General features: G+C 36.4%; 2 protein-coding genes across 2 annotated transcripts; both read left to right on the top strand.

Moving 5' to 3' along the window:
* The first annotated feature begins 848 nt into the window (after positions 1-848).
* Positions 849-99,533, top strand: RLF (RLF zinc finger). Its single transcript, XM_051987772.1, has 8 exons — positions 849-3,435; positions 44,157-44,311; positions 48,637-48,718; positions 54,558-54,690; positions 56,678-56,880; positions 76,582-76,718; positions 90,777-90,918; positions 94,295-99,533. Exons 1-8 carry the CDS (start codon positions 3,232-3,234, stop codon positions 99,050-99,052), a joined length of 5,814 nt encoding a protein of 1,937 aa, XP_051843732.1. The 5' UTR covers positions 849-3,231; the 3' UTR covers positions 99,053-99,533.
* Positions 99,534-107,216: 7,683 nt separating this feature from the next.
* TMCO2 (transmembrane and coiled-coil domains 2) lies at positions 107,217-111,100 on the top strand. The gene is made up of 2 exons (XM_051987773.1): positions 107,217-107,523; positions 110,688-111,100. Exons 1-2 carry the CDS (start codon positions 107,308-107,310, stop codon positions 111,018-111,020), a joined length of 549 nt encoding a protein of 182 aa, XP_051843733.1. The 5' UTR covers positions 107,217-107,307; the 3' UTR covers positions 111,021-111,100.
* The last annotated feature ends 13,074 nt before the right edge of the window (positions 111,101-124,174 follow it).

Raw genomic sequence — 124,174 nt, forward strand, 5'->3', positions numbered from 1 at the left:
ATTCTCCCATCCCTCCTTTCCTCTTTATTTTTTCTGCTAGCTTCTGGAATATAAAGTTTTAAAAAATTTATGATGAAATATTTGATTTTTATGCCAGTGATTTCCAATTGCCATTCTTCAATACTGCTTTCCCATATGACTAGTTAAGCTAATCCATACACTATGTCAGTTAGCCCTATGCAACTTTGAACATCCATAATTCATTTCCCTTCTAAGGAGGAGGATAGAGATTTAATCTATATGTGTGTGTGTGTGTGTGTGTGTGTGTGTGTGTGTGTGTGTGTGTCTTCTGGAAAAAATTGATTATTGCCTATAAAATGAGTTGAGCCAGTTTCGGGTATTTTCATTTTTCTTGATTCTGCTTTCTTCACTGTGTACCATCAGATCACTTAAGTCCATATTTTTTTCTAAATTCCTAGTTTCTAACAGGAAAATAATATTCTATTCATTTAAGATGGCTTGAGTATACCGTATTAAAAAGGCCTTCAGATCATAATAGTTTTTAAACTGGAGCTATCCATTATTCTACGATGTGGGTAGTCTTGCGTTTACATCACCTAATGGGTTAGCTTGCCATCTTGGCTTACTGATTGTCTCCTCACTACTGTCCAAGAGCCACGTAGATTCCAGCCAGCCTCAATTGCCCGTGGCCTTGCCCGGCTAAACACAACGTGGGAAAGTAGACCAGAGCCTTGATCTGGAGCTCATGAACCTTAGCAGAGGATCCTTTGACAAGTTCCCTCCCCTTCCCTCTGAACCACCTTTTTCACCTTGCTGTGAAACCAGAGGGTGGGACTAGTGTCTTCTGTCTTTGATATTCTACGATCTTGGAGAAATCTCCACCCTTCTCTTGGCCTGTTTTCCTATCCTTATGGAGTTGAATTCTATTTAAAAACCATTTATTAACTTCTACTGGTCCAAGCAATGTGTGCATGTATGTGAGGAGTGGTAATATTTACATACAATGTTTGGATAATACAAACTCCTTGGCTCCACGGGTAATTTGTATAAGTCTTGTAAATTATCTAAGCTTCCTTTCAGTTCTATGTCCTGTGATTTCCTAGGCCTTAAGCTCCATGAGGCCAGGGCTCATATATATTTTCTGCCAAAACACTGAGCTTTTTGGACAAATATGTGGTTTTTTGATTGAATTGACTTCAAGTCCAGCTCCCTCTCTGTGCCTCAGTTTCCTCAGCTGCAAAATGGGCTGGCCTTAGTAATTTTCTAAGCATCTTATCAGCTCTGAAATCTGTGGGTATGAAGAGCTTAGAGGACTGAGGCAGGGGTGAGAAATGAAAAAGGAGGATGCAGAGGGGTCACTAAGTGTCTTAATGAAAGAAAGGACAAGGCTTTCTAAACGGAAGGGTCTACTCTGGGATTCTGAGGATTCGGTGTTCTGGGAGGGAGGAAGAAAGCCTACCAGGACTATGAGGTGATGGTGGGTAGTGGTGGTCATGGTGGGCGCTGGTGGTGTGGGGGGGTGCTGGTGGTGGGTAGTGGTGGTGGTAGTGCTGGAGGTGGTGATGGTGCTGGCCGTGGGTGGCCTCCTGCCCTTTCTTTCTCCTCCCCTACCCACCCCTTCCGCAGGATTGGAGAAGAGGGAAGAAGGAGGAGGGAGAAGGGAAGAGGGAAGGAACGTTGCCAGGGCGACGGCTAGGCGGGAGATCCCTGACTGGTCATTACCTAGAGTATTAGTGGTAGGGGATAGCAGATAAGGGGAGGTGAGCACTGCAGGGGGTAGGGGCAAGGGGCGGGGGCGTAGCTAGGGCACCGCCTGCGGACATGAGAGAGGGCGAAGGGCAAGGGGAAGGGCCATTGCTAGGGCAGCTCCTGGGAGCAGGGAGCCGGCCACGAAGGGGGCGGGGCCGTAACTAGGGCACTCAGAGGTCAGGAGGCTGGGCCGTGATTCAGGAGGCGGGGCTGTCACTAGAATATCGTGGAGGTGGGGGGTGGGCCATGGGGCAGGAGATGGGGTATGGGGGAATAAAGAAGTTAGTTTTAGGGCACTGCCTTGGGTTGGGGTTTTTAGGGCTTTTCCACTGAGTGAGGCCGATACTAGGATGTTGCCATGGGGAACGGGGGAAGGAGCCATTATCGGGGGGGAGAAATGAGGAGGCAGGGAGTGGGGCCGTCTCTAGGACACCTCCTTGGAGGGTCAGGGAATGGGGGTTGTTAACCGGCGAGTCACGGGAGTAGGGGCGGAGTTTTTACTAGGACTTCGCTAATTTTAGGCCATCTTGGAGGGGAGGGCTAGGACCCAGGAAAGTTAATTGAGCAGAAGGCGGGACTATTACTAGGGGACCAGATTGTTTCAGGGGCGTCGCCATGGGAGGGCAAGGGACTGGGCAGGTAACCCGAACCCCACCAAGAGACAGAGCATAGACATTACCGGGCATTTCCAGGATGGAGGAAAGGGGCGGGGTCGTTACCAGCGCGTCGTCACGGGGGGAGGGGGCGGGGCCGATAAGGGGAACTGGAACGGGGAGGGGGATAGGGGCGGGGTCATTACGGGTGCCGCCATGACGGGGAAGTGGGGCGGAGCCAGACCGTTACTAAGGGGTCGCCATGGGGGGGAAGGGTGGGGCCGTTACTAGGGTGCCGCAGCAGGAGGATAAGGGGTAGGATAGTTCTCAGAGTGTCACCGCTGTTAGCGAAAGTCGCTCCCAGTTCTCTGACGGAGAGAAGGGGTTAGGGTGCGGATATTGTTGCTGGGGTTCTTTAGGGGAAGATGTGGGATCCTTGGCAAGGTCCGTAGAAGCCCTTTCCAAGGTTTCTCTTTGCGAGTATGAGCGAGACCATTTCTTCGGGCTTCCTTTAGAGGCCAGGGCTAGATCTTGATCCGAGAGTAGTCCTGAAGAGGGGAGAGTCTGATCAGCTTGTTGCTATAGAGAAAGAGCAAGTAGAGACAGCAATTTTGGGGAAACGGAGAGCAGAGTATTGTCTAGGAAGCTTCTAGGAAGGGAGAGTAGTGGAAGTGCAAGAGGGGCGTGGCCGTATTTGTTGCTATGGCGCCGCGTAGGCTTGGTTGGGAGGGGAAACGAAGAGCACGTAGTCTTCGTAGGTTGGGGCTTTCCTAGACGCCTATCGTTATGTCATCAAACGCGCGCCCTTTGTCGCAGGACTTAAACATCATCGCGGGGCGGGGGCTGTGAAGGGAGCGGGAGGGGGGCGGTGCCGCTGAGAAGTACGTCACGTGTCTCGGTTGCCTACGCGCCGCTGGGCCGTGGGAAGATGGCGGACGGGAAGGGAGACGCCGCTGCCTCTGGAGCCCCGGCCGGGGCCGGGTCGGGAGCCGGGGCCCGCAGCCGCCGCCCGGCATCGCCCGCGTTGGGGCCTCCGGGCCTCTGGTCGCGCCTGTGGCAGCTGGAGACTGAGCTTCGCGAGCAGGAAGTGTCGGAGGGCTCGTCGCGCGTCTACTGCCGGAGCTTCTGCCAGGTGAGGGGCTGATGGGCCCGCACCCCTCCGAGGCTGGGCCGCGGGGGCGCGGGCGGCCTCGAGGCCGGAGCTGGGCCGCCAGTCTGCGTGGGGTGGGCCAGACCAGGCCGGGGCTGGCCTGTGGAGTTTCGGGCTTCGGCGAGGGAAGGCCTGCCCCGGGAGAGGAAAGGCGCTCGGGAGCTCCCAGGGCGGGGGAAATCTCGCTTGGTATCGGTCGCGGGAGGCCTCGGGGGCCCTATTGTTGGTGTCCGATCTGGGCGAAGAGGGGAGCCTCCCCACGCGTGTTCCCCGCCCCACGATACCGTAGCATCTCACGGGGCGAGGGAGGGACCATCCTTTCCCCACCAACCCTCGTCCGACCCACACAGCCAAGATTGGGCAGTGCCCCCACCTGACTGGGTTTGCCCGAAGCGACACTTTCTTGTCCCTGTGGGGGATGCTGCCACACTTGGAGGAGATCGCTGCAGATCTCTGCTCTGGCAGGGCAGCGCCTTACGAAGCGATTTGGCTCGGTTCAAGGTGTCTGGTGTCTTAAATAAATGTCTTACCTTCCTCACTCTTCAGCTGACAGCAAGTCCTTGAAAGGTGGTCTATACATGTCTCATTAAGCGATTTTGGAACGAAATTTTTATTTGCGTTTTAAGGCATTCATTTAGCTCTCTTTTCCCTTGTGGTTTGAAATTACAGGGGGTGGAGGAATATAGACTAGTTTAGTAGCCATCCTGAGTCTTAGTTATTTAGTGGTTCTGAAAAGGTGGGCTTGGCTAAATTAGCTTTTTTCTGCATCTTGTTCTCAAATTTTCACTATTGTGGATGGTTAAACTACTTTGCAAATGTGCAGGAAGCTTTTCTTTTTGTCCCTGAAAGCCCCTTGAAAATTGAAGAGCTGTGCAAATATAAATTATTGTTGTGAATATTTTAATTCCTGCCGATTTCCTTCCCATCCTATAGCATAACTTTGAGCCACCTGTGCTGTAAGACTCCTGTGTGTTCTTAGATTGCAAACTTAATGCTGCTTTGTTTTTCTTAGAGTGCTAAGGGTTTAACTGAATAATCTGGGTTTTAAAAGTAAATTTTCCCAGAATTTTACATGTCATTTTTGGTTAATCTCTTTATGATTTTTCTCTATGAGTACAAATGCCAGATACTAAAAGTGCCAAAATCACTGAATGGTTATGAATTTTTTTACAGTTTCACTTTGCTGAATTCAAATTTTGTCCTCAAAGCACCTCCTTAAAAATTGTTTTTAATGGAATTCAACTCTTGATAATACCATTTGGGGTTTTCTTGGCAAAAATACTAATGTGGGTTGCTGTTTCCTACTTAATCACTTTTTACAGATGAGGAAACGGAGGCAAATAGGATGAAAAGATTTGCTCAGTGTCTCAAAGCTAGGAATTGTCTGAGGGTTAGATTTGAAGTAAGGAATATTCTTGCTGATTTCAGGCTGGAACTTATCTACACTGTACCACCCAACTGCCCCTAAAAAATACTTTAAAATGATTAGGGTTCTAGACCCTTTATTGGAAAGGGGTGTGTAAGATATTCTCATGCACTTAAAAAGTTTTTTCACATCTCTTGTTTTTACACTATCTTCATTTCCCAAAGTATCTCTCTTCACCTAGAAAGATATCCCCATTGACCCAGAATAAAGGGAAAGGAGCAATTATTCATCACATCAGTCCAGACTAGCCATATATAACATCCATAGGGCTCTCACCTTGGTAAAGGAACAGTAATACATTCTCGTATTTTTGGGGGGCAAGCTTGGCAATTATGATTATACAGGGTTCAGTTCCCTTTTTTTTTTTCATTTACATTGTGGCAGTAGTTGTCATTTTCCTTTTTCTGAGTATTTCACTTTGCATCAGTTATGTCTTCTCGTGCTTCTCTTGTATTTTTAATGTTTACTCTTGTGTACTTTAAAATAATGGTCTGCAATTATTCTCTACTCATATAATATACATATTTTTAGAATAAATGCACATTAGATTATAAGCTTTTGGAGGGTCAGGACAATGGTTATACTTTTGTATCTAGGTGCTTGGTAAATACATTTTTATCTTGCTTTGAACTTTTGGTACTACCACTTAGATATGTAAAGACATAACTTCATAATTTTTTTTTTCAATTTCACTTTAGTCAAGGACTCTTTTAAAATTCTTTTTTCATGAAAAATTTTAGATTACATTTAGAGTGACAACTAACATATTCAAGATAAGGTCTTATTCAGTTTTTATTATCCCAGAATTATATAAATTATGCAACAGGCAGATTTTTGTCTTAAAAGATTGCTTTCTAGAGGTCTAGATAAGGTGAACTATTTCTTTTCAGTATCAAAGTATTTCTTTGCTTCCATGAATAGAATGGGCGAAAAATAAAGTAGATTACGGAAAAAAAAAAACCCAGGAAGAATTTTGTTGTCATTTTTCTGGTGCTGGAGGTCTTTTGGATTCTAGATTGTCTGCATGCAGAAATATGAGTGTCCTGCCTGCCTTTAAAATATATTACTATAGATTTAAAATTTCTTGAAATCCTTTTCAAACTGTACGATATTAAACTTCTTTAGATATTTGATATGGGGAAAAAAAAGATATTTGATATAATCTGTGGTCCTGACAGGCACATATATAATAAGATGGAGATAGAATCCTTCTTCAACCCAGACTCTGATGCTTGATTTTCTCCCATTGCTCAGATTGCTTTCTCTTCTGCAGCATGTGAAAGGAGCAAGTTGGCATTTGGAAACACTGCAACTCATTGAAAAATAAATGAACATGTGGAAGAATATAGAAGCTCTTCATTTGGGAAAAGTTTCAATTTTCAAGAAGTTCTTAGAGATGAAAATGGAAAAAATAAAGCCTCAGGAACAGCAAAAACCAGCTGAAAATGATACAAGTTAGACAAAAGAGTGTAATTAGTGAATTTGGAGGTGCCCCCTTCCCCATTCTGCAATTTTGATAGCCCTTGAAAATTGCCTAGGGGTACTGTGTGAAGTGATTTGTCCAGTCATAAATTAATCAGTTGGAATTTGGTAAGCCCTAACTACCATATATATTAATCCCTGAGAGTATTTAGGCAGAAACCTGTTCCAGAACTCAGAAGCTCCCATTCTAATTGAGAGAACACCCTGCAAACAAATACACATTATAAATGGAAGATAATCCCAAAGAAATGGCCCATGGGTTAAAACACTGGGGAAAGTCCTCTTTTTTTTTGAAAGTGGATTCTGTGCTGAGTCTTGATGAAAATTAGAAGGTTGAGAGATAAGGAGGGAGAGCATTCCAGGTGTATGAATGAACCCATATAAGTCTGAGGTAAAGTTTAGAATAATCTTTCTGTTTGAGGTGTAAATCTCTTATCCATTACTTGCATCTCATAGGACACGACCTCATTGCACATATTATCCAATTTATTATTTACGCAAGCCAGTGTGACACTTTTTTTTTTTTTTTTTTTTTTTTTGGTAAAAGAAGGAAATAATACTTGTTCTGAAGAAACTCTCAGGTAAGGGGACTGGTCTAATGAAACATAATCAGAAATTATAGAACTGATACCCAAACTTGAATTTTTTGGCTCCAAATTCAGAACACACACGACTAAAAACATAGTAACCTATTTTTTTTTTTTTTTTTATTATAGTAGGAATAATTTTTACATTCTGTTTTTAAAAGTTTCTGTGCAGATTGATTAAAAATTAAGATGCTTCTTTTATTCTTTAAAAGCTCAGTTACTTATTGTCCTCTGTTAAAATAAAATAAAAAAAAGTAAATTTACTTGGTAATTAGCTATTGCCTGAGTAAAAACTATCCTTTAACATACCAAGTATAAATACAAACATACCAAATGCCCTAATATCCTTTGAATTCTGATTTAGGAAAGCAAATTTAATTTAAGTGTTATCATAATTAAATACCTACTAATATTCACACTTTTCATTCAAAGGTGAATAATGCTACATTCCCAGTCCTTGAGGAGTTTATACCAAGGGAAGAAAACATCATTATTATTATCATCACTAAATATAATAATGACTTTTTTGATCTAAAGCTGTGAAGTAGATATTACTGACATCATCCCTTTATTATAGATGAGGAAACTGAGACTCTGAGCAATTAGGTAAACTTGCCCTTCAAACCAGTCTTTTTTTTAGCTGTGCTGTTCTTATCAGGCTGAATGTCTTAAGAGCAAACACTTATGAGTTGGGTAAAGTCAGGAAAGCTTCATTAAGGCAGAGCAATTGATAATTGAAGGAGTTGACATTTGAAGAAAAGGAAGGGTTTTGATATTTTGCATTGAAAATGAAATCCTTTTGAAGTGAGAGGAGTGTTCGACATAAATTCTAAGGGTTTTGAGAAAGAGATATGAAGAAGTTAGAGATAAGTTTGCATTAGTTTGTCAGGAATATAGAATGTGAAAGGAATAATGTAATCAAATATGACTACAACACTATAGGGGAGCCAGACACCTTGAATACTAGGCTATAGATTTGACTTGAAAAACCTTTGATATTTTTTTTTTTCATTCCATTCATTTCCAAATACATCCTTTCTGAGTGAACTATCCTTTATTAGAAAAAAGATTTCTTAAAAGTAGCTTACCTAACCAACACCATAATAGTAAGGATACTCAGTATTTTATATCCATAGCTTCAGCAACTAAAGAAAAGAAGATAACTTTTTCACTCGAGCCAAACTTGTTTCTAATTATCCAGCATACTGTTTCCTTTATTTCTCTCCATTATTGGGTTTATCATTTTTCTAGTTCTGCTTTTTTCATTCTGCTTTAGTTCATATGTATCCCCATGATTTTCTGAATATTTGCCTTATTTATAGAGTAATGTTACTTCATTACTTGTTCCCCAATCATCTGTCACTGTTTTCAGTTCTTTGCTTCACAAAAAGTGATGCTGTGACTATTTTAGTATATATATATATATGTGGAACTTTTTTTTTAACCTTCTTAAAAAGTGTTTCTAGTAATGAGATCTTTTGAGGCAAAAGTTTTTAACATTTCTAGAAATTGTTTTCCATATTGATGATTGGATCAATTCACAGCTCCATCAACAGTGTATTAGTGTGTTTGTCTTTTTTTTTCAAGCTCTTCCCAAACATTGACTTACTTTCATCGTTGTCCATTTTTCAGACTTCTTTATTACTGAGATAAAACCTCAGAAGTTTTAATTTACATTTTTGTTAATAATTTGGACTAATCTTTCATATGAAAGTATGGAGTTATTTTAAGAACTATACTAAGCAGAAAAATGCTTTAAAAGTTTTTGCATATGTTCATTTCAGTTTTCTCTAAAATACTTTTCCCTTAAAAATTCTACTTTTCCCCCTGCATCTTTAAAATGTGTAGCAAATACATATCTGCCTTGGCATGTATTTTAAGGAATTTGTTTTAAAGTTTATGTTGTTAAAGGAAATAAGACTATGGATTTAAAATTCTTAGCAGACTGCTCTTAAAATTCTTTGAGGAGTTAGTTCCCTTTAACTTCCCTTCATCTTTTGTTTACAGGCTGCTGGTGCTAGTAATTTTCTGACTTTATCCATTGGGTACATATTTGCACATATTGAAACTTTTGGAAATTATTGCCATTCTCAGTAAGGAAAGGAGAAAAGTGGGTTTTGGATGCAAAGAATTGAAGGTATAGAAGAATAGGTGCTTAATGTTTGTCAGATTGTTGCTGGAATAAAGTGAAGGCAACAGATACCTGCATTAAATGTAGAGCTTTGGTCACGCATCTATCACATGCTTCTTTGTCCTGAAAGGTTATCAGTAGATGAAGATAGATAGAGTTGCTTCCAAGACACTCTGGCTTGTGCTTTTTTATAGTTTATACATGACTAAATTTTCATTTAGCATTTTGACCCTAAAGCCTAAGTTTGATATAGTACTTGTGTTCTCTCATGTACCTCATCTGAATTCTAATTATAGTTTTTAATCCCTGAAAGTTTGTCATTGTTCTGGAGCTAAGAGTTTGAAACCATTGGTGGTCTAGGTTTAGTTCCATTTTCTCCTTTGTCTTTATCTCTACTAGGAAACCTTAGGGACACCTTTCTTTATCCCTGCCACCTCTTGTTTCCTGTAAAACAGGGTGCTCATTTGTCACCCCAAGGCTTTTTTCAGCATTCTTATGCTGTAGTAGTTTGCTATAAAGTTGGTATTAGATTTCAGAGCTTGCTTACTTATGAATCTATTGCTTGAATGTCAAACTAATTAGTACAATAAAGCCTTGTTAATTTGGACAGGCCTAATAAGGACTTTGTGGCACTTGGGACATAATTTGGAACCTTATTATATAAAGTGAACCTATTGTGAATTTTAACTTTTAATTTAACTCAGTTTATTTATCAGTTATTAAAATATGTCCTTTGCTTGAGGCCCACAAGTTGTGTTTTTCAGTAACTTGGTTGTTTTCTCTTCCTCCCACAATTAATGCATTTTCAGTAGTAGAAAGTTTCAAAATGTTTATTTTTCTATAATCTTACAACAGTATCACCTTATAATCTTTAAATCTGGACAGTCTTGAAGCCCTCAGGAAGTGGTGTGCTATTACAGAAGATAAGCACCTTCATTAATTGTGGTTGGCACCTAAACTGAAAGTGAATGGAATATGTGGCACAATTAAATAATTGCTTATAACTATAAGCAATTTGTGAATTATATAGTATTTTCTAACTCTTGGGCCACACAGCTAAATCAGCTGGAGTATGTAAGATTTCTTTTGAGCTGTATCCTTTGCTTAGATTGAAACCGTGATAACTCTTCCATAACTTTACTAAATAGCTAATTCACTTTGCACCAGTCATTCCTGGGATTCTAAGCATCGGTTCTCTCATCTGCAAAATAGGGACTTAGTGCCTTCTTTAAGAGGGATCTCCTGAGCTGAAGCTGGTGAGAAAGTTAAGGATTCCTTTTTTTAAAATAGTATTTTATTTTTCCAAATGCAACAAAGGTAGTTTTAAACATTCATGTTTGCAAAAGCTTGTGTTCCAGGTTTTTCTCTCCCCAATCCCCCAAGACAGCAAGCAATCCTATATAGGTTAAACATTTGCAATTCTTCTAAACATTTGCATATTCATTATGATGCACACACCCCCAAAAAAATCAGATCAAAAGGGAAAAAAACACAAGACGGGGAAAAAAATCCAAGCCAAACAACCACCACCAAAAAAAAGGTGAAAGTACTATACTTTGATCCACATTCAGTCTCCATAGTTCTCTCTCTGGATGCAGATGACACTTTTCATCACAAGTCTATTGGAATTGCCTTGAATCACTTTATTATTGAAAAGAGCCAAGTCCATCACAATTGATCATCACATAATCTTGTTAGTGTCAGCTAGTGTAAGTCTCTCCAGGCCTCTGAATCATCTTGTTCATCATTTCTTGTAGAACAATAATATTCCATTACATTCATATATCATAACTTATTCAGCCATTCCCCAACCGAGGGGTATCTATCCGCTCAATTTCCTCTTCCTTTGTCACGACTAAAAGAACTGTTACAAACACTTTTACATATATGAGTCTTTTTCCCTCTTTTATGAACTCTTAGGGATACAGATCCAATAGAGAGATGCATGGTTTTATAGCCCTTTGGGCATAGTTCCAAATTACTCTTCAGGATGTTTGGGTCATTTCACCACTCCACCAACAATGTATTAGTGCCCCACTTTTCCCACATCTCTTCCAATATTTATGATTATCTTTTCTGTCATCTGGGCCAATTTGAGAGGTGTGAAGTGGTACCTTGGAGTTGTCTTAATTTGTATTTCTCTAATCAATAGTGATTTTTAGGGCACTTTCATATGACTAGAAATGAGAAAGCTAAGGATTCTGATAATAGCTAGCATTTATATAGTACTTTGAGGTTTACAAAACATTTTACAAATGAAACTTTACAATTTACAAATGTAAATGTTTACAGACATTTGTTTTCTCACCTCTCCTGTCAGTTGCTGTGGGTGCTATTATTAGCTCCATTTTACAGATCGGGAAACTAAAGCAGAGAGTTGAGTGACTTGGCCAGCATAACCAAGTGTGAGTGTTGGAGGTGAGAATCAAACACATTTTTGACTTCCAAGTTCAACATTCTACACTGTGATGCCAGGCATCTGTGGGAGAGCAAAGGTAGCTAGTGTATAATACAGGTATAGGAGTATGATGGCGTGCTTGTGTAAACAAATAGAGGCCAGGCTGAGTTTGGGGGGGGGGGGGAGGATTAATTAGAGGTAGGCCATTTTGGGTGAAAGTGAGAAAATACGAAGTAAATGTGGAAAGATAATCTATATCCACATTTTCAAGTTCTTTAAATGCTAAACTCTAATGAGTTTTTATTTCATTGTAGAAGTAATAGGGGGCCATTGATCTTGAACTTGGTATCATAGTTAATTTGTGATTTAGGAAGACCTTTTTGACATCTGTGTAGATGATGAATTGTAGGGAAGATACTGAATCCATAAAGGTCAATTAGGAACCTGCTCTTCAAGTCTGAGTGAAAAGTGGAAAAAGGTCTGAACTATAATGATGGCATTATGAGTAGAGAGGAGAGTTCAGGGCTTTTCCTCCATTAATTTTCTATTTATCCTGTATATAACATTGCATATGTATTTGTTTACATGTTGTCTATCCTGAGAGATTAAGAGCTTTTTGAGAACAGGACCTGTCTTTTGCTTCTTTTTGTATCCCCAATGCTTAGCACGGTGCCTGGCATATAGTATGTACTTATTAAATGCTTATTGACTGAGAAATGTTAAAAAAGTAGAATACATAAGACCAGACAAATGATTGAAACTATTATTAATTCTATCCACAATGTTTCTCAGAACTATGTATTCTGTGCTAATATTCCTGAATTATTATTTGCTATCTAGTGCATATTTCCACCTGAGTGTTCCATGGGCATTTTAAGCTCCGCATGTGCAAATTATGTCTCTTAACCCTCCCTTCTTTTTCTGTTCCTTTCACCCTTTCCCCATTGGAAACCAAATCAAACCAAATCATTCAAACAATTATTCTTAGTCAGGCTTAAAAAAAAAATAATCCCCACATTAGATATATTTAAAGATTTAAGTACTTTACCGTCACTCCCTTGTCTTCTCCCTGAAAGCCGAAAGTTGGAAGAAAAAAAAAAAGCCTAAGGTAATTTTTAAGTATTGCAGTGGATAGAAAAAGGACCTGACTTCAGGAAGATTCAGTTTAGATTCAGCCTTAGACATTTGCTGGCTGTTGATCTGGTAAAAGTTCACCAGTCTGTCTTAGTTTCTTCAACTTTAAGATAGGCATAATAGTATCTACTTCCCAAAGTTGTTATGAACATCAAATGAGATTTTTATAAAGTGCATAATGCCATGGATTAGCCTAAGTAAGTACTTAATAAATATGATCTCATATGATCTCACTGCAACTTTGGGAAATACAGGCTGTTAACTCCATTTTACTGATTAGGAAACTTAATAGGATATCCCTTATTCATAACTGTCCTTAAATGTAGGGACATTTTTGTTTTTATATCCACGGTGTCTGACATTTATAGGCATTTAATAAGTACTATTGAGTAAAGCGAATGGGAGGAAAGAATAAAGAATAATTCCAGTGTGAAATGGGGTGAAATTAATAATTCACAGATATAAAAATTTGCAGCATTTTTCACATATTTTATCTTGATTTTACATGTGAAGAAACTAAGGCTAAGTGAAATTGTGACTTGCTCAAGGGTCACACAGATAGCAGGCTTCTGAGATTAGATTTGAAAAAGACAGTAAGTGGTAAAATAATTGTAGATAGTGTTCTAAAGGCTGGGGCTACCAAAAAGACAAATACTGTACCTGCTTTCAAAGACCTCATATTTTTATGAGAGAGACAACATGCAAAAAATTGTCCTTAAAATTTATACAGTATATATGAGAGAAATCTCAGAGTTAAGGTGCTAGCAATGGGGAGATTGTGAGAAAGGAAAAGTCCTTTTGCAGAAGGTAGGACTCTGAGGTGTCTTGAAGGAAGACAGGAAGGTAAGAGGTGAGAATTCTGAGGATGTAAGAGAGCCAATGAAAAGGTATTGAATTAGGAAATGGATTTTTTTTTTTTAACTTGGAAAACAGTAAAATGTAAAAAACATTGGAAATGTTAAGAAGGGGGAATTTTAAAGGGCTTTAAATGCTAAACAAAATTTGATCTTGGAAGCCTTCATAAATGGGGATTGACAAATGAGGATGACAGCAAGCCTGGGAGACTGGGAAAAGTAGTAATGTCTTCCATAGCGATAGTGAAGTTAAAGTTGAGTGAGAGGGAGATAGATAATGAGTTCATCTTTTAGACATGACAAGTTTAAGTGGTCCACAGAATATGCTATTTGAGATGTCCAAAAGGATGTGTTGTAGGTTAGGGATAGATCCAGATCTGAGGGTCATCTATGTAGAGATATTAATTTAACCTTTGGGAACTGACTTGAATACCTGTACTATTTGCAATTATATAACCTATTAGTTTGTCTCCCTTTCTGATCGCTCCCCACTCCAGTTTATATTTCACTCAGCTGTTAAATTGATGTTTCTAAAGCCCAGAACCCTCTCCCACCAATGGCTCCCTGTTACTTCCAGCATCAGATATAAAGTCCTTTTTCATCTTTGTTAACACCTTACTCCCTGTAATCACTGATCTAGTGATAGTGTCTGCCATGTTGTTCCTTGCTCAAGAAATTGTTTTTGCCAACTCGATCCATTTTCAGTGACCACTCATTCCTCATTTCTGCCTTCCTGTTCTATCCACCTTAATTTTAGTGTCTTCTTTCTGAGACTTTCCCTCATTTTCTCCATGTATCCTTGATTTTACATAGTTTGAAGACAGATGGTTTTTTGCTTTTTGTTAATATAATGCGTGGTACCTAAGTAAGCTTGCTATTTGACTAGATCTTCTTGATTCCGTAATGCAGCATTTTATTCACTACTTTCATTTTGTACATGTTGATTTTGAAATGTCTTTGGAATGTTCAGAAAAGAGGTTTTTCTTTAGACAATTGAGTGTGGGAATTGGCTCTAAACAAGGAGATTATATTAGGTAAATATGGATTTGGGCGTCATCTGCATGGAGATTATAATTGAACTCATGGGAATTGATGAAATTATCAAGAGGGAGAGTGTAGAAAGTGAGAAGAGGGCTTACGACAGCCTGTGGATACCCAGTTTTCCAGTGGGGACTAATACATGATGATCTAGCAAACGATACTTGAGGAGCCATTGAATGGAGAATCAGGATAGTGCAATGTCTCTAAAGCTGAAGGAGCAAAGAATATGCAGGATGGTGAGCAGTATCAACTACTACAGAGAAGGATGAAGACTGAAAAGATGAGATAATACCAGTTTGAGATCACTGGTAATTTGGGGGAAATAATGGTAGAGATGGGAATGGAGATTGTAAAGACGTATAAGGTAAAGAGGATGGAAGACTTTGTCCAGTAATTTTTCTACTAATGAGAAGGTCAAGGTTCTTTGTTCTTAACTGATAGAGGAGACTGGAGACACATTAACGTCAAAGAAAGAGGTAGTAGGTAAATACAGAAAGATCTGAGATCCCAGAAAGGGATCCAAGAAGCAGGTGGGGCAAGTAAACTGAAGGAAACTGGAGGTGTACAAGTAACAGGGTTGACCTTGGCAAGGAGAAGGGCTATTTCTTCGTCTGACACTAGGACAAAGAGAAACAAAAAAGAAGGTGATGTAGAGAGGTTTTGAATGTGTTAACAGAGAAGAGAATGACCTCTGTTTTCATTAAAGTGGGCAAGTGTAGAAAGAGGGAGTGCTTGTGATGGAGGCTTGAGGGAAGAAGATGGATATAGAATGTTAAGAACTGAAAGAATTCCTTTTCACTCTTGACTCTTTTTTGGCAGAGAAATTGACAATAATAATAAACATCAACTATATTTAATGTTCTATATTAGGGGAGATAAGTTTAAAGTTCCTAAAGAAACAACATTTTAGAACCCCTTTGAAGAATTACTGAGGACAAAAAAAATCTATAGAATTTACAAAGTATCATCTCATTTTAATCTCAGAGTAACCTAAAGTAGAGGCAACCAATATTCTCATTTAACTGATGAGCAGATGGAAGTTGAATGACTTGTTTATTGTCCTGTAAAATACTCTGTGTTACAGATGAGATTGGAATCTTTGTTTCTGATTAGAATTCCAGTATTCTAGCCGTCATTAAGGAAATAGTAAACTAATTGATTAATTAAATAAATAAATGAAAGTAAAGTCAATATCCATTTCTTTTTGAGTTAGGCACAACTGTTTTACACTAGGTATTCCCACTTGCCTCAGGTAGACTATAATGAAACAGATTTCTGCAGTGCTTTGAAGTTTACTTACCTTGTGAGGGAGATAGTGAAAATGTTGACATCCTCATTTTAGAGTTTAGTACAGTGAGGTCTGAAGTAAGTGGACTAGCTACAACTAGAGGACATTAGAACCTTCCTCATTATAACTATCCTTAGGTTCATTAAAAAAAAAAATGTGCTTTTTAATTACCAGAAACATCAAGAAACTTTGTTTTGAGCATTTCCTGTTCAGAAAAGATCTTATTTGAAAAATAATTCCCAATGTAGTGATCTTGCTGACACTTTTCTTTGTTGAAATGTGAAATAGAAGACCATAGATTTAGATGAAATACACTATTTCACCAGATTTCTACAATGCAAATATTATTGTCTTTTTTATAAATGAGAAAAGTAAGACTTAGGTGGTGTTTTTCCCAAGGTGACATAGCTGACAAAGTGGAATAGCTAGGTTATATATACCTTGGTCTTTTTATATACCTTGTTCTTTTGATTTCATATCCAATTTTTTTTTTTTAATTTTCAGTTTCAAATTTTTTTCCTCCAGTCTTAACATCAGTTCTGCTCCATTCACTGAGAAGGCAAGAAGTGTTATAACCATTATACATATCCAGCCATGCAAAACACTTCTGTACTAAGCCTAATTTTGTGGTATGGGAGTAAGGAATAAGAAAAATATATTAAAAAAGAACTTCTTCAGTCTACATTGATTCTATTAGTTCTTTGTCTGGAAGTAGATAGCATTTTATATCATGAATCCTTTGGACTTGTGGTGGATTATTCTATTGATCATTACTAAGTCTTTTGTAGTTGATTGTCTTTATGGTATTGCTGTATTTGTATAGATAATTCTCTTGTATTTTTTCTCTCTTTGCATCAGTTCTTATAAGTTTTCTGAAGTTTTTCTGAAACTATCCTCTTTGTCATTTTTACAGCTCCATAGTTAGAATTGTATTTTAAGACATGGGACTTTTTTTCAGAGAAACTTGTTATAAATTTTTTCTTTTGTTTTCTGCTTTTTTCCTAATTTTGGATATTTTGATTGTGATTTGGACAATCAAAACTGTCCATTTTAATACCATGAACCTCTCGTCTTTTATTTGGTTGTGAACTCTTTTATCTGTTAGATTTGATAGATGATTTCTCCCATATTCCCCTAATTTGCTTGACGCTATTCTTTATATTTTTTAATTTCTTTGTCTTGATCTTTGACCATAGTCTTAACCATCCATTCCTATGGGTGAATTTTGTTAAAAAATTTTTCTACTTCTGTAAAGTAATCATTTGGTAGTTTGATTGGTGTGGTACTGAATAAGCTAATCTAGATAACATTATTTTCATTATGTTGGCTAAGCCTACCCAAGAGCAGTTTGTATTTTTCCAGTTAATTAAATGTTTTTATTTGTGTGAGGTATTTTATAACCGTGTTCACGTAGTTCTTAAATGTTTCTTGGCAAGTAGACCCCCAAGTATTTTATACTGTCTATATATATTTAAAACCTTTTCATTCCATGAATTCTTAACTGCGTTTTGTTGATAATGTACAGAAATGATAATTTGTGTGTGTATATTTTTATCCTATAAATTTGCTAAAGTAGTTTATTGTTTGGATTAGTTTTTTAGTTGATGATCTTTTTCAATTTATGTAATATTTTATTTTTTCTCAGTTACATTTAAAAACAATTTTTGACTGTCATTTTTAAAACTTTTGAATTCCAGATTCTCACCCTTCCCATTTCTTCACTCCCACCCCTATTGAAAAGAGAAGCAGTTCCACATAGATTATGCATGTGTAGTCATGCAAAATATTCCAAACAATACAAAAATTAAACCCGAATTTTTAGGTAAAATAGTCAGAAGAATACTTCAATCTGTATTCAGACACTATCAGTTCTTTCTCTGGGGATGGATAGCATTTTTCATCATGTCATTGACAACTGACCATCTTACAATATTGCTGTTATTTTGTATGCAGTACATTTCACTTTGTACTGGTTCATGGAAGTATTTTTTTTGCTGAGGCAATGAGGTTAAGTGACTTGCCCAGGTTCACACTGCTAGGAAGTGTTAAGTATCTTGAGATCAGATTTGAACTCTGGTCCTCCTGATTTCAGGGCTGGTGCTCTATCCACTATGCCACTGAGCTGCTCCTCATCATTTCTTAAAACACCATAGTATTGCATCATAGTCATACAACACAATTTGTCCAGCCTTTTCACAATTGATGGGCATTCCATAATTTCCAATTCTTTGCCCCTAGAAAATAGCTGCTATAAATATTGTGTGTGTGTATATATATATAGGGCCTTTTCCTTTTTGTTTTTTATGCGGATACAGACCTAGTAATGGCATTTTGTGAGCTATTAGCCAGTCTAATAGGTATGAGGCAGTACCTCAGAATTATTTTAATTTTCATTTCCCCAATCAATAGTGAATTGAGAGCATTTATTCATATTGCAATAGATAGCTTTGATGACTTCATCTGAAAACTGTTCATATATTTTGATTATCAATTTGAGAATAGCTTTTTAAAAAAATTTCAGTTCTTTGAGAAATGGTATTTTTATCAGAAAATCTTGATTCAAAATTTTCACTATTACTTTTGCTATTATTATTATTATACTATTAATAATTAACAACAGTATTATTATACTATTTTCTTTTTTCCCCACCCTGTTCCTCCTCAAAAGTATTTTGCTTCTGGGTACCTTAAATCTTCCCTTCCTTTTAACATTCCTTCCCCTCTTCTCTGATCCCCTTCCCTTCCAACTTTCCTGTAAAGTAAGATTTTTATAACCAATTGTGTATGTTATTCCTTTTTTAAGCCAGTTCTGATGATTAAAGTTAATTCCACTTTTCTTCCTTCCTCTTTCCCTTCACTGTAAAAAGCTCTTTTGCCTCTTTTTCTACCTTTCCCTTTCTCCTAGTATATTCTTCCCACCCTTTTGTTTTTTAGATATCGTTTCACATTCAACTCATGACTCACACTTGTGCCCTCTTGTCTATATATATATATGCCTCCTAACTGACCTAATAATGAAAAAATTGTTAGGAATTACAAGTGTCATCTTTCCATATAGGAATATAAACAATTTAACCTTATTAAGTCTCTTATGATTTGCCTTTCCTGTTTACCTTTTTATGCTTCTCTTGAGTCTTCTATTTTAAAGTAGATTTTTTATTCACCTCTGGTCTTTTTTTTTTTACTGAGGCAATTGGGGTTAAGTGACTTGCCCAGGGTCACACAGCTAGGAAGTATTAAGTTTCTGAGGCCAGATTTGAACTTGAATCCTCCTGATTTCAGGGTTGGTACTCTATTCACTGTGCTACCTAACTGCCCCTATCTCTGGTCTTTTCATCAAGAATTTTTGAAGATTTTTTATTTCATTAAATGTCCATTTTTTTCACTGACGGATCATAGTCAGTTTTGCTGAGTAGGTGATTCTTAGTTGTAGTTCTAGCTCCTTTGACTTTATTCCAAAGCCTCCAATCCTTTAATCTAGAAATTGCTAAATATTGTTATTCTGATTGTGGTTTCATTATACTTGAAATTTTCTTTCTTGATAATTATTTGAAAATACTTATATTTTCTCCTTTATTGGGGAGAGCTGGAATTTGGCCATAATATTTCTGGGAGTTTTCACCTGGGGAATCTCAGAAGGTAATGGTAGATTGTTTTAATTTCTTTCAACAATAGCACAAATCCCCTGAAGTTTGGGACAATACAATCTACACCCTGGAAGCAGAACTCTATTTTAACAAAGAGTTTAAAAATCTAGTACTAGTCTGGGAAAATGAGCAAGCAACAACAACAAAAATTCTGCCCATAGAAAGTTACTATGGTGTCAAGGAAGATCACAACCACCTACTCAGAAGATAACAGAGTCAAAGCTCCCAACATCCAAAATCTCCAAGAGCAATATGAACTGGTCTTAGGTGGAGAACACAAAAAGAATTTTGAAAATTAAAGTAAGAGAGGTAGAGGGCAAATTGGGAAGAGAAATGAGAATGGTGCAAGAAAATTACAAAAAAGGATTTGGCGGAAGAGTGGTCCTGCTGGGAGAATGAGATATCTGGAAGCATGATAACAGGATAGAGGTTTGGTCCTAGTAAAATGTACATATCTCCAGGCTAATTCCTCAAGTAGGGAGCCCTGGGGTTAGCAGGGTTGGGAAAGTAGCCTCAGCCCTAGCCATAGGAACTTTCATCTTTCACACAATGTGGGGAATCAGGTGTCTGAGGGGAAAGATTGAAGGAATCCTGCTGACAACGGATCCAGCTGTACTGCTGAGATGTGGCCGTGGGTGATTGCAGAAGTAGTGGGGCAGGAACACTACCAGTTGCTAGGATAGGCTTTGATTTTATGTTCTAGGCCAGAGGGGAGAACTGAAGGAGCATCTGAGGCCAGAGACCCCATTCTTCCATATTCTAGTATTAAAGATAATTATACCAATAATCTAAAACACAGCAAACCTCTCCTACCTCTTAAGTCAAATGATCACCTGCCCAAAAAGAATTCATACAAGAACCTAACAAAGACTTTATGCTGCACAAATGAGAAATTGAGGAAAAAAAAAAAAGAACAATCCAAGTAAAACAAGATTATGGAAAGAAAATTAACAAACTAGTAAAGGAGATCCAGAATCTTGAGGGGAAAAAATGACTCTTTGAAAACTAGAATTGGGCAAAGGGAAGGCAACAAAGTTATAAGAGACCAAGAAATAATAAAATATAAAGAATGAAAAAATAGAAGGAAATATGAGGCGCATCTCATAGCATAACCAATAGATCTGGAGAAAAAGTCAAGAAGAGAAAATTTGAGAATAAAGATATTACCAAAAAAAGAACTTTGACACAATAATACAAGAAATAATAAAGAAAATTTTCCTGAAGTAATAGAACAAAAAGAAAAAGTAGAAATAGAAAAAAAATCCATTGATCATCATCTGAAAGAGATCCTACAATAAAATCCTACAGGAATGTTATAGCCAAATTTCAAAAAAGGTACGAAACAAGAAATACAAACATAATAATGATCAGGAGTAGAATTGATTATTTAAAAAAAAAAAAAAAGTAAACTACACTATGCCAGCCATATTAGTTAATATTGCCTGACTATTTAAAATAACTGGATTGTATAAAGTTGGACTATTATTGTGGTGTAGGAAATCTGAAAGATCCTACAATGAAATCCTACAGGAATGTTATAGCCAAATTTCAAAAAAGGTAGGAAACAAGAAATACAAACATAATAATGATCAGGAGTAGAATTGATTATTAAAAAAAAAGTAAACTATACTATGTCAGCCATATTAGTTAATATTGCCAGTCTATTTAAAGTAACTGCATTGTATAAAGTTGGAATATTATTGTGGTGTAGGAAATGATGAGTTGGTGTATTTAGAAAAATATGGAAAGACTTGGAATGATGATGTTACTTTACCTATCTTCAGAGAAACAGGAAAAACAAATGTACAACCTTACATAGATGGATATTTGTGTATGATTATAGATGTTTGTGTCTATGGGTGTATACATGCATATGTATATACATTTAATGTATATGTGTATATCTTTGTTCAAATGTAGCCTGTTGGGAGAGGTGGGAGGAGGAAAGGGAAGGAAAAAAAGAATATAGTGAAAAGTGCACAATTATATGCTTTCTTGCAATGGAAATTTATTGTTTCATATTTTGAATCCTTATGTTCTTATACAGGACAATTTTTTTCCTTTTTCTTTTCCCTGATTTGTATATGTTTTAAATAAACAAATATGAAAAAAGACTGAAAAAATACTAATTTGAATTCAAGACTATGTTTGCTAAGGAGTCATCGGTGCCCAGTAATACTTTGATAGATGAATCTGATTTTATTTTTCTAATATAGTTTTAATATGCATTGCTTTATGAATCATGTTAGAGAAAAATCGGAGCAAAAGAGTACAACCATGGGAGAGAAGAAGTGAACATAGCATGGTAGATTTACATTCAGTCTCTTTGGTTCTTTTTCTGGATGCAATGGCATTTTCTGTCCAAAATCTATTGATATTCCTTTGGATCACTGAAACACTGTGAAGAACCATGTGTTTTCTTGCTGTTATTGTTACTATGTGTTCTGGTTCTGCTTGTTTCACTTAGCATCAGTTCCATGTAACTATTTCTAAGCTTTTCTAAAATCAGCTTGTTTATCATGTTTTGTAGAATAATAATATTCCATTACCATCATATACCACAACTTGTTCAGCCATTCCCCAATTGATGGGCATTTACTCATTTTCCAATTCTTTGCCTCCACAAAAAGAACTGCTATAAACATTTCTGCATATGTGGATCGTTTTCCTTGAGATTCAGATCCTGTATCAAAGGGTATGCAGTTTTATAGCCTTTTGGGCATAGTTCCAAATTGCTTTCCAGAATGTTAGATCATTTCACAACTCTACTGCAACAATGCATTAGTGGGTGGACGTTGATTCCTCTTCATCTTCATCTTAACACCATTTCTCATACTTGGGAAATTCAGTTTACATGTTGCTGTCTCCTCAAAAACCACATTGCTTTTCAGATCATCTTATTTCACCTCAGATAAATACATTCAGATCCCTTTATCTTTGATTTCATTATGTACAATTAAAAATAGAAACTTAATCAAGCTGTATTTAATTTATTTAACCTTTAATGTATTTAACCCTTTAGAGCTGGGGTCCTCAAATTATGGCCCACGGGCCAGATGCAGCAGCTGAGGACATTTATCCCCCTCACCCAGGGCTATGAAGTTTCTTTATTTAAAGGCCCACAAAACAAAGTTTTTGTTTTTACTATAGTCCAGCCCTCCAGCAGTCTGAGGAACAGTGAACTGGCCCCCTATTTAAAAAGTTTGAGGACCCCTGCTTTAGAGATTCCTTCTTGTAAACATCAGTCACAGCGCTTCTAGTAAAGAAACTTCTCTAAAAGTCAAGTTTTGGTCTTGTAATGACCTCCACCTATCACCCACTTTTTTGAAAAACTTGGTTAACCCAAAAGTCAAATCTCATTAAGTTGTTGTATTTAACACTTTTCCGTTAAAACTACTGCTGTTGCCTAGGAACTTTTGTATTGTAACTGGAAAGAGTGATCTTGGTTGTGCTTGTGGTTTTCACCAGGGGCTATTGTATTCTCAACTCTCACTGTGTCATCTATAGCCAATAAAGAGAAGCCCTACCATATGCCATACAATTTTGCCAAATGTTATCAAAGATCCTATCAACTCATTTAGGCTCTTTGCATTGGCTCTAACTCATCCTTGGAATGTACTCCTTCTTCACCTATGATCCCTCATTTCCTTCAAGGTAGAAGTTAAACACCTTCTACATGAATATTTTTTTGATTCTCTCCAGTTACTAGAACCTTCCCTCACTACCCAATATTTTAACTACTTTGTCCTTTTTTATTCTGTATGTATCAGAGGCAGGGCAGGTGGCACAGTAATATGAGTATTGGGCTTAGAATTGGGAAGACATCTTCAGGAGTTCAGATTGACCCCAGATACTTGCTAGCTATGTGACTTTAGTCAAATTACTTAACCCTGTTTGTTTCAGTTTCCTCATCAGAAATATGAGCTGGAGAAGGAAATGGCAAAGTCAAGTAAGTGTCTTTGTCAAGAAAATCTCAAATGGGGTCACAAAGAGTTGGACACAGCTGAACAACAAATAAATTTATATTAGAATATAAGTTCCTTCTAAAGAGGGATTGTTTCATTTTTTGTTTTTATCCCTATCTAATATGGTACCTGAAATATAGTAAGTACTTAATAAATGCTTGTTGATTGACTGAGCAGCATAGCATGCACATTATGTAACCTTTGTGAGTATACATGAGAGCTCTTATTCTTTCTTTTAATGGTCTTATCATTGCCCATAAATTTAAAAGAATGTCTATGTAAAAGATTCCTACATCTATATACCTAGCGCTCATCTCTTTTAAGGTCTGGTCCCTCATTTCCAACTACATTACCTCTCTCATTTTTCTTTTTCTGTCCTGCCACCCCCTCCCATCTTCCACAGCCACAACAATCAATTATTTTTCTTGTAAGCATTTCTCATATCTTTTTTTTCATTCACACCCCAAAAACATTAGGGTCAGACCTTCATTACCTCTCACTTGAATTATTGTCTATTAAATCACTCTCTGCAGTCAGGTTCTCCCCTCTCCAATCTGTCTTCCATACAGTTGCCAGAAATAAGTACAGGTCTTGCCATGTCACTCACCCTTCCTCAAGAACCTTTCTTAAGGTATCTAAATCCATCGGTTCTTTATCTAGAGATGGATAGCATTTTATATCATATGTCCTTTGGAGTTGTGATAGCTCATTATATTGACCAGAGTTATTAAGTTTTTCCACAGTTGATTACCTTTATAAAATGACTGTTGCTGTGTAAATTATGTTCCTGTATCTTTTCATTTCATTTTGCATCATGATGTTCATGTTTTTCCAATTTTTTCTGAAACCATCCCCTTCATTTCTTTCAGCACAATAGTATTCCACCACATTCATATACCACAACTTGTTTATTTGTTCTTTTTTTCCCCCACATTTTATTTTATTTTATTTAGTAACTTTTTATTGACAGAACCCATGACAGGGTAATTTTTTACATTATCCCTTGCACTCACTTCTGTTCTGATTTTTCCCCTCTCTCCCTCCACCCCCTTCCCCAGATGGCAAGCAGTCCTATACATGTTAAATATGTCACAGTATATGCTAGATACCATATATGTGTGCAGAACCGAGCAGTTCTCTTGTTGCACAGGGAGAATTGGATTCAGAAGGTAGAAATAACCCGGGAAGAAAAACAAAAATGCAAAGAGTTTACATTCATTTCCCAGTGTTCTTTTTTTGGGTGTAGCTGCTTCTGTCCATCCTTTATCAGTTGAAATTGAGTTAGATCTTCTCTTTGTCAAAGAGATCCACTTCTATCAGAATACATCCTCATATAGTATCGTGTGGTTCTGCTCATTTCACTTAGTATCATTTCATACAAGTCTCTCCAAGCCTCTCTATATTCATCCTGCTGGTCATTTCTTACAGTTGTTCATTTGTTCTATGATTGATTGATGTTCCCTTCAGTTCCAATTCTTTGCTACCCCAAAAAGAGGTGATAAAAATATTTTTATATGTATGTCCTTTTCTTTTTGATTCTGTCACCTTAGGATTAACCCTAATAATGGTATTGCTAAGTCAAAGTTTTGTAGTTCCTTAAAAGTACAGTTTTACATACCTTTGGGCATAGTTCCAAATTGTTCTGCATAGTGGTTTGAGTAGTTGGTAGCTCTACCAACAGTAGATTAATGTGCCTCTTTTTTCAGATCCCCTAACATTTGTCATTTTCCTTTTCTATCATTTAATTAGATGTTTTTGATAAACAAAACAAACTTTAAAAACTTGTGTCTGTGACAAAAATAAGATTGCTTTTAGGTTGCTTAAAGAATTGCTGAGTGTAAAAAAAGCATCATTTGGTAAGAAAAACCTTAATGCTGAATATAAGCCAAAAGAATCCTTTGTATTACTATTTGTTTATGATACAAAAGAAAAGAGTTGTTTATATGCTTTGTGATTGAGAAAATGACCTATTTTATATTTGTAAGTACATGAAGTAATATCAGTTAAAGGTGCTCATTTGTATGTTGAAAATGATGCTTGTAAGATTTGTTACTTCTTAAACTATATACAGCAATACCACATGAAGAGAAACTTTCAATATGATTATTTTTTTAAATGAAAGTGATAATAGTATAGGAGAATTGTTTTGTATTCTGCACTGATGCAACGTGGTTCTACTCTATGTGGTTTATTTTGCAGTTTGGATATATGCTTGATCAATAATTGCAATCTCTTAATTAGGTTGGCTGAGGAAAAAAGTATATACACTATAATGTGGAGAAAGAGGTGGGAGAAGTTTTTCAAGTTGTAAGAATAATAAAGTTTACAGAAAATAATTCATCCAAAAAGGCTTTTATCAAAATGTATATTATGGGGATGGGGGTATAGGACACTTGTAAAATTCTTGTGCCAAAATATTTCAGTGTGTTTCAATTTTTTAAGAAGTAATTTTCTTAGTCATCTTTACTAAAAATAGTAAATAATAAAGCAAATTCATTTTTTATATTACATTAATCACTACCATTACATAGTAATTATTGTGCATATTGTTTTCTATGTTTCTGCTTACTTCACACTGCATCACTAAAGCTTCTTATGCTTTTCAGAGATCCTCATCGACATAATTTCCTAAAGCACAATTATATTCTATTACATTCATATAGAATAATTTCTTTAGCGATTCCCCAATTGATATCAGCCTCTCTATTCTTATATTCAATCTCATCCCTTCTTGGCTTTTCCTGTCATTTATTTCTTTCCTCCATCCCCTTTTAATCTCCAATCTCTTTTTAGCTGTTAATTCCTTCCTTGCTGTCTACACACCCAATTCTTCTCCATTCTCAAAGAACCCTCAGACCCTTACAGAAAGAAGGACAAACAACAGTCTATCATTCTATTAGTTCTTCTTCCTTTCCCAACCAAAATAATAGAGAAAGTTTTCTATATTGCCTTCAATTTCTTTCCTCTCCTTTCACTTTTCCTGAATGGAATGGGCAGTTGAGAATATTTTTTTCCTAGGGCTAAAAAGCTACAGGCAATGTGAAATGCTTAGAACTTAATTTGATGTCAAGATTATTCACATATCAGATAGCATGCAACTCAGCCTCAGTTAAATCCAACTAGCCTCCCTCCTTCCCCTCTCTTCTCTATGTACCATTGGAAATGACTCTTAGAAAATGAAGGACAAACATCAAATTCTCAACCTTTTGCAATCTGACTTTCTTCAGACTTTCAAATGAAACTACATTCTTCAGAATTCCAAATTATCTCTTTTTAAGAGAATTTTGTATGAAGTCCTGATTCTCCATTTTATACTACTTTAAAAGTACGTAATAAGTTGTACATATTCTTTTCAAAACTGAACTGTTTGTGCTACTGTTCTATGAATTTCTAAAAACAGTGTTACACTGATTTTCCTTTGGGTGGGGATTGCTTGCTCACCACCCCCAATTAGCTTGAATAAGAATTGTGTATGGGAAACTATACTCTTTTTTTTTTTTTTTTTAAATTAACTAACTTTTTATTGACAGAACCCATGCCAGGCTAATTTTTTTACAGCATTATCCCTTGCACTTCTGTTCTGATTTTTCCCCTCCCTTCCTCCACCCCCTCCCCCAGATGGCAAGCAGTCCTTTACATGAAACTATACTCTTGTAACAGTTCAACTTTGTCAAACAAAATCAACACAACACACATATCCACTAATAGTTGTCTCTTTCTGCATCTTATATCCATCAGTTGTTAGGTATGTAACATGATTAATCCTAACCCCTCTGATCTGATGACATGGTTGATCATTGCTTTAATTAGAGTTAAATCATTCCAAGTTTGGTTTTTGTTTTTTGAAATGGAGTTTTCCTTGTAGAAATTGTTCTCCTGGTTCTGTTCATCTTTCTGATTCAGTTTGTGCTTCACTGTATTCTCTGAAACTATCCTTTTTTTTGGTCATTTCTCACAAAGCAATTGAATTCCATTTCATGCACATGCCACAGTTTAATTCTTAGAATATATAAAGAGATGATCTCAGTCACTCCTCGATCCTTTTATATTAGATATATATTCATAATTATAATGTGATATACATACATAATATAATTTATAATTCCTCATTTCTGTATCAGAAAGTTGTTTTGCTTAAAGCTGTTCCGATATTCTCAGTCCCATGCATCTGTCCACCTTAAAACTTCTCCAATACACACACACACACCACATGCCCATCCTTACCTGTTTGTTTTTTGATCATTGGGTTTGATGTAATTCTCTTCCTGTGTGCATGTATATTCATTTTTTTTTGTTTTATATAAGAGTAAGATTCATCTGGTGCCTTCTCCCACCTCTTTCTCCACATTATAGTGTATATACTCTTTTCCTCAGCCATCCTAATTAAGAGAAGTTGCAAGTTTTATCCTCCTTTCCAAACCCCATTCCCCATCTTTCACCATGCAATTCCTTATTTACCATCTTTAAATTTCCTGGTTGAAAATTCCAACCAAATCCTACCCTTTCCTTTCACTGTGCCCTTTGAAGTGCCTGTTCATAGATAACAAACCTCCCTTGGTGAGAGATGGTGTAGTTTTCTCAGGCTTATGTATTCTGCCAGAAGAAAGGGCTGTTATTAAGACCTCCATTTTCTTAATAAATCTTTATAAGAAGACATACATAAGACTTAGATATTTCTAATCATGGTATAGGGGTATGCATAATGAGGGATTGGGAATTTTCCACCTCATGATTGGACTAGAGATATTATGAATAATTGTGATAAGGTCTGATAAGGTTTGATCTGAATTAGTTAGCCTATCTGAGCCTGATCTGATATGGGCAGGATCTGGGGGCTGGGTTAGGAGATGGGATAAAAAGAAGCCTCAGACCTCCTACAATTTGAACTCCTTGGCCCTGGGGGTTTGAGAGTCTAAAGAGGCTGTGCCCTTTCTCATGAAAAAAAAAAAAAAAACAAAAAACAAACTAAAAGCTTTTGTTTTCTGACTCAAATTCCAGATTTTCTGTTCTGGTGGTCTTATACAAATTCATACTAAATTTTTTCCTTTCCTAATCTTTCCACCTCCTAACTTATTGAAATTGGCTCTCCATACTGACCATTTAAAGATGGTAAATAAGGACTTGCATGGTGAAAGATGGGGAATGGGGTTTGGAAAGAAGGATAAAACTTGCAACTTCTCTTAATTAGGATGGCTGAGGAAAAGAGTATATACACTATAATGTGGAGAAAGAGGTGGGAGAAGGCACTAGATGAATCTTACTCTTATATAAAACAAAAAAAAAAATGAATATACATACACACAGGAAGAGAATTACATCAAACCCAATGATCAGAAAACAATCCTTTTGGTCATGTTATCCTTTTGGTTCCTTGAAGTTGATAGAATTCATCAACCATCCAGATCCTGGTCATTTGACTTTTCCTCTCTCTGCCTTCATTTATCAAACCCTGTCCTTTACACACACACTGTCACTTTCAGTCTCTTGACCTCCAGTTGTCTCCCAGACCATGAAGAAACCTACCCTAGCCATTGTCTTCTTTTCCTGTTTTCTTGTCCCTAGTCCTCTTCTCATATTGCTGATTGACCTTGCTAATTCTCAGCCTTAGATCATTTTCATCATCGACCAGGACCTTCACTCCTATAACATGTATTGCTGACAAAAACTGCCTTTTGCCTGACAATTAACAAATGTTTGTTGACTGACTGACACTAGTATATTACACCTTTAAACTTTTGTATTGACCTTCTTCAAACTCTCAGGATGTAATCCATAGTGCCAGGACCTTCTTTTTCTTACAAAGCTGAGTTGCAGCTAAGTATAGATAAGATTCGCTGCTTCTTATGCTAATTTTAACACCAAAAACCATAGGCTAGCGCCACATCATCCATATATGTGGAACCATCCATTACAGCAAATGGAGAAGTATGCTTTCCAGAGGTACACATTTGTGTGGTTCAGAAATGGTGAGGGGTCACCATTTAATAAAAAAAAGCTGGAGAGATCTCTAGAAGCAAAGTAAAGTTTATTATACATTCTCACGAGAAGGGCGTCCCACCCATCTAGTAGTTGTAACAAAAAGTTTTGCAGTTGTCAATGCTGAAGAATTGCCCATGCATATATCTTGAAAAGAAAAAGGATCAAAGCATTATGAAATGTAAATTGGATAATTTTTATTACAGTAAACTAAAATGATTTTGTACAAATAAAATAAGTGTAGCCAAGGTTAGAAAGAAAACAAAATCAGAAGAGGGGAATTTTCTGGGTGGTTTCTCAGATTAAGGTCTCATATCAGATATGTACAGAACTTTTGTCAGATTTATTAGAAAATGATTAATTTCCCAATTGATAAATTACTAAAGGATATGAACAGGAAGTTTTTTTTTAAAAGAGAAATTTAAATTATGTATAACCATATAGAAAAGCTCTAAATCATTATTGATTAGAGAAATGCAAATTCAAACCCCTTATATCTGTCAGATTGGCTAAAATGATAGAAGAGGAAATGAGACATGTTGGAAAGGATATTAAAAAAAAAAAAGGTGGAACTGAACTGATGAAACGACTTTGGAAAGCAATCTGGAATTATACCCAAAGAATTATAAAACTGTATCTTTTGATCCAACAATACCACTATTAGGTCTGTTTCCCAAAGTGATTAGGTAAAAAACGAAAAAAACTTTCTTTGTGGTGACAAAAAACTTGAAATTGAGAGGATGCTCATGGGAAGTATGCATAAAATGGTTTTACATATATTTATAAATCTGTGTCAAATGGTGGCTTTCTCTAGTGGGCAGTGAGGAGGGAGGGAGACATATAACAAAAAAAAGTTATATTTTAGGCCCAGAGTCACAAATCTTCATGGTACTCTGTGATATTCAACAGAGTATTAGGGATGTTAGAGCTCCTGGATCTAGGTTTGCCTGGGACTGAACTTTGGTGCACCAAGATAGCTGCCTGTTGCTATGGGTGTTGTTGCTGTTTTCCAAGGTGTCCTAGGGCTTTTTCAGGAGATCCTTCTTGACTCATCCTAATATAAAGCCTTATAGGCTTTTCCCATGTAGTCTTTGATTGTTCTGGGAGACTACCCAGTTGTGGCTCTTGCTTATTAAGGCCTGCTGAGTTCTTGAATAATTTTAGAGTGGAAGAAGCTACTTACTATAGTTTTCTCATGTTTCTTGATCATTCTTTGATCTCTTTCAAACTTAACAGGTTTTTCTGGGAAAATTGTGGGATCTGGGCTTGCCTCCTTGTTTTTCAAGTGACCATCTTTACCAGTATTAATCATAACTGATCTTTGTTGCCATATTCAACAGTCTTCTCCCAGGCCATATATATCCTCCTTGACCTTTCTGTAGTATTTTATACTATTGACCATCCTAATTTTTTGGTAGTGCTGTTCTTTTTTGCTTGATTGTTATCCTTTATTCCCTCTGCTTTACAGTTATTGAACCCAAAGCTCTGCCTAGACCCTTTTAGGAAGCTCCCATGCTTCTAATTATCCTTTATACAAATGACTTATGAATTTATATATCTACCCTGTTGTCAATTCTTCTGAGCTCCATCATAACTTTCATTGGAGACTTTTATTTGGATACCTTAGAGGCATCTCATGCCAAGGTAGAATTAATTATTTTCCATTCAAAATCCATCTCTCTCAAAATGTCCCCCATATCTTTAAAAGGCACCATCATTCTTCCATTTACCCATCTTAATAACATTGTTGTCATCAGTAAATCTTTTGTCCCTCTTGATTGGGGAATAGAAAATTACATGGTCACATTTACAGTTGAAAAAAATAACTTTGGCAGCTAAAAGAAGTTGATATGGGCGACCAACTAGAAGATTATTGAAATAGTTCAGACATGAAGTTATAAGAGCTTCCATGAAGAGATCTATTATATATATGGAGAAAGGGAGATGTGGTTAGGTGTAGAATTGACATGACATGATATGACTTGTGTGGCCTGAGTATAAGTGAAGAGTCAAGGATGACACTCGGGAGGATTGTGATACCTCCTGTAATAATATGGAAGTTGGGAAGAATATCAGGTTTAAGAGTAAAGACAGTGAGTTCTATTTTGTATATGCTGAGTTTGAGGTATCCCTCCAGTAATCAGTTGATTATGTAAAACTGGAGCTCAAGTGAAAATAAATTTCTCTTCCTCTCCCTCTCCCCAGGTTATCATGAATATTCTAACCATTTTCTGTAACTTTCTTGATGGTACTTTCCCCCCTCATTTACCTAGCACTGTGTTTTGCAAAATAGCTGTGTTTAATAAGAATTTCTGGATTTCAGAATTTCAGGAATAGGATATATGGTTAACAGCTTTTTTTGTTATATAAGTATTTGAGTTGTTTTTAGTTTTCCTCATCCTCTTCCTTCCTTTTTAGAGGAATAAGTGGTATTTTCTTCTTGAGGAAGCTATCCTGATCTCCTTGCAAAGCTCCTGTCCTTAGCATCTGACTTTGACATCTAGCACTCTGAAGATCATTAATGATAAGGAGGTCCTTATCACAATATAATTTCAGTAAATTTTATTTTGCCTTTCTTTTCTTTTCCCTTATTCAACTTCAGACCATTCATTGGTCTGATCACACAGGATCAGCTCCACCCCATTTTTTGGATATGGTAGACTTCTCACTCCTTGCTCTTTTCTCCTCTTGTGCCTCATCTTTAGTGATGCCAGACTCTCCTTCTGACTTCTTGATCTCTTATGACCCTTTAAATGTAGGTGATCCATAAGTTTCTTGTGTAGATTTTTTTCTTTATCTTTCTTGACATGGATAAGAATCAAAATCTGGAGTGGAAGAAACTTCAGAGGCTGATAAGAATTCTCTCCAAAAACTTTCCCTTAAAGAACTATAATAATTGAAAGGGAGGGAGGGAGGGAGGGAGGGAGGGAGGGAGGGAGAGAGAGAGAGAGAGAGAGAGTGTGTGTGTGTGTGAGAGAGAGAGAGAGAGAGAGAGAGAGAGAGAGAGAGAGAGTGTGTGTGTGTGTGTGTGTGTGGTGTGTGTGTGTGTAGTGCTATAAATAACCTGAATTTCTTCTTCTTTGGGAAGGATGGGGTCCCAGACTAGTGTCATAAGTTGTCTCAAAAGAATTTGCCGGTTTGAACCCATCTCATAGTCAAGGAGCGAAGTTTATTGAAAGTAATATCATTACAAAGCTGACTAAATTGTAAAGGAATTCAGCAGAGAAAGCTAAGCAAGGAAATAGTTATCCAGCTTATCCAGTTACCCAGATAGTTATCCATATCATAGATATGAGCCATAGAATTAACATATTCTATGGCTCATAGGTAGGAAAGAGTGGTCTCTGGGATTTGGTTCACTTGACCAGATTATTACTGACCAGGTTAGCAGTCAGCGATTAATTGAGGAGTGGTCTTGTTCACGATGGTCTCTGGAGTTTGATCCTGTGGGAGTTTCTTGAGGCCAGAAGCTACCTAAGGAGTGGTCAGAATCAGACACTGTATTTCCCTAGAAGAGCTATATACCATATCATATTCATAACCTTAGGCCTTTTATCAGTTGGGAGTGGCTATATAGCTATATCTCAGCTATAGCTTTTTCTGTGCTTTAGGGCTTATTGACAATATTCTTATTTAAAAATGACACCTTCTCTTCCAAATTTTCCCCTCCTCCCCATCCCCACCCTTATATGGCAGGTATGCCAATACATATTAAAATATGTTAATTCCAATATATATATACATATCCATACAGTTATCTTGCTACACATTAAAAAAAAAAATCTGAGAAGGAAAACAAAAATGCAAGCAAACAATAATAGAGTGAAAATGCAATGTTGTGGTCCACACATTTTTCCCACAGTTCTTTCTCTGGGTCTAGTTGATTCTCTTCTTTACTGAACAGTTGGAACTGGTCTGAATCAATTCATCATCTCAATGTTGAAGAGAGCAAGGTCTATCAGAATTGATTATTGTATAGTCTTGTTGCTGTGTATAATCTCTTGGTTCTGCTAATTTCACTCAGCATCAGTTCATGTAAGTCTCTCCAGGCCTCTCTGAAATCATCCTGTTTGTCATTTCTTACAGAATAATAACATTCTGTAACATTCCTATACCATAATTTAGTCAGCCATTCTTCAGTTGATGGACATCTATTCAGTTTCCAGTTTCTAGCCACTGTGAAAAGGGCTGCCACAAACATTTTTAAAATGCCAAACTTCTATCTTACATATGACTTCCAAATCATTATCTTCATTCCTTGTTTTTCACCAACTATGGTCCCATGTTTTCAGTTGCTGCAACATATCTCTATCTGGGATGTTCTGTCTTTTGAATAGTGCTTGGTATTCAAATTGAATTTCTTGTCAGCAAGTATTTACAGTTTTAGGCAGTTAATTTGTACCAGGAACTATACTTTGGTGCTGATTTGGAGGCTTACATTAAATTAGTGGGACCCACTAATTTAATAGCACACAGTAGCAACTGTGGCAATTAGGAGTAGCTTCCTACGGAAAATTGTTGTTGAATTGAGTCTTGAATGACAGAGATTCTGAGAGGCAGAGGTCATAGAGCTAGAAATTGGTATGTAGGGTAAAATCAATTTGGCTGTTTTATATATATATTTTAATTTTTTTTATTATAGCTTTTTATTTACATATATGCATGGGTAATTTTTCAGCATGACAATTGCAAAACCTTTTGTTCCAACTTTTCCACACACCCCCCCCCCCCCCAGGCAGCTTGACCAATACATGTGTTAAGTATGTTAAAGTATAAATTAAATACAATATATGTGTACATGTCCAAACAGTTATTTTGCTAATAAAGAGAAATTAGACTTTGAAATAGTGTACAATTAGCATGTGAAGGAAATCACAAACACAGGCGGACAAAAATAGAGGGATTGGGAATTCTATGTGGTGGTTCATAAGTCATCTCCCAGAGTTCTTTCGCTGGGTGTAGCTGGTTCAATTCATTGCTACTCTATTGGGACTGATTTGGTTCATCTCATTGCTGAAGAGGACCATGTCCATCAGAATTGATCATCATATAGTATTGTTGTTGAAGTATATAATCTCCTGGTCCTTTGGCTGTTTTATAAAATCAGTAAAGAGTGATGTGAACTAAATCTGGAAAGATAGGTTGTAGTCAAGATTTTTTTTTTTTTTTTTTTTTTTTACAATCTGCCAGATGCTCATTCATTCATTCATTCGTTTATGGTTAAATGTTTAATGTTAACCAACTGAGGTTGGTTGACTTGTCCAGGGTAACATTTCTGGTATATGCATGGATAATTTTTCAACGTTGATCCTTACAAAGCCTTCTGTTCCAAATTATTCTTCCTTCCTTCTACCCCCTCCCCTAGATGGCAGGTAGTCCAAAACATGTCAGATATGTTAAATCCAATGACATCTTAACATAAGCCCCATAAAAAGTGCAATCCTTTTTCAAATCTTTGATTTTTTTTCCTGATCAGAAAGAGTGTATCTTCTCTTTTATTGACCTGAAGAGTTAAACTCTTGAATAAACAGGGTTATGCTTTTATTTTTAAATCAGATATGTCCTGTCCTTTTTTTTTTTTTAGCTTTTTAAAATCATGTTATAGAGGGTGGACCAAGCTCCTGCATGGATGGTGCTGATGGTGTCACTGCCCTTCCCCCTCCTCTCCTCCCTTCACCCATGAAGGGTTAATTGAAGGGGATAGATCAGGAGATGGGGAATACCCTAATAGCTCTTGCTGTGAAGTACCACACTTAATTTCATCCACATTCTATTTAACTCCTTTTCTAATTCATGCTTTTCACCTAGTTTGTCAGTTTGTCAGCTTTTTCTCCTTTTTCCTTATTCTAAAACTTAAAGCTAATTGTATTAAGTTATATGTATAGAATGCTTCTTTAGGAATTGAATCAGGACCATTATCATTGTAATGTTCAATTAATTGCTCTCCTACTAGTTTCCACTTGTCTGGCTCTTAATTCTTCCTTTGAGAACCAAGAGACAAGTATTGTAATGTTTCTAAAAGTCCAATGATCTGTTCCCAAGTTACAATCAAACCTTGGTTTTTTTTTTTTTTTAATTAGTCTTAACTATGCTTTCTACACACTTTCCTTGCGGTGGAAAAGGCTGTTTTCTAAACATTTGTCCCATTTCATCTGAAACACTAATTTAGCCCTGTCCTTCTTGTCTATTTTTATACCTAATTTAGGGGTCACAGAGACTTTTCCACTGAACTCGGGATCATGTCAGTCTGGACAGCTGATACTGAGTGTAAATCCCACGCACCAAAATGTAGTGTTCTGCTTGGTTTTCTGGAAGTCTTTGGACTAATCTTCCTTTTAGAAGAGTAATCACCACAAGAATAGCCAGGGATAAAGTCCAAATTCTTTATTGTCTTCTTCACAGTCTTGTCTCCTTGCCTGGAGCTTTCAGGTGCTAGCTTTCAGGAGGCCTTTTCAGAAGGGCCTTGGTTCAGAAGGACAAGTCAGCCACCAGGGTGGTGTGAGACGGAATCAATGTCTCTCCGAGATGGGAGCTCTTCCAGTCCTGTCTTCTCTATCCCCTCTGTCCCTGAGCCTCTCTAGGTCTGACTCTGATCTCTTATAGTCTATTAAAATTAAATCCATTCATCATGCTGAGTATAAGCCAATCATTATATCACTAGGGAACCATTATTTTTTGTTAATTCAATTATACTGAACTAGAGAACTATTAATTACCATGATAAACTAGAAAATCATTGTCTTATCAATTCCATTGAGTTAACACCTTATAAGAACCCTTGTTTTAAGTACAGAGTTCTGGCCCATTACACCTTCTTTAAAATCTTTTTGGGATATAAGCCCAGTGGAAACACTGCTGGGTCAAAGGGTATGCACAGTTTGATAACTTTTTGAACACAGTTTCAAACTGCTCTCCAGAATAGTTGGATCCGTTCACAGTTCCACCAACAATGTATCAGTGTCTCAGTTTCTCCACATCCTTTCCAACATTGGTCATTATCTTTTCCCATCATCTTAGTCAGTCTGAGAGGTATGTAGTGGTATCTCAGAGTTGTCTTAATTTGCATTTCTCTGATCAATAATGATTTGGAGCACCTTTCATATACTTACAGATAGTTTCATTTTCATCTGAAAATTGCTCATACATTTGGAGTCAAGATTTTGAAGGCAAAACAAGGTGCAGTAAGCATTTATTAAATGTTTACTATAAGGGTCCTCAAACTACGGCCTGTGGGCCAGCTGCAGCAGCTGAGGACTTTATCCCCTTCACCCAGGGCTATGAAGTTTCTTTATTTAAAGGCCCACAAAATAAAGTTTTTGTTTTTACTATAGTCTGGCCCTCCAACAATCTGAGAGACAGTGAAGTGGCCCCCTATTTAAAAAGTTTGAGGACCCCTGGTTTACTAGGTGCCGGGCATTGTGCTAAACTTTGGGGTTATAGCTCTAAGCCAGAAAAGGGAATGAAGCACAGAAATTGGGAGAAGGCAAGGCATCAGAATTCAGAAAGTCAGATCTAAATTGTCAAGGCAGATCTTAAATTCCAGGATGAGAGGGTAGCTGAAACATGGTGACAGAGTCAGAAGCAGAGCCAACAGAGAATGAGAATTGGCTTGCCTGGGCTCCAGGAGGAATTCACCAAGGAGAAAATGAAGTTGGGCTGCAAGTAGAAACGACATAGGGACAGACAGATGGATATTCCAGGGTGAAGAGGTGCCAAATAGAAAAGTTTGTGATTTAACCTAAAAATAATCAGAAGCCCCTGGAGTTGGAGTCCTTACTCATGGTCTGATAAGATTCGGATTTGTGTTAGTAGGAAAAAACATTTTGAGAGGTATGTGGCGGATGTACTAGTCAGGAGAGAGATTTGCAGCAAGGGGACCAATTAGAAAATCATTGTGATGAAGAACTGAACCAGAGTAGTGAGTCTGAGTGGAGACAGGTGTTTGAAATATTGTGAGGAATTAAAAAGATTTATGAACTGATAGGATATTTAGGGTGAACCAGAAGCAAGGAGTCAGACATAAAGAATGCAAATTGGATGGATGAGAGAGGTTCTCAACAGTAATAGGGAAGTTTGGAACTTAGTTGGATTTGGAAGAAAGGAATAAAATGCTATAAATAAATAAACAAACAAACAAACAAACAAGCAAATAAATAAATGATAGCATTTTATTGACAACATATGCATGGATAATTTTTCCACATTGTCCCTTGTAATCATTTCTGTTCCAACTTTTTCCTTTCTTCCCTTCACCCCCTCCTCAGATGGCAGGCAGTCTCATACATGTTAAACATGTTAAAGTATATCTTAAATACAACATATGTGTACACATCTGTACAGTTCTCTTGTTGCACAAGAAAATTCAGATTCAGAAAGATAAAAGAACCTGGGAAGAAAAACAAAAATGCAAGTAGTCCACATTGATTTCCCAGTGCTCTTTCTCTGGGTGTAGCTGGGTTCTGTCCATCATTGATCAGTTGGAACTGAATTGGATCTTCTCATTGTTGGAGATATCCACTTCCATCAGAATATATCCTCATATAGTATTGTTGTTGAAGTGTATAATGATCTCCTGGTTCTGCTCATTTCACTCAGCATCAGTTCATGTAAGTGTCTTCAAGCCTCTCTGTATTCATCCTGCTGGTTTTTTCTTACAGAACAATAATATGAGGAAAAGGTAATTGTAAAAGCATGGAACATTGCCTATTTGATTCACGAATAGGAGAATTTATGAACCAAGTGCTAAATAAGTATTGTGAGAGGAATAATTTTGATTCCATTAAACTCAAAACATTTTGTACAAATATAACCAATATGGTCAAAATTAGAAGGAAAGCAGAAAATTGGGAGGATTATATCTTTTTCAGATAGAACCCATATATCTCAAATATATAGAGAATTTCTATAAGAATGAGACATTTCCCTATTGATAAGTGATAGAATCAGAATTCAAAGTCATAGTCATAAAAAAAAGCTCAATCATTATTGAATAGACTTTGAGGTGCCTTCTCATTTGTCAGACTTAGCTAAAATGATAGAATAGGAAAATGACAAATATTGGAGAGGATGTTGGAGTGGAACATTAAAAAACACTGTTGGTAAAATTGAACTTTCCAACCATTCTGGAAAGCAATCTGGAATTATACCCAGAAACTTATAAAACTCTGTATACTCTTTGATCTATCAGTATCACTATTAAGTTTGTTTCCCAAGGAGGTTAGGGAAAAGGAAAAGAACTAATATGTTCTAAAATTTATAGCAGCTCTCTCTATGTGGAGAGGAACTTGAAATTGAGGAGATATGGTTGATAAGTTGTGGTATATTATGATAGAATTCTGTGCTGTAAAACATATTAAGGTTTATTTTAGGAAAGACTTTAATGAAATAATTGAGTCAATTGAGCAAAATTAAGAGAACATTGTATAGAACATTGTATACTGTTTGAGGAGTATGCTATTTTGAGCTGGGTGAATATTCAAATGAACTATAAAGGACCTTTGGAGAAGTGATATATGGAACAATGTTTTGTGTAGTTTCACATATTTATCATTCTACTTTCTATTTGTCTGTCTCATCTATCTCCATCTAATATTGGTCTAGTTCAGAATTTGGAGGGATGGATGGAAACTACTTGGAACTCAGATGTAACCAAAAAAAGATTATGGTGTTCACTTTTGGAGATGCCTACAGAGCATTCAAGGAATAGCACATGGTGCAAGTCTGAAGCTCAATAGCTAGGATTAGATATGTAGATAAAGGGAGTCTTGTGAGTGTTAAGATTGTAATTAAAACCCATGGGAGCTGATGAGGTCACTAAGAGAGAGAAGAGAGCCTCCCACAAAGTCTTTGTTAAAGGGAGGCGTGGTTTAGGAATGACCCAACACAGAAGACTAAAAAGTAATTAACAGGAAACCCCAGAGTCAAGAAAGTCCAGATGAAGATGAGAGGGAATGATTGTGGGGCATTCTTCAGGATCTTCAAGAGATGAGAGGAAATATTACTCCTAAACTTACCTTTCCTTGTAATATCAGTTTTTGTTAATGATCTCACCATCCTCCCACTCATTCAGGGTTATCATTAACTTGGTATCTCTTTTTAAAATTCTCTCATCCCTTTGTCTCCATTCTAAGTTAAAGAAACTTTTTGGTAAATTTTTAATGGGAAGAGTAGAGGATAACATCAGTCACATCATTAGACAATTTTGCATTCTTGTGTTTAGGGAGTATATTTTGTAGTGTGGATTACTTAATCTCTTGGGAGATTATCTACTTTGCCAAAACAAAATATGTGTGTTAAGAAAAACTAATTAAGACTTTCCTAGCAATCTATGCTATGATGAGATTAGTGAGTATAGTATAGAGCAGGGTCCTCAAACTTTTTAAATAGGTTGCCAGTTCACTGTCCCTCAGACTGTTGGAGGGCTGGACTATAGTAAAAACAAAAACTTTATGGGCCTTTAAATAAAGAAACTTCATAGCCCTGAGTGAGGGGGATAATCGTTCTCAGCTGCTGCATCTGGCCCGCAGGCCGTAGTTTGAAGACCCCTGGTATAGAGCCACAAAAATAATGAAATGAAAAACGAGACAACTGGTTCTAAAGCTCATGACAAGGTCTATCACTTATTACAGTTATCCCTTCCACACCACAGGGTTTCATTACAAGTGTGGCATCCCTACAATCTGGAACAAGTAAAATTTGTTGGCCTACCTTTATACTAGGGAAGAATTTTTTTTTCTTTTTTGGGATGTTTAGACTACTATACATATATTTAATATGCTTTGAGTTTCTAAACTTTTTCTGTGTTGTCTGCTGCCTTTCAAATATCATCTGTGGCTTTCACAAAACTTCATAATTCTCATTTGATTTCTTATGTTCCACAATTTTTTTCCAATAGGTTTCTTCCTACTCCTCAAGTAGTCAAGTACTTTTTTAATAGGAAAAAAAAGGAGGGGGCAGAGGGAGAGACAGAGAATAGCTTAAGTTGGTTGAAAAATAAGGGGAAAATATGCAAATATGCAAATGTATGTGTAACTTGTGGAACTTTCACCTCTGCAAAGGAGTGGGGGTTTTCTTCTAATCTCCTCTGAAATTGTTTCTTATTCTTTAACAATATTTTTGATTATCTTCATAGTCATTGCCTATATATTTTTAAAATATTTAATATTTAGTCAATTATTTTTAATTTAGCTTTTAGAATATTTTTTCAAAGATTGTTAACATAGGGGCAAATATGAAAATGCATTTTGTTACTCTGGATGGGAAAGAGTTCATGAACAGAAAAGGAATTGAGAGGATCAAGTATAAATATACTGTTTTGATTATGTAAAGTTAAAGAACTTTTGAAATAAGGGTGAGCTGTCTCATGATAAGGAAATTCCAGGCAGACACTCAGAAGTCTTTGAATCAGCCTCAAAGTGAAGCCATCCCCAGGCTTTAAGTAATTGTATGAAGACAGAAAGCTGAAAGGGGTGTCAGAAGGCATTTGATAAGAGTCTTTAACAGTGTGCTAGGGGAGTTGACAAAATGGGATAGTCCAAGCAAGCAGTTTGCTAAAGTTTGTGAACTTGGGGTTATGTCTATGTCCTATCACATAGACAACTTAAATTCATACTGTCCAAAATGGAATTCATTATCCTTTCCGTTAAACCCACTTCTCTTCATCCAAGCTTATAACTTCAGTGACCATCATTCCAACATTCTGACTAATGCTTAATCTCTTCTTGATTGCTGGCTACTTCCCTTGGCCTCCAAACAACACCCAAGTCTCCCTTCAAAAAGCCCTCATGTGTTCCACCCACCTTTTAACTGCAATGCTCTATCTCTTCTCTTTTTTGTGTGTCTAAATTAGATTGCTTATAAGTGCCTCCATTTCCTTTCCTCTCATATTCTTCTCTGTAGTCTGGCTTCTGAGCTCATCATTGAACCAAGAGTGCTCTCCAAAATTTCCAGTGATCTTCTAATTGCTAAATCTACTGACATTTTCTCAGTTTTCATCCTTTTTGACTTCTCTGCAACCTTTGACACTTGTTTACCTTCTTTTCCTTCATCATCCTTCTCCCTAGGTTTTTGCAACTCCTACCTATCTGATGGCTCTTTTTTCTCTGTATCCTTTGCTGACAACAATCTTTAGGGTTCTCTAAAGTTCCCTCCTGAGTCATCTTCTCCTATATGATTTCATTTGCTGAGCCCATCAATTCTTATGGTTTAAATGTGCTGATCTTAGATCTACTTATTCAACCCAAACTTTTCTCCTGATTTCTGGTCTTAGATCTCCAACTATCTGCTATATATCTTGAACTAGAATCAATTCCATAGACATCTTAAATTCAACATATCCAAAATGTAACCTATTTATCTTCTCTCTTCCTAAATTTCCTGTTTTGAATACTTCCAGACTCACAAACAAGGTGTCATCCATCCTCCACTCCTCAGGTTTTCTTATCTTCCTGTCCCCATGTTGAATGAATTGTCAAGTTCATTCATTTATTCTTTTTGTAGTATTTCTCAACATATGTCCTCTTCTAATACTGCAAACACCATACTACAGGCCCTCATCACCTCACACCTGAACTATTAAAATAGTTTACAGGTGAGTCTATCTGCCTTTTTCTCTCCATTCCAGTTTATCTTCCACTCAGCTGTCAAAGTGATCTTTCTGAAAACACAGGACTAATCTTGGAACTCTCCTATTCAATTAACTTTGATAGCTCCCCATTTATTGTCTTCAGGATCAAATATATCTTCTGTTTGACTTTTAAAGTTCTTTATACCTAGATCCCTTTCTAGTCTTCCAATATCTTACTCCAGTGTGGGTGTTTTCCACAATCCAGCGACACTGCTGTTGTTAGAACTTTATATTCATGCTCTACTTTGAGTTTCATTGCACAACTAATTAGAAGTGTTTTTTCTGTCTTCTGTACCTACAACTTGATTCTTCCTCAGCTCTACTTTTGACTTCCTATACTTCCTTTAAGTTTGAGCTAAAGTCCCACTTTCTGAAAGAAGTCTTTCTCAGTCCTCTTCAATCAGCGTCTAATCTTTGAAACTGCCTCCATTTTGTCCTGTCTGTAGTTTGTGTGAAGCTGTTTACATTTTGCTTTCCTCTTTCAACTGGAAAGTTCCTTGATGGCAGGGACTAATTTTTTTTTTTCCCCTTTCTTTGTATCCCCAGCCCTTACCCCAGTACCTGGTACTTAATACTAACTGACTATGAATCCATGGGCATTGATGAGATCCATATAGAATGTCCTGTAATGGTCAGTGAAAAGAATCAGTTAGTCCTTATAGGAAAACTATAATAAATCTTGTCATAAAAATTCAGGGAGGAATTCAAAATATCCAGAAGAAAATTATAATTTGCAAAAATATAATTATATTCTACTTTGAAATAAATTTTTGAGGATTGTTTTCTTGGAATTATTTATATTTTAAGTGTATACTTTATGCTAGGTACTATGCTAGTGGTGATTAACATGTCAAAATGAGATAATCCTTGACCTCACCCAATTAGGCCATGGATGCTTCTCTGCATATTACCCCTGAGACAAAGGTTGAAGGGCATATGATTGAGTGAAAGGACATTGACAAATAGCTAAAAATCAGGAAAAGGTGCTACCTGAGCTGAATTTTGAGGCAGATTTAGATGTTAAAAGAAGTAGAACAGAGGAAAGAGCAGTCTAAGCCTGGCTGGCTTTGCAAAGGCCTGAGAACCATAGATAAAAGCTAGTTTTTGGATTGACCAGTTTAGAACATGTGTTTCAGGAGGTCCTGGGGTAAAGGTCAGCAATACTCTTTGGGGAGAGAAGGCTTTGGAGATGTTGAATTTTAACCAGGCTTTGAAGGAAGACTATTGTATATCAAGTAGGTAAGCAAAATGGGGAATAGGCATTCCAGCAGTAGGGATTATCATCATCAAATTTCCTGTTGTCTGATAGCAAGCAGTCTGGTTGGGCTTAAGCATAGTATTCAAAAAGTTCCCACCTCTCAGAGCTTATGATAATATATGTAATGTGCTTTGCAAACCTTAAAATGCCATACAAATGCTAGCTAGCATTATTTTTAAAATATATTCAGTGATACAAAGGCCATTTATTTGAAAGTGTTTTAATCTAGTAATGATAGAGTCAGAACTGTGATACAAGTCTATTAGTCTGGTAGCAGTGTTGAAATATAGAGTAGAGCAGGATTAAACTAGTTAGGAGGTCTTCTGTTGTCATAGTCTAGACAGGTTTTAATAAGAACATGGACTAGAATAGTAGTGGAAATAATGGGCAAGTGTCAGGGTATAGAATTAAAAGTGACAGTATTTCACAAGCAATACTATTTGCAGAAGGATAAGAGTAGGAACTAGACTTGTCATTTCCTTAGTATAGAGAAGTCCTGGTTTTAAGAAACTCCTAAAGCCACTTATAAAGGTCACATAGCCAGTAAGAGACTGCCTAGAGGCTAAGACCAGCTCTTGATCTTTCCTAGGCTACTTCTCTAGTGACAAGAATAGGAAAATCAAAAAGATGAACAGGGCTCGTTCTTCACATGACAGCAATACTGGGGTTTGTAATATTACAGTGTTGTCAAGTGCCAAGTGCTTTCCTTGGGGTTGATAGCTTGCTCACCATGCCTTAAGTTAGAATAGAAAACAGAAGCTTATGTGAGGAACAAAGTACAAAAAGAAATAAGCTAAGAATGTGAATAAAAAGTAGCAATGGTATGATTGGCTGACTCAAAGTATATTGATGTCATTTTAAAAAATTTTAAACTTGACCTTTATTTTACAGACATTGCTGCAGTATGCTGGCAATAGGAATACATCAGAACACATGGCATGCCTTCTGGAAGTATATCGACTCTCAATACAGAGCTTTGCCAGTGCTCGGCCATATTTAACTACTGAATGTGAAGATGTTCTCCTTGTTTTGGGCAGATTAGTACTGTAAGTTTGCAAAAATAATTCGTACTTTTAAAAACTGTTTTTTGATTTTTTTGGTATGTGTATTATGTCAGTTCATCAATCTTTGTTCATTGCCTTCATTGCCTTCTGCTGCTGTATGATTAAATTTTTTATATCATTGATACATTCTTCCTATTTAAATATCATTGGCTGGCTTATTATAGCTTTGACCTAAATTTCCTCTGTAATAAAATTTTCAGTTCTTTAATTTATTGAAGATCATGACTCATCAGTGAAAAGTAAACAACATTTTAAACAAGAAAATTAATTTAGTTGGACAAAAATATTGATGGGAGCTCTGAAATGTTAAGAGAGGCAGTGTGCATCTGAAATCAGCCTTGGAGTTCAGGTTTTGCCTGATACTTATTGTGACTTTGGACAAATCATTTGACTTTTCTGGGCCTCAGTGTCTTTATGTGTAAAACAAAAAAGTTGGATTCCTAGATTATGTCCTTTTCTGCTCTAAATCTGAGATTTTAGAATTAAATGAAAAGGAAAATGTAAAAGACACTGCATTATATGTAGTTCAATAGTTGAAAAGAATCATAAATAGATACTTATTTTATTTTAATGAGTGGTTTCTTAAGTTGTTGTGTCCCTGTCCTCTCCCCTGCCCCCAAGTAGATACCTGGCAGACAACCTGGAGATGAGCTTCTGCTTTTTTAGATGACCTCAATTGACAATCTGTTTCGGGACCCATATTTGAAGCATTTCCAGTTGGATAGGTCCTGCCAGAGCTGGTGTTCAACTGGAATAGATTTGAATATAGCCCCTCATTGTAATATTTATTCTCTGTTTCTTGACATAAGATTAGCATTGTAATATTATGGAATGTAAAGCTAAAAATTCATCATAATGTTTGAAAAGATAAAGGATTTAGACTTAAGATCAAGTAAAATTTCAGTAAAAATAGATAATACATCCACAGTATTATTAATGTTTTTAATATAGTCATTAGTAAATATGAAAAAGATTGATAAAAATTGTGATCAAAGGATTTTATAATTTTATAATGAAAAGAATTCTTGTATTTATCAGCTTGTTGAATTATGTTTATTATTAATGATGCTTTTCATCACTCAATTGTTTAGTAAGTATTCCTGTATGCTATTTTAAACCTAAACTTTTGAAATAGGTAATCCTTCTGTTATGCAGATCAGGTAACATAGAAAGACTGCCATAAAGGAGTCTTCCATTGGGATATGCTTAAAAGATCAGAATGATTATCACATTACTATTTTCTTTAGATTTGTAGATTTATTTTTTGAGGCTGTTCATTTCCTCTTGAAATGAAATAACCTATGAGGTTAGTTGCCACCAGATGAATAGTAGTGCCTTGGTAATGATGAACTTTATGCATGATTTAAAAAAGAGGCCACTAAGTTATTAAAATGAACTTGCTTTCTGTCTCCAAATTCAATGTTCTTTCTTCTACCCTCTTCTACCTTTCTATAATCATGCTTGACTTTTTCTTTTAACCTGCCCTGTATCTTTTTCTTCAAGATATCTCCACAAGTTCAGGATAATTTGCCATCCAAGTTGCTAGCTACTTTTTATTATGTTGGAGCTTTTCACATTCGGTGCTCTCTTCATTTTGTACATTCTTTCATTTATTCAGTAAACATTTATCAAGAGTCAATGATATGACAGGCTCTATATTGGGTGTTGTGGGTACTGAGAGAAATGATTATTAATACCTAATGATTTGTGGAGATCCAGAGTTCCCCCATTTCTACAGTTCTCATTACAAAGTTCAGTCTCTTGAGTGACACTGCTTATAATGTTATTGAATTAACTCTCCTCTGTCTTAGTAAGATCCCACTCAGCCTTATAAGGAATTTAATGTTAGGGAAGCCTGTTGTATATTATATGTTGGTTAACCAATCAGAATTGCTTGCTACTCTCTGGAAGGTCCGCTTTCCAAGGATCTCCAATCTGTGAGCCCACCATGATTGTCTTTGGCATTCAAGAGTGCCACTGACCTCTTTGATCAGAATGCTAGGATATAATAAAATGACTAGCTAACCAGAAATTGTCTTTCAAACTTTTAAAATGTGACAACACAAAGAATATTGTCATATCAATTCTCATGAAGCAGTTTTGAAGGTGTTGTAGACATACTGATTATTGGGGAGAGTGCTTATTCCTCAGTTACAGTATGAGTGTTCTAATCAATTATTTTAGCTTTTACTACTTATTTATTTACCCAAAATTTTAAAAAGTAGATTTTATAATATATGGAGGAAGATGGGAGAAGATTGTCTCTTTTGCTCAGGGTGAAAGTGAAATGACTACTCATAGATCCAACCCACTGCTTTAACTAAACTCTGTTTCCAACCCTTCCAAATCCTGTCTTCAGTACAGTATCCCGGTGGAACTCTGCCCCCAGAGGATACCCAATCTTTAGTCCTACTACAGCTCAAAATTTATGAACTTGATCCACCAGCCATTCCTTTTATAATAGCAGGGATTACAGGTGTGTGCAACTGCACCTGGCTATGTATATATGTATGTTTTATATCACTTAAATAACTTTCATTTTTGATTAGTTCCCTTTTCTCTTTCCTTGGAATAGAACATTAAAAAGGAGAGGGAGGGGGGAAAGCACATTTATTTTTACTAGATGATGTGCCTAATCTGAGTTCCTTCTTTTGATAAACTGGTGATTTTGGCAGGGTTACCTAAAAGAAAAGTATCTTTACTTTCGACCCCTTGGCATATAAACAAATCTCCCTGGCTGGCACTTCTAGTTCTCCAGTGTTACAGGCTTTTGGTCCTGTGTTCCTTGTTTTCTAATCCCTTTATTCTTACTTATTAGCAAATAACACAAATCTCCAATTTTCTGATATTCCTGAGCAAAAGTCAGAAAGAAAGGAAAACTTTCATCTGTCTAAATTGGAGCTTTGTTTTATATATATACCCAGTATTTTCCCAACTAAATTATAAACATTAGTAAATTAATTAATATGTCAGTATGTCTACAGCTTTATTATTATTCTGCATTTCTGTGTTAGTCCCTAAACCTTTTGCCTTTCTCCTGTTCCCAGTTGTGTCTCCTTGATGTTTTCCAGCATCTCTTCTAGAAATAATGTACCTCTTCACAGGTGGATAAAACTAACACTGTCTTTTATAGTTTATCCTACAACGATGAAGATATATAGAGAGATTATTTCCACTATATCTTTGCACATAAAATCAAAAAAGGAAGAGGTTCTGAGAAAATAGTAGTTTAGGGAAATTGACCCTATGAACCTCATGTATGTATATATGTTGTCATTCCATAGCACCTGAACTTTGAAGGTTGGATATTTTTGATGTGCTTCTGGAAAAGTCACTTCTTTCTGCACAGTCTGTATTCTCACCTGTAAAATGAATAAATTATGCTATATGATCCCAAAAGACCCTTGATTTTTTCCAATTAGATCCATTTGACTTAACAAGTGTTTTTTGCAGTGTGTATGTTTTTGTTTTACAAATGCAAATACCTCTGGGAACGATTAAGGGACTAGAACATGTAGATTATAACACCCTTTGTGGCTTTTTTTTTTTTTTTTTTTAATACCCTTCTATCTTTTCCTTTCCCAAAGTACCTGGAATACAGACTCTCTAGTTCTGTTAAAACATTTAAGTGTTTATTATGTTCAGAGCAGCATGTTAATGGATAAAAACCAACCTGAGAGAAAGCCTGGGTTCTAAACTCCTTGGACAAGTACTGACTTTGGAATGCATAGCAAGTCACTTAGATCTTTGCTGTACTTGTTAGTTTTGTGAGCCTGGAAATTGAACAGTTTTCCAACTATATTAGGAGTATCTTTATTGTTAGTTCAATTCTTCAGAAGTGATTTCTTAACAGGTTTGTTACTCTATTAACAGCAATAACTGTTAGCATTATTTATCTTACCTACTGTGTGCCAGGCACTGTGCTAAGTACTTTATATATACCATCTCATTTGAGCCTCACAATAACACTGAGATAATATGTTCATATTATCCCCATTTTACAATTGAGGAAGTTAGGCAAACAGATTAAATGTCTTGCTAAGGATTACATAGCTATTAGTTGGACAAAACATTTTAAGGAAGAATTTATGCTTTAAAACAGATTAAAAAATAGTTTTATACAAAAGGTATAAATACAGCAAATATTAAGTTTCTTCTGCAAGCTAGGCTCTGAAGAGTGACATACAAGTATAAGAAAAATGCGCTCCTCATGGAACCTATTGTCTAATTTAATTTGTAATTATACTAATAAAATGTCAATTGCAATTTGAACTGCTTTTTACTCTTGCTGTCTTTCTTTATTATAGGAGTTGTTTTGAGCTTTTGCTTTCTGTGCCTGAAACTGAACTACCATGTGATGTATGGGTACCTTTTAATCAGTCCATACAGGTGAGTCTTTTTCAACTCAAAAAATACTTTATGATTCAGTATTAAAGGTAACTTGTGGTTTTCCCCTTACATACTCAGATCAGAGAGACCTCAAATTTAAAACTATGTGATTTGAATTTTTAAGGCTGGAATTTGATCCTTCCTTGGCATATATGTGAAAAAGGCAAATTTTTCTTAGCTCCACTGCCCTAAACCAGTAATGTATATAAAGTAAGACTGTTATATTTTAAATGTTTAATTAAGAAGTTGTAATATATGCTAATAGAGTAAACACCTCATTTATCCAGAGTTTTCTTTGGACCCCAGATCATGTTACATAAGTGAAAGAGGTAGCATAGGGTAGTCAAAAAAAATGCTGGATTTGCAGCTAAGTTCAAACCCCATATCTATTGCTCTTTTGATCTTATGCAGTTTAAAGTTTGTTTTTCGCTATTTCTCCCCTCCACCCCTTAATTTTTTTTCTATAAATATTTGCCTATCCCATGTAAAAATTTAACATTCTTTTTTTTAATGTTTTTAATAGTATTTTCCAAATACATACATAGATAGCTTTCAACATTGACCTTCTTTATAAAACTTTGTGCTCCAAAATTTTCTCCCTCTGCCCCCCTTCTCCAAGATAGTAAGCAATCCAATATAGGTTAATTGTCCAGTTTTCTCTAAACTTATTTTCATATTTGTCATGCTACACAAGAAAAATCAGATCAAAGGGGGAGGGGCATGAGAAAGAAAGGAAAAAAGCAAACAACAACAAAAACAAAACATGAAAGTTCTGTGCTTTTGATCCATATTTAGTCTCCATGGTTTTCTCTCTGGATGCAAATTTCATTTTCACAAGTCTATTTGAATTTTTAGGTACTTTAAGGTTTAGCAAAGCAATATATTTATATATATATCTGTCTCTGTTCACAACAACTTTTCAAGATAGATGCCATAGGTGGAAATTGAGGTTGTAAGAGATAAAGTGACTTGCAAAAGATCATACAGCTAGTGAAGGCCTGAGGTGGTATTTGACTTTGAGCTCAGCATTCTGACTTACTTTGCCCTCTGATCTGCACTGCTGCTGAGAATGTAAATGCTGTTCCTTATCACGTTAACTTTCTGTTGGATATCTCCATTTAACATATCTAAAATAGAATTTCTCATTCTTTCTCCTAAACCCACTTTTCCTCCAAACCTCTCTTTTTGTTGAGGATCATGCCCAAGCCTGTCATCTTGAAGTCATTCTTCATCTTTGCTGTTTCCTTCATTCTCTCTGTCTAGTTTCTTCTCAACTCCTACTAGTTCTACCCCCCCATTTCCTTGCTGTTTATCACTCTTCTTGTTGAGAAGGTCCTCCATTTTAGTTTGGACACTCCAAATTCCCATGGAGCATTCTGGGTTTTGGCTTGTACAGTCTCTTTGGTATGTTCCTTCAATCCACACCCATCAATCACACCACATAATCATCCTTATATGTCATCTTCAGCTTTCTAGCTTTCCCTCCATTTCTCTTCTGTAGGCTCATATCTGATGTCTGGGTGAAAGACCCACCCTGACTTGCTGTTTCCAGGGCATCATCATGCCACTAACAAAATACTTAAATGTTCTTGTCCAGTATTATATATGATATATAATATGATATGATGTGAATTTTATTTTTTTGCTAAGGCAATTGGGGTTAAGTGACTTGTCCAGGGTCACACAGCTAGAAAAGTATTAAGTATCTGAGACCAGATTTGAACTCAAGTCTTCTTGACTTCAGGACTGGTGCTCTATCCACTGCGCAACCTAGCTGCCCCCTTTATAAAAAAAGTTCCTTGACAACCACAACTGTTGGGCTTGTTTTGCCTGGCACAGAGTGCTTAGTAAATGCTTTTCTACTTTATTCATTTACCAATTGCTGTGCAGGTGTTTAGCACTGTGCAAAGTAGAGTAAGAGATAATTACTTCACAGAATACCCTCAAAGGATTTCAAGGTAGGAAGGGTCATCTGGGACAATTTATTTCAATCTATACATGCATAACAATATCTCTAAAAATGACAGCTCTGACTTCAAATTTTCAGAAACTTTTTACATATGTTATTTGATCCTAACAGCAACCCTATAAGGTAAGTGCTACTATCATTTTGTTTGTTGTTGTTTTTACAATTTTTTCATTTAAATTTTAAAATTCGAAGGCAGCATAGTGGATAGAGCACCATTCCCAATGTCGGGGGGGAGGAAGGGGATTTTGAATTTACTAAACACTAGAATATTCTATGAATTTTATTCTAAACTTGTGTATATAATGTTTCACTGATACATTTTATTAATAAAATTAATAATTGAGATAAAATTAATCCACTTATTAATTATTAATCTTAAATGTTGTACTTAGTGTCACATAATTTTGATAATTATACTTTTATAGTATAGTTTGAGATCTGGCAGTATAAAAGCACTTTCTCTTCTATAATTTTCCCCATTTCTCTTGAAATTCTTTTTTAAAAATAATAGTATTTTCTTTTGAAACTACATGCAAAGATAGTTTTCAACATTCACCCTTGCAAAACCTTGTATTCCAAATTTTTCTATCTCCCTTGCTCCCCATCCCTCTCCTCTAGACAGCAAGCAATACAGTATAGATTAAATATGTGTAATTCTTCTAAACATATTTTCACATTTATCATGATGCCACAAGAAAAATCATATCAAGAAGGGGGGGAAATGAAAAAAAAAAAAGGCAAGCAAATAATAACAAAAAAAGTGAAAATAAAATGTTGTGATGCACATTCAGTTCCCATAGTCTTCTCTCTGGATGCAGATGACTTTCTCCATCACAAGTCTATTGGAATTGGCCTGAATCATCTCATTGAAAAGAGCCTCGTCTATCAGCGTTGATCATGCAATTTTTGCTGCTGTGTACAATGTTCCCTTGGTTCTACTCACTTCACTTAGCAACAGTTCAGGCCTCTCTGAAATCATCCTGCTGATTGTTCTTATAGAAAAACAACATTCCGTTACATTCATATAGCATAACTTATTCAGCCATTCCCTAATGGGCATTCACTCAGTTTCCAGTTCTTTATCGCTACCAAAAAAGGGCTGCTACAAACATTTCTGCACATGTGAGTTCTCTTCCCTTTTTTATGATCTCTTTGGGATGCTTACCCAGTAGAAACACTACTGAATCAAATGGTATGCACAATTTGATAGCCATTTGGGCATAATTACAAATTGCTCTTCAGAATGGTTGGGTAGATTCACAAGTCCACCAACAATGTGTATGGCTTGCCTTTTTAAAAAAGCAATGCTACATATTATTTTCAATTTTGTATTGCTTATTATTGCTTTTTACTGAACTTTTATTTTCTTTTTTGAAATGCTTTGGTGGATTTTTGATACCCCCTCCCACTCTCCCAAGTGTGTACATGTGTGCAGGCGTACACATGTGCACACACATATAGAAAAAGAAAAAACTAACAGGAGAATGAGCAAAAAAAAAAAAAATCAATGCAGTAACCATTCATTAATGCAAGTCTCTTATGTATCTCATATCTGTCAACCTTCAAGAGGTATATAACATGTTTGCTTCATCTTAGATCATCTGGAGAATCTATGTTTCTTCATAGGTCAGAACTTTGTATCAATAGTTGATGATTATTTAGGTCAGAATTAAACCTTTCATGGTTGTTTTTCTTTACAATGTTGTTTTCCTTGCAAAAATGGTTCTCTTGGTTCTGTTCACTTTCACTTTGCATGAGTATATATTATACAGAATTTTCTGAAATTTTGATTTCTTAAAGAGCAATTAATATCTATTGTATGCATATGTGATTATTTGTTACACTATTTTTTAGTTGTCTTTAGACAATTTCAAGCACTCCCATCGTTTCTTTTGCTTCTCTTTTTCCTCCCTCTAAAATTCCCCCTTTCAGAATAAGGAAGTTTACTTTGCTTAAAGCTTTTCTGTCTCTGGTATTGTTTGTTTTAGCTCCTTACTCCAACCCTCACTTCCATCCTTTCTTGCTTTCCCCTTGAGTTTGGTGGGGAATGACTTGACAAAGTATCGTGTATATGAATGTGTTGGAAGACCATTGTATTGTAAGAAAGTAAGAAAGGGGTGGTTTCAGAGAAATAAAACTTGTCCATAAATGCCCAGGTAACTAATTCCTGTACTAAATGGAGATTTTAACTGGCAGCCATTCAACTTGGATTATCCAGGATATATTCTACATTTTTAATATTTTGACCTACACAGAGATCAGAAAATGTACTGGATTTAGAGTTGGTCACTCTTATTTTATGAAAGACGATGTTTTATAGAGTATAGCCAGTTCTGAAATTTCCTAGCTATAGGCTCAAGCATACACTTGAGATTGTAAGCCTCAATTTCCTTCTCTGTTAAATAGATCAAATATTCTTGAAAGTTTTTTGCAAACTTTATCATGCTATGTAATTGGGAACTATTGTATTTCCTTTAAAGTATAACATTTCTCATAATTCTAGTCATTGTTGAGTGAGCCTTATGTGTTAAATCCTATGATTTCAAATAATTTTTCTTTGAAATAATGTTATAAATCATGTCCATCACTTAGTAATATCACAAAGTGAGTAATGTGTAGTCTAATATATATTAACCCTAAATGCCATCTCCAATAAAATACAGCAATTTAAATAGCAACATGAAAATGAGCCTGAGATAAGCTACCTTCTGGATCAATAGCTAATTGTCTGAATGGTCATAGAAAATCTTTACACAGAAAAAAACTTTGGAAGGTTCAGTTAGAGCTATGAGGATTGTCACTGTTCATTTTGTCAGTCTTATCAATTGATCTACAGGTAATTAGGTCAATCGGTCTTTTCATCTAATCTCCTTTATAGAACATTGAACACCCTCTTTTGTGAGTGTATATTTAATTCTAACACTAAAGCATGAAACCAACAAAAAGCCTTTTTTTCTTTTTTAATTCAAAATTGATTTGAACTCTTGAAGGATTCATAATCTTCTTGGTATTCATTCTCCATAGGTGCCCTTATTTATGTCCTTAGATAAACCATCCATAGTGTGTGTGCGCTAGAGGTGCCAGTTTCTTAACATTTTGTGGGCAGTAGGATAAATCTTTGTCAGTTTTTAAAAATGTACCTGAGCCTCCTTTTCTACTCACATGGGTCCTTAATATGTTGCATTATTATTCCTGTGTTACTTATACCCTACCATGAGCCTCTCTAATACTCTTTGTGTACTGCTTTCCTAGAACATTTAATTGGTAATGCAGCTCTAACCTTGCTCATACTCTGCCTTTGGTGCTTACTTACTATGTGACCTCAGGCACAGTTTCATTTTCCATGTTTGTAAAATCTTATCTCATAGCCTTGTTTTGAGAATCAAATGAGACAAATGGTGGTAAAGTGCTTGTCACCCATAACATGCTATAGCTAATTATGAAGATGATTATTCTTTGGAAGCAATGTTTACATATTTCACAGTCACATAGTATTGGTAGAAGAATATTGCCTTTGGGTAATAAGTTGGTGCCATTAAAAATGCTACCATTTCTTCAATATTTCCTATTCAGTTATATTACCTTTATTCAATTCTGAGACTCACTCCTTGAAGTACCCAAGATATATGTATTGAGGTGCTATATAAAAACAGTCAAGATACTCATTATAGCCTTGAGGGACAGAAAGTTTTTCCTCTTATGTACGTTGGAAGAAAGAGAGAGTACAAGGAACACGCAATAGATATTAGTACATACTTAATTCTAATTGGATTTGAATTGTGATTATAATTGGATAAAATATATGTTCCTTTTCATAGCAGATTCTGGGCTTTTAATTTTGTATTTGATGGATTTATTTTGGGATCACAGGACTCACATGACGCTTTGTTGGAATTTGGAAATAATAACCTCCAAGTTTTGGTTGATATAACCAAAGAAGGTGTGTGGAAAAATCCAATCCTTCTTAAAATACTGTCTCAGCAACCAGTAGAGCCAGAAGAAGGTAAGTGTTGGCATTTGATCAAGTACTTGCTTTGGGAGAAAATAGTGGTTAGAATTGAATTAGAGAGAACTTTTAGAAATTCAGTATTGTACAATTTGTCATAGAATTCTCTCTGAAGAACTTGATATGATTTCATTGTTTGCATATTATTATCATTCATTAGTATTTGCATATTAGCCAAGCCCTATAAATTCTAGTCACTTCTCAGTAATTTAGGTTGGTGATTTTTCAGACTTTTACAGCTTTTGAATTTTCTGTAGTACCTTTTACAAATTTCTTCCTGTCAGTATACCTTCAACCAACAAGAGTATTACAATGAAAAGTTAGGTTTTGCCAATTTGAACCATGCCCCAAAGAGTTATAAAACCATGCATACCCTTTGACCTAGGAAAAGCACTACTAGAACTGCCTCCCAGAAGAGAAAAAGCAAAAAGAAAAAGGAGCTTTATATACAAAAATCTCTATAGCACCTCTTTTCTGGGGGCAAAGAATTGGAAACTGAAGGTATGCCATCATTTGGAGAATGGCAAAATAAATTGTGTATGTTGATGGAATAATTTTGTTCTTTAAGAATGAACAGGAATGTTTTCAGAAAAACCTAGAAAGATTTCTATGAGCTGATACAAAATAAAATGTATTATTTATGAAGTAATATTGTGAGATGATCACCTGGGAGTGACTTAGCTACTCTCAGCAATGGAATGATCCAAGAGAATTCTGAAGGAATTATGGTGAAAAATGCTTTCTATCCCCAGAAAAAGAACTGATTTCTGAATACAGATTGAAGCATACTTTTTTTTTTTTTACTTTATTTTTCTAGAGCTTCTTTGGTTTGTTTGTTTTTTGTCTGTTTCATTTACAACATGACTGTTAAGGAAATGTTTTGCATGATGATACATATATAGCCTATTTCGAATTGCTTGCCATCTCAATGGAGATAGAGAGTAGGGAGGGAGGAAGGGAGAAAATCTGTAACTGAAGAGTTTTAAAAAGGAATATTAAAAAATGTTTTTATATGTACTGGGGAACAATAAAATAATACATGAAAATAAAAAATAAGGCTTTGCTGTGAAGATGAGAATTCATTAAGATCTTAGCTCCAAAGAATTTCTTTCAGTTATAGTTTATTTGATGAAGAATTTTCACCTTTTTGTGCAAATAAATGGCTAGTTATAATACCATAGGATTTAGAGTTAAAACAATTTGTAGTCATCAATAATCCCATCTTCCCTAATTTTATAAATGAATAAATTGTTCTATGTTCTAATGTTTTCTCATTAAAATTAAGAAATGCATAAGTTCTAGGAGAGAGAATTCATAATTTTTATGAATCAATAAGAATTCATTTTGTTAAGCACTTATTATATGCAACAGCTCTGAAAGATTAATTAAAGCCAGGTTTCTGTTCTCAAGGAACTTACAGTGTCTTATACAAGAGATAAAATGTATACAGGTCTATATGATAAAGTTAGGTTGTGATAAGTGGCCATACAAGAAATTTATACAGAATTTTGTGGTGTTTTAGAGAGGAGGTCTTCATGGAGGAGACAATTGTACTAGGCCTTGAAGGAAAGGGTTTTATAGACCTCCATTTTAGACCTCCCTCCCATTTTAGCACATCTGTAAGAAAGTCGTGGAATAATCCATGGGAAAAGATAACTAAAACAATTCATTTTACTAAAAGTCTTTTAATTCTCTTCAAAAGCTTAAGTGAACTAAAGAAACCAATTAAGGTATTATCTATACATTCAATTTATTGGTCATTGTACTGTCTATCTTTTTAGAGCAGATAACAAAGTAGTGCCTTTTGAGATCATATAAATATTCTTGTCACAGTATTTTGACTTCTCTTTATCTTGCTCAGATACTAAACAGATATCAGATTCTTTTTCTTGGGCTAATGATCTCTTAAACTGCTTGAACTGTATACAGTTAAGACAAATTAGAGCTTGTCATTTATGAAAATATGCTTCTTTTTTCTCCCTAGCCAATAGATTTATAGCACGAGAAGGACCTTCCTTTCTGCAGATGCGAATAAAACATTTATTGAAGTCAAACTGTATCACACAAGCTACTTCTTTGTCAAAATTATGTGCGGAATCTAAAGAAATTCCTAATGTATCATCTTTTCGGCAAGCTTATATCACATGTTTGTGCTCCATGTTACCTAATGAAGACGCCATTAAGGAGGTCAGTAAAGCATAATTCTTATTGTTGTCATCCATACATAGGAAATTCTGATACAAATTTAGTAGATTATGTTGGCTGTTGTAGCAGAGTTCTGTTTTCAAAATTATGGAAAAAATAAGTAGACCTTTTCACACTTGTTATAGTACTTCCTTAGTTGTTGGCCTGTCTTGTTGAATGTGTGTTCATCTGTGAATGAGTTAGTTTGAAAGCAAGTGATAGAATAACCCTTATTAGTGTGTGCAGGTGTTTGGTTGGTCAAGCCAGATTTAAAGGAAGAGGAGGTAGAATACAACTTATATTTAAACCAGTACAGTGTGCTTACTTGGCAAATAGTGATTTGTAATACTCTAAAATGTGTATCTTCATCGATTCTGACAAGGGTGTGCGTGTGCGTGTGCGTGTGTGTGTGTGCGTGTGCGCGCGCGCGCACGCATGTGCTCCTAAAAATTATTTTTTGGCTTTTTTAAAACAAAATTATAATAATTTTCTTGTTGGAGATGAGAATATATTTCCTTTTTAAACCACAAGAATTTAATGCAACACAATATGGACAATTTTAGCTTTTCTTGTATCAGATTGTCTCTTAACATTTTTTTTCCTTTTTTTATGTACCATTTGGCTAAAAATAAATGTCCTTGTTTAGTTCCCACATTGAGGTGTAATTTTCTTTTTGTAAGAATCCTAATAGAATGGGGTGTGTGTGTGTGTGTGTGTGTGTGTGTGTGTGTGTGTAGAAGGGGGAGATATAGATAAATTATATTTTTGGGTGAGATATATATATAATTATAATTTTTTTATTTTAATTCAATTGATATTAGAAATAGTAAAGGAGTTGAGGACAGGCATCTAGGCATGGCAGACAGAAATTATTGAGAAAAAAATTAATATGAAGAATTCTGAAAATAGTGATTTCTTTGGCTGTCTTGAATTGATAGTTTAGCTTCGACAGTGCAACATTATTAAAAAAAAAATAAACAAAACAAAAACCTAAACAACAGTGAACTGTGGATCGAGATCTGGGTTCAAATCTTAGCAATACTCTATAAAACAAAACCCTTGATGGATGCACAAAAATGTAACTGTTGCTTTTGAAGGTCAATAATTTGATCCTTTTATATAAAGCACATTACATAAACAAAATTTAATTTGAGAGATAAGGACCCGAACCAAGGTGATAGCTATTTGAGAGTTGAGGAGGAAGAAGAATCAGATTCAAGAGATGTTGGAAAGATAGAAATGATTGAGCAGCAAGGTTCAGCAACTCTTCCTATTTGTTAAAAGAGAGAAAATACTATAGGGCAGTGCCAAGGCTACTAAACCGGAAAACCACAGTTAGTGGTGTTTTCAGCAGAAGCAGGGAATTTTGAAAGAAGAGAGGGTTAGAGGAAAAGATAATTAGTTCATTTTTTAAACTGGTTGAGTTTTAAGATGTTACCAGAAATTCAGTTGGAAATGTCCAATAAGTAACTTGGTGGTGCAGAAGGGGAGAGAGTAAAATTGGATATCTAGATCTGTCAAGATGACCATTAAACCCGTGGGAGCTGCTAAAGTTATCTAAAGAAATGGTGACCTATAACAGGAACTTGGACAATGCCCCTAATTAGGAGATTGAAACATGTTGAGCCAGCAAAGGAAAAAAGTGGTGAGACAAAAAAAAGAACAGTGTCATAGAAAGCAGAAGGTTGTCCCCAGAAAGCCCAAATATGAGATTAGTGTTAGACATTTATAGAACTCACCTAAAAAAACTAAGTCAATGTCTGGTATTATTTTAACTATCTTCTGCCTGCTAGTTTTTATTTCATTTGATTCCGTTTTCATTCTTTTTTAGAGTTTTCAAAAAAGAGGGAAAACTAATTCAACAATATTATAATGTGATGTTACATTATTTTAAATGTTGCTTGTGCTTTGAATTTTGTTTAAAATCTGGTATTTGGAAGAATTTGTGATTTGCATTATGTTTGCAGAAGTGTTATCTGATAAAAAAAAATTAATGGCCTTGGAACACTTCATAGAAAATAATTTGAAGAATTTTAATTTTATGTCATTTGTAACGGTATAATGTGTTTTTATGTAAAAAAAGCTATAATCTTCATAAAATTGAGGTGGAAGAGAATAGAATCCAGAAGATCAGCTAGTTAAGAGTGCTGGGAATTCAGATTGAATTCTTTTTCTTTGAAGGTCTTCAAAACAAGTAGACAGTTTTGAAGTCCAGGAAATCACTTATTTTCTTTTGTGTAGTAGTAGCTCTTTCTATTTGCATTGTCAAAGTCATTGTCTTAGTTTTGCTTACTTCAGTTTTAATCAATTCGCATAAATGTCTGTGCTTCTCTGTATTCATCATAGTATCATTTGATACACCCAGAAATATTCCATTTTATTGATGTGTCATACTTTGTTTTGCTATTTCTCAATTGAGGATATCTATTTTGTTGCTAGGTCTTTAGAATTAGTATATTTTGATGGAAGTTAAGAAAAAGTGTAAAGAAGCAGGGGAAGGAGGGATGAAATGTGTCATGGAGAAAAAAGGTCTAGAAGAATGGACTAGAAAGTAGTTTTTGGATTTGATAAAGTTGATAGTTACTTTTGACTTGTGAAAAAGTAGTTTCAGTAGAGTGATTAGCACAAAAGCTTTATAAGAGTTTTAAATGAATACAGACCATTTTAAAAAATTTAATATTCTAAACTTACATAATATCAAAAACCACGAGATATTTTCACATACAAAGAGACAAAGAAGATCACATGTGAAACTGAAACCCTATTCCTATCCTAAGTATACTCTTTTAAAAAATTTATAATAAATTCAGGCTACTGTTTTCAAAGATGTCCCAATTGTTTGTAGTTTTCCATCTGAACTTTTTTGTTTTCTTTCAGTGTATGTAAAAATAATTTAGTGACTTTTTTCTTTTTGTGTCAATGTTAGCTCTTTAATCCCTTATCCATTCCTCTAATTAAACGCATGCGCGCGTACACACGCAACACACACACACACACACACACACACACACACACACACACACTTCGGCAAAACAGCTCCACTACATGTCCATGTCCAAAAGATGCCTGTTTGTTTATCTTGACTATATTAGCCCTTCATTAGGAGGTAGGTTTTGTATGCTTTTTGCAAAAAAGTTGAAAGCCCAAGACCTGGCCAGTGAGTGGATGGATATTTGAGGGGAAAGATAATAAGCAGTTGAGAATGACTCCAAGATTGTGAATGTGGAGAACTTAGAAGGATAATAGTGTCCTTGACAAAAATAAGGAAATTAGGAAGGAGGTAAGTTTTTTTCATTTGGAAGAGGAGGGAGGAATAATAAGTCTTCTTCCAAGTATTATTTGATTAGGGAAAACAAAGTTTATAGTAATTACAGGAGAAGGGAGATAGTGGCATGGCTCATTTAAAAAATACATCAGGGGGCCTCTAGATGGCGCAGTGGATAGAGCACTAGCCCTGAAGTTAGGAGGACCTGAGTTCAGATTTGGTCTCAGATAATTAATACTCTCTAGCTTAAGACCCCAATTGCCTTAGCAAGAAAAGAAAAGAAATACATCAGTATTGTTTTGGTCAATAAATATTTATTAAGGGCCAGTTATGTGCCAGGTACTTGGCTTAGCTCTGGGTTTGAAAAGAAAGGCAAAGATAGTCCCTTTACTTAAAGAACTCACATTGGAGGGAGACAACATGCAAAGAACAATGTAAAATAAGAAATAGTCAACAGAGAGAAGACTCTAGTATTCAGAGAGATTGGGAAAAGCTTTCTGCAGCTTTAGAGTTTGAGTAAAGGGAAGCCAGAAGGCAGAGATGAGGAGGAAGAACATTCCAGGCATGAAAGACAGCCAGATACAATCATTTTAAGTTAACAGGTAGAATATCTTATTCAAGAAACAAAGAGGCCAGTGATGTGGTATTGAAAAATCTTTGAGGTGGTAAGATGTAGGAGGAGAACAGGTTATGAGAGGTTTTAATTTTGATCCTGGAAGCAATAGGAAGCCACTGGAGGTTATTACAATATTCATATGTTAAGCACCTGCTATGTTCCAGGCACTGTGCTAAGGCCTGAGGATACCAAGTAAGATCCAAAAAATCTTACCAGCTTTAGTACTCCACCTCAATACTACTCCCTCTCTTTGAATTAGAGTCGGTCATGACCTCCCTACCTTCATTTAAAGGAATGAGCTCAACTCTGATATTTTGTTTCATAATTGATGAATATCCTGCTGTATTTAGACTCCTGACTCCTCCACCATGCACTAGGAACCTTAATATTAGGATAATCTCTTCATTTAAAGGGGCAGCTAAGTGGCACCGTCTATAGATCCCTAGATTTGGAGTCAGGAAAACTTATGCTCATGAATTCAAGTCTGGCCTCAGGCAAGTCATTTAACTGTTTGCCTCAGTTTCCTCAACTATAAGCTGGAGATGACAACCCCTCAAAAAACCCTAGAAAGGCCTCACAAAGAGTCAGACCTGGCCCTTAACAGTCTAATAGGGGAAAACCACCGAACAATAAAACAAACTATAAAAATGATCAATAAACCAGAATAACTGGCAGTTTTTGAAGAAAGGACTAGAAACCCTATGGTGTAATCATACCTCCTTTTTGATATTGAGATAACTGAAAAAAAGATAGGTCAGAAAAAAAGGAAGTGTATACTTTGTATTCATACTACATATCATATGATTTTTAAATTATAATTAAAATCTATACTTTCAATTAATATAAAATTTTAATGCTTTCTTTAAGCAACAAATGTGTATTGAACATTTATAAAGTTACCTTTATCTTTGTGATGTTTGGTGTTTCTATTTCTTAATTTCCTTATTTGTAAAATTAGGGAAGTTGAACTGGATGGTTTCTAAGATTTCTTTAAAGTCTCAGTTCTATAATTTTAGCACCATGCTGGGGTTGGAAATGGACAAGGGATATGCAAGGGAAAGATGATGTTTCAAGTGTCTTGGAAATAAGAATATCTTGAAATAAAGAATGGTTTAGTTGTTTTTCAGTTGTATCCTACCTATGATTCATAACTACTCATTTTGGGATTCTTTTGGGCAAAGATATTGGAGTGGTTGCCATTTCTTCCTTCAGTTCACTGAGGCAAACAGGATTAAATAACCTGCCCAGAGTCATATAGCTAGTTTCTGAGGCCAGATTCAGATACATTTCTTCCTGACTCTGCAAGTCCAGTAGACTTCAACACCTTAAAACATCTAGCTGCCCCTTAGAAATAAGGAGTACAGTAGTCATAATTGTCAAATCCTCTAATAAGGTCGTGGAGAATGAGAATTTGATTGGGGGAACAGGATGGGGAAGTTGATTATGAGTTACCTTTGAGAGTTTATACTGAGTTTCCATGGAGTCATGAGGAAAGAAATTGGGTCAAAAGAAGTTCATGAGTGAATTGGATAGTCAAGCATTAAAAGAATTGGGTATAGGTTCCTTTTCAAGGAGATAGGTAATAAGCCAGAAAATTGAGTACAAGCTAGGTAGAGAGAGTAGGATTTTATTTTGTTTTTTAATTATATTTGTAGTAAAATAAAAGAGTCAGTAGAAAAGGATAATCCTGGTGACAATGATTTGTATTTATATAGTGCTTTTAGACTTACAAAGCTCTTCAGTCACAAACATCCTGTAAAATAAGTAAATAAGATTAAAAGTTTGTTACTTAGATGGTAGCTGAAGCAAAATCTTAAAAGGGCAGAAAGAAATGAAAGAATTAACTCTTCCTAGGGTAGAAGAAAGTGGGTGATTATGCTAAAAATGTTTTTTATACTGGCAGAAAAGTTTTTCTTATATGGACTTTATTCTTCTTTGAGCTATGTTCTTCTGCTAGAAGCCTGGAGCATAGTAGTAGCTGGAGAGCAATATCAAAACAATTGGTGCAGGAAATGAAATTGGGAGTCAGTAAAAGTAGAATAGGATTGTGGAACAGCAAATTTGTGGCAATATACCACAAGTGTATTCTGGTAAATTTAGTTCAATTTCATGATTTCCTATAGTAAAACACAGTAGCCTGGGTTCAGTAGTAATAAGCAGTTGAGGGGCTCTTTGCAGGGCTGTGAATTAATAGGCCAGAAACAACATATCAAATAGCAAGGGCACAGAGGATAACTCCCAGACATGGGGTCAAGGTTGAAAATGGAACGTAGGTGAAGCTAGCCTGGAGGAAAATTGTTCGAAAGATTAGGGAAATGGAAGATATGATTAGAGGTCATAATTTTGGCAAGGGAAGAATAGATAAAATTTAAATGAAGGGTAAGGAGAAACTGCCAAATCCAATTACTTCTTTTCCATTTTCATTGTCTTTTGCTTTTTAGCCTTTGACACTATTGAACACTCTCTTCTCTTTGTTATTTAGGACGCCACCCTTTCCTTGGTTTCCTATCTATTTGGTCCAAATCATATTTTCCAATTGTAGCTGTTGGACCAAGGTTCTGTTCTGGGCCCTCTTTTCTTGGTGATTTCTTCACCTTCCATGGGTTTAATTACTACCTCCAGGCTCATGAATATTAGATTTATTTAACCAGTCCTGACCTCTCTGCTGATCTCCAGCTTTCTTTTACATAAGAGCTGAGTTTATTTTAGACATTGTTAACTGGACAATTGTGAGATAAGGTTTGTCAAAATGAATAATCAAAATAGACATTTTTAAAAAATTGTAGAGCTTCCAGCTTTAGATCTCTGATCTTAGGAGGTAAAAAATAACCAGTTGTTAAGGAATCATCAGAGGACAGTAACTAGAATGAGGAGAAGAGAAACAGTGGTTACAGGGGGTCAGAGTGGAAATGTTATCAGCACAAAGCAAACAGTGTTCCAACTCTTCCCTTGTCTCCGGAGACTGGGAATTTTCAGAAAAAGAGAATTGCTTTCATTCAGAAAGGATTATGGGTTAAAAAATTAGCATCCTGAGCAAAAAGTGAGGGTTCGCTTTTGCAAGAAGGTAGAAATAATTTTGAAGACTATGGAGAAGTCTGCTGAGAATGAGATTTCCAAAGAACTCGGGATGGGGTGAGTTGGGGAGAAGACCAATTTAGTATGATTAGGACATAAAAGTATTGGAAACACAGAGTACTGTGCATATATTCAGAGCTGAGTACATGATTATAAATTGTTTCTTTTTCTGAGTCTCTGAATCTCTCCATACTTCATTGTTGGATTCTGTTGTATGTTGTCTTTGCCTCCTCTCTTTCTTTCCTTGGCTCCTGAGCTCTTTAAACTTTTTGTCTAGGACTTTGACAAAGGCACAGATTAGATGATATCAGACCGTGTGAAAGTATCAGTAATAGTGCTTGCACACAGAAATTTAATAAATTCAGTTATCTCGGGTAGAATGATGGGGCAATATAATAAGGTGAATTTTGGTAGAAGTAAATGTTACAGCCTGTACTTGGATTCAGAACATGATTTGTACCAATGAAAGATAAGTTTGAACAAAATTCCATGTTAAAAGCTTCTAGGGATTTTATTATACAAGAAACTATTTGAATAAGCATTTGTTAAGTGCCTGCTATGTACAAAACTCTAAGGTTAGACTTATTCTGCTTGGCTCCAGAAGGCAGACTTGGATCAGTGGGTGAGAATTACAAAGTGACAAACCAGGCTCAATTTAAAGAAAAACTTCCTGACAGAGCTCCAGAATGTAGGAGCATCCTCAGAGAGTGGGTTTCCCTACACAATAGATATTCAACCAAAAATTGGGTAGCCATTTGAAAATATTTAGTTTGAAAATGAGATTTCTTTTTAGTCCTGGTTTGGATTAGGTGACAATCAGATTCTTTATATCTCTGAGATTTATTGTTACTGTGATGAAGGCTGTTCTGAATAGGGATACACTTGAGAAGAATGTTGTAGATTTATGCAGCTTGCCTCTATGATGTTTGGAATTGGTAAGTATGCTACAAGTATTGCTAACCAGTTTACAATAGGAGCTGGAAATTTTGCTCAAGCAGAAATTGAACATTAAAAGAACATATGGAAACATGGGCATTTAAGAAGCCTGGGATGAGTACTGCCAGGGGTATAAGAAATAGAAGCAAAGGAACCAATAGAGATTATCTTTATGTGTACAGAGTGTGCAGAAACAATTGGCCTACCCACTTAAAGAGTCTAGGGAGCAGTTTGAAGTAAAGTTGGATCCTAATTCTGGAAGGTGTTCAAAGAGAAGACGGCAGTAGCCTTAGTAGTGCAGGGAGCCCAGAGAAGATTTTTAAGAAGAATATATCTTTCAGGTGGAAATTGCTTTTGAGTTTGGCAGCATGTGCAAAATGTGAGGTGGGAGAAGATACTCTGGAGTTTTAGAGGCTTTTGCTTTCATGTATTCCTCCATGATAAGGTGATATTTAAAATGGAGAGGACAATTTTGAGAGTTTTTATTTTAATTTTTATTGATTTTTATTAATGGCTTAAAAAAAAAAAAACATTATCTTCATTTCCATTCATATCCCCAATACCTCCTTCAAGGTAATCTCTGTGACAAAGAAATAAAAAGAAGAAAAAAAATGCAGTTAAGCAGAACCAACTCAGTGATGTAATTGGCAATGTTCCTCATCCATAGTTTCCCTTCAAGCAGGCTCTTTCTCGCATCCTTTCCTCTCCTCCCCAGCCCCAATTTTTTTTCCTTGCCTTCCAGTTTGGGTGTTTAGGATTATACTACATGGCTTCCTTATTTTGATTAAATCCATATTGATCGCTTCAGTAGTATTTACCTTTTTGTGCTCATTGTTAAGCAAATATTCCACAACTTTTTTCCCCCTAGATTATTAAACCAATAGCATTTTATTTTTTGAAGGCAGCAGGAAAGTTTTTGATAAAATGTTAGAAGTTGCCATGTTTAGATTAATTGAAATTTCAGGTTAGGGATTTTGCACAGTAAAAGAGCTACGGAACTAAGGAGAGTTCACTAACAGTTGCAGCTGAGGTCTGTAGATGAGTTATGCAAGCAGATGGGAATAAAGCAGTGTGTGTGTTGGCACCTATGGGTATCCCAATAATGGGCTTATGGAACAGGAAACCTCTGCTGGGAGTCAGTTGAGCTAGAGATGCACAATTAAGATTAATTGACTGAGTCAGCTGGAAGCCAAAACACTGAAGACTGTTCTGATAAGGGTGGGTCCTTGCAAAGTCTGAGAATAACAACAGCTTCTGTTCTGTACTGCTTTTTTACTTTTCTCAAGGAACTTTCTTCATTGCACAGTGATGGAGAGTAGTGCAAGAATTACTTCCATTTTACACACTAGGAAACTATGTTCAGGGAAGTTGTTCATTTCCCAATTGATATAAATGACAGAGCCAGTCCTCAGACCTTGCTCACCTTACTCTAAGTCCAGTGTGCTTTCTATTATACTTTGCTGATAGGAAGCTGATCTAGTAAAGAGGAAGAGTTTATTCTGGAGCAAAGCAGAAAGTTGACAGAAATAAGAACATTGTAAATTCTGGTCTGAGAAAGGTAATTGTAAGTCTTTAGGAAAATCCTTTATTAGCACAGAACCTTTGATTAGGATTCAGTTACTGTATGTTTACTTTTTATTTTGAAAATGACAATAAATTTTTGGGAATGTCTTTTATGGGGTAAACAATTTTTTTCTTCCAAAAATAAAATGCATTTAAAAACTAGAGAAACTCTATGATTTGGCTGCCATTGGATTGGGTAACTCTAGTTACTATGCATCAAAGTGAGAGAGAGACATTATTAAAAAAGAATGACAAACAGTATCTAGTCTTAGTCTTGGCCCCTTTGGGATAGAATCACAGTCTCCAGGTATAAATGATAAACAGAAACACAATTCTCTACAGGAACCAGTGAGCATTTATTCAGTTTGGAAACTAAAAGAAATATAAATAGAAGGCCACACATTCTCTTTGTACTTTTAACAGTAAGTTCTCCACATGTTGTGGAAAGAATTCTGGACATAGAGTTCAGAGACCTGGCTTTGAACCTCCTGCTTCTTTCTCTTTCTGGTATGAAAGCTATTCATTGATGGTGAACTTATTTTTCAAAACTGTCTTCTTAAAATACCTTGTCTCTTCTTTAGTCTTCCGGGAATTTCAGGACTCAGCAGTCCACTCAGTTGTGGGTCCCCAGAATCAAAACCTTTAGAGCATTTTGTCTGCCAGGTGCTCTTGGAGTTTGCCTCTGGCTTCCTGATTGAAGCATTCTTCTCTGCTTTGTTATTGTGTGCCTTGTCTCCACCACCCTTCCCCACCGCATCTCACCGTCTCCTCCCCCTCCTTTACCCCCCCAAAAAAAAAAAAAAAAAAAAAGAAAGAAAGAAAGAAAAAAGAAAAAAACCCAACAAACTTTTCATTTCAAGCCTCCAGTAATTGGAGAGTACCTTTGGTTTCTTTTGTTTTTGTTTTTTTGTTTTTTTTTCCCCCAAGGATTAGTCATTTGCTATGCCATGTTTGTGATTCTGCTAGTCTGTAGCAATATGATCCTTGCCTTCTCTCTCCAATAGAAGTAGCAGAGTATTTGGGGTTTTATGGAGGAAATTATGCCATTAATCAGCACAGATAATAAGCCAAAAGTAATTTGAAGATAAATTTGCTATTCTACTTTTTATTTCCTAATATTTATTTTTGTCCATTTGTGACCATTTCATTATCTTTGGCAATATTCCCTAATAAGAGGACTTGTGCTCTTTTAACGTTTCTCCTATTCTGGCCCCTGTTACCACTTGTAGAATGCCAAATCCACAATTAAGTTTTGGTAGGCAAAAGAAGATTTTTATAGCTTTTTGATCATGGAAGTACTATGAGAAAAATGATGTTTTAAGAAATTAACTAGTGATCTAGGTCTGGGGGGGGAGCAATATGATAACTGGCATCAAAGCAGGTTTGAGATTTGCTAATTATAATTTGAGCCTCTTGTACCACCCAGTGATATGAGTTATTTACAAGTCTTATCCCCATTTTACAGATGGGGAAACTGAGGCTCATAAAGGTTAAATCATTTGCCTATAGTCCTATGTCTAGTGTGAGAGGTAGACAAAAACCAGAATTGGGTATTGTGAACTGAAGCTGTCTATATTACTTAATCATTATTTTTCTTTTTGTACAATTATTTATTTTTCTCTTTCTAATTCTGAATTCAGTCCACTCCTACAATTTTGTTAGCAGGGAAAAAAATTAGTGCTTCTGGAAATACTATTTCCCCAATATTCAAATTGAGGGTGTGTGGGGAGAGAGAAGGGAAAGATGAGGGGAAAAAGTAGGAGTAGATTTAGAGGTCCTGATGATATTTTTTTCAGTGTTTCTCTTTATTTAGGTCTCCTCATTTGATACTGTTGCCTCTCTTTTCCTTTCTACTCCCTATTCTTGAGGTTTTTTTTTTTTTTTTTACATCCCTATCTCCTGATTTTCTTCTGATCTGTCTTCCTTCTCAGTCTCCTTGCTGAGGCCTCCTAAATGTGGTTGTGTTCCATCCCTCTTCTCTTTTCTTTATGCTTTTTCACTTGGTGACCTCATGAAATATCATGATTTTTAAATATGTTATGCATTTTCTTTTTGCTAAATCCAGCATTACCAAACTTTCCTTTTTCTTTCAAGAGCCACTACCATTTTTCCAGTGTTCCCTGTCTAAAACAATAACATTGTCTTCAACTCCTTACTCTCCTTTAACCCAGATGTCCAGTTAATTGCCAGATCTTGGTTTTTATACTTCTACAACCTCTTTCCATCCTGATCCTTTCCTTCTCTATTCACACAGCTTTTGTTTAAACTCCCATCAGCATTTCACCTCAGCAATTACAATGACTGTCAAATTGGTTTCCTTTTCTGTAGTCAACTTTCTGAACAGCTGCCAAATTACTATTTTAAAACATAGGGTATAGCATGTTAGTCTCCTGTTCAAGAAATTTCAATGGCTCCCTAATTCCTTAGGATAAAACACATACTCCATTTGTTTGAAATTTTAAGCCCTTCACCATCTAGCTTCAGCCTGTCTTTTCTGTTTGGTTTTGTTACTCAGTCCAGCCAAAGTGGCCTCCTTACTATTTTCTTAACAAGAAATTTTGTTTCCTCTCTCTTTCTCTCTCTCTCTCTCTCTCCTTTTTGTTTGCCTACTTCACCACCGTGACTGAAATTCTCTCCTTCCTCATTTTCAAAATTGCCATCTTTGATTCTTGATACATAACTAACCCATTTTCTCTTCTTACCATATAGTTCTGTAGTAAATAACATCTTTTATTCCTATTCTTTAAAGTTCCTCGTTGTTTTGTATTTCTTTTACTCTGACCCTTCACCCTTTCATTGCCTTCTGTGTGATAAATATTTTTAGTTCTTTGGAGGCAGTTGAATTCTGTGTCTTTCTGCCACATAGTAATAACTGACAGGAGGTTAATATTTTTAAAATGAACTTCTACTTTCCTTAGAATCCTGAGATCAAAATACTTTGTAGTTTTCTGAAAACAATCCAACTTGTTCTCTTTTTTTCTCCTGTTAAACTTTGGACTAAACTCTTTCATCTTTACTGTCTGTCTGAAATCCATATAGTATTTAAAAACTCTATAGAGGATCCATCCAAATGCACATTGGAATCTGGGCAACAAGTATTCTTCATCCATTTGGTTTTTCCTGTGGGAATGCATAGACCAAATTTCTTGTAGCGATTACAGCTCTTTAGGAGTCTTAGCAGCATTGTGGGGCTTGATACAGTTAGCCCAGTGTTATCCTCAAAAAAGAAGCATCTAGAGAATCTTATTCTCTATAAGAAATCTAGTTCTTTTTGTAAGATTTTACGAAAAAGTTTTAATGTTTCCTTTGGCAGCCATTTCTTTCCATTGTCAAGTAATTGCTAAGGTGTTTTTTTGGACTCTTTCGTTGTGTCATTTAACCATAGCTGCTACAGTATATTAAGATATATTTAAGATTAGCAAGTGCAGAGCCATCTGAGAACATCAGAAAATTTCACACAGTTGTGATATTGCACAATATATGGCTGTGGGTAAATCTGATATATTTGACAAATTAATATATTAAAAACTTTTACCTATATTCTTATTGAAATTATGTCCTTTATTTCCAGCAACATTAGTAAAATTTTACTACTGTCAAGTATTTAGTATTTTTTCTTATTTTATTATCATCCTTAGTCTGATGGTAAATGTTCATTTGTATAATTTTACTGATTGGTTAAAAGTAGTCCATGAATTTTTAAAGTATAATATTTTCATCGTTAATTTAAAAAAAAATTAGTGAAATTAGTCAACATTGCAAGAGTCCTTTCTGATGAGCAGCATAAAATTAATCACCAAAAGTGTAGTGCTATAGATAATTCCTGTTGTTTTAGAGAAGGAAATCATCCTCTTTTCTGGAACCAACCTTCAAAAAAGAGAGAAACTTATTCTTGGTCTAGAAGAGTAGATAAGTTTAGAGTGATGAAAGTAATAGTATTTCACATTTCTATAGAGTTTTAAAGTGCAAAAAGTAGTTATATTCTAGGCCTATTAGGGAATGGGAGCAGTGGACTGAAATCTGAATTATGGAGTGGAAATAATAAAAAGTGCCACCATGAATTCTTATATTTAACCTTACACTTTTCAAAGTGCTTTAACATATCACCTCATTTGATATGACATGGTTTTTGTTGTCTATTCCTATTTTCTCTACATGACCAAGAGTGAGGGAGAACATGTGAAGAAGCCAGTGTGGGACCAATGTCCAGAAAATATTGTAAGGATAAGAGAAAGACCTTCAACACATAGTGTAGTTCCTCCATGGGAGGATTTATGAAAGGATATAAGAAACAATCACAAGAGATGAGAAGGTCTGGGTGCTTTGTAATTTTCATCGTTGATTCTAACACAGATGAAACTAAGAATCCGTGAAATTATTCATTTTAGCACAAATTATTCATTTTAGCACATTTTACTCATCAATACATAAATGTTTCCAATGTAGATATTGTAGAACCTAAAAGGATTTGCAAGTAATGATTTTGCTGATGTATGTTTTCCCCTTAGTGATGCAGATTTGCTTATACTTGAATACATTGTTGTCTTGAGTTTTGACCAAAAAAAAAAATTATGTACACAAGTATCTAGTCTGGCTATTAGAATCAGAAATAATTAAACAACTTACTAAGAGCAAATGAATTCAGACATCCCTTCTCCCAAGTAGGAATTAGTGTGAGACTTAACTACAAATATATTCTTAAATCAGCTTTTTAAATTTCACATCCTATTTGGATATATCTCACGAAAGGTTACTGCCAGTTATGTAGAAAGCTTTGTAATGCACCCATTTAAAATTCAGACTCATTTGTGAAAATCACCTGGCAAGATAACTGCTTTAACTGCTTTTAATCTCTTGTGACTAAACCAGTGGCAGTACAATGTTAAACACCCTCCCCCCCCCCCTAAAAAAAAAAAAGAAGAAGAAGAAGGAGGAGGAAGAGGAGGAGGAGGAGGCGGCCTGAAATTGAGTTAGAACAGGTGGGTTTGGATCCTGTTTCTGCCATTTCCAATATCAGACCACGGGCAAGCCATTTAAATTCTTTCCTCATCAGAAAAAAGAGGATGATAATATTTGCATTACCTATTACATAAGGTTGCTGAAAGGAAAGCATTTTGTAAATTTTGAAAGGCTATAATGTGAGTTAATAATTGTCATTATGTTATGAGTGAGGAGGCAGTTGATTTTTCACTTAGAATCCAACTTAGTTTCTTGAGCAGCAAAATAGTGATAATAATCTCACATGGTTGCAAGACCTAACTGAAGTAATGTTTATGACAGCACTTTGAAAAGTATAAGGTGTCAGAGAAAGTAAAGTGGTGGTTCTTATTACCGTATTGGTCTGAATGTAGGCCATGCTTTTTCCCCAGATCTGATTGTATAAAACGTGAGTGCAGCCTTATAATTGCACTCTTAGTACCATAGGCACAGCTTAAGCCTCGCTGGTCTCCCTAACAGCAGCAGAAGCAGTAGCAACAGCTTCCCCACCGACCCGCACACCTGCTGAAGAAGCCTGTGCCAGACGCCCCTGCTGCTGACACTGCAAGGTAAGGGAGGCAGATCCCTCCCGCTTACACACTGCATCAGATGACTTAATGTATGTCAAGTGCGTTGCAATCCTTAAAGCACTATACAATGTCAGCTGGAGTAGAATTAATATCATTGACCCTGTCTTTAGAGATGAATTTGACTACAAGTTCTACAGCCTATGGTCTATGATCCCTCATTCCTTCCTATGTACATTCCTGAGTCTGTAGAACTACTAGTTGGGCAGTGACAGGAGATCTCAGCAGTGTGTTCCCCTTCTCTCATAATACATACTTTATCCCCTGGCCTGGCCTTCAGTATAATGAGGTGGATGATTGACCCCAAAGCTGTTGCTGAGGTGCTTTATTGTGAATTCAATATCACAGAACAGTCAGGTAGACCAGGGAATAGATTCCCATAGAGGAATGGTATTTTTTAATCTTTGTAACTGGCCAAGGGACTGCCCAAGAGTGGGATAAGGACAAATAAGAACAACCTGTCTATGGTGTTCTCCTCTTCAGCCACAAAAACATGTTATGAAATTTGGGGATCTTAGTACTATTCTCCAAAATGGATTAGAATTGGGAAAATAATTTTACTCACACATTTTCTTCTTTATGAAATATTGCATGGCGTGTGGTTTGGGGCAGCCTATATTCGGACCAATAGGATGCAGTCATACCCTGCATAAAACAGGCCCAAACAACACCATTTCTCAGCAATATCTTTAATATATTATGACCAAAATCCCACCTTCATGTTGTGAAACTTACTGTAATGCTGAAATTAGTCAGTTAGATGTTCTTTCACTGGAAGTTATGGTTCCTTGAAACCACTTGATAATATATGGTGGGCTAATTCAGATTTCAATCCACAACTCTTTTTTCTTGGGTGTTCTCAAATATCTTTGTAATGTTCTAGTAGACTGTCTTTGAGGTATTATATTGTAGCCCCTGTCAGCTTTCTGAACTCTAGCTTTCTCCTTGCATGAAGTGTTGGCTGGGTTTGCTGTGGAACAGCTGTTTGTCCTAGCATGGTAGTCTCCATTTCATTCTTTGGCCAGTGTTTGATGGGCATTGCTTTTAATCTTCCTAGTCCATCGAGCCATAGATTTGATTCAGAGGGCTTGATTGTACCAGAGTCTCATTAAAAATGACATCTTAACGGTGTAGTATATTCTGTCTCTGGAAGCTAAACTGAGCCATCATTGTATCTTTAAAACTCAAATACTGCTTCCTTCCTTCTATGTGTTGCCTTTGATTGAAAAAATATTTTTGATCCCTTGCCGCATGGTTCGCTTTTATGAATTTAAATTTCTTCATGTGGTTAATTAAATTTGATTCTCTGCTTAAGTTAAAATCTTGCTGATTATAGCAACATATTTTGAAGGTCATGTAGAATGAGCACTGGTTAGAAGTCAGAAGACCTGGGTCTGCCACTGACTAGAACTGTGACTTTGGGCAAGTCAAATAACCAGTGTGCAAGTTCTCATCTGTGATATGGAGGTAATTTTACAAAGTGAGTCTGTAAATCTTGAGAATGGCATTTTCCCTTTGAGGTGCCATCCATTTTGATTGTTTTAGCTTTTTAGTATTTTAATTAGGCACCGGTTTTTAAACTGGAAGGTATCCATCTACAGATTTTTGTCTTAATTTTTTTACTCCAGATTCGTGATTTTATTGTTGTAGTAAGCTCTCAGATAAGAACACTGTCCTTGATCTTAGTCTAAGACACCATTCAAAATGTAAGGCATTGGTATCATCCTGTGCTTGTTTTTCTTATCAACATTTTCAGCAAGACTTCCGAACCCTTCAGAAAGTTATCACATTCTCACTGGATTTTCTCACTTAAATCCAGGACCAATTTTTTGAATTCCTTTCAAATTAAAAATAAATTTTTGACCAATGTTCTTTTCTTTCTTGGGCTTTAACTAGAGAGAAAAGATAGTACTAGAGTTTTTTTAATGGTTTAGTTCCCCTCAACCAAGTCACTCTTGATCTATTATTGTTAGTCGAGAACAAACCTAGAACCGAAAAAGTTTTACAAAGAAATTTGGGAGAGCTGAAAAGGTCCCCAAAACCCTTAATGAGTTACACATTATATGAAATCAAACAAAGCAGCAAAGAAACAGTCGTCTGACTGGACATTGTGGAAGGAAGTTTGCAGATACAATATAACTTGATTAAAATTTGTATCTCAGGAAATTAGAGATTCCTTGCATCAGTCTTTAAATCCATCGATAGATTTTGAGTGATTTTATGAACTGGATGTTCTGACTTAAGTAAATCTGGTCTCGAAATAAAGTCCGGTTTCTGTCCTGCAAGACTAGTTTCAAATTATGTAATAAAGTTTTCCTCACATTATTCACCCCAGGGACTGCATAGAAACTTACCACTAAGGGTGGCATCATCACAAGCAGCAAGAGCAAGCACATGGCAGCATTTTTGTTGCTATTTGCAAGAGCCTATTTTTCCTGCAGTCATCTGGACCTCCTTCCAGGAGCAGCTTCTATGGGAGTATCTATAGAGATTCCCCCAATGTCCCAAGCCTCCAGAGTCAGAACCTAACCATTAAGGAAAAATTAATTCATCCATTCATTTTACCAATTGTGTTGGGATTCCCAGAAGAGCAGTCAGGAACTTGCCAGATGATACATAGCATGATCCCTTGGTTCCTGACTTGAGTCTGGCAGAATTGGGGCTGGTCTTACTCAATTTGGATGGACACCTGGAGTCAGAGCTCTTACCCTTCTCTTTATCTTTCACCCTGGCCCTTTATATGAGGTGGCAGATTACATAAAAGTAGTAATAGTTGTGTTATAGAGGAATTTTAAGTGGGAAAAAAAATGCCACAAATTAAAGGCAAAAGGGCTGCTTTCCAATAGTATTAGTGATTTTACAACATTTACTTAAGAGAAATTAACTTTTGAGCAACATTTTAAAAAATAAAAAGGAATGGGAGAATAGAAAAAAAAACAAAAGAAGAAGCAGTCTTGCTAGTCTTGCAGAATTCACAGTCTGGAAAACCTGGTGGGGCCAGATAGCAGAGTAGTGACTAGATTGTCCCACCATTAGAGAAAGTGTACAGGCAAGCTGAGAAACTGAGGATATGGCTCTTTTCTGTAACAGCCCTCTAGTAGACTTAGCCCTCTGGTGTTTATAAAGCACTACCACATCAAATATCTCATCAGTCAATCAAGTATTTATTAAAGGGTTTACTTTGTGCCCTGAAGGCATCTGATGAAAATGCCTTATCAGCAGCTTTGTGAGGTAAGTAAGGCCAGCTCCTGTACAGTCCAACAAGCCCAAGGTCATAGAGCTGGGATTGGAACCCACATAATAGGTCCCAGATTCAGAAGGGCCAAACTTCTCATTTTACAGATGAGGACTCTGCAGCCCAGACAGGTTGGGTGAATTGCCCAATGTCACACAGGTAGGCAGGAGCAGAGTTGGGCTGTGAACCTGGGTCCTCTGACTCTGGAACCAGTGCTGTTTTTACCCTGTGATTTCTTTTTTGTAGGGAACTCCCCAGGGAAGAAAATCCCTCCACCTGTGCAGATTAGCAGTTATTCTTGTCACTTGCAGAGTCTTGCAGAGTTGAGATAAATGATAAGATTGAAAAGCTTAATTACTGTCCTCAGAGGCACAAAGTCATTATTTGTCAGAGCTGGGACACATTTTCCTGACTGAATTCTCTGTCTCTTATACCACACTGCTTTAAGTAAATCTTCCAGGTACTTTATATTAGAAATGGATAGGATACATTGATGACACCAGCTTTATATTGTAAATGTACTACTTTAAACATAATAATGAGACTATATTTTAAAGTTAGGAAGGCTTGGCACTAGTCACTTAGAGAAGTTATATTATATCCACCACCAAACAGTTAAAAACTGAAAAGGTTTTGTATTTTAAAAAATTAAGAAACTTAACTTACCCAGAACACTGCATTCCCCAATGGTGCCAAGTAAATCAGGTTATTGCCTTATTGTTGTTTGTACCCTAAGTAACACTTCTAGCACAGCTGAGAGCAAGTAATAGTATTAATAGCATTAGGCCAGATTTTTTTCCCCTATATTTATAACTACAGTAACCTTTTGAATAAACTACAAAGCAGAAAGAGAGGAACCCTCTTCAAACACTATATGATTTTTTCCAAGCATACAAGAACCACATTAAAAATCAAAAGTAGCCATTGTATGTAGTCAGTAGAAAGCCATCCTTAGAGGCAAAATATCCTGGACTTAAGTTCTGCCTCTGATTACATACTGATTGTGTGGCCCCAGCAGGTTCCTTGACCTCTCAGCACTCCAGGCAACTTGCTTAGGCTATTAGGTTACAAAACAGGTGTCATTCTGCATTGGTGAGATTTTCCTCACCAAGAGTTCTCTATACCAGTGAAATCACAGATTTGGTTTCAAAATCCCAAACCAAGCACACAACAACCAAAAAAAATTAATTCATTGGGAAAGGGATGGTGGGAGGGGGATTTGTTTGTAGCGTCTCTACTATGCCCTGCCTGCCCAATGGAACCCCTTCCTTCTTGTCTAACACATTCATGCTCAAAAACCTCAAAGGATTTAGCCCATGTTGGATTTTGCCTTGCTAATCAGCTTAAGAGTTGGGACCTATTGTAAATGTTAAAGAAGCTTCACTTTGTGCCAAACTTGTTCAGGAAAGTCACCATTTTCTTTTTGACTCGGCCATCTCATTTTTGATAGATTGCAAAATTGGACTGCAAGGAAGTGCTAGACATCATATGTAATCTGGAATCTGAGGGTCAGGATCACACAGCCTTTATTCTCTGTACGACTTACCTAACGCAGCAGCTGCAAACTGCAAGTGTGTGTTATTCTTGGTGAGTATCTTTAGTTTTTATTCCCTTTACTTGATAATACATAGAATAACATTAAGGGGTCACAAAACTGAACATTGTTAAATTCCAATTCAAGCTCTAGGGAACTTGGGATGATAGTAAATAATATTACAGAACTTGCTGATTGGATGGCAAACATTGTTGAATTCATATGTTCAAAGGACCTAAGTAAAAGTGAGAAGTAGAACCATTGTGTAAAGTATAAACTGAATTTTTGCTGTTTGGTTTATTAAGAGCTCCTAACATGAGTCTTGGTTTCTTTTCACCTGGGAGAGATGTGTTAACTTAACATTTGAGTCAGATTGTTCTCAATTGAAATATTTCTTCAGTATCTATAATAGGCAAGACCTTGGGGTAAGTTCTGAGATACAAAACCAAAACACTCTCTATCCTTAAAATGCTTTACATTCTGCTGGCTGGTGCAAAATGTGTACAAGTAAGTATAAAAGTCCTTCTCTAAGCTTTCTGTGTGGTGCAAGGCTTGCATAAATTTAGGATTTTATATGAATTAAAATTTCATTCTTTTCTCCCTTCCCCCCCTTTTTTCTCTCTGTAACCTTATAGAGAAGTATTTGTGTACATATATCTCCTTTCTTCCATTGTATGCCTTAAAACCTCTAGATTTTACTCTCCTCCTATACAAGGACTTTTTTTTTTTGTTTGTTTATTTTTTTATTCATTTCCCTTGGTGCTTAGCATAGAGCATGTAATGGAGGCATTGAAGAAAAGGCAATTGAATTAAGTATTGTCAGAAGTGGGAAAAACCTGTCCTGTGTATTCTAGAAGAATTTTAAAAGAAAGAGAAACCTCACAGCCTGGGGAAAGAGTGGCATTAGGTCTTGGAATTAGATTAGGGATGACTTCTAGGAGGAGGTGGCAACCCAGTTGAACCAATAAGAAAGAAAACTGTTTCAGTAACTCAAGGTGAAGGGAGCATTTATTTATAAGCTTAAAGGACAACTGCAACAATACTTGCAGGGAAGTGAGGGCAAGATGTGTTATAGTAGTACAGTTTGACTCAACTATATAGTTGTAGAAATGGGAGGTGAAATAAGGCAGATCAAGTTGGAGGCTTCTGAGTGCTGGGTTGCTTGTATTTAGCCTAACAGTTTAAATGAAGTCCTGTGGTGATATAACAGATCAATCAGAACAATCAGACTTGTAGAGACTGGAAAAGGAAAGAAGCAACTCTTTAGGATGATCTTTCATTCTTGTATATGTTGATTGGACTCATAGATTTAGAGCTGGAAAAAAGTCTCTGAGGCCATTAAGTACAAGTCTGTCATTTTAACTGCCTGCTCTGTGCTAAGTGCCAAGAATACAAGAAAAGTAGAAGATAGTCCCCTGCTTTTGTGGAGCTTGCAATCTAGTGGTGAGCTCAACATGTACACAGCTGGGAACAAACAAGACAGATATAGGATAAATCTACAGAGGGAAAAGGAAAAGTAAAAGGATTTGAACTCAGATCAGATCTTTCTGATTCCAAGCCTAGCATTAACTATCCTACTTGTCAAAAATTCTTAATCGGCTGTGATTTTATTGTCCAGTCTCTACAATGGTAGACCTTAGTTTGTATATATAGGCACAAGAAAAAGGTAAGACTTGTTTCTTCCAAATCCAGGGCCTATTGTCTGGTCAGAAAAGGTAAGATGTGCACGTGTGAAATTTAAATAATATTGTAAGGCAACTTGTGGTTCAGGACTTGCCAAATAGCAAGGCTGCCAAAAGAGTTTGCAGACATGTATAAGAGGTGAGTCATTACTGGCTCCTGTGGCCAGAGCCAGGCCTTCAGGGAGAAAGTGGCATTCAATTTTAATTGGGTCAGTAGGTTGTATTTGAATTGGGGAAGTTGGGAGGCCAGGGCCTTTCAGGGAATGGAGAAAAGTCTGATCAGTCAACAAACTTATTAGGCTCTTGTGCCTGTCATCATGCCAAGTTCTGGGGCTACAAAGAAGGGTCAAAAACAGAATCTGCGCTCAAAGAGATGTCATAGTCTAATGGGGGAAATGGTGTATGAGTTATTAGGGCCAGATAAGACAGACAGAATAGATAATGGTAGTCTGGGACAAGGGAAAACATTAGCAGCTGAAGGGGATGATGAAGCTCTCCCACAGAAAGTGGGTTTTGAATTGAAACTAAGAGGTAGAAGTGTGAGGAATTTTACAAGATTCCAGGTATGGAAATCAGCCAATGCAAAAACATGGAAACAGAAGAATGTTGTATTGAAACAACTGGCAATAGGCCAATGTCACTCTAGTTTAGCTTGCATTTAGAGGGAAATCAGCCTAAGAGGGCACCAGATTGTGAAGAATCTGACGGATCAAGCCAAGACAAGTCAAAAAGCTGTTGGAGTGGTGCAGGTAAGAGACAATGAGGGTCCAGACCAGAATTTGAGCAAAAGAGAAAGGGCAGTGTGTATGTGATGTTGAAAAGGCAGAAGAAATGTGATATTGGAAAAGGCTCTTTAGTGAGAGTGGAGGAGATGCTCGCTGCGCGTGTGGATTGAGAGTGTCATTGGCAATCATAAGGATATTTATATAGTATTTTGGTTTTTTGGGTTTTTTTGCTGATGCAATTGGGGTTAAATGACTTTCCCAGGTCATACAGCTAGGAAGTATTAAGTGTCTGAGACCAGATTGGAGTTCTAGTCCTCCTGATTTCAGGACTGGTGCTCTGTCCACTGCACCACCTAGCTGCCCTTATCATAAGGATATTTGGAGGAAGGTGCTGGGTTTTTGGGGGATGGGGGAGGATTTAGGAGTATAGTTTTCTTTCAGTAACTTTTGAGTTTGAATTCTAAATCTAGTTCTAAATGTCCAAGACATAATTGAATAGAGTTGACTTTAGATCAGGAAAGACACTGGACTTGTCTTTAGTCCATCTAAACTGGACTAAAGATTGGACCATCTTTAGGGATCATCAGACATGATAATGGAATCCATAAGAGTTAAGGAAATCACTGAGTAAATAAAAAAGAAAGCCTTGAGGAACTCCCACTAACTAATCTATTAGATTACCATGCTAATTGGCAGTTTGGGGACTTGAACAGGAGTGAGTCTCAGATATTTAGAGCCTAACATATCAAGCCCAACAAAAGAGTTCAGGTTTTATTCTGTGGTAGCAATAAAGAATCAATCGAGTTTGAGGAGGGGAAGAAATGAGGCATTCAGATCATCTGTGGACTTTGTGGAGGATTAGAAGAGGACAGAGACTAGAATTGGTTAAGAGGTTGTTTCAGCAATACACAAATATGGTGATAATAAAGATCAGACCTAAAGGAAAAGCAGTAGTAGTAAAGAAGAAAATAGGGATTTTAGAGACATTGTAAAGGAACAAACAGCAGAATAAATGACTAAATCAAGTAACTAAAATAAGTTGATGTCAAGATTTTGAGCATGGAAAAATGGTTTCATTAACAAAAACTCATCAGAAAGGCCTTTTGGGAAAGTTAAGATTTTTAACATCTTGAACTAGAACATTGAAATGGAAACGTTTAAACATAGATACTTAGGTCTCTCATTGAGGTGAAGAGCGCAGAATGATAGTTTTAGATAATCAGGATAAGGGGTGAAATTGTTGAGAATGGAGCATAGACTGAGGAAGGACTAGCAAGAGAGGACAAAAGACCAAGAAGTGAAGCTGCAGCAGTGCCCAAAGGCAGCGAAAGAAGCAAACACCAGTAAAGAACATAAAGGAATACTATTGAAAATAAAATAAAACAGGCTAGTTCCAGTAAAGACCTGGGTTTTTTTTTAAGAAAAAAAAAAGGCTATTAGATCGGACAGGAAAAATCTTTTGAATCTCTTAGCTGCTCTGCAAGGATTAGGTTCTTTAAGGTGATGACATTTGATTTTTAGAAGAAAGAGGAAAGTAGCAAGGAAATGAATGCAACAGCTGATAAGAAGGGGAGGGAGTTGAACTGTGACAGATGCAGTGTGCTCTATAAGTCACAGGATCTGAAGACTATCATGTGTATGTCATGTTTCCAGGACAAATCTGTTTCTCCTCATCTAGAAAATCCATCAATAAACATGAAGTACCTGCCATATGCCTGGCAAAAAAACTGCTGCTCTCAAGGAGTTTACAATCTAATGGGACAGACAGCATGCATATAAATATATCCAGGGTAAGCTCTATGCAAGATAAATGGGGAGATACTTAACAGAAGAAAGGCATTGGAATTAAAAGTAGGGTTGGGGAAAATTTTCTGTAGTAAAAAGTTTGTTTTGGATGATCTCTGAAGATTCTAAATCTCTAGATTTCTATCCAAAGGAAATAGAAGAGACAGAAAGGTCACATGGACTAAATGACAGTTTTTTTCTGATTGAGCAGTGATCAGTCTGTTAGGTATGCTAGGCCAGAGAAAGACTTTAAAAATCTAAGAGGAATGTCTTAGAGCTCTGAGCTCTTTAAAGTCAATGAGGCAACCAGGTAATGCAGTGCTATTGGAGTTAGTGACATTCAAGTCAGACAGTTCCTTCTTGTGTGACTGTGGATAAGTCATTTAACTCTTATCTTCATCAGCTTTCTCAACCATAAAAACACAGTAATAGTAAAGTATAGGAGTTATGGTAGTGACCAAGTCATCATTTGGTTTGACTAGAATGAAAGAATATATGTGAGCAGAATAATACGAAATGAGGGAAAGTCTCAAGAGTCTTTAAAGATTCTCAAGACCTTAAAGCTAGTAAATTGCAAATAAATTAATAGAAAGTTTGTAAAGCCATTAAAATTTCAGGATTTTAAAAATCATCTTTCATTCCTTTAATATTGTTACTCTTTGCTGGGCTCCATAGAAATCATTTTAATCAAATTTATCTTGCCTTTTATCTATGCCATCATTGATTGATTTCTGCAAAGATACCTCTACAATTGGAATTCTGCTTTTTTGCAGTAATAAAGAATGAGAGATTTCCGTTTCTTTTTGAACACTATTGATGGATGTTAGGCATGAAATATTTTAGTCCTTGTTCTTGATGTTCTGGAAGAGGAATAGGCTTATGAAACATGATTGTGAAAATAGAGCTTATGAGTCCCAATTTCAGAATATTAGTGAATCTTGAGCTAGGAAATTTTAGAAATTTTTAGAATTTGAAAGATCCTTCAAGGACTGACTTTTTGTAGCTTTGAAATGAAGACAAGAGTGTCCTTCCCAGAATAGGACATATGAAAGACTATTCATTAAGCAGAAATTGAATCCAATTCTGTTTTAAGTAAGGTTTTAGGATTATTGGGTAGACATGTAGATATCTAGTTTTTCCTGTGAAACATTTCTTTCCATATGAAATTATCAAAGAGACTTCATTTCTCCATATGTTGTTTTATTGAATATTTATTGAGGATTTAAGTTTCTGTGATATTTGTAATTATAAATGCATTGGTATTTTTAAGCCTAAAAATATAACTAGAAGATATCAACAGTTTTCTTGATTTTTATTAGGTTTTTAAACTATTCATCTTAAGTATTTACTATTTGTTTTCTTCTCCCCTCTTCTTGTAGTCACTTTAGAAGGTGCTTGATTACAAACCATGTAAGCAAATCAGATTCAGTATTTTATGGTCATATTTTGCATAAAGTCCAAAATGGAATTTCTTAGCTTGAATTTTAATCACAAACTTTGCTTCTGAATGACTTTTTATTTGTGGTTGGCAAAACCACTCTCAAAATGGGAAATGTGTAGATGGTTTTAAGACAGTTTCAATAAAGATACATGTAAGAAGTTTTAAGTAGTAGCTCTTTTAGACCCTTAATGTGATCAAAGACAACACATTCATCATAGAATTTTCAAATACTCACATTCTTAACCTTCTACTCAGGTTTCTGGAGCCCATGGATGCCCTGCCAGATAGTAATAGTAGAGAATTTTATTTGGCTCATTAATTAGTATTTTCGTAGTTGGAGGCCCATTCAGCAATTTTTATCTATTTCAGTTCTAAAAACCATCTGTGGTTGGCTCTTTTGGTGAAAAAAACTTCTTATGTGGTACTTTGATCTTAGCATATTCTATACTTGGTTCCAAGGAATGAATAGTCTCCGAATCTTCCTGACTTGATCAGTGTCCAGAACCATTCTCTTGGGAGGGACCTCTTTGAATTTTCTAGGCATGATCAGTCAACAGATGTAAATTTACCTGTCCATAAATACCCTTGAGATAGAAACACTCTTAAGGGATGTATCTGCAAGTTGGCTCTATTCTTTGCCTGCTCTAATACAGGAGTATACTGGAATAAGAATCAAAGAAAGCACAAAATTAGAAGTGCTAAGGATTGCATATTCTTATTAATGTCCAGTTTTAGTTGTGGCCATTTTAGGGAATGCAGTAACTTTTGAAAGGGTTCTTAGCTCTGCTCTGATAACCCTGAAACCATAGATATTTGTGATAGCCTTCTAGACCCCATGTATTTCATGACATCAGTTTTGGGTGTAATTGATTTTGTGTCCTATATCAATCTGTCTAAAACTCTTTGAGTGGTTAATGCCTCTAAAGTTTTCCATCCTTTTGAGAACAAGATTTCCCTTTTTAAAAATAGTTTTATAGTTTGCATGGTGCCTGGCATTCATTCATAAGCATTTAATAAATCTTCAGTTTTTAAATAGTCAATTAGTAAGCGTGTATCAAGAAACTATGTAACACACACTATGGTATATACTTAAATTAGAAATATAAAGAATAAAATAATACATAAATGCAAGAAGCTCACATTCTAATATAATAAAGTGTACTCACTATACTGTCATGGAACTTTCCTTGAAAAAAGACATGTACATTTATTAGTCAAGTCCTATTAAAATATACATGAATTACTTTAGGGGAAGTTCTGTATGAAAAGAAAATACAAATGTGCAAGTTGTTCATCAGAAATGGGAACTGTCACTTTATATGTACTAATAAAAGATTTTCGTTTGTGTTACTATTAGTACATCATTATTATTTTGGGTAGTGTATACAACTCTGAGTTTTGAAATATAATAGTCTCTGAACAATCGATTTTGATTAACTGTAGGGATGGGAAATTCATTATCAAGGATGACATGAATATATGAAGTGGGCAAAAAATTTATTAAAGAAAAAGACTGATCACAGGGGGAGATTGGCTGGTCGTTTGGCAAGAGTAAGACAAGGCTACCCCAGTACTACAATTTGAACTCACAAAATGTTAAAAGGCCTAGAGGAAGGATGCATTCTTCATAAAGGATTTATGAGATGATGTGGATGACAAGGACAAAAGACAAATTGGTTGTGAAGCTTTGGCTAGATTTCATTCTGTAGTGAAGGAAGGGAGAAAGTTAACTTTAGATCCATTGAAGCATTAAAATTACTTACACACACACACACACACACACACACACACACACACACACACACACACACCCCAACTTATAAGGAAAATTCTCCTCTAAGAAAACAGGGCAGAATGCTGCTAATACCATTCCCAAGATCATCTTGTACCATTCTCAGGAGCACTGAAAATGCTGGTTAGAGAGAATGTGTACCAAAGAAGCCTCAGTAGACTCTAGTTCCCAACTGAGAAAATACTCTTATCATTCTTTTCCTTAACCCTTTCCCACGTCAGCTTTTTTTTTGGGGGGGGGCAGGATTTGCCTTTCTTTATTTTTATTAAAACTTTTTATTTACAAAGCATATGCATGGGTAATTTTTCCAATAGTGATCCTTACGTAAACCTTTTGTTCCATATTTTCCCTTCCTTCCCCCGACCCTCTCCCCTAGCTGGCTGGTAATCTAATACATGTTAAATATGTTGAAATACATGTTAGATCCAGTATATGTATACATATTTATACAGTATCTTGTTGCACAAGAAAAATCAGATCAAGAAGGAAGAAAAACAAAAACAGAAAGAAAACAAAATACAAGCAAATGACAACAGAGCATCAGAATGCTATGTTGTGTTCCATACTCTGTTCCCATGGTTCTCTCTCTGGGTGTAGAAGGTTCTCTTCATCACTGCACAAGTGGAACTAGTTTGAATCATCTCGATGTTGAAGAGAGCCACGTCTGTCAGAATTAATCCTCGGATACTCTTGTTGCCATGTAAATGATCTGTCCCAAGTCAGCTTTAAGAGGGAGCACAAGTATTCTCCAAGCCCCACCTGAACCAAAACATCATTTTTTACACTTCTGTTTTATATTCTCCTTATTGTAGTATGTATAAATACTGCCCTTTTTTTCCTGTGACAGCAGTGAGTAAGCTGTTCTTTGTTTTCATATCTGCCTCCTCCTCCTCTCTGGGTATTGAAACCCAGAATGTTGCAAACATTTCTATATTTCTTGTCAATTTTGAAACCTATTCACAATTCTCTTGCAATTGGCTGCTTCATAAACTGCAGGCCTCCCCACTTAGTTTATTTTCTACATTTATAGGAACAAGTTATCAATCATTGAAAGCTTCATAATGTGGATTAGGGAGGAGGACATCTATGGTGGGTGCCAAGACATTGCATAATTTTTTCATCCTGATAAAAGAATGTACATATACAGTTTACATTAGCAATTTAACATTTTGATTTTCTTCTCTGTTAAATGAGGGGGTTTGATTTTTTTTTTTTAAACCTGCCCATTTAAAATTTTAGAGCCTGAATATCTTTTAGCCAAAGATTTAGTCAATCCTGGAAGATGTTTCTTCTCAGAATTGAAAAACAATGGGATCTTTAGAGAAGTTCCATCACCTTTATGACATCACTTCTCTAATCCTCCTTAATTCTCCTAGATAGCTATGTGAAGCCCATTTAATAGTCAGCCCCTTTGAGTCAGGATTTTGATTTCACTGTGTCCTCTGATGACTCTGTTACACAGCATACATATTGCCTCATTTTATGACCATCAGTGAATTTTGTTACCACTTGGTCACATTTTTAAAACTACTATTCTTTTTTCAGACAACTAGAAATGTTTACCCTGCTATACCATTTTCATGTTTGCTAAATTTCTTCTGGAAATAATTTTATCATATTATTTCTTAACATCTTTGATTATATATGTAACCTTTAGAAAGATCTGTTACAGCTGCTGTTACTTGTAAAAGACACACTGGAAGGGCAAATTGATTCTAAATTTCCTGTTTTGTAAATAGCACTATAAATAAATAGTTTTTAGGTTACATACAGTACTATCTGTGCTGGGTAGTTAAGTTTACCTTATGAGCCTTTTTAACATTCTGCATTCCTAATAATCAGTTTATATATGAACTTTTGGAGCATAACTTGTTTAATAAGTTTGAGACTACATTGGGAATTGGTTTTGATCTTGACAAATCTCTAACTAAAAGAGAGCTAACTTGTTAGGTGAGTGAATTAGGATTGAAAAAGATTTTAATAGTTTAGAACAATGACATTGCGTAGCTTTGCCTCACTTAAATTCAGTTCACATGCAAGTCAAGATATCACTGGTCTTCGAGAATGAAAGATAAACAACAATGTTAAATTTCGTAAGATGAAATGTAATAGGAATACATGTAAAGCTTTGCATTTATTGTTGTGTTTTATTTTATTTCATTTCATTTACTTTTTTCTGAGGCATTTGGGGTTAAGTGACTTGCCTGGGATCACACAGCTAGGAAGTATTAAGTGTCTGAGGCCGGATTTGAACTCAGATCCTCCTTCACAGCCAGTGCTCTATCCACTGTGCCATGTACTTGCCTCTTTATTTATTTATTTTTAAAAATCAACTATACAAGTACACATAGGCGGGGATATGAATAGTAATTTTTTCTTTTTCTTTTCCTTTTCTTTCTTTTTTTTTTTTTTTTGCAGAGGCAATTGGGGTTAAGTGACTTGCCCAGGGTCACACAGCTAGGAAGTGTTAAGTTTTTGAATTCGGGTCCTCCTGACTTCAGGGCTGGTGCTCTATCTACTATGCTACCTAGCTGCCTCTTAGTAGTAATTGTTGAATCATGTGTGACTCTTCATGACTCCATTTTGGATTTTCTTGGCAAAGCTACTGGAACACTTTGCCATTTCCTTCTCCAGCTCATTTTACAGTTGAGGAAACTGAGGCATGCAGGGTTATGTGATCTCTCTTGATCTCCATAGAATCACACAGGAAATAAATATCTGAAGCCAGCTTTGAACTCGTCTTCCTTGCCTCCAGACCCAGCACTACCTAGCTGCCCTTAGAGAATAGGTCATTTGAGAGACTTGTGTATTCCATTTAATTGCAAAATTCAGTCTGATTCATGATGGCCAAAAAAAGCACAGTATTAAAGATGCTTCTAACAAGAATTCCTGGTTGTTCAGCACAAAGGATGCTAAACGCAAATTGTATCAGTTTTCCACAAAGTGGATGAACACATACATCTTGGGCATCTTGAACAAGGACAACAATAGGGAAATTGTGGTTGGAAATGGGTTAGAAACAGGGAACCAATTTCTTGGAATGGGGAACTGGAAAATTGTACAGTCTATGAGTAGTAGACATACTTTTTCATTGATTAGCTAGACATTAGAAAAGCATATTGATAAATAGGCTATTAACAACATGTATCTTGAGCTTATCATCATGTGGAAATTGTGTGGTTTTCCATGAGGCCAAATGAGGAATTAACTTAAAAAAGAGGAGCTTTGGCTCACACAGAAAAGGGGAAGTCTTGTAAAACAAGAGACTTAGGCTCATAGGAGCAGGAAAGTTAAATGCTAATAAATTACCAATACATCCTAATTTCTAAGTTAAATAATTCATAGTTTGTTCAGTTTTCAACTCTTTTTGACCCCATTTGGGGTTTTCTTGGCAAAGATAATGGAATACTTTGCCATTTCCCACTCAAGCTCATTTTACAGATGAGGAAACTGAGGCAGGCAGGGTTAAATGATTTACCCAGGGTCACCCAGATAGTATCTGAAGTCAGATTTGAACTTGGGGAGATGAGTCTTCCTAATTCCAGGTCTGGTAGTCTATCCACCGTGCCATACACCTGTCCAATAATGAGCCTTAATGAGCTGGATTACTTTTAGAAGTGGTGTTGCTTTCATTGGTCCCAATTGTTGCTTACTGTAAAAGCCTCCTCTGTTTTGTTGTGTTTTTGTTTTTTCTTTTCTCCCTTTTCTCCTTCCTCTCTCTGAGTTCTTTACTTGGTAATACTTGGCTACACATCACGTGGTGCTGCACACATTGCCAACTATCCTTTTGGCAAAGGACATCATTTAGAACAAAGAAAGGTGATGTATCAAAAATGAGTAATAATAGATGAACACCTGAAGTATTTCAAAGCATTCAGGCGTTATTAAAAGAATTAGAGGAAAGCCTTCAGTATGTGGATCCTTTAAAAAGAGGTTGTTGAATGGCTCTGGCAAGAATTGTGCATGGCAAAAAGATATATATAAGGAGGGAATGTTTACTTCAATGAGATCACTTTAAAACTTTAACTTAGAAGTCACAGCACTCAGAACAGGTGTCTTGCTGTCTACTTTAATTTGATACTGATTTTTGCATTTTAGGAGAGACTTTTAAAAATTGCATTGAAATTGCATTGAATCCCAAGGAGGGGCAACTAAGATAATTAAAAGGATTCCAACCTATGTCACATGCAGGCTTTAGTTCGGTTGAAGAGAGGGAAGAAAAGGTAGCGAACATCATTGCTGTCTTCATATATTGGAAGGACTAGCTTGTGAAAAAAGAATTAAACTTAATTCCAGAGATGAGAACTAGACTCAATAAGCTAAAAATACAGAAAGACAATTTTGGTTTAAATAAAAAAGCTTCCTTAATAGATTTCTTATAACTTAAAGAACAGTTTCCTATTCCTCCAGTTGTTCATGTAATAGCTAAAAGATCACTTTTGTTGTTGGAGAGGATGGTCCTTCCCCATCTTTTCCTAATCTCCAAAATAAGGACATTCTCAGATTATAGGGTACTGCTGTTGTTTTCTAAGCAAAATAATATAGCACTTTTTCCTCCTCATCCTCTTCCCCTCACCCCCACTCCCCCAGTTTGTAAGTTGTCATTGCCCCAGTGAGTAGGAATGTCTCTTGGGTAAGTTATGTCTATAGGCCTAACCCCTCTTTGTGCTCCCATTTCTCTTAAAACCCTTGAGATTTAGGACTTTTAAATGAAAGGGATTTACAGTCTTGAATGTTAGGACTACTTGTGTGGTATTCCTTCCTCTGGATTAGATAAAAGTGAGTAGATTTTTTCTTTAAGACAGTAGCCCTGTGCAGCTTTCCATTTCATTAATAGGTCCTCTTTTCGTGACTTAAGTACATCCTATAGGTGAAAAGCTCCAATTAGCTTACAAACCTTCTCCATAACTATAAAAGATCTGTTTTTACAAGTTGGTCCTGTTCTCCTGGCAGAGATAAGTAAATATTCTTTTCTCTGCCTACACTTTATTACCCTCCCTTTATTACCCTTTATCTTCTATTTTTTTCCTCTACTTGATTAAAACATACACTTCTCTCTACTCCCCTTATTCATTATTTTCTTTCTATTAATTCATTTGACTTTGTGCAATAATATAAGCTTTATTTCTCTTTTACATAAGATTAGTTGTTTTCTGAAAAATTAAAAGAATGTAGAAGAGATTGAGACAGCCATGGACTGGGTCTTACAAATCTGCCTGTAAACAATTCTATGTACTATTTAATCTGGTATTTTTATTTTTCATTATAATCCTGGATAAAATTCTCTTGACCTTATACAATGTACATACACACTAATTTAACTCAGCACAGTACATTAGGATGGGAGAGAGGTAGAGGGAAGATTTCATCTATTTGACAAGAAGATTGAACTAGCTGAATTTAAAGGACATCCAAAGCCCTTCTGATTCTAGGATTCCCTAAGTCAATATATGTTCAATTAAGCCTTTTAAAGCATCAAGATTATAAGTTATTTATAAGAGAATACAAAGATCTAACAATTACTGTACAATTTTGCATAGATATAAAATGTATGATCTTTGGAAGCAGAAACATTCACATTTTTCTTTGTAGTTGACATGCTTATTAGGAAAGAGTAAACAATAAATGCTTTTTAATTCTATATGGACTAGTTATTGAATTTGAAGATAGTCATAGGACTAAGACAATTGTTCCGTAAGTTTATGATTTCAGTCATGTTAATAATAGTTACTGCTTCCTTGTGAACTAGTAGAGTGTTTTAGTTCATAGTTGTGTATCTGTCCCTAGTTGTTGTTATGTTGTGGAAGAGGAGAAAAGGGTCAAGTATCTAAGAGAAGGGATATTTTTGCAGGACAGCATTGATTTCTTACTTATAACAGTAGATAAATTTAATAGCCAACTTGAAAAATGTGAGAAGTGAATAGTAGGAGTGGAACAGGGAAAATGAATTATGAATATAACATATAAAATCTTAGTATTCTACATTATTTGAACTGCTGACTCAGTCAACAAATATTGATTAATCATCTACCATGTGCCATGTATTGTGTTTCCAGTAAACATTTTCCCTAATATAATTTTTAAAAATCTTTTCCAGAGATTCAAGAAAGGAAATTAGATAATCAATATAAGATTGTTGGGTGATTTTGATAATATAATTCAATGCCATTTTAATGAATTACCTTCACAAACTGAATAATAAACTTTTAGGACTGAAATAGTTTTAATAAGTGAGTCAGGCCATAGATTTCATCTAAATTCTATGAGAATGAGCAGTTCAACAATCCAATCCAATACATATTCATAGAAGTAAAAGCAGCTTAACTTGGAAATCCAGCAGCCCAGAGTACCCTTAGAATATTTGTCAAATATATTCTTGTGTAGAATTCTAAAGGAAGTGAATTTAGAATATTGTCTTTTCCTTGGGAATCCTCATTTGTTGGAAAAGCAAAAAAGAAAAGCAACATGTGTAAAATGGTCTGTGGTGGAGAAATGGAGAGTCAACTCCTTAATAATTGAGACATGCTGATGAAGAGGTACTTACATAATGAAAGTCTTAGTGAACATGTTGTTGCAGATTTTTCTTCCCATGTGGCAATCTTGCTTACAGACTGAAATAAGTAAAACTTCAAACACATCTTGTTGTTTTTAACTACTCACCAACTGACTTTTCTGTCTTTTCTTAGGGAGCTGACTCTTTTTTGGAGTAAATTGCAAAGAAGAATTGATTCTTCTTTAGATATCTTTTTGGAGCGTTGTCGACAGTTTGGTGTTATTGCTAAAACCCAGCAACATCTCTTCTGCCTGATTAGAGTTGTACAAACAGAAGTAAGTAATTTAGGCTGCTCAGGAAAGTGGCTTAGAGAAATAAAATGACTTGTCCAAGGTTACACAATTAATAAATGTTGTAGTTAGGCACAAAAATACATTATAAGGCATTGTTGAATGATAACATCCTTATATGGATTCCATATGCTCTTGAACATCATAGTTTGTGTTCAGAGTCAGTCATCTAACATCATATGCAAAACCTAGATCATGAGGTTATCACATTCCAAACTCTGATGCTTTAGTATTTCAATTTTACATCATGAACTACCACCTTAATTTCATCTAAAAATTGCTAATGTCCCTAACCAGAATCTCAGAATTTCATAGACGGTAGGGAATTTTTAGCAAAGAAGGGAGAAGCATTTATCATGTACTAGGCATTGTGCCAAATGCTTTACAATACAATAATGTCTTTTCCTCACAACAACCCTGGAATCAGGTGCTATTATTATCCCTATTTTATACTTGAGGAAACTGAGGCTTAAGAGGTTAATTAATTTGCCCATTTAGGCAATCCAAATGTCTCATTTTATAGAGGAGAAAACTGAGGCCCTGAGAAGAAAAAAAAAACTTGCCTAAAGTCACATCTAATGACTGAGCTATCTAATCCAAGTGTCCAGATATGTGCAGCCTAATGTTTTCTTCTGTTGTGTTATATCTCCATTTTCCCCCCTTTGTATTCATTTCTGTTACCATTTCTGTCATTCTTTGAAATAAATATTTTCCTGCATCCTTTTCCAGCATGGAGAATGGTCTTAAAGTTGAAAATAATTAAAAAGGAGCTGAAGCCGTAGTTACATAAAGGCTAGTTTCTTTACATGAATGTTCAGTCTCCAGTCCCAGCAAATTTATTTTCCTGGATAATAATAATCCCATTTAAGGAGCCCTTTCAGGTTTTCAGAGAACTTTACATATTTTCTTTTATTTGACCTTGTGAGATTAGTCCTTTAGGTATTTAATATCTCCATTTTACTAGTGAGGAAACTGAAGCTTTAAGTAATGCCTAAAAGGATTCAAAAAGAACCCCCAGATATGATTAAACAACCTCTTGGTGTAGTGTTGAGAGCTGGGTTAAGAATAGTCAGAGAAGATAACATGTGTAGAGGGGGGTGATAAGCTTACTTCAAACTCTTTAACATGGTCAGAGTGGGTGGGGTTGAGTGAATCACCCTAAGAAGTTTGAGGCGATATGATGGATGTTAGAAACAACCAGTAAGAAGGTTGTGGTCTCTGAATGAAGACATAATTACCTATTCTTGTTCCTGGAACAGAGGTGGAGAATCAGGAAGGTGGTATAGTATAAGAAACACTGGATTTGGAGTCAGAGGACCTGAGTTTGAATCCTGCCCGAATGCTACTTACTACTACCACTACTACTACTACCACTACCACTACTACTACTACTACTACTACTACTACTACTACTACCACTACCACTACCACTACCTGTGTGACCTTGGGCAAGTCACATAACCTCTCTGGACCTCAGTTTCCTCCTCTGTAAAGTGAGGGGGGTGGACTAGATGACTTCCAGTGTCCCTTCCAGCTGTCTGTGATTCTAAGAAAGATCATCAGATGGGTAATACATCATATAACTTTTTATATAATATATCTGTGCCAAGTCACTTAATTAGTAGTACCTCAATTTCCTTCATTGCCCAGTGGGCATAGGCACAGATGTGTGAATTATAAAAATATGCATCATCCCTAAAGTACTCCCAACACATTCATGTTCTGAATGTTAATAATTTAAATAAAAATGAATTTTTTTTAACACATCATATTTGTACTGTATATGACCTTGAATTGCTTTGGTAAGTTACTTTCCAGCTTTCCTGCCTTTCATACAATTACCTTTGTCTAGGAAATCCCCTTTACTCTTCCATGTTTATCTAAGCTACAACTTCTGCATCCAGTTTGTCTTATCATTCTTCTGTTGACCACAGCACTGAAAATCAGTATCAATATACATCTCTATGTGTGTACCAAGTTTTAAGTTTGAGGCTAACGACTAAATTTTTTATTACTTTGTATCTCCCACAAGGCCCACTACTGGATGGGTGTTTAGGAAATATACATATATAAATTGTGGTTGATTTTTCTCACATTTTTATGTGAGATCAAGTGGGCACCAACTTGAATAATTAAAGATTACTTTCATTTTCATATTAAGATCAAGAGACTAGAACATCTTTCCAAAGCAAATTGTGTAGCTGTCTTAGGAAATGTTTCAAGCATTTGTCTGTTTTCTTTAGTTATTATTGGTCTTTCATTTTTGAACTAGATCAATGACATCACATGATGGTATCTTGTATTTAAATTGGATTTAAGTGCGGTAGAATTGCACAAAGTTGGCAGCCTCACTTTTTTTTCTTTAGTCACCAATGTCCAGGGACAAAACAAAAATCAGGATAACTCACAGTGACTCGGAATTGCAGTGAATGATCTTACATCTTCCATGTCAGACAAAGCTCTAACCACTCCATAGCATTTGCTTCAATTGCCTTCATGGTTATTGGAATTAATTGTTCTCATCTGCCCATTCCAGCAAGGGAAGTCTTCAGGTGCTTGAATTGGTCACTCCTCTAATTCCCCAATAGATTTGTGACCCTTTGGTTATTCCCCCCATGGTTGACCTGTCTGCCAAAATGGTATTTACCAAAGAGTGACCGTCATATATGCTACAGCTTCTTAGAGCCACAGGTGAGAGTTGAGTGCCATGTATACACCAAGGGTGAATAAAGCCCTCAAGCCCACCAAAGGTGCCAGTCCTCCTCTTTGAATACGTACACCCAGGTTCTTTAGTAAGATTGTCCCAAAAATACAGATGACTTTTCAAAAGTGATAAAAATTAGTAAAAATTAGTAGTTAGTACTGACAAGAAAAGTGAAGTGTCCACCCCTAAACTTATTAATTTCAGAAGTGCACATAATTGGGGCAGCTAGGTGATGCAGTGGATAGAGCACCGGCCCTGAAGTCATGAGAACCTGAGTTCAAATGTGGTCTCAGACACTTAACACTTCCTAATTCTGTGACCCTGGGCAAATCACTTTACCCTAATTGCCTCAACAAAAAAGAAAGAAATTTCACATAATTGTGATTCAAGTGAAATAAAGCTAGCTTTCAAAAGGAAAAGAAAATCAATATAAAACTTTGGTATGTTTAGGAATAGTAACAATAGTGCAGATTTTTTACACAGACATATTCAGCTGTTTTCATTCATTAGATGAGATATATCCTCATTGCATTGAAAAGGCCAGTAACCCAGGGCCAAAGAATGGTACAAGGTTGGAGAGCTGGTGAGAGTATTTTTATATAATTTTCTTCTCTGTTTCAGGACAAAATCAATTTTTTTCTTCCTCTCTTCTGTTAGGCAGAAGATGCTGGTGTGGCAGTGTCCATTTTATTATGTGTGAGAGCCCTTCAAATTCGATCAAGTGAAGATGATGAAATGAAAACATCAGTGTGTAAAACAATTGGTTGTCTTTTACCAGAAGATCTTGAAGTTAGAAGAGCCTGTCAGCTTACTGAATTTTTGTTAGAGCCCAGCTGGGCTGGATTTAACCTGTTAGAAGAACTATACCTGCAACCAGATCAGAAGTTTGATGAGGAAAATGCTCCGGTTCCCAACTCTCTCCGATGTGAGCTTTTGTTAGCTTTAAAAGCACATTGGCCTTTTGATCCTGAATTTTGGGACTGGAAAACCTTAAAACGACATTGTCACCAACTCCTAGGTCAAGAAGCTTCTGATTCAGATGATGACCTCAGTGGCTATGAGATGTCAATTAATGAGACAGATGTTTTGGAGTCTTTCCTCAGTGACTATGAAGAGAACAAAGATGATAAACATTCCAAAAGAAGAGATTCAACAGATCAGCAGAAGGAGAAAAGAGACAAAAAACCAATTGGTTCTTCTGAAAGATATCAGAGGTGGCTCCAGTATAAGTTCTTCTGTGTCCTCTGCAAAAGAGAATGTATAGAAGCTAGGATACTCCATCATTCCAAGATGCACATGGAAGATGGAATTTATACTTGCCCTGTCTGTATAAAAAAATTCAAAAAAAAGGAATTTTTTGTACCTCATGTAATGGAACATGTGAAAATGCCACCAAGCAGAAGAGACAGACCCAGAAAGAAATTATTGATGAAGAGAGAGCGTTCCCAAAAGGGTAATGGCTCCAGGAGTCCTTCTGGAGCATCTGATCAAAATCAGTCATCCAATGAGCAGGGAGACTCTCAAGAGTATGTTACCTTCAGCAAACTAGAGGATTGCCACTTGCAAGATAGAGATTTATACCCTTGCCCTGGGACAGACTGCTCCCGAGTATTTAAGCAATTTAAGTACCTAAGTGTGCATCTCAAAGCTGAACACCAAAACAATGATGAAAATGCCAAGCATTACTTGGACATGAAGAACCGGAGAGAGAAATGTTCTTATTGTCGGCGACATTTCATGACAGCTTTTCATCTGCGGGAACATGAGCGAGTTCACTGTGGACCTCAGCCTTATATGTGTGTGTCTATAGACTGCTATGCGACATTTGGGTCAGTGAATGAGCTACTTAACCACAAACAAAAACATGAGGATCTTCGATACAAATGTGAATTAAATGGCTGCAGTATTGTTTTCAGTGATTTGGGACAGCTTTATCACCATGAAGCTCAGCATTTTCGGGATGCATCCTACACATGCAACGTTATTGGTTGCAAAAAATTCTACTATTCTAAAACTGAATTTCAGAAACACCTTTCCATGCATAATGGTGACATGTCAAATGGAGATATTAAGACAACAGTAAAGCTTGAATCTGCAGCAAATGAAAAGAACAGTTGTCAAGATCAACCTCATTTACTTGACCCAACTGAGAAATCGCATCTACCTGAGGATCTGCTTTTCTCTGTGGAGGCAACTAGTTCCCAGTTAGCTCCAGATATTGAGGAAGCAGGCTCTGATAACCTAAAAGACAACAGTGACAGCAATTCCAGTGATCAATTAAGTCACAGCTCATCTGCCTCAATGAATGAAGAACTCATTGATACACTGGACTCTCCTGAGACCATGCCAGATATTTTACTATCCTCTCATGATAAAGTCTTTGACCCTTCCAGTTTAAAAGAGAAATGTTCCAATGTGGCAGTTTGTTTTGATGGGAAAAAGTTTACCTGTGGTTTTGAAGGCTGTGGTTCCACATACAAAAATGCTAGGGGTATGCAGAAACATCTCCGAACGGTTCATCCTTGCCATTTCAAGCATAAAAAACCATTAGGAATAAAAGATAAAGAGATGTTTCCATTTTTGGATAGTGAACACAGTCAAACAAATGAAAACTTTAATGCTGAGCCTAAGCCTGGTTCAGATACAAACAGTGACTCCCCAGATGAAGGCCTAGATCACAATATTCATACTAAATGTAAAAGTGATCTTCAAAGTTGTCACCATTCTCCCGAAGCCCCCATTTGTTCTTCCAGAGTTCCGTGTACTGAGGATGCCATGTTGGAGCTTCTGTTACGCTTGAAACACTTAAGCTTGAAAAACTCAATAACACACACATCCTTCTCAGGGTCACTGCCAGTGTATCCATCCAATGGTGCTAAGTCCCTTCAGTCAGTTTCATCAAACTCTATATCAGACCTTCACTTTCAGAACCAAGAAGAAAATTTGTCAAGTCAATATCTTGCACAATTGGCAGCCAAACCATTTTTCTGTGAACTTCAAGGCTGCAAATATGAATTTGTGACCAGAGAGGCTTTGTTGATGCATTATGTCAAAAAACATAATTATTCCAGAGACAAAGTCCTACAGTTATCCATGTTTCAGCACCGATACTCCCCTTTCCAGTGTCATATTTGCCAAAGGTCATTTACCAGGAAAACCCACCTTCGAATTCATTATAAAAATAAGCATCAGATTAGCAATGAAAAAGTCACTCACAAATTATTTGATAATGGAAAATGTGATCATGTAAGCCCCTGCACAGGGGATCACTTGAAAGGTAATGTCTTGGGTGGTTGCTCTGCTTCTACTTTTTGTGGAAGTGCAGATCTTGGAGATGATCAGACGAATAACTCTGAGAAGCAAATCCGACATCCTAAAAAGGAAGAGTGTAGTTCTGAAACTGATTTGGAATCTTCCTGTGAGGAAATTGATAATAATATGACAGGAAAATCATCTAGCATTTCATCACCAATAGATAGCCACAGGGAAGAATTAGAAGCAAGAGAGGGAAGAGGGAGTAGAAGAACTGTTGCCAAAGGAAATCTGTGCTATATTTTGAACAAGTACCACAAACCATTCCATTGTATTCATAAAAGTTGCAATTCTTCATTCACAAACCTAAAGGGCTTGATTCGACATTACCGAACAGTGCATCAATATAACAGGGAGCAGTTGTGTTTGGAAAAAGACAAAGCACGAACAAAAAGGGAATTAGTCAAATGTAAAAAAATATTTGCTTGCAAATATAAAGAGTGTAATAAGCGTTTCTTATGCTCCAAAGCACTGGCTAAACACTGTAGTGATTCCCATAACTTAGACCCTATTGAAGAGCAGAAAGTCCTTTCTGAGTCTGATTCTGCTGCCAGGTTTCCCTGTAGCCAACCACAGTGCCCAGCGGTCTTCTACACGCTTAACAAGTTGAAGCACCACTTGACAGAACAGCACGGAATTGAAGGAGAGATAAACTCAGACTTTGAAATTCATTGTGACCTTAATGGCTGTGATAGAATCTTCACACATCGAAGTAACTACTCTCAACATGTGTATTATCGACACAAGGACTATTATGATGACCTCTTTGGGAATCCAAAAGTGGAAAATGAGAATGTACTGAGAAGTGAAGGTGAGAAAGGTTATGGAACTACCCGCTCTCACAGTGAAACAAGTCAGAATAATAAGAAAGCATTAAATACTAAAACTAGAAAATGTGGTGGGCTGATTAAAGACAAAAAGCTTCCAATAATTTTTAAAACAAAAGAGGAAGCCCTAAATATGTGTGCAGAGCAGTCTGAACACACTCAATACCCCTGCATGATTCAAGGCTGTGCATCTGTTGTCAAATTGGAAAGTAGTATATTAAGACATTACAAACGTACACACCAGATGAGCAGTGCTTATTTAGAGCAACAAATGGAAATGCTAGTAGTTTGTGTTAAGTATGGTACCAAAATTAAAGAAGAACCACCCTCTGAGGTAGAGCCTTGTGTAAAGAAGGAAGAAACCAGAAACTGTGAACCAGGAAGCACAGCACATACCCACCACACTGGTGAAAATGAAGCATCTCTCCAAAAAAGCAACAGTTCCCCTCATCCAGAAAATAAAGGAAATGGTAGTCAGGAAGGGTGTGTAGAAAGCAATTCTGTATTTAATACAGATACCTTCCTATATAGAGAAACTTCAAAATGTAACCATAGTTCAGAAACCACTAACTTGGAAGAGTGTCATGTTACTGAGCCCTCTTCCTGTAAAATTGAAAAGTCTACACCTAAGAACACTGATGGAACTGAGAGCAGATCCCATTTAACAAATTTCCAGTTGCCTTTACCAAGAAAAAGGGTACCAGAAACTGGGCACCATACCTCTAGACTGGAAAATAATGTGGTAAAAACTCCAATTCATGTTCCAAAAGATACATTTCGGAAACATTCACAGGCCAGATCATTTGATTTGAAGACTTATAAACCCATGGGCTTTGAATCTTCATTTTTAAAATTCATTCAGGAAAGTAAGGAAAAAGAGGATGATTTTGATGATTGGGAGCCATCGGAGCACTTAACAGTAAATGAAGTTCCACGGCCCAGTGATGACTTAGCAGGGAATGCAACTGTGGATGGTATAGTGAATGAAAAAAGCCCTAAAGTTGATATACCTCTTCCTTCCAATGATTCTGCAATTCATGATAACATGACTGCAATCCAGCCTATCATTGTAGCAGAATCATCAACTGTCCCTTCCCTTGAAAATCTGAGGGTCATATTAGATAAGGCACTAACAGACTGTGGAGAGCTTGCCTTAAAACAACTACATTATCTGCGGCCGGTGGTCGTCCTGGAAAGATCTAAATTTTCCACATCTCTTTTAGACTTGTTTCCAACAAAAAAAACAGATGAGCTTTGTGTAGTAGGGAGTTCCTAAGTAGCAGTTTTGTTTTAGAGAACAGACTGGCTTCAGTACTGCAGCATGGGGACAATTGCCAATTCGAACAAAGGCTGAGCAGCAGCCACACTATTGTTTAGGGTAGGGTAGGCTGTGCATTTTCATGAATGTATAATATCTTTGTCAACAGTATTGGCAGCGTTCATTAGCTCCCCAGTTGGTTTGTTTATTGGTTGGGTTTTTTTGTTTTGTTTTGTTTTATTAAGAAAATGGAACTGTGCTCTGTTTGGTGCTAATTAATACATCAAATATACTGGGGCTTCCTTTTTCAAATTAAGTGTGCATGATTGTATATGGAACAGATACTGAGGCCCAGGGTGGGAGGGCAGGGGGGAGGGAGGCAGACAGAGTTCTTACTTGACTTGAATGTGCACCTAAGGGTGCTTTGTGTAATATATTGTACACTACAGCATCTTATATTTTTTGAGTTGAGTTTCAATAAATTACAATTTTTCACCCATTTCTGGTTTAATTGGCAAAAATTTTCATGCCATTCACAAGATGAAATGAACATGTGTTCTTGTGCTTCTTTCCAGTCATGACTAACTGAAGCAGCCAGTGTTAAACTTATTTAAAGAAAAATCATTGTTTTAAAAAGTGGAGATGAAAGGGAGGAGCCAGTTCTTAATGGCAGCCTGGAATTGTAGAACTAATTGTCACATGGTCCACTGAAATTTTTTATCCACATTCACCAAAAGGAAGTGTCTTTCATTCATGTGTGAAGGATGGGACTTGATACACCTTTCATGAAGTTTTAGAAGTGGCAGACAGAGACTTAAGGAAGTGGAGGAATCATCATTTGGTTTTTTGTTTTTTCCTGCATGTGTTGTTTGAGATAATTGAACATGAGGGTCTTTATTTTCTATGGGTCTTTCCAATGATACGCTAGTGAAATCATAGTTCTAGGTAACTAAATTTCAATGCTCCAAGAAATGTTTTTCCTCACCTTTATTTCACTATTCCTGCATGTAATAATACTAGCTTTTCTTTATACCCTCTATTTCAAGGCTTCTTAAACTTTTTCCACTTGTGACTCCTAAGAAATTTTTATGTGACCCTGGCTATATAGGCATACAAAATAGGTGTTCAGATCAAACATTTACTGATAATAAGTCATAATTTCTCTCTCTCTCACACACACACACACACACACACACACACCATTCAATTAGATAATCCCATGTGGAGTCACAAACCACTAGTCCACTAATGTCCCATCAGTATAAGTGCAATTCTTACTTTTGGGTTGTTCTACATAGCCTCTGGTGGCACTTCCAACCTAGAATTTCTGTTATTCAGACATGAATAACATGGTGCTTGCTTATGGTAGTAACCCTTTTAAAAGTTATGGAAGTAATGATCTGCTACTTTCAAGATAAACAGTTCATTTGAGAATAATTAGGAATAATTTCACTTCTCACATTGGAAAGATCCATTTGGCATAGGAGGGAGTCTGGAAACCAGTCAGTTCAAGTCTCATACTGCAACTAGTTCATGATATGACCTTCCCTTCCCTACCATATACAGTTTTCAACATTCATTTAAGACTTTAGGTTCCAAATTTTCCTTTCTTCTTCCCCCACTTCATCCCTCCCCAAGAAAGCATGCAATCTGATATAAGATAAATGTGTATTCCTTTTAAAACATATTTGTCGTCTTGTGTAAGAAAAATCAGATCTGAATGGGAAAGACCATGAAAAAGGAAAAGCAAACCAACAGAAAATGAAAATACTATGCTTCAATCCACATTCAGTCTCCATAATTCTCTTCCTGAATCCAGATGGCATTTTCCATCCCAAATCTATTGAAATTGTCTTGAATCGGCATTCCCGAGAAGAATGAAGTCCATCACAGTTGATCATCACCAATCTTATTACTATGTGCAATGTTCTGCTTCTGCTCACTTCATTAACCTCAGTTCATTTAAGTTTTTCCAGGCTTTTATGAAACCAGCCTGCTCATCATTTTGTATAGAACAATAATCATTACATTCTTTTATCATAACTTTTTTCAGTCATTTTCCCAACTGATTGACATTTTTCCATTTCTTGCCACTACAAAAAGAACTACAAATATTTTTGCATATCCTTTTTCCCTCCTTTATAATCTCTTCGAGATAAAGACCTAGTATACTGCCGGATTAAGGGTTTGCAGTTTGATAACTTTGGGCATAGTTATATATTGCTCTCCAAAATGGTTGGATCAATTCACAACTCCACCAACAATGCATTAGTATCCTAATTTTCCCACATCCCCTCCAATTTTTAACATCTTTTCCTGTCTTCTAAGCCAATCTGAGAGGGGCGAGGTGGTACCTCAGAATTGTTTTAATTCTCATTTCTTTAATTAGCAATTTAGAGCACTTCTTTTCCACTTCTTTCTTCATTTGAAAGCTGTCCATTCATATACTTAGACCATTTATCAATTGGACAAAGATTTATATTTTTATAAATTTGATTATATTTTAGGAATGAGACCTTTATCAGAAACAGTAGCTGTAAAAATTATTTCCCAGTTTTGTTTCCCTTCTAATTTTGACTGCATTAGTTTTGTTTGTGCAAAAACTTTCTAACTTAATGTACTCAAAATTAGCCATTTTGTATTTCATACTCTCTACTAGTTCCTTGATCTTAAATATCTCCCTTCTCCACAGATCTGACAGGTAAACTATCCCTTGCTCTATTCATTTGCTTAATATCCCCCTTTCTGACTAACTCCTGAACCCATTTCGACTTTATCTTGGAATAGGGTGTTAGGTGTTGGTCAGTGCCTACTTTCTGCCATACTGTTTAACAATTTTTGTAGCTATTTTTTGTCATAGTGAGTGCTTATCCTAGAAGCTAGAATCTTTGGGGTTATCAAATGCTAGATTACTATAGTCATTGACTTATGCATAACCTTTTGAGCAAAATCTATTTCTCTTTTTGGACATGTCTTGTCTATAAAATAAGCATATTGAACTAAATGATCTCTGATGTCTCTTCCTACTCTGATATTCTCTGAAGACAAGGTAAAGCATCATATTCATTTTGATCAACACAGTGCTTACACTGGGACTGAGACGTGGATTGGGAAGAAGAGACTGATAGGTGGTAAAGTTAAAGAAAAATTAATGAAACAGTCATCTCCCTAAACAGTTTAAATTTTACTTGTTCATAAAGTCCATGCATGTAAAGCAAATGAAAATATGTGCAAACTAAATGCATCCATACTTGGCACAGAAGAAAAGAACTACCAAACTGATGAGGCAAATGAAGTTAATTTTTTTTTTTAATATAACTTTTTATTGACAGAACCCATGCTTGGGTAATTTTTTACATTATTCCTTGCACTCACTTCTGTTCCGACTTGTCCTCTCCCTCCACCCCCTCCCCCTGATGGCAAGCAGTCCTATACATGTTAAATATGTCACAGTATATCCTAGATATAATATATGTGTGCAGAACCAAACAGTACTCTTGTTGCACAGGAAGAATTGGATTCAGAAGGTAAAAATAACCCAAGAAAAACAAAAATGCAGTTTGCATTCGTTTTCCAGTTTTCTTTTCTTTGGGTGTAGCTGCTTCTATCCATTGAAAAATTGAAACTGAGTTAGATCTTCTCTTTGTCGAAGAAATCACTTCCATCAAAGTACATCCTAATACAGTATCGTGGAAGTATATAATGATCTCCTGGTTCTGCTCATTTCACTTAGCATCAGTTCATGTAAGTCTCCAAGCCTCTGTATTCATCCTGCCGGTCATTTCTTACAGAACAATAATATTCCATAATATTCATATACCACAATTTACCCAACCATTCTCCAATTGATGGGCATCCACTCGTTTTCCAGTTTCTGGCCACCACAAAGAGGGCTGCCACAAACATTTTGGCATATACAGGTCCCTTTCCCTTTAGTATCTCTTTGGGGTATAAGCCCAGTAGAAACATTGCTGGATCAAAGGGTATGCACAGTTTGAAAACTTTTTGAGCATAGTTCCAAATTGCTCTCCAGAATGGCTGGATTCGTTCACAACTTCACCAACAATGCATCAGTGTCCCAGTTTTCCTGCATCCCCTCCAACATTCATCATTTTTTCCTGTCATCTTGGCCAATTTGACAGGCGTGTAGTGGTATCTCGGAGTTGTCTTAATTTGCATTTCTCTGATCAATAGTGATTTGGAACACTCGTATGAGTGGAAATAGTTTCAATTTTATCATCTGAAAATTGTTCATATACTTTGACCATTTATCAATTGGAGAATGGCTTGATTTTTTATAGAGTCAATTCTCTATATATTTTGGAAATTAGGCCTTTATCAGAACCTTGAACTGTGAAAATGTTTAAGAAGTTGATTCTTAAAAGATCAAAGTGGGAGGAGAGGATGTCCTGCATTGTGGGAACAGGGGAGAGGGTGTGTTTGTACTATGCAAATATGTACAGATGGGAAATGGAATGTCAGGCACCAGGAGTAGCTAATGAAATAAATTGGAAAAGTTAAATAGATGTCACATTGTTCAGGAATTTATTTAGGGATTGTCAAATTTGTAGCTGCACTGGTTGTTACTTATTAGAAAATCACATTAATATTATATATTTTTTATTTTGTTACAAGATTTATCAAATATATTTCAATGTGTTTGGGAGCCAGATGGTGCTTGATCAAATTTGATATTTCCGGGGTAGAAAATATATGGAAGAAGGAAAAAGTAGGGGAAACATTTAGGAGACCCATAACAGTTAAAGAAAGTGAGAATTAACATTCAAGTAGAGTGAATGGAAAGAAAGGGACATGTGAGAGTTGTAGAGATTAGAGAAAATAAGGTTTGGCAACTGATTAGATTTGGAATAAAGCAGAAGACTTAAGATTAATGCCCAGATTGGGAATCAGTAGTTGACTAAAAGGTTGTTGATGTCCTCTATAGAAATAGAGAAGTTGAAGGAGGGGTGAATTTATTGAAATATAGGAGTTCCATTTTGAACAAATGTTTCAGATGGAATTCCCGTTAGTTCATAGCCACATAAATCCTTTCCTGATCTGCCCAGCTAGTAGTGTATTCCCTCCCAAAACTAGTTTGTATTTATTTGATATCAATGGATATAGAGATCTGTGTCTGCCTACACACACACACACACACACACACACACACACACACACACACCTCCCCTGGTGAGGAACTGGGATTTAATTTTTGTCTTTGTATTTCAAGCACTTGGTAGAGTACTAAGTACATAAGTGCTTAATGCTTATTTATAAGAAGATATCTACATGGGCATGATATGGGAATAAATTAGTGTTGCGCATAAATCAATTAGTATTGGGCATAAAGATTTGGTAGTTGTTTGCATAGTTGTTAATTAAATTTATGGAAGATGATGAATTCATTACGTGTAGAGAGATAAAACTTAAGTGAGGGTGTTGGCGTGCACCCACACCCACAAGAGGATCCCACAAAGGAAATTGAGAGGAATGGTCTGACAGAAGTAGGAGAGTAATGTCTTGGCTTCCAAAGAATGGTTGACATTGTTAAAACTATTGAAATTACATATCAAGAGCTTTTAGTTATTCCTGATGATTCCTCTTCTGAATTGTTTTTCACAGGCAATTATCTTGGCTTGATAATTCTCAGTTATTGGTATTTGGATTAAGTAAGAGATGGCCTTAGCTGTTTATATCTGGCTGCTAATAAATTTTTGAATCATGGCTTCAATTTCAGTTTTGCTTTGCTACTTCAAAGTTAATTTAAAATATAAAATGAAATTCTCAGCTATTGGTCTGTAGAAATATTAATGCTTTTATCACTGTTGTGCTTCAAGCTAAGCCTCAACAGGTCATTCTGCTTAGACTAAACAAACAAGGAGTTATTAAATATCCCATTTTTATCAAATTCTGCCCTTTAAAGCATACTGGTTTATGGTTTTAGTTAATCCTGACAATATTCTCTTGTTCTTTCCTGTATTTTATCTTTAACTTCAGGACTGTAATATCCTATAGATATTAATATCTGGCATCTAGTTTTGTCCCAAATCCTTCAACAGCATTTAAGTTGAAAGTTATCATTTCTTTCAAAGTGACCTGTAAATTTTTTTCCCTTCAAACAAAGGTCATTTTCCTTCAGCATTTCTATGTTAACCCAGTGTAAGCCCACCCCCTTTTTTTTGGAAACAAAAAACTGAGCTGTTTACTGCTTTTCCTGATATTTGGTTCTCCCTACTCCATTTTGTGTGCATATATATATCACAAATCTCAAGCAATGTTATCATGTTATATTATGCTCATACCCCAAAAGCTAAAACCTCCTTTTTTCTGCTTCATCAATTCTGTTAGGTTTTCAGTCTGACACCATCTTATACTATAAACATGCATTTTCTAGTCTGGGCAACTTCCTCATTGTCAGTGAAACCCAAAGTACTTTTGCTCCCAATCTTCATCCTTCATCTTGACCTAGTCTTGAAGTGAGCTCTCAACCCTCTTTCTATTGAAGCCTTTAAAAGGTATCTCTATGAAATGTACCTTGATTATTCCAACCCTTTTACTGATTTTCATCTTTTCTAAACTCAGGTTTTTACTGACATAACACAGAACTTGCATATTTTTCTCTTCTCCCATGCATTTTAATCTTTTCGTTTCCTTAAGTTGTCTGAAAGAGCAAAGAAAATGATTCAGGCTATTTCCCAAGACATGTAATAGATGTTAATGCAGTAAATTTTGAGGGCCCAACATCTCATTCTCTGTCCATCACTATTTGCCATGTTGTCTTACTGAACCTAACATGTGGTGTTCTCTTCTTTAATATAATATAATGGTTCTCTCTAAGAGCAGGTTTCTCAGGGAGGTTTTCTGGAGGCAGCCTTAGTTTCAGTTCGGAGTAATAATCATTCCAAATGCAGCCAGCTGATAACATCCAAACGTTTACTTTCTCCTTCCAAAATAGTCTGGTTAGTTTTTCTTAGAGGCCTATCTTTCTGCTTGGTTCCAAGAGCTCTTGCAGTTGTCTTTGGCCTCTGCCTTCTTCAGCCTCCAGCCAGCACAAAGGTGGAAGATGGAATGAATCTGACTCTGCCTTTGAGAGTGGGCTTGTGGGCTTCTTCCCAGAATGCTCTGTGTCTGTCCCAGAGTGCTCTCTGGCCCTAAGAGCTTGCTTATATGAGCTCTCTAAAGGTGTGAACAGAAGCATTGTTTCTATCAGTTCCACTTAGTACCTTGCTTCAAGTTCTGGCCCTTAACATCTCCTTGTAAGATCAGATCAATCATACCGAACCATGCTAATTTAGATAATTATCGTCTCTATCAATTCTAATGACTTAACAGCTTATAAGGATTCTAACACTAACAGAAGAATCCTACTCTGTAGTCACTCTGTTGCTCTCATGGTGAGAATGGTAATGCAGAATTCAAAATCAGGAGACCTGTTGGAGACCTTTCAATTTATTGTAACCTCAGAATTGCATGATTTTAGACTATAGAATAGTTGTTCAGTCATTTCTCAATTATGTTTGATTCTTCATGACCCTATTTATGGTGGTTTTCTTAACACAGATACTAGAGTGGTTTATCAGTTCCTTCAGTTCACCTTACAGGTGAGGAAACAGGCAACTGGTGTTAAGTCACACAGCTAGTAAGTGTCTGAGGCCAGATTTGAACTTGGGCAGATGAGTCTTCCCTACCCCAGGCCCAGCACTCTATCCATTGTGACATCTAGCTACCCCTTCTCAAATAAAATTACCATAAAATGCACTGTCTTTTAGAGTTGTTGTAATAAAGATAAATTTAATATCATAGAATTAGAGTTGGAAGATAACCTCATAGAAATGAACTTAGAGATCATTTAATTTGCCCTCATTTTGTAAATGAAGAAAAGGGCCTCCAGAGAGATGAAATAACTTGCCTGTGTTTCCACAGCTAAGTAATTGGCCAAGATATCTTTTGAACCCACGTCCTTGGACAGATTTTCTGCTACACAACTTTTCAAAACTTAAAAGTGTTAGAGGAATATTAAGTGGTAATGAAGAACAGAGTAATAGGATGATTTGCAGAAAGGCTAGGAGAAACATTAATAATATCCTGACTTGGCCCTCCTCTCAAATGTCTGTGGGATAATGACATCATAAAGACACAGTTCATAATAAGCTGAAGAGCAGCCTGTATTTAACCCTATGGCTCCTAACACAAACTTGTACTCCCAAGGCCTCTGATGGAAAGTTCTTCCTGCATATTGCACATGTAGTTCCAGGAATTGCAATAGGGGTAAAATGCCATCATCATCCTACATCGATCAAACTTCTGGATTCTTCTCTTTTGCCACACTTTGGAACTGGCTGCAAGATAATAATCTCATTTTGAAGTCAGATTCTTGGCTCTCAGAATACCTAAATCCAACTTGGCAAACCATGTTTTGGATTATCCTTACCATTTTCCTGGTAATAGGAACATATGCCTTTTGGAAACGAACTTTTCGATCGATTCAGGTTATACTCTTTTTTTTTTGTTACTGAGGAGTTTAAGTAATCGTACAAGAGTTGTAATTACCATTTAATAATCTAAAGAATTTTAAAATTGGGTTAGTATTTTCAGAAATGAACTCTGGCCACTGAAATTGACAAGAACCTTAAAAAGTTGAAATTGCCAAAAATGTTTTCTGGCAAGACAGTGTGTGGCTTGAATTTGCTTTAGCATCAACTCTAGGATGATAAAGGAGCCTCACTGAGTATCAACAGGAAGAAACAAAGGTTTAATCTGGTTAAAAAGATTTCTAAGAATGGGTCATTGATGTTTAAATATATTAAGGATTTATTGGGAAGGGGGCGCTAAAATTGTTGAGCTAAGCTCTCAAGGGGTAGAACTAGGGCTATATGGGCAGAAATTATAGGAAAAGACATTCTAGGCATAGTGAACTCCTCTGCCCTGAAAAATTTCAAGCAGAGCATGTGAGACCACTGATGAGTGATATATGAGGATTCATGCTTCACATGAGAATACTCAAAATCCTCTAAATCCCTTTTAATACTGGGCTGCTTTAACTTTTCTGATACAGGGAGTACACTTAGTACTCTATATTTATGCTTCCCCCAGCAATTATCACTGAGTAGTGCTTATTGACTTTCCTCAAAGCTTCCTTGATCCTTTTCCCATTTTTGAAATGAATCTATAGTCTGATACCATTTTTATTCCTAATATATTGCACAGGTCTCCAAATTGAGGTGAACTAGTGAGTTGAATTGAATCATACAAGTACAAAAAGGTCTTAGAGGATCCTACATGAGGCTCCTAGATCAAAAATCCAGGGAGGATTTGGAATAGTTGATGATAAGCTGGATTTCGAAGAATGTTCATTATTCGGTTAAGACTTTTATAAAATGGATGTGAAAAAGAAATTAAATTTTTGTTCGGTGTTTAAAACCCAAATGTCATCACATCCTGGAACTTTAAAATCACCAGACCCAGATATCTCCTGTGAATTCAAGAGAAGCTTCTGTGCTGGAGGGTAGAAATATGAATACAAAAAGTTATATAGTTTTCTGGGGGAAGTTAATGATACTTAAGTAAATCTAAAACAAGAGTAGGGATTAAGGAAAATTCAAACTTCTAGGAGAATTTGAAGAGAGGGAGAAATTTAGAGGGGAAGCATATTTTTTGACTTTTATTATATATATATGCATATATATATAATTATTTTATTACAGAAGAAGTGTTATTTGAGCTAAGCCTAGCAGAAGGAAGGTATGTCAAAATGTGTTGCTAGCAACACCAAAATGAATGGTCTTGATGTGATTTGGCTAGAAGGTGGAGTGCATGAAGGGAGAGAAATAAAGTTAAATAAGATGAGTAAAGGTTGGCTGGAGCCATATGGTGAAGAAACTTAGAAGTGGTTATTTTCTCATTTAGCAGGAGAACCACTTAAAGTTCTTTGGCTACAGAATGACAGACATGCTCATTAGGTTATTTTGTAAATGAAGCATTGATATTTAGGAATCGATGAAAAAGGTTGGAAAAAGTAACAGGGTAGCTATGTAATTCAGTGGATAGGACACCAGGGTTGAAGTCAGGGAGACCTGAGTTCAAATCCAACATCAGCTTATTACTGTGTGATCCTAAGCAAGTAACCTCTTTACATCAGTTTTATCTGTAAAATGGGACTAATAATAGAGTGTAGGTTTATAAGGCTGTTTTCCAAGGCAGGTCCTGGCTAGAACCCACATTCCACTCAATCTCCTGTATTTCAGAGTTGCTTCAAATAATTCTTTTAACCAAATCACTCGTATAGCGTCAATTTCTCAGCCTGCAGTGAAAAATGGAATGACTGTTTCTGTGGTCATCATGGGCCATCATATGTTGTCCATCCTTGGCCTAGAGGTGGATTTAATTTCTCTCAAATCCAGCCCAAGCACAGTGTAATCCCTGTGAGAATCAGGGAGGATCTCCTGTGGAAGATGGTACATCATGAGAACCTTGAAGGAAGCTAGGGATTCTAAGAGGTGACTTTGATGCACTAACCACTGACAGAGACCTAGACCAAGTCAGGAAGGATGGAAAGAAATGCACCCTTATTAAGTGCCTTCTATGTGCTTAGCATCTCGTTTATCTCCTTTGATCCTAGTAGATGGTAGATGGTAGTATTCTAGCTACTTTATAATTGAGAAAACTGAGGCACCAAACAGTTAAGTGCTGTGCCCAGATTCACATAATCAACAAATGTTTGAGATGGGATTTGAACTTGGGTCTTTATGACTGACAGTCTATGTTCTAAGATCTCTTTTGGCTCTGTAGTGAGAAATAGCACATAGAGAGTTGGAACCCTGAAACATGGGTTCCAATACTTATACTTAACTCTGTGGTCCAGGGTTCATGTGTGACCTCTCTGAATCTGTTTTCTCATCTGTGAAAAAGGAGGATTCATAGATCCACAGGTTGTTGTGAGAACCAAGTAAATGTCGGTGAAGCATTTTGAAAGCCTTAAAAGCAGTATCTAAATGTCCGTTGTTATTGTTGTGAATAAGAAGAGGTGGTGAGGGGAAAGTGCATTTATGCCAGTGCCTCAGCACAGCAGCAAGAGTTTAAAGAGCAGAAAGGAGGGACCCATTTATTGAGGACCCAGAATGCATGAGTGTGAAAAGCTAGGGAAGATGTTATGACAATTGTGAAAAGTTGTTTTTTTTTTCTTATACCTAATAGGGAGCTACTAGAGATTTCTTTAGCAGGAGGCATAAAATATTACAATCTGTTTTATAGGTGGGCAAACAAGCTTCAAGAGATGAAGTTCTTGGAACTTTACCATATGCTGAATAGGCGAGGGAAAGGCTCTAATGTATTTCTAAAGGGAACAAAGTCTTGGGTTAAAACGAGAGATTTTTCAGGTACCCAGAAAAAAATGCTCAGCTAGGACCCCTTCCCTACTAATTGTGAGTAAAAGTGTTTTGTTGAATTAATAACTATTTTACATAACACTACAAAAACTTAATTACAAGAAGATAAAACTAGGATCCTTTTCCCCATTTTTAAAATAAGAAAGTTAAGGAAGGCCAAGAAAGACTGACTGCTAGATTAAGGTCATGCCCCACTAGAATTGGGTTAATAATGTTTTCATGGACATAAATATAATCAACTTAAAATGTTTTGTTTTCTTTTGTTTTAGAAAATCATCCTCTTTATTAACTTACTCCTTATGCTTTACAAGAAGGGCACAGATCTTTTTCAAGAAATATTGTCCAACAACAGTGGAGGAACAGTCTATTGCCCCATTAACCAAGATAAAAATAACATGTTGGTCACCCTGAACCTGCAGGAGAAAATTCTCAAAAAGCTTCAAATGGTAGAGTGTAAAGTGAAGGATCTGGAAAATTTGATCGTAAACTACAAAAACGGCAAGAGGAATTGTACAGCGCCCTATTGTAGCTGCTCGGACTGTCAGAGCCCCATGCCCACTTCTGGGTTTACCTCTACATCTGACCATGAATCCAGGATATGAGTCTACCCCTCCCTAGAAAGACTTCCATCCATCATCTTGAGTGGCATGTGGAGTACAAATAAAATACTTCATATCCCTAATCTGGCTCTGTGGACCACCTTGTTTATCCACTAGATTTTCTCTCTTTCCTAAGACTGAGAGAGGATTCCCCCTGGATTGGGGGGAAGTAAGTGGGGGGGGGATGAAACATGGATGGGGCAGCAGCAGCATCCACAAATGTTAAAAGCTCCCTGGGTAATAGTGTTCAAAACATTGATCAAGCACCTACTCAGGCCCCATTAGTTGGGTCCAACCCTGGAAAAAGAACTTAGTAGAGGAAAATTAGTAGAGAATGAGAAGAAAAGTTGAGGTTACAGGAAGCATTCTGGATGAGAGAAGACAGGTGAGAAAGGAGATGGAAATGTGGGACTAATTTCCGAATTGGTGTGTGGGATTGGTCCAGAACTATGAAATTGTTGATGTAACAAATTTGTTGAAGAAATAAAGTTGCTGAGAAATTGCCTATTCCTTAAGGAAGTTTCCTCCAACAGGGGAAATGGGCAATTTCTCAGCAATTTCAGTCCTAAGAAAGTAATTGAACTGAATCTAGAATAATATCTTTGGGATGGTTAATGGTTCGTCTCAATTCTTATGCAGGGGCAGCTAGGTGGCGCTGTAGATAGAGCACCAGCCCTGAAGTCGAGAGGACCTGAGTTCAAATGTGGTCTCAGACACTTTAACACTTCCTGGCTTGGATGACCCTGGGCAAGTCACTTAACCCCAATTGCCTCAGGGGGGGGGGGGCGGGGAATCAATTCTTCTCACAGTTCTTAGTTGTTGAAAGAGTGTGTAGTCTCAGACAAAATGTGGTCTAGGAAAGACCTTTAATTTAGAAAAGCCAGGGTAACTCACTGGGCCATCACCTTTGTCTTGCAGGAGAGAGCAAAGCTGATAACTGAGTAGCTCTGTCTCACATCTAACTTAAGAGCATCTCAGGATATCACCAAGGATGTTACTGATTCTCTTTGAAAACAAAGGATGAACAGTGCAAGAAAATTGTCTGCATCTAGATGACATAGCTCAGTGAGAGAGGGCTAGTCAGGAAGATCTAAAGCTGTGTGACACTGGGAAAGTTAACTAACCTCAATTTCCTTCTCTGAGAAATGGGAATAATAGTGCCACTGCACAGAGTTGTTCTGAGGATCAAAAGAATGACACATGGAAAGGATGTTGCAAGATTTCTTAAAGCTTCACTGTTAGGAGGAGTAGGGCATTCATGGTAAATGACTTGCTTAGGATCATATAGTCAGGGGAAGACTTGATCCAGTCTTCCTGATTCAAAATCTTTGTCTCTTGTCCTCAGCCCTGGGCATTCTGGGCTTTAGTATTCCTTGCTAATCTTAACAGCCAGGCTAAATTGAATGACTCAATCCATCACTCATCAATACGGTGAATCCCTTTAAGATGTGGGAATGTAAGGTGGTACAATACCCCCTTGGAGCCCTCGACTTTTGCTGTTCCCATTCCCCCTAAGTGCCACCACCAAGGAGAAGCAGCCAGCACTATCATGGCTACTATGGCTGGCCCCTGTCCAAGATTCCTTGTTCACCCTTCCTACCTCCCTTTGATCTCCCTTATCTTTCTTCCTTAGAAGCCCCACTCGTGCCCCACAAACCAGGGGCTCCAGAAATATGTAAACTAGGCTAGCTCTTCAGGAGAGCAGAGAAAGCATTTGGTGTTCTTGCCATCTGACACATATAGGATCCAGTGGCAAGTCAGTTGGTTTAGTGTAGTTTCCACCAGACTTTGGGACCTACTATGAAACTTTCGTGACCGACTGATTAGTTGCCATAGGAACTAATATAACAGGGATGGAGAAAATAATGTTTGATTGGATATCTTTTTTTAAACTTAGAAACTATATATTTTTTAATCTCTTCTCAGTAAAATACTTTTATAGAATTTTTCATTCCATGAGAATCCTGTTGTATTTACCCTTGAACCTGAATTGCTGGGCTGGCCTAGATCAGAACTAGCCCAGAATAGAATAGATAAAAAGTGTGGTCTGTGTAGGCTTGGTGAATATCCCAAATAACCTTTCAGAGCTAATGTTACATTAGCAGCCTTCACTAGATTCTGTCTAACCTTCCTTACACCCCTAGAAAGATTATATCATTTTATAATTAACCCAGAGAGGAGCATAATGGATGACTTGTTCACTATGGTGTATTCAAGGAATCACTCCAGTGATCCTGTCAAGACCCCCTGTGGAAAAGGATCCCCACTCCCATCTTGTCTTTGCCACCTACTGGAGCAGATTCAGAAGGGGTACCAATCATTCAAAGGTCACACTACTATATAAAAATAAAAGCTTGCTCTGAATTACTGAAAAATTATTAGAAAAATCTTTGGCCTTCCCCAACCCTGTATCTGGAATTTCCTCTCTCAGTCCAACTCCCTCTATTTTTCACAGGCAATCAAGTTCCTATAGCCACAGTTTACTAAACATAGAAAAGTTGCAAAGAAAATCATTAAATCATTCAAGCATTCCTTGCACTCAATTGTCCCCCAAAGCTTTCTCCCACATCTTGTTCCCATCATTCTCTCTAAAGCTGCTGAAGGGACAACTCAGAAACATTCAAGCAGTCCTTGATAAGTATGAAAAGATTTGTCTGAGATCAGCTCTACAAACAAGGGAGAGATGGGAACTACACAAGGCGTTTTTACAGGTTAAGTCATCTAGAGGGAGCCTTGGCAATGGCCTGTCTCTCATCCATGCCATTAGCCTCAAGATTATTCTAGTATTTGGACTACAGGATGGATCTTTGAGTTCTTTCCATGAGCAGTTTCTCAGACATTGCGGTAGCAGAAGTCGGAATTATCATGGCCTTTCTGTCTGTCTGTCCCTCTCCTGAGAGCTTTTGTTTCTGACAGAAGTCTTTTGGTCTGAAGCTGGCTTCTTTTAGCAGTCTTCTCGGATGAGAGGTTCTTGTTGTAAGTATAACTGCTATCTCTGAATTTCCAACTCATGTCATGGTTGGTGAGCAAACATCAGCAAGTTTTGTATAAAGCCAACGGCATTATTCCTGGCAGAGCTGGACATATACACCAGAAATGTTACACATTAGCTTGAGTTTTCTGCTAAGACCTCAGGATCCAAAGCATTTTCACCTACGTGCAATTAGAACAATGCTTGTTGACTGACTGACCTAGGCTGTAGCTCTCCTTGAGCAATAGCACAATTGTAGTTCTGCTGAAGCCAGCAGTTCCTTCAGTGGCTGATCCTCAGTGTCCACCAAAGTTATCCAGGATCCTGAGAACAGATGCTAGAAGGTTCCCTCTCACATAACACCAGCTTTCTGGTTCTGATTTCTCATCCTGACGCCAGGATATATCTGACAGTGCTAAGATACGGCTTATGTTCTTACTGTTAGATTGTAAATGCTTGAGGGCAGGGACTAGTTGGGGAGGGGGCACTTTTGTATTCCTAGTGCTTAGTGCAAAACCTGGCGCATGGCTTAATAAATGCTTATTGACTATCTCCTTCCACAACCAAGCCTCTACCCTTCATTTCTTGCTTTCCTTCCTCAAAGGAAAGTCTCCCTTGGAGAAGGGTAGAGGGAATCCAGCCTATGCTTCCAGATAGAGATACCTGTTCTACTCCCTTTGAGCCTCACAACTATAATCCTGTGCTACATGATGGAGCCACAGGACATTAATCTCCATCATGTAGAATGCTACACCAGTGGGTTTGGGGACCCACAAAGTTAGGAGAGAGAGCTGATGGAATGAGTGACAAGTCAGAATCCAAAAGAACCTTGACAGGATAGAGCAGAAATGTCAAATTGGAAGCTATGAGACTCCCAAGTATTACTGGAACCAGATGAAAGTGTAATTTGGAATCATTTAACAAAAAATAAAAATACAATTAAGATAATGTTATTTTGTGGTTTTTAATATAAGGCAATGAAGGATCGGTTTCTGTTTGAATTTGACACTTCTGGGTTGTAGTGTTAGGCTGAAACTAATTAGATAAAATTTTATAGGGACAAATGTCAAATCTTGCATTTGGGTACAGAAATAAATATAAATATAGAAATAAGTATCAGAAGAAATAAAGTATAAGATAGTGGAGGCTTAGATAATAGATAAGAAGATAAACTTCAGAAAAAAAAGTTGTGGGGGTTTTAGTGGACTGCAAACTCAATAGGAGTCAGAAATGTCATGTGATAGCCAAAAAAAGCTAATAATATTTGGGGTTATATAGAAGGAGCACAGCTTCTGCAACAGTAAGGTTTTAAAGCAGAGTCTGCATGGTCACTTGTCAGGTGTGTTATTGGGGGGGGGGGAGATTTCTTCTCAAATATGAGTTGCCCTAGTTGACTGCTCAAGTATCTTCTACCCCTCAAATTCTATGTCACTATGGATACAGTGTTCACTCTGCTGAGATACTATAGGATCCATATACTTGATTAGAAGCTCAGCAAAACTAGCATTTGTCAAATGACAGTTTCCAATAGCGAATCCAACACTTTCTTCAATCTTCTATTCTAGTATCTTCCCAGAGAAAATTAGCTCATCTATGTATACCAATATCTCCATAAAATTCATTTCCCCAGTTGCTTTCCCCATCAGCTGTTGGAAAATACCAAGTGGTTCCAAATACAAAACACTTTTCCCATAAATAAAGTCAGATCTAAACAATTGGGAAAATATCAATTGCTCAGGGGTAGGCTATACTAATATAATAAAAATGACAATTCTACCTAAGTTAATTAAAATTATTAAAGTTATTGACTATTTTGTCCTTTGAACCTAACCTATTCCACTGATCAACTAGTTTATTTCTTAGCCAACACCAAATGGTTTTGGTATCCACTGCTTTAAAATATAATTTTAGATTTGGTACAGCTAAGCTACCTTCATTTGATTTTTTCATTAATTCCCTTGAAATTCTTGACCTTTTGTTTTTCCATATGAGCTTTATTGTTATTTCTAGGTCATTAAATAGTTTTTTGGGAGTCTGATTAGTATAGCGCGAAATAAATAGATTAGGTAAGTATTTTCATCTTTATTATATTTGCTCGCCCTATCCAAGAGCATTTAATATTTTTCCAATTGGTTAGATCAGACTTAATTTGTGGGGAAAGTGTTTTGTAGTTTTACTCATATAGTTTCTGATTTTCCCTTGGCAGATAGATTCCTAAATATTTTATACTATTGTTAGTGATATATAAGAATGCCAATGACTTATGTAGGTTTATTTTGTATCCTGCAACTTTGCTAAAGTTGTGGATTATTTCTAATAGCTTTTTAGTAGAATCTCTGGGGTTCTCTAAGTATACCCATCATATCAGCAAAGAGTGATAATTTGGTTTCCTCATTACCTACTCTAATTCCTTCAATCTCCTTCTCAACTCTTATTGCCATCAGCTTCTGATCTTGAAAATCCTGTTTCATTGAATGAATATTACCTTTTCCTCTGAAGGATTTTATTTAGTTTTGCCAGATAGGTGATTCTTGGTTGCAATTCTAGCTCCATTGCTCTCCAGTATATCAGATTCCAAGCCCTCCAGTCCTTTAATATAGAAGCTGCTAAATCTTGTGTTACCTTTTTTTTTTTTTTTTTTTTTTTTTTTTGCTGAGGCAATTGGGGTTGAGTGACTTGCTCAGGGTCATACAGCTAGAAAGTGTTAAGTGTCCGAGACCAGTTTTGAACTCAGGTCCTCTTGACTTCAGGGGTGGTGCTCTATCTACTGTGCCACCTTGCAGCCCCTAAATCTTGTGTTATCTTGACTATGGCTCCATTATATTTAAATTGTTTCTTTCTGAATGCTTGCAATATTTTCTCCTTAACCTGGGAGTTCCTGAAATTTGGCTATACTGGGAGTTTTCATTTTGGGATCTTTTTTAGAAGTGATCACTGGATTTTTAAAATTTTACCCTCTGTTTCTAGAATGTCAGGACAGTTTTCCTTGATAATTTCTTGAAAGATTATGTCTAGATTCTTTTTTTGATCATGACTTTCAAGTAGACAGATTATTTTAAAATTATCTCTCCTGGATCTATTTTCCAGATAAATTGTCTTATCAATGAGATATTTCACATTTTTCCCTATTTTTTTGGATTTGCTTTATTGTATTTTGATTTCTCATAAAGTCATTAGCTTTCATTTGCTCAATTCTATTTTTAAAATTTTTATCTTTATTTATTTATTTATTTTTTGCTGAGGCAATTGGGGTTAAGTGACTTGCCTAGGGTCACATAGCTAGGAAATATTAAGTGTCTGAGGCCAGATTTGAATTCAGGTCCTCCTGACTTCAGGGCTGGTGCTCTACCCATTGTGCTATCTAGCTTTCCCTCAATTGTATTTTTTAAGGAATTATTTTCCTCAGTAAGCTTTTGTACCTCCTTTCCCCAATTTTGCTTTTTAAGGCATTCTTCTCCTTATTGCCCTTTTAAATTTCCTTTTGCACTTCTCTTAATGCTTTCCCTTAATTTTTCCTCTCTCTCTCTTACTTGATTTTCAAAGTCCCTTTTGAACTCTTCCATGGCCTGAGCCCAATTCTTATTTTTCTTGGAGGCTTTGGATATAGGAGCTTTGTCTGTTATCTTCTAAGTGTGTATTTTGATCTTCCTTGTTGCCATAATACCTTTCAATGGTTAGAAACTTTTTTTGTAGTCTGCTCATTTTCCTTGCCTATTATTTGGCTTTTAACTTTTTATTAAAGTAAGGCTCTGTTTCCAAGGTGGGGAGTGGGAAAAGTGTCCCAGGCTTTAGGGATTTTGGGTGGTTTTCAGAAATCTTTCTAGGAATCTGACTACAAGCACTTTTTTCTGCCCTGGAACTATTAGGTGTTTTGGGGCCCCACTGTGGTTGGAATATCTAGTGTGCTGGTCTGGGATAGGGCTCTCCTGACTGGGGCTGCTCTGGGACTGCCCACCAGACTTCTACTCCTTTACCACAGACCTCTCTGCTGACCTTCGAGTCCTCCATGATGTCCCTGGGCTGAGAGGTTCAGAAGCCTCCAGCACTGCTATTGAGTCAAAGATTCTGCCTCACTGACACTGAGGTCCCATCCTGGTATCACAGATCTTTTCTGCTGAGCTTCTAAGTTGCCTTTGGTTGAAAAATGTTCTACTCCATCTTTTTGGGTGTTCTGATGCCCTAAAATTGTTTAGGGTCATTATTTGAAGGCATTTGGAGCATTTTGGGGAAGAGGTTGGGCAAGTTCCCACCTTTACTCTGCCATGTTAGCTCTGCCCTCCTCCCCACTTTTCCTTAGAGAATCCTGACTTTCCCCAACTCTTTTGATAGGGCTGAACCATTTAAGGTCTTGCTGATCCAATGGAGTTCAAGATTCCTCCAATTCTGTTCTAAAAGAAGTTCTCACATTTCAGGGGAATCAGGGTGCAGGTGCATCTTTACAATCAATGTATCACTTTCTTATTATCATCTGGTATTTCTTGACCAGGAAACTGGTTTAAAAGTTTGTTTTTAAAATTAAAATCTAGTATTATATGTAATGGAGAAAAGCTGGAAGGTTCCCTAATACAAGAGTAAGGCAAGACTAAACTTTTTTTTCCCACTGTTATTTAAGAAAAAAAATTCTTTATTCCAGACACTGTACTTTATACTAATAAGTCATCCTTTTCTTTTTGTGTGTTTTTTTTTTTGGGGGGGGAAGGAAGGGACAAAGATTTAACAATGAAATTGCTGAGTCCACTAGGTGATATAATGAGGAGCTGAGTTCCCATCTGGCTTCAGATACTTGACACATACTGTGTGACTATGGGAAAGTGTTATGGTCCAGAACTTGAAACAAGGTGCTAAGTCATTGATAGGGACAATGCTTATGTACTTACTTAGTTCACACCTTTAGAGTTCACACCTTTTTTTTTTTAATTTATATTTTATTTTATTTTATAATAACTTTATATTGACAGAATCCATGCTAGGGTAATTTTTTTTACAACATTATCCCTTGCACTCGCTTCTGTTCCGATTTTTCCCCTCCCCTAGATGGCAAGCAGTCCTATATATGTTAGATATGTCGCAGTATATCCTAGATACAATATATGTTTGCAGAACCGAACAGTTCTGTTGTTGCATAGGGAGAATTGGATTCAGAAGGTAAAAATAACCCGGGAAGAAAAACAAAAATGCAAATAGTTCACATTCATTTCCCAGGGTTCTTTCTTTGGATGTAGCTGCTTCTGTCCATCATTTATCAATTGAAACTGAGTTAGGTCTCTTTATCAAAGAAATCCACTTCCATCAGAATACATCCTCATACAATATCGTTGTTGAAGTGTAAAGTGATCTCCTGGTTCTGCTCATTTCACTTAGCATCAGTTCATGTAAGTCTCTCCAAGCCTCTCTGTATTCATCCTGCTGGTCATTTCTTACAGAACAATAATATTCCATAACATTCATATATCACAATTTACCCAGCCATTCTCCAATTGATGGGCATCCATTCAATTTCCAGTTTCTAGCCACTACAAACAGGGCTGCCACAAACATTTTGGCACATACAGGTCCCTTTCCCTTCTTTAGTATCTCTTTAGGATATAAGCCCAGTAGTAACACTGCTGGATCAAAGGGTATGCACAGTTTGATAACTTTTTGGGCATAATTCCAGATTGCTCTCCAGAATGGTTGGATTCGTTCACAACTCCACCAACAATGCATCAGTGTCCCAGTTTTCCCGCATCCCCTCCAACATTCATCATTATTTTTTCCTGTCATCTTAGCCAATCTGACAGGTATGTAATGGTATCTCAGAGTTGTCTTAATTTGCATTTCTCTGATCAATAGTGATTTGGAACACTCTTTCATATGAGTGGTAATAGTTTCAATTTCGCCATCTGAAAATTGTCTGTTTGTATCCTTTGACCATTTATCAATTGGAGAATGGCTTGATTTCTTATAAATTTGAGTCAGTTTAGAGTTCACACCTTTAAGAGAGTTTACACATTAGTACTCACACCTTTAGAGAACATATATAAGGAGCTCCCACGAGCCTACTAGAGACTTCGGGAGATTCACAAGTCAGAAGCCCACAATCCCACTCTCTGGGAGGCAGAGTTAGTTCATTCCAACTTCAACCTTTGTGCTGGCTGGGGACATTGGGAGCGAGAGGCAGAGGCAAAGGACTAGCAGCAAGAGCTCTTGGAACCAAGGAGAGAGATAGGCCTCTAAGAAAGCTAACCGGGCTATTTTGAAGGAGACAATAAAGGATTTGGACTTTAATTCCTGGCTGCATTTGAGGTGATTATTACACTGAACTGAAACTAAGGCTGCTCCCAGAAGCTCCCCAAAAACCTGCTCAAAGAGAATATTATATTCTAGAGAAGAATAATTACAGAAAAGTCACTTAGCCCCAATTGCCTCTCCACAAACACACCAAAAAAAAAAAAAAAAAAAAGGAATTACTGTATCAAAAAGTATGATCTATTTGTAACTCATTGTCTGGAATTTTGACTTCTGGATAGGAAAATCCCTCCACCAAAGATAATCTGTAACAATATTGAAATTTGTTGTCTTAGAGAGTTTCCTGGGGGCACTGAGAGACTGAATTAGAGTCACCAGCCAGCATATCCCAGAAGAGGCACTTGAATCCAGGTCTCCATGACCCATTGTTTCATGTTCCCTCACGATATCTTGCCATTATGTTCCCCAAAATGTGACTATTGATAGCAATACCAATGATGCATTGTAATACCTGTTTCCTGCTGGACTTATTGGACTGCCTGTATTGGACTTATAAATTTTGAGGGGATAATTTTTGCCATTCTGCTGGCTTTATCATATTGCACAAAAATTCAAAGATGGATATGTGACCTTAACATTAAAAATCATGCCATAAAAATATTAGAAGAGAAGCAAATCATATACTTTTCATAATTATGGGTAGGGGACATATTCTTAACCAACCAAGATATAGAAGCAATTACCAAAAAGATAAAATAAATGACTTTGATTATATGAAACTGAAAAGCTTCTCACAAATAAAAGTAAGGTATCTGAGGTAAGAATGAAAGCAATCAAATAGATGGGAGGCACATGAGTATGTGACATTGCACCTATTTTCAGAATTTTAATGTATTGGATTTGAGGGTTTTTTTCTCTTTAAAAATATTGTGGGTAGTTAGATGATGCAATGGGTAGAGCAGTAGTCTGAGAATCACAGGGATCTGAATTTGAATTTGACCTAGATTCTTACTAGCTGTTTGACCCTAGATGAGTCACTTAACTCCAATTGCCTCCAAAAAAATTTTTTTTAAAGATTATTTACTCTATAAAATGGCTCTCTAGAAGTGGGGATAGGAAGGATTCTGGGAGAAATTCTAATGATGTTAAAAAACAAAAGCTATCAATTTTTTTTAATACCTATAATATAGGAGGGATTATATAGGGATCTGGGAATGTAAACCAAAAAGTTCATAATAGTCTTGTCCCCTGAAGGTTTATCTATTCTTGGACTCCCATTTTCAAAATAATAAAAAATAAAAGCATGACTTTAGGATTACCCTGTTTCCTCTTGACTTGTCTTTCAAGGTTGTTTTTTTCTCTTGTTTCTGTGAAACATCCTTCTGAGACTTTAAGAATTTAACCAATATACTTTTCTAGACTATCATTCTTGTTATTATAACTTTGTGGTTTGAAATATTTATCTTTTGTCTTGGGGAGGAGGGAGGTAAGAGAAAGAGGAAGAGAAAAATAAAATACTATTGAGGAAAAAAGAATAAAAAAGAAGATTGTGCAAAAATTTAAAAACATCTTTTTGACTGGGAGGCTCATTTGTTATCTAAAGTTTCTTTGTAGAAGTTATGTCTCTGTAAAGTTTCTGAAGTCTTTTTGCTTCTCACAAATATACCTTAGATTTTCGTAAAACATGCTAAGTTTTTCTGGATAGGTAAATCCAGTTTTATATGCCATGATCCTTAATTTTATAAATTTTATATTTCAGTTTCTTTAATTGGCTCTTAACCTTCTGTGATCCTAATCATATTTCTTCATTGAGTGATCTCTTTATTTCTTTTAGCAGCTTGGAACATTTTTCCTTTTATATTTGTCAATTTCAGGCTTACCCATCATGTACCTACTAGGTATACTAAATCTTAAATTTTTCCTCTTAAGTAGTCAAGTAGAGGTTTTTCTATTAGTATTTATAGGTTTTTTAACAAATTAATTCTGGGAAATTTTCTCATTTCCTAAAATATTATATCTAGATTTCAAAATTCTCTGGAAAATTAATAACCCTGAGATTTGTACATCATGATTTCTCCTGCAAGTTTATCACTTGGGTCTATATTGTTTTTCAATAGTTTGAATAATTCAGTGGATTTTTACATTTGTATTTCTAGCATTTGTTCATTAGGGGTACGTGTGTGTGTGTGTGTGTGTGTGTGTGTGTGTGTGTGTGTGTGTGTGTATTTCCTGATGACATAACTCTGTGGTTTCTATTTTTATGTTTTAATCACATTCTCCATATTGAAAATTAAGATTTGTTTCATGTTTCTTAAATCTAGCTTAATTTTATCACTTGATTTTTTACTTTCATCTAACTTTTTGATTTAGTGTTGAAATGTTATTAATGTTGCTAATTATTAATATATTTGAATATGGCATTTATTCACTTATTTCTATCTCATTAAGGATGAAAGATTAAATCTCAGAATTCAGGGGTGATTTTTTTTAGCATGGCTATTATATATTTGACTTACAGCCTTTGGACTAGATTTATAAATGGGAGCAGAGTTAATGGAAAAATGAAGGGACACTGGTACCAACTAAACCATAACTAAAAGAGATAAACATGGGACTGGATCCCTGAGAAAAATGGGAGACATTTTACTCATTCTTCTTTCTGTTTTGTTGTGGTGGTGTTATTGTTGATAAGAGTGTCTCTGTGTTCTGAACTTTTATTGAGTCTTTGTCTCTAGATATTCTGGGCATTTTAGTATTTTTCTTATATTTCATTGTCATTCACTCTTTGTTGCACAATATCCTGAGGCTGGACTGATGGACTAGCTTGAGAATATTGATGTTCACATAGTCAGTCCTTGCCCCTCTAAGAGGCAAGATTGCCAAGAGAGGACAAGATTGGCAGCAACACAGCAAAACAAGGTAGGTCTACTATATAGACCTAGAGGAAAGTTTTGAACAGGGCCATGTCTCTTGTCTAAAGCTGGGTAGTTCTAAATATAATGTGTTTTATTATTATATATACTTTCTTGAAATGGGAATTTATTGTTATGTATATTTTAATCCTTTTCTATGTTCTGCTATATATATATATAACAATTTTTTGTTTTTATTAATTTTTTAAATGATAGGGAAATTTAGAAACTACAAAACAAAAAATGAGAATTCCACAGTATTTACCAACAAGATTGTTCATCCATTTCTAAGAAGGTAGAATTTAATTTCACCAAAGATAAAGTGTAAGCAAAACTTAGAGAGATGTAGTATTTTTCGCTCAGTAAAGAGGCAGATGAGATTCACTTATATATAGATAGTAACAGTCCACGGTACTTCTATGATGCTCTAAAGACTATTTATTTTGGTGCATCTCAACTATTCGGTGATAATGGATTCATACTGATCCAAATGATGTAATCTCTTCCTTTTTCAAAAGTATTTTATTTTTCCAATCACATGCAAAGATAGTTTTCAGTATTCTTTCCATCCCAAGTCTATTGGAATTGTCTTGGATCACTGCATTGCTGAATGGATCTAAGTCTATCATAATTGATCATCAAACAATCTTGCTATTGGCTTTGTACAATGTTTTCCTGGTTCTACTTACTTCACTCAGCATCAATTCATTTATTTTTCCAGGCTTTTCTGAAATCATTTCTTATAGAACAACAATATTCCATTATTTTCATATACCATAACTTATTCAGCCATTCCCCAGTGATGGGCATCCACTCATCTTCCAATTCCTTGACACCATAAAAAAAACTACTACATTTTTTGCACATGTTGTCCTTTTTCTCTCTTTTATGATCTCTTTGAGATGCAGACCCCAAGAGTGGCACTGCTGGATCAAAGGTATGCACAATTTACTAGCCCTTTGGGCATAATTTCCAAATTGCTCTCCAGAATGGTTGGATCATTTCATAAGTCCACCAACAATGTCTCAGTTTTCCTACATCCCCTC

The sequence above is a fragment of the Antechinus flavipes genome, chromosome 3 (genome assembly GCF_016432865.1).
Source record: "Antechinus flavipes isolate AdamAnt ecotype Samford, QLD, Australia chromosome 3, AdamAnt_v2, whole genome shotgun sequence".
Taxonomy (NCBI): Eukaryota; Metazoa; Chordata; class Mammalia; order Dasyuromorphia; family Dasyuridae; genus Antechinus; species Antechinus flavipes.

Excerpts from the sequence above, each read along its gene's own strand:
- RLF (XM_051987772.1), top strand. The coding sequence starts at position 3,232 with ATGGCGGACGGGAAGGGAGACGCCGCTGCCTCTGGAGCCCCGGCCGGG. Across the intron at positions 3,436-44,156 it reads ACTGCCGGAGCTTCTGCCAG|ACATTGCTGCAGTATGCTGG; the intron begins GTGAGGGGCTGA and ends TTTATTTTACAG. Across the intron at positions 90,919-94,294 it reads TTAGAGTTGTACAAACAGAA|GCAGAAGATGCTGGTGTGGC; the intron begins GTAAGTAATTTA and ends CTCTTCTGTTAG.
- TMCO2 (XM_051987773.1), top strand. The coding sequence starts at position 107,308 with ATGCCATCATCATCCTACATCGATCAAACTTCTGGATTCTTCTCTTTT. Across the intron at positions 107,524-110,687 it reads GAACTTTTCGATCGATTCAG|AAAATCATCCTCTTTATTAA; the intron begins GTTATACTCTTT and ends CTTTTGTTTTAG.